At 39.3% G+C, this 112,330-nt stretch overlaps 5 protein-coding genes across 9 annotated transcripts; 2 read left to right on the top strand and 3 right to left on the bottom strand.

Moving 5' to 3' along the window:
• Nucleotides 1-9,232: 9,232 nt before the first annotated feature.
• On the bottom strand, nt 9,233-27,077 carry rad54b (RAD54 homolog B). The gene is made up of 16 exons (XM_057835456.1): nt 26,969-27,077; nt 26,201-26,363; nt 25,652-25,838; nt 17,348-17,542; nt 15,223-15,522; nt 14,955-15,117; nt 14,638-14,863; nt 14,440-14,526; nt 14,243-14,363; nt 14,031-14,170; nt 12,530-12,820; nt 12,274-12,437; nt 11,934-12,195; nt 11,799-11,865; nt 10,136-10,333; nt 9,233-10,069 (listed from the first exon to the last, which is right to left on the bottom strand). The coding sequence occupies exons 2-16, from the start codon at nt 26,345-26,347 to the stop codon at nt 9,852-9,854; spliced, it is 2,766 nt and encodes a 921-aa protein (XP_057691439.1). The 5' UTR covers nt 26,348-26,363; nt 26,969-27,077; the 3' UTR covers nt 9,233-9,851.
• Nucleotides 17,556-24,388, bottom strand: LOC130915441 (fibrinogen silencer-binding protein). The gene is made up of 2 exons (XM_057835457.1): nt 23,389-24,388; nt 17,556-22,079 (listed from the first exon to the last, which is right to left on the bottom strand). Exons 1-2 carry the CDS (start codon nt 23,793-23,795, stop codon nt 21,509-21,511), a joined length of 978 nt encoding a protein of 325 aa, XP_057691440.1. The 5' UTR covers nt 23,796-24,388; the 3' UTR covers nt 17,556-21,508.
• Nucleotides 27,078-29,829: 2,752 nt separating the features above from the next.
• rnf41l (ring finger protein 41, like) lies at nt 29,830-36,441 on the top strand. 2 transcript variants are annotated; one of them, XM_057834736.1, is made up of 6 exons: nt 29,830-30,239; nt 31,636-31,842; nt 32,755-32,918; nt 33,881-34,037; nt 34,775-34,857; nt 35,911-36,441. In XM_057834736.1, exons 2-6 carry the CDS (start codon nt 31,637-31,639, stop codon nt 36,120-36,122), a joined length of 822 nt encoding a protein of 273 aa, XP_057690719.1. In that variant the 5' UTR covers nt 29,830-30,239; nt 31,636; the 3' UTR covers nt 36,123-36,441. The 2 variants fall into 2 exon arrangements, with proteins under 2 accessions (XP_057690719.1, XP_057690718.1); XM_057834735.1 differs by lacking the exon at nt 29,830-30,239 and having other exon boundaries at nt 31,392-31,842.
• A 315-nt stretch (nt 36,442-36,756) lies between these two features.
• Nucleotides 36,757-65,876, bottom strand: virma (vir like m6A methyltransferase associated). 2 transcript variants are annotated; one of them, XM_057835466.1, is made up of 27 exons: nt 65,757-65,876; nt 65,275-65,387; nt 61,813-61,899; nt 60,579-60,627; nt 57,880-58,042; nt 57,669-57,797; nt 54,954-55,181; nt 52,731-53,455; nt 52,143-52,280; nt 51,769-51,995; nt 49,930-50,457; nt 49,684-49,838; nt 49,518-49,600; nt 47,146-47,239; nt 46,490-46,878; nt 46,263-46,418; nt 45,378-45,613; nt 45,043-45,292; nt 44,615-44,832; nt 43,336-43,468; nt 40,564-40,707; nt 40,325-40,479; nt 40,104-40,200; nt 39,675-39,841; nt 39,255-39,604; nt 37,481-37,627; nt 36,757-37,395 (listed from the first exon to the last, which is right to left on the bottom strand). In XM_057835466.1, the coding sequence occupies exons 1-27, from the start codon at nt 65,817-65,819 to the stop codon at nt 37,187-37,189; spliced, it is 5,433 nt and encodes a 1,810-aa protein (XP_057691449.1). In that variant the 5' UTR covers nt 65,820-65,876; the 3' UTR covers nt 36,757-37,186. The 2 variants fall into 2 exon arrangements, with proteins under 2 accessions (XP_057691449.1, XP_057691450.1); XM_057835467.1 differs by having other exon boundaries at nt 36,760-37,395; nt 54,978-55,181.
• A 6,360-nt stretch (nt 65,877-72,236) lies between these two features.
• On the top strand, nt 72,237-101,243 carry esrp1 (epithelial splicing regulatory protein 1). Of its 3 annotated transcripts, none has more exons than XM_057835459.1 (15): nt 72,237-72,633; nt 75,213-75,371; nt 75,460-75,576; nt 76,029-76,137; nt 76,442-76,585; nt 77,166-77,220; nt 77,302-77,409; nt 77,491-77,623; nt 77,731-77,773; nt 81,962-82,281; nt 84,391-84,615; nt 88,648-88,900; nt 90,006-90,186; nt 93,555-93,687; nt 99,684-101,243. In XM_057835459.1, exons 1-15 carry the CDS (start codon nt 72,502-72,504, stop codon nt 99,816-99,818), a joined length of 2,247 nt encoding a protein of 748 aa, XP_057691442.1. In that variant the 5' UTR covers nt 72,237-72,501; the 3' UTR covers nt 99,819-101,243. The 3 variants fall into 3 exon arrangements, with proteins under 3 accessions (XP_057691442.1, XP_057691443.1, XP_057691441.1); XM_057835460.1 differs by having other exon boundaries at nt 72,238-72,633; nt 77,299-77,409; nt 88,648-88,888; XM_057835458.1 differs by having other exon boundaries at nt 72,239-72,633; nt 77,299-77,409.
• The last annotated feature ends 11,087 nt before the right edge of the window (nt 101,244-112,330 follow it).

Here is a 112,330-nt window from a genome sequence, read left to right as displayed (position 1 = left end):
CTTAACTTATAAATAGTGGCGAACGGTGGTCGGAAGAGGACCATGGAACTGTATTGTTGAGCCAGTTCAGGGACGCGCACCCCAAGCTCATATTTTTCTATAACTTGCATCTTCATTTCAAAGGTAAGCATTACTTTTTTCCTTGTTTCTCCAACTGTATCAACTTTTTTTGAAAACTGTGTTGATTTCTCACACAAGAAAATCCACCGTGCGTTCGTTTGCAGTGCTGTCATGTCGTCGTATTTCGAGCAACTCGTCGGATGTAGAAACAAATGGCGGCTCAAATTTTACGTCGGATGTCGAAAAGATCGTGTGTCGAAGTGATCGTATGTAGAGGTACCACTGTATTTCAAAAGTACTGTATAATTATGAACTAAGAATGTTTCCGCTGAAGGCTGTTTTTCGAAAAAGCCTTGCAACTCTTATGTTTCCATTGCGCTCTTGCGATTTATTTTAATATCGACGTCTAAAAACGTCATAAAAAGGATTAAAAAGGTTTTGCGACATTTGAGTGTTATTTTCAAAATTCAGGCGTTTCCATTAGCAGTTTTTCAATGTGAAATTTTGATGTTGCGAATTACTAGGAGTAATGGAAACAAAGCTTGTGATGTCGCACAACCATCACAGTACTTTGAAATTGCGTTGCTACTAGGGTATGTATAACAATCATGTATTGTCAAGTACAAGTGGAGTAAAGAAAAAATGTAATTATAGGCTATCAGATAAATGCAGATAAACATCCGGGCGGAACAAACAAGTCGCGAAGCTTACCGAAACAGAAACATGATATCACGCTACACTGTGTAATCTTCCAAGTCTATTGGAACACTAACCTTTGACAGCTTCCACAAATTGTAGGACAATATTTACAGTGGCAGAGCAGAGTGAATCGTTTACAACATTTAGTAAGTCTTCCCACTTACAGTAAATTCATCTGTTTATGTGCTTCGCTGTTGCTGTTTTGATAGCAACAGAGATTAAATGTGCTGAACAGTTCAATTTCACAACCATCTATGCTAGCAGCAGTTCTATTTATAGATGTATACAGTTTATCACAAAAGTGAGTACACCCCTCGCATTTCTGCAGATATTTAAGTATATCTTAAAAAAAAAAAAACACACACACACACAATAGTACATACAAGTACCTTTAAAGATGACAACATCTCAAGTTTTATTTTTTAGGTGTTTCAATTTGAAATATCCTCAAAGGCTATAAGGCAGAAAAACAATAGTAATAATAATAATAATTCATTGTTTTATCTAAGATAGCTTTTAGATACCGGTTGATAGAACATCTAACATTTATCTCTCAAGACTGTGACTATGTTCTCAAAGACCTCTTCCAACCTTTTAAATGAGCTTAACGTACATATATATATATTTTTTCTTTAGTACAAAGAAAGAGATAAACAGGACAAACACTGACAATGTGTAGTGCATTAAGGGAAAAACAAAGGACAATCTGCATAATAATACAAGGAGCCCCAACACTTTACAAAAAAGGAGAAAAGTCCAGTTCTCCATTTAAACCGGGATATTAGGTTGCTTTTAATGTATATATCCAAAAAGATTATCTCTGTAAGAGCCTTTTTAATGTCTCCACCTCTTATGGAGTTTTCAATGTGGTCAATGCCTAAAATCTCTATAGAATCACAACTGCCATGGTTAGCTACAGCAGACAGATCTTTTTCAGTTTCATACATATTTAAATATTAGTAATACCAATTTAAAACTTAGACTATTCTTTGACTGAAATTTCTTGACTTAAAGATCTTTAAAGATGGTAATGGGGATTTGCACACCTCAATATTTAGAAAACTAACAGACCGCAGTACAATTCTTAAAGCGGATAGTTTCCTACCTTGGCTGATAGATAATATACCTTTTGGTCTGTGTCAGCGACTTAAACGTATTTGTGACTCAGAAGATGATTTTGAAAGAAATGCTCATGAGATGAGTCAAAGATTTAAGAAAAGAGGATATAAACACAAGACTATTAACACAACATATAATAAAGCAAAAAGTGTCAGACAGAGGCAACAAGAGAGTCCTAATCATGTGTATTTTGTGACACAATTTAGCAACAAAGCAAATGAAATTTTAAAAAATTTTTGAAAAAAACTGGGACATATTGAAATATGACAGTTTACTCAGAGAAGCATTTCCAGATTTTCCAACTATTAGTTTCAGGAGAGCTCCAACACTTAACGATAAGCTTGTAAAGAGCCATCTCCCCCCCCTGTACAGTACAACAGAAAACCTGGTTGAGTATTAGATCAGGTAACCACAAGTGTGTTAACTGCAATCATTGCAGTAACATGACAAAAACAAAATTTTTCACAGATGTTACATCAGGGCGTAAATTAAGTCATTCATTAATTGCAATACCTCTTTTGTAGTTTACAGACTCGAGTGTCCATTTGGTCATTTTTATGTTGGAAGAACTAAATGCAAACTGAAGGCAAGATTGGCTGAACACAAACAAGCTATAAAAACTTTTAATCCATTGTACCCTATGGCTCAACATTATAAAGACGCTAACCATGGCAGTTGTGATTCTTTAAAGATTTTTGGCATTGACCACATTGAAAACTCCATAAGAGGTGAGGACAGATTAAAAAGACTCTTACAGAGAGAATCTTTTTGGATACATGCATTAAAAGCGACCCAATATCCCGGTTTAAATGGAAAACCACACTTTTCTCCTTTTTTGTAAAGTGTTGGGGCTCCTTATACCAGGGGTCCCCATCCACCGGGCCGCGGACCGGTACCGGTCCGTGGCGCATTTGCTACCGGGCCGCACAGAAATATTATTAATGACCGCATTCTGGCCGAATTAACTTTGGCCTGTGCCCCTGCTTAACACATCAATATCCCTGTCTACTTTAGATATAATACTACAGTATAGCTTAGAACTTCGTCATAGAAATCCATTGATTGGACTGCAAGCAGTACATCTTGTTTTGTATATATAATATATCTATGTGCGCTTGTCCTCCATAATAACGTATGACTAAGCCCCGGGCGCAGCACATTTGTTCCCCCACACTAGTGAAAATGACTGGAAAACAGACGTCTTTGGAGAGATTTTTTACGGCGAAAAAGGGCACCTGGCGAGCCAGAAGATGAGCCTATAACCTCGAAGACCCACAAACTGCGAAGGAGTGGATTCGTGACGCATTTGTGAATAAACAGAGTGATTCGAGCATGTCTGTGCAACAGGAGGATCAGCTTGTAGAGATCGCAAATGACGGCGACCTTAAACGTACATTTGAGACAATTAAAGTCATTCCGGAATATCCTGACAGCGCTACGAGAACACTGAAAACCTTGCTACAATTTCCAACATCGCATCTGTGTGAACGACACGGCGTTAACGGTGAGCTAACAGTGTGCAGCTAACATGGCAGGATGGGTCTGAGGAGAACTTTTGTCCAAACACGATCAAACGTAAGTTAATATTCCTTTCTTTAAAGGAAGTTTGTAGCGTTTACTTTGGAATCGCTGCATTCGCGGCCATTTTTAATGTTACGCGCATGCGCAGAACCGCATAGTTGCAGTTTTTGATGGGTTGCAAAATTTGTCAAAACATCGGTCCGTGAAAAAAAGACCCAAATCACACCAGTCCGTGGTGCAAAAAAGGTTGGGGACCCCTGCCTTATACTATTATGCATATTGTACTTTGTTTTTCCCTTAATGCACTATAAATTTTCAGTGTTAGTCCTGGTTATCTCTTTCTTGCTACTAAATAATATATGTACGTTAAGGTCATTTAAAAGGTTGGAAGAGGTCTTTGAGAACATAGTTACAGTCTTGAGGGATAAATGTTAGATCTTCTTTCTTGAAAAGCTAGTTTAGATAAAACAATGAATTATTATTATTATTATTGTTGTTTTTCTGCCTTATCGCCTTTGAGGATATTTCAAGCTGAAACGACTAAAAAATAAAACTGAAGAGATGTTGTCATCTTTAAAGGTACTTGGTAGTATGTACTATTGTGTTTTGTTTTTTTTTCTTTTCTACTACTTGTGATGGTCTGCTATTAGGATGTTTTTTTTCTCTGCTGCTCCTAATTGACTTGCCCTCTGACCCCAATCAGGTGAAGAGATTCCACCTGGCTATGCTGAACTTGCCATTGTCCACTAGTTTTCAGAGGTGGTTTGAAACAGAGTCACTAATTGTCTTGATGAAGGCCTACATGGGCAAAACATGTCGGCATTTTTTAATCTGCAAAAAGCCATGATTGAATAAAGGCTTTTTCTTTTTGTACTTCTTGATTGCCTCGGTTTTTTGAATCGTCGCTTTTTTGATCCTCACACCGAAGAGCACCAGAAGCATACTTTGTACACCCAGCAGCACTCCGTGCACCTCGTGTTATACTGAGTCAGAACCGCTTTGAGCCAATTATTATATGATGGGGGAAACTATTACATATATGATGGGGGATGTGCATGTTTCCACTTGAATAAAATAAACCGTCTCACTAGTGAGGTCGTGAAGGCGATTACATGACGTATTGGTGCAGATAAAGCAGGTGATAGAGAAGGGAGACCAAAAAGTGCTATGCATGGGTCATTCCCCAAGTTTGTGCCAGACACGGTTTCCAGAGTATCAAGGACCAAAACATATGCGTATGATCAGCAGGTGATTGTTTACATCTATTGCAGCGGTCACTGATAGTTGGGTAAATGTTTGCAAGTCAAGCATTGGTGTAATGTTCTCTAAAAACTACTTTGCTTTAAAATAGACCATGTCTGGCACAAATGGAGGAAGAATGGACTATCTTACAAATCTGCTTCCAACGATTGTCCAATATTGCAGTCCCGATCTCATCCTCCCACTTCTGTTTTAAAGAGTGGGTATATAGAGGGCTCTGACAACCTGAGGAATTATAGATCAATGAAATGGTTTGTCTATGGGCATGGTCTAGGTTAAGCACAGACTCAAAGAGGTTGGTTGCTGAATGGGAAAATTTGGATAAGTAGATTGAACGAGAAGTGCTTAATTTGTAATTTCATTATTTATTTAGAAATAATATATATATCTTGCTCAAGGATACTTAGACAAGATCATCAGGGTGGAGAATCGAATACACAACCTCTGGGTTGGGGTTAAACTACTCTACCACTGAACCACACCACTCCCTATCATTATTAGCTATTATTTTCTATTTGTGTGATTCCATAAACATGCTTTAGGCATTTCAATGAAGTTCAGCATTTGCATTATTCAATTTTTTTACGTTTAAAATTTTAACTTTTACTGCAAATGAATTTCAGCTCCAAAAATCGGTTATTGCCCCCTCTAACTACTAACAATCAGTATCGGTCCTGAAAAAACCATATCGGCTAATCTCTAATGTACAGTAGTGAAAAAAAAAAAAAAAAAAAAAAAAAAACCCTACTGTATTTTGAAGGTTGCAGCATTGTTTGAACATGCAGTGTATCACATAAGTAAGTATGGTACACCCCTCGCATTTCTGCAGATATTTAAGTATATCTTTTCATGGGACAACACAGACAAAATGACACTTTGACACAATTAAAAGTACTCTGTGTGCAGCTTATATAATAGCGTTAATTTATTTTCCCCTCAAAAATAACTCAAAATATAGTCATTAATATCTAAACCCCTGGCAACAAAAGTCAGTACACCCCTTAGAAACTATGTACATCCCTAAATCTCCAAATTGAGTACTGCTTGTCATTTTCCCTCCAAAATGTCATGTGACTTGTTTCAGGAGTGCTGTCAGCATTGCTGCAGACATGGAAGAGGTGGGGGGTCAGCCTTTTAGTGCTCAGACCATACGCTGCACTCTACATCAAGTTGGTGTGCATGGCTGTCACTCCAGGAGGAAGCCTCTTCTGAGGACGGCACACAAAAAAGCCTGTCCGTCTATCAGACCATAGAGCAGGGGTGGGCAATTAATTCCACAAAGGGCCGCAGTGGGTGCGGGTTTTTGTTCATACCCATCATGAGGACAGCCTTTCACCAATCTGGTTTCTTACAAGTGCAATCAGTTAATTGCAGTCAGGTGCTCCTTGTTTCCACTGAAACCTCATTGGAACCAACTGTGTGTGCTGAATCAGTTGGAACAAAGACCAGGACCCACTGCGGCCCTCGAGGACCGGTTTGCCCACCCCTGCCATAGGACATTGTTCCAGTAATCCATCTGTTTTGTTGACATGTCTTCAGCAAACTGTTTGCGGGCTTTCTTGTGTTCCATCTTAAGAAGAGGTTTTCTCCTGGGGTGACAGCTATGCACACCAATTTGTTGTAGAGTGCGACATATGGTCTGGCACTAACAGGCTGACCTCCCACCTCTTCAATCTTTGCAGCAATGCTGACAGCACTCCTGTAACGAGTCATGTGACGTTTTGGAGGGAAAATGACAAGCAGTACTCAATTTGGACATTTAGGGATGTACGTAGTTTCTAAGGGGTGTACTCACTTTGTTGCCAGGGGTTTGGATATTAATGGCTATATTTTGAGTTATTTTGAGGGGGAAAATAAAATAACTCTATTATATAAGCAGCACACAGACTACTTTTCATTGTGTCAAAGTGTATTTTTTTTTGTCAGTGTTGTCCCATGAAAAGATATACTTAAATATCTGCAGAAATGCGAGGGGTGTACTCACTTTTGTGATACACTGTATTTGTAAACATTTGAAACAATGAGTTTGTGGTGTATTTGTGGTTTAAACTAAATGTGGTGATTTTCATTTAAACTTTCACTTAATTGCAGCCTTGTTTGGTCCCTATTCCCCATGTATAGGGACTGTCAACTGTATAGGGGGTAGTAGTCAATTGCTTAGTGACGGCTTTTGTGTCAAATATTATTGAGTTTGACATAAAGATATCACAAGCAGTTTGAATACATGCATATTTATTACTTTCAGCACCTCTTTTAATCAGACTAAAAGTGGCTGAATAGTCATCACTAGAGATTGAAGGGTAATAATTCAGTCAGCTAATGGAGCCTCTATAATGAGCAAAGTCAAAGATCCCAGAAACCTAGTTATTACACAAGAAAATGGCCTAATAGAGCGGCATGGTGATGGTCAAATGCATAATAATTAGCCCTTTTATATAACAACAGTTGAATACAAACCATACACATCACACGCACAACACACACGTAACTCCCACGCATCTGCTTAGTGCTGAGCAGTACCAACAAACAAGGGTGATGAGTGTCCCACATCACTGAACGGCTGTGATTCACTTGACCGTCATATGCAAGGTCACAGCATGACAAAGTTTTACCATGGGAACACTTGTTCTGTGAAAACTGTCATCACTGAACACTTAAAACGTAGTACGCATGGTTTAAACTGGATTACTCCAAATTGATGCTTTGTATAAACTGAGCACACAGCACCTAAATTTGCCTCATCATGAAGATAAACTGCTGTCAGTATTACCGTAGATGGTCACAAAAGGAACTCTGCATGATCAGCACGTGTGAGTCCTGCAGTAATAGAGGCTAAATCATAAATTTTCTAAAATCACTTTTTATTGCAACCAATTCTTTAGACTTAACCTTTAATAGAGCACTCATTTAACTCACCGGCTGCCATTGACAGCGCTAGACGTCCAACCTATTTTGTTTGCGAGGACCTCGCAGTCAAACTGGATTTGATATTTTGCACAGTTAATGACATTGAAAGATCAGCATTCATAACCAGTCTTCCCAGTTTAAATAAATTGGAAGTCTATTTTTTGTCAATGTCAGGCAGTGCGGTAGACTATGTAATTAAAACAATAATAAAAATCAACCTGAGTGTTATTGGGGGCTATAAACTGAGTGTACTTCTGTTCTTATTCGTTTTGATTAATTTGTTTTGATTAACATTTTATTATCGTACAATTTTATTCATGGGAAAAAATATTCAAACACAATAGTTATTAGTAATAAAAATAATATGGTTATAATGTAGACCTATCATCCACATATGTGGACATGCCTTTTTGGGTCATGTAGGCCACTCTGGTATATGAAATGTTAAAATTGTGGCCTACTTGACCCAAAATGTGAATACAGCATACAGTATGTGGATTAGGGCTGGGCGATATGGCCTTCAACATGTATCACAATAAATTGAGCAGATTTATCTCGATAACGATAAATGACGATAAATTCGCCCAAGCGGACTGTTATATAATTTGAAAATCTGAATCAATGCATGAAATACAGATTAACTATTTCTTGTTGATTTATTTACCAGCATTCAATTTGATATACTGTATTTAACAATTGTACATGCAGTCTAAAAATTAAGTTTATAAAAAATGTATTGTAAGCGATAAGAATTCAAGTATGAACATTTATAACGGCGTGTATGACTTGAACAATGTACGTTGTCAAAATCAATATGCCTGTGCAAACATGTAATTGTAACACAAATGACTTGCAGCTTGAACAGTACACTTCAAAAAGACAACTTATTGTTAATGGCTGCTGTGACATAATTATTAAATACAAGTGTTTACTTTATGGTTTAAGGGTTTTTTTCCCCCCAGTGCATTTTTTAATAAATGCACGCACAATAAAAATAGCTGGGGCCATTTCTCAGTCATTATAAGTTTCGCCGTTGGATTGTACTTTATGCTGAATGCTTTACCATCACAAAAGCTATCAGAGGAATCACACAGACAGATACAAAATAACGCCACATAGTAATTGCTAGATGCAGTCCGTGCCCAATCCACTCATTAAGTTCAGCCGTTTCGACAAGGTTAGAGCCGCTATCCGACTCCATAACGTTCATTTGTAGCGTTAGCCGCTAGCTAGCGTTAGCCTGGTTACCAGTAGAAAGCACTGAAAGCACCATCTCCGGAAATCGTGAGAACAAAGGAGGACAGCGGGTGAAAGCCCGTCTGGATGCCACCAAGAGTCTACTAAATGTCGGTTGAAAGTTTGGTGAACCTCCCTTAAGCCACACTCCATCACGTTTTGCTTGTAGCGTTAGCTGCTAGCGTTAGCTTACCGGGCTTTTGTTTGATTGGCTTCCTGATGATCACGTGACTCCCTACGTAAGCACATTCACTGCTTTCTTAAAGGGGAATGAACATAGACGAACAACACAGAATCAAAGCGGGATGAAAAGACTATATTTTCTTGTTTTATTAATTTACCGAATTTACCGACATGGTCAAAATTACGTCGGTCATCGTTAAGAATTTCGGTGACGGTAAATTTTCGGTTTACCGCCCTGCTCTAATGTGGATGCCTTATGGGATTGTTTTTTTTTTTTTGTTTTTTTTTTCTTAAATCATCAAAAATAATCAATTGCTCTATAAAGCCTTAATGCCCATTAACTTCCCAGACACAAGATTCGGGACACTTGTACAATTTAAAATCCTCTTTCAATTAATTTTTTAGGCACATCTCATCTATTCTAATGAGGTCATATGTTGCTTTTCCAAAGATAATATTGCTCTGTTGTACTTAGACATTAAAGTGGGGTATGGCTGTAAGTATTTTATTTATTTATTATTAACATTTTAACTTAACATTGTGACTCTTTTCAGTCCATACAACAGCATCAAAACAGTTAGGGATGACTAATGCAGTTCTATACCACTGCAAAACTAGAATCCCCGTAATATTATTAAATCAACAATTTTTTTGACAGCTTTAATCAAAACAGTATTATTTTTAACTCATTCCCAGCCACTGACAGTGATAGAGACCTAATCCATTTACACCTGGATAAAATAAAGTGGATGTCCATCGCCATCAATGAAAATTAATTAGTTAAATATAAACGTTTAAAAAGGGCTATTATGAAGTACATTTTATTTTCACTAATCTCATGAAGTATCGCGTAACAACAATAGTGGCTAATGATCCAGGTGAGAAATGGTGGTTTGAAAGGCAAAGGTGATGTTGTCTCGGGCGTGATCCAGATAAGGATCAGAAAAGGTGTGAGTGTCACCAGAGAAATGTCTCCACTGCATCAGCTCGGACATGCTGAGGTGCTTCTGGGTCGACGCGCCGAAGTCACGACCGAGCTGGCACGGCCGATTTTCACAAGCCTGCCCTTCTTCCTCTTTGACAGCTGAGCAGAATGTTTAAAAAGTTTGAGTATGTGAATATGAATTTATGCGACGATTAAAAATCTTACCGTTGACTGAGCCGTCCATTTCGCAGCTGCAATTCAACAGGTCGTGAGTTAGAGAAGGAGTGTCTGTCAGGCTGAATAGATCGCGCAGTTCATTGGTGGAGAAGCTGGCGTGTTCGGAGCCTTTGCCGAGGTCCACCACGGTCCCAGAAAGACCCTGTTTGGACACCTGCCGCTGGAATATTCTCTCCTCAATTGTGCCTAAGCGGGTAACATTAGCCTTCAAATGAATCATCCCTTTTTAGAGAACTTGTCTTCTTTAAAATGGCAAGCAAGATAAAGTACCCACGCAACCATGGGGAGAATATGTATACTACACACAACATAGAGTTGAGCACAGACGCTTTAACAACTTGGTCAGGAAATCTCAATTTGACTTAATTACTCCAAAAATGTTGTTCATTAAAAACTTCTCTATATCTGTGCCAGCTATGCATAGTGAAAGAACATTTCAAATTCAATGGCATTTCACTGGAAGGTGAATTAACTTGCTTATCCACTTGCTGCTATGCATAAAAAAAGAATAATGCATTTTTAGTTTAAATAGAACATACATTTTAAAAATTTAAATAGATCTTGGTGAACGACTCAATGAAATATAGATATAAGCAAATGTTGTTAAGCCTTAACAAATGCAATCAATCAGATTCATGTCCAAAACAATAAAATACGAACAGAAAATAGCCCTCGCCAAATTCGAAATGACAGTTATTGAACATAATATGCCACTGCAGGTTTATCTTCCCACAGCAGTATTGCTAAGTGGTTAAAAAAAACATAAACATAAAACATAAAAACATTGTCCAGCATTTCAAGAATGTATAAAAATAACTATGAATCATCATTTTTAAGGAGGTATATACAATAAAATAAATAACATTAAATAAATTCAACATTGCATTTACCGGTAATTTATAAAAAAGAACATAAATAAGGTAAATGAATGCTAATTTTCTTTAGTGTTTTAACGGCATATTCTATTGTATAAAAGCATTAAGCTAGCGAGCACGTTCAGAAAATGAAATATATTTTGCATTTTAATCATCAGTATGTGTAATTTTCCTTGTTGTGTGTGTTTAACGATGCAATTACCTCAACTGGAACGTCCGGTCTTGAGTTCATTTTTAAAATTTTTTAACACAAACTTGCCTCTGTTTATGGCGGCATAATCGGTGTACCAGGAACTGTGCAAACATGTGTTTTTTTTTTTTTTAAACACATTTTTCTTTTTACAATTAATCATAACTAATGCGTTTAAGTCCCACCTTTAGTTTAAACACAAAAAATGGCATCGCTTACTAGCGCAGCCATTTTGTGATGTCTATTATACCCACGCACATGTACAATTAGCATAGGTGCATGTGATGATGAGAATTTATGATGTCACTGGATTCTCGCATTTGACTGACTACAATAGCTCCAGCATTAATAAAAGGTCTTTCCCCATGTCGGGCAGCCACTTCTTGAAAATAGTGGCTTTAATTTATATTTATCCTCCACTACTACACATTAGAAAAATGAAATTCTTTGTTTTCTTTCAAGTTATTACGTAAGATTCTTTCCGCGGGGATGCACTTGATAAAGCTGTTGTCTGTCACTATGACAAAAATTAAGGACAAAAACCATATAAGGTGCGCAAAAATTATACGTTGATGAAAATTCTTACCAGCAGTGAGGAGACGGTAGGTGTGCACTGTCTTCTTCTGTCCATCTCGCCAAACTCGAGCCATAGCCTACACAAAGCAAGAAAGTGATTGCCCCAATGCAGCAAACACACTTTGAGTTGTTTTTGTAGGTATACCTGGATATCAGTGGCAGGGTTCCAGTCTAGGTCATAAAGCACCAGATGGGAACCCCCCACTAGATTTAACCCTACGCCTCCAGCTTTGGAGCTAAGCAGAAAGAGGAAATTTGGAGAATATGGGTTGTTGAAGCTATCGACCAGCCGCTGCCGCTGGTTGGTGGGCGTTTGTCCGTCAAGCCGACAGAACGTGTAGCTCATGTGCTTGCAAAGCTTCTGAAGCATGTCCAGTGTCTTCGTGTAATTGGACACGACAACCACCCTGAAAGAGAAACCAACACTGACACAAATGCAACAATATGGATGGCAACTACAAAGACGTACGGTATTAAGAACAGACCTATCTGATGGGCTGAGATGTCTGATGGTCTTCAATAGGTCCAACAGAACTAAAAGTTTGCCTGAGTCGGCAGGGTTAAAGTCATCTGAGGTGTGGGTTTCTGAAAAAAACTGTGCCAGTCCTTCATATAATGAGTTCTCCTCTGATTCACTCTTCATTTTGTCCTGAGAGCACATTGCCAAGCAGACATTATTACCTTAATAGCACTTGACTCATTCAATGAGTCAAATTCTAAATCTATATCAAACAAGCTCACCGTGACAGTGGCGTGAAGTAGAGCAGGGTGATTACACAGCTTTTTCAGGGCAGTAATACAGGCCAGGTGTGTGTGTGTTTGCATGGAGCCCTGGAGGCAGGCTCTGAAGATTCGGTGGCTGAGGAGAAGCTTGTAGATCTCCTGCTGTAAGGGGGAAGGCCTACAGAACACGGTCCAGTCTAGCCGTGGCGGTAGGTAGCGGTTAATGATCTCCTGTGTCCTCCTAAGGATGAACATGCCGGTCAGTCGGGAGAGCTCAGCTGCTCGTTCCTCTCCCAAAATTCTATCCTCCTATTGACAGAAATACAAATGGGAGAAAGGTTTGCTCTTGTTCGATGACTTACAGGTTTAACCAGGTTATCGGGGCGAATGAATTTGAATATTGTGGAAATCTTATGAGTAATCTAATCCCGTAGTTAAATTCAAACAGTAAAACTCATTTGGATTCACTACTAATAGACTGCAATATATGAGGACTTTGTTTTATAATTTGATGACTATAGCTTACTACTAATAAAGACTCAAAATTAACCTATCACCCTCAATAAAGTATTTGTGAAGTTCACCTTTTGGATTGAATATTTTTTCAACAGACAAAAAGATATATTTTTCCTCCACTATGGTATAGTGTAAATCATCATCTTAAGTAGACCAATGAATTATCTCTACCTTAAGAGAGAGATCCTTTTTACACTATTTTTATTATTTGATCAGAATAAAATATTCATTACAATACAGTAATATTCTGTAATAATATTCAGCCTCTCTTAATAGCTAAAAAAGTATTGTTGACTAATGCTTGTTCAAATAACAGAATTTTTTTCTGAGTAGGGTTGTGATGATAGCCCCCTCCCCCAAGTCACTACTACAGTTGTCAGATAATGACTTTTTAACCGATAACCGATATTGTCCGACTCCAAAAATCCCAATACTGATATCAAACTGATACCGATGCACTCAAAAAATATATATAATATATATAATATCTTTTTTCTATTATTATTATTATTATTACTTTTCTTAGTGACTATTTCTTTCTGGCAATGCAGTAGTTATACGTAATGAGTTTGCATAATTCATTATTTTTCAATCATTTATTGTTCATTTAATTTTTGCACCATAAATGCAAATGGTCTGCTCACATAACAAAACCCAGGCATCTTAGTTTGGAAACATTTAATGGTCAATAAGCATAACTGCTGTGCTAAACTGTGGCCAACCCTTGTACAAAGGCAGAAGGGGTCTACATTCACTTTTAAGGCATCATGCATATTGGCACAAAACCAATAATGAAAAACCGATGTCGATATTATCCAATATCATTTTGATATGCTTTTATCAGACAACTCTGGCCACTACATTAGAACTCAAACCTCTGTGGTTGCCGGGTGGCTTGCTAAACACTTGCTAAACTTCTTCACTTTAAATTGTGTAAGAAGAGTACCTAATAAAACGTCAAGAGAGATTAAGCACTGTACAAAATGATTTCAGTGAATGTTACCTGTGAGCAGGAGGGCTGCCTGGAACGAAGAATGGGCTCTTCAAACACCTTCCTATAAGCAGTGGTGGAGCCAAGTATGCCTGGATTAACAAATTCTATGATGGCATAGAACTCCTGTAGGTCATTCTGCACTGGGGTGCCTTTAAGACACAGTACATGAAAAAAATATTCAAATTTCCTCAGCAGACAAGAAAAATGCAGCTAAAGCAAACCTGTTAGAATAATTCTGCGAGTACAGCTCAGGCTGTTGAGAGCTGAAGACGTTTTGATGCTACTGTTTTTTAATCTGTGACCCTCGTCGCAGATGATAAGACCAAACTCAACTTTCTGCACCTGAAAACAAAAATGTGGCTTTCAAATGTCTTTCAATATGATTCCACATAAACGTGTAGACAAAAGGCAAGAAAACCTGCTCGAGACAGCGTAGAAGCATTTCGTAGCTGATCACTAGAACACTGTGGAGAGGAGACAGCACAAATGTCTCGATCCTGTGGTCCTTTAAATGAAAACAACAAATAATACAAACTCTAAGACTGTAAAAAGTGACTCAAACTACATTAATCAGCAATGTTGGTGGTCTGCTTGCTGACAAGGTCTTTTTCCTTACTTGATCCACGGTGAAAACACTGATCCTTTCACGTCCGAGCCACTTATTGAACTCGGCACCCCAGTTCTGCACCAAGCTGCCAGGAGTGACCACAAGAACACGCTTGGTGACTGCTTTTCCCCCGTACGGTCCCTGCTTCAGCAACGTCCAGCACAGCGCCACACTCTGGAGGGTTTTCCCCAGGCCCATCTCATCGGCCAGGATGGCCCCATAGCGTCCTGGAGCTCTGATATTACAAACAGACACGGATTACTTTATTGGACTGTGAATAAAATGGAAGTCTCACAAATTTAGATGAATTGGAACAGGATTAGAACCTCATGCCCATGACACATTCATAGAGAAAAAGCAGGCCGTCTCTCTGATGGGGACGCAAGTGACTTGTCAGGTACGGGTCAACCACAACATCAACAACAGGAAGCCCTGTCTTGTTATAAGACCATTGGTGGTTGGAAGAGGGCCGAGGCATTACTAGAGCATCTGTTAATAATAGAACAAAGGATATTTTGTATTTGGATAATAATAATTAAAAAGAACTTATTGAATGCGTTTGAAGAGTATAGATGAGAACTTCATTCTACAAACCAGCAGCTTGTGGATTATGAAGAGGTCTGCTGGTATGCTCTTCCCTTGGTTGTGATTCAAGATGCTGTGCTTTCTGCGACAGCTTAGGGGAGCAGAAAGGTTTAGATACGAGGCGATGAAAGGGACGGGAAGCCGTTTTGGGGACCGGGTCGACTTCATCTAAACGGGCTTCTTGGAAGCAACGTCCTGTGGCGAAATCTTCAGAAGATATGATTCCCAACACCTCCACCTCTTTCGCTCCAATCATCAGTGTCTCTCCCTCAGCAAGAGAGGCCAGCACTGACATCTTGTAGCCACTACCTACAGGGACAGGCCTGCAATATTATCAAACTTTCTGTGCAAAACATTGAGTGCAATGTGGCAAAAAAAAAAAAAAAAAAAAAAAAAAAAAAAAAAAAGTACAAACACTACAAATGTTTTTGTTTGACAAGCATTGCCCAATATAGAGCAATGTGTATTGCATTATGGCTTTGTCATTTTAGACCATACAGCAATACACTTAAAGCCGCAATACCCAGTCTTACAAATAATACTAGTTTAAAAAAAAACAAAAACAATCATTGTCTTCTAACTAATTTGCTGCCAATGACTACAGTGGGCCTCTAATTAATTTAAACAAAAAGTACTGGCTGTGAATGCTCCAGCTTCATTGCCATTGATGGCAATAGATTTCGGATCCATTTTGACTGGGATGGCTAACAGTGATCTTTTGTCGTCACTGGCAGTCACTGAGAAAAGCATTTGACACCGTAACTCATGAAAATTTTCTGTCTAAATTATCTGATTTTAATTTTTTATTGGATGCAATTCAGTGCATAAAATCTTATTTAGAATTCAGGAGACAGTGTGTTTCCATTAACAGTGTCAAATCAACATTTCTAGCGGCCCTGTTGGCCGGCCTCAGTTGTCAATACTTGGGCCACTGTTATTTTCTCTGTATATTAATGACTTGCCAAAATCATGTGCAAACATTGAATTTCAAATGTATGCTGATGATGCGGTCATCTTCACTAGTGCAAAAAATACTCAAGACGCACCTTCTGCTCTCACATTAGCGATGGTTCCCATAAATGATTGGCTCAACAAATCTTGCCTTCTGCTAAACACAACTAAAACTGTATGATGTTTACAAAGAAACTTTTTGACATCAAACATTCAGGTGTATTTTCTGGAGGACAGGAACTACAAATAGTCTCTGAATTCAAGTACCTTGGAGTGACACTTGATTCCACACAGTCTTTTAAAAGCCATATTAAAAGAATATGTAATACTGTGAAATTGAACCTGAACAATTTTTAACAAATAAGATCTTTCATAACACTTGAATGAATAGAATGTTTCTAGACTCAATGATTTTTATCACACATTGAATATTGCATTACATGTTGGCAACTGGCAGGTGTAAATACATGCAGTAACATAGAATCACTCTCTAAGAAATCGTTACAAGTCTTTGCCAGAAAACCAATGTCATTCCATGTTTGTAACATTTTTAAAAAGTACTATTTATTTAGCCTTTAGTATTTTAACATTTTTAAAGCGCCTTGTCTAAATGTACAAAGTGTTACATGGACTCGCCTCACCTCCCATGTCGGATCCCCCCCCCCCCTTTTTTTTTTTTTTTTTTTTTAAATGGCTCACTGCGGTCTCAGGATCAGGGCCTCCTTTAGAGGGGACTGTGAGGCCCCAATCAGAAAAACCTCCTTCGGTAACAACTGTCTCTCTGTAAAGTCCAGTAAAATCTGGAACACTTTACCACTCACCATCAGGAAGTGGTAAAGTGCTCCAGATTACAATACGAACCTTCAAAACTCAGCTCAAGCAGTGGTTGAAAGTAAACCAGTCCTGCAATCACTGACTTTCTTGGTAACCTATTGTACTGTGCTGTTTTATTGTAATCTTTTGTCCTTTTTGTGTCTTTGTGTTACCTGTCTAGGGACTGCGGATGTAAATTAGCATTTTTGCTACAATCTGGCATATTTACATATTTTGGAATCGTCTAATAGATGTTCATCATTGTGCACTGTCCCTATTAAATAATGAGTTAAATGAGTGCCAAATAAAGGGTTAAGCAGGCACTCTATCTGTGAAGCTTTACATGATACATGTTTAAAAAAAATCTCACCCTCGCCAATGTTTTTGCCCTCCATATCTTTCAGGGTAGCCGTTCGACCCTTCGTCACCAGGACAGCGTCACCTTCCCAGCGCTTGTGTTTCTTCTTGCTGGCCTTACACCAGACTACGCTGAAGTACCGCACTGCGTTTTGACTGCCATCTGTATTTGAGGCTGAATTTATCTCAGCGCATGTTTGAGCAAGGCCTACGGAAACAGATTAAAAAATTGCAGATTATCCTAGATACAACAACAGACACCATCAGCAACACCACACATTACCATGAAAGCCACTCATACACTTAAGTGTACTTCACTTTAATCATTTGTAAGAAAATAAAGACTTGTTTGATAAAAAGACAAAAAACATGGACAAAACAACACCCAAAAGTTATTTCCCAAAACTGCAATAAACATTCACGTTTCAAAAAACAATTAAGGTCATAAGTAACATCCCCTCCTCCAACTGGACATACAGTGGTATGGAAAAGTATCTGAACCTTTTGGAATTTCTCACATTTCTGCATTAAATCACCATCAAATGTGATCTAATCTTTGTCAAAATCACACAGATGAAAAAAACATTGTCTGCTTTCACTAAAACCACCCAAACATTTATAGATTTTCATATTTCAATGAGGATAGTATGCCAACAATGACAGAAGGGGGGAAAATAAGTAAGTGAACCCTCACATTTACATATTTTGTGGCCCCCACTTTGGCAGCAATACCTTCAACCAGAAACTTCCTGCACCTGCAGATCAGTCTGGCACATCGATCAGGACTAATTTTGGCCCCTTTTCGCTACATAACTGCCGTAGTTCAGTCAGATTCCTGAGATGTCTGGAATGAATCGCTGTCCTTAGGTCATGCCACAGCATCTCAATGGGGTTCAAGTCTGGACTTTGACTTGGCCACTCCAGAATGTGTGTATTTTGTTCTTATGAAACAATTCCGAAGTTGATTTACTTCTGTGTTTTGGATCATTGTCTTGTTGCAGCATGATCCATCTTCTTTTTAGCTTCAACTGTCTGACAGGCGGCCTCAGGTTTTCCGGAAAAACATCTTGATAAACATTTGAAGTGTCCAGGCCCGGAGGCAGCAAAACAGCCCCAAATCGTGACGCTCCCTCCACCAAGCTTCACAGTTGGGATGAGGTGTTGATGTTGGTGAGCTGTTCCATTTTTCCTGCACACATGACGTTGTGTGTTACTCCCGAACAATTCTACTTTGGTTTAATCAGTCCACAAAATATTTTTGCAAAACTTCTGCGGAGAGTCTAAGTGCCTTTTGCAAACATTAAACAAGCAACAATGTTTTTTTTAGACAGCAGTAGCTTCCTCCGTGGAGTCCTCCCATGAACACCATTCTTGGCCATAGTTTTACATATAGATGATGTGTGCACAGATATTGGACTGTGCCAGTGATTTCTGTAAGTCTTTAGCAGACACTCTACGGTTCTTTTTTACCTCTCTGAGTATTCTGCTCTGAACTCTTGGCGTCATCTTTGGTGGACAGCCACTCCTTGGGAGAGAAGCAACAGTGCCAAACTCTCTCCATTTGTAGACAACTTCTTTGACTGTCGATTGATGAACATCCAGGTTTTTAGAGATGGTTTTGTATCCTTTCCCAGCTTTATACAAATCAACAATCCTTGATCACAGGTCTTCAGAGAGCTCTTTTAGCCAAGCCAATATGCACATCAGACAATGCTTCTCATCAAGACTATTCTTACTAGGTGTGTTTTATAGTGGGCAGGGAAGCTTTAAATCACTCATCAGTGATTGTGCACACACCTGACTTAAATAGTTTGGTAAAAATTGGTTTAAATGGTTTTTTAAGTCTCCTTAGGCAGAGGGGTTGCTTACTTATTTTTCCCCTTCCGTCATTGTTTGCATGCCATCCTCATTAAAATATGAAAACCTATAAATGTTTGGGTGGTTTTAGTTAAACCAGACATTGTTTTTACATCTGATTTTGACAAAGATCAGACCACATTTGACGGTGATTTTATGCAGAAATGTGGGAAATTCCAAAAGGTTCAGATACATTTTTCATACCACTGTATATTATTATTCAAAGTCAAGGACAATATACTGTACAAATAGTGGAGCCTCCAAAGTTGCACAACTGAAAGTCAGCCTGTTTAAATGGTGGCGTCTTGTGAGACTTCAGGTCAGTTAACATCTCAGTAATTATCATTTGCATTTTCTTTCATGTATTTTTTTATGATGACAACGCAGTAGTACCAATATAGGCAAGTGTCAAAACTAGGGCTGTCAAAATTATTGCGTTAACGCGCGGTAATTATTTTTTTTAAAATTAATCACGTTAAAATATTTGACGCAATTAACGCACATATCCCGCTCAGAAAGTATTCTGCCTTTTGGTAAGTTTTACAGCAAGGCTTTTTAAGCTGTCCAACAGCGAACTCTTGTGGTCACTTTGCGACATGGTTTATTGTTTTCTTACCAGTTCATTATGGCTGCACGACGTCTCGGGCTGATAATGTTGTGCTTATATGATCCTTGGACAAGATTTGTCCGTAAGTATGGTTGTTGTAAAAAATGTACATATTATGTTAGTAAGCGAAATGTTATATTTTTTGTATGAGACGCTTTTTGTTTATGTTTAGTGAACCTGTATAGCGTGCTAAGCTAACGTTGTTGCTAATGCAATGCTTGTGTACTTTTATTTTGTAGTTTTACGACGGTCTAAAGAGGACAATGGTTTGAGGCCATTTTATTAATAAATCAGATGAAAAAGGAAGAAGAATTATTAAGGCGTCGTTCACTAGCTGTCTAGCTTTGGAAAAAGTAGACGCTTCAGAGTGAGGACAGCATAGACAGATTTAAATGACAGTAGAGTGAAATGCCCACTACAGTCCTTTTGTACCGTATGTTGAATGTATATATCCATCTTGTGTCTTATCTTTCCATTCCAACAATTTATTTTACAGAATATATATATAATTTACAGAAAAATATGGCATATTTTATAGACGGTTTGAATTGAGATTAATTGCGATTAATTACGATTAATTAATTTTTAAGCTGTAATTAACTCGATTAAAAATTTTAATCGTTTGACAGCCCTAGTCAAAACCCAAAACCAGAAATATCAATAATTACACTGACTTTAAGCCATTGCATGTACAGTATCTTTTGGTCAAAAATGTAGTAGTGAGTTGTTTTATTTTAAAATAACTTTACTGTGCTTTGTACTTAAACATTGCCTGTACTATTAAAATGGTCTCATTATGTTCACATTCTGAGCCTGGAATGGGAAACGTTGAATATAATTTAACTTGGAAGAAAAAAAATATCAAACTGCCTCATTGGACATTTTTGTGTTGAAATTTGGAGAATACAAGCTTCAATGTAGGATTGTGTTTTAAGGCTTGCTTTGAGTAATTTCGAACTGTAACTAACATAGTGTAACTTGACAAGCTGCTTGCATAAAAATGTATTTTCTTTGAAGAAAAAGAAAAAAAAAAAACAGTGGAACACTAACACTGACTTATTCAAAATCTTCGAATTATCTGATTTTTCCTAATACCGTTTTAGGATAGATTCAAGCAGAAATGGCATCCAACAGATGCAGCTTTTTTGTATTATTTTTCATTATATACAGTATAGTCTGTTCCCTTGTGAAATATCGACATTTAAAAAACATTTTCATTAATCACAGTGTTGGTTTAACAAAAACAGCAACATGAACTGACTGTTGGAGGCACATTTACCAAAATTGTGATGTCACACATTTTCAATAAACCCTCATCCACCAAATGAAATGGGTGTTTGAATTACCGCACAATTTCATGGTGACATATGCCCTTGCGTGGTGTGACATCGTAGGAGTGCGACACAGTGTCACCCATCAATCACATTACCAAAGCAGAGTAAGTTTGAAGACTTCCAGTAATATATGTTCTCTGTGCATCTTTTTTGCTCTTTCAATTGAAAATGTAACAAATCTGTGTTGCGCAAAAGTGACGCCTCTTTTGTAACTCATCCATAGACTGTAGATTGTCCAGCTCAACACTTTAGGTACTGTACCGTCCATTGCGATAAGCTGACCTAAAGTGGTATTTGACAAAGGCAATACGAAAATACTCTGAAGTGGTGAAATTGGGTCTATTATCTGCCTTTGCATGTAACATGTTCCTTCTTGCTAAGGAGGGACTGGCAGTCCGTGTCGAAGTCGGGCCATCTTCAGCCTTTCCACTTTGATCTTCGCCCTCAAAAGTTCCTCCTCTAGCTGTTGCTTCCTCTTGAGCCCCTCTCTCTTTTCCTCAAGGTAGATGGCCAATTTTCTGTGATTGGCTTGCACCAGCTCGTGCTCTTCTTTCGCCAGGTGCAGAGGGCGGAAGCGTTCTGGCTCGTGGTGAGAGTAGATGTTATTGGAGTAGATGCTGTTGGGGTAGAAGTCATGGCGTAAAGACAGTGGCGAGGTGGAGATGGGGCTGTTGACAGATGAAGGGGCCAGAGATGAAGATGCGTCATAATCATGGATTCTGTTGGCATTCTGTTCCCCCATCAGCTCCGAGCCCGCCTCCAGCACTGGCTCTGCAAGTGTGGAGGGGAGTGGGAGATCTGGAGGCGGTTTTATATCATCATCCGTGTCCAGATGGACCGCCTCATGGGAAACCGCGGGGACGGCTGCTGAGAACTCCTGAGGGCCAGCTAGAGAGGAGCTGCAACCAGGAGGCTCGGTGGGAGACGTGAGCTTACTGTACATTATTCTGAAGAATGGATGGACACAAAGATTAATATGAGTGAGAAAGCAATCTACACGTTGTTTAGTGAAGCATGAATATTCATCAGTAAGCATGTGCCGATGACCACAATTCCAGTAGACAAATTCTGGATGAAGTGATAAGTACAATTCCAGTACAGTTCCTCTGTTCTAGTCCATAGCTCAATCCATTATGTTCTGAAAAACTAACCAATTTATTTTGTTTTCTCTTCACATCAGACCCTAAAATGCCACCAGGTGGTGCCAAAGCAGTTTTTACTACATGTTTGCTTTAGGCACATGCACAATTATACCTGTGAAGCTGCTTCAGGTAATACTACGTGTCAGTCACAGATCAGCCACAAACAAAGAATAATTGTAATGTATTTTGTTGTATGTTATTTGTAAAACATTAAATTGACAATCGAAATTTCCATAAATGTATCACAAACAAAAAATTGTTGACTATTGTGTCCAACGCAAAAGTAGCTGTTTGAAAATCTCTTACTTTGATTAAACACAAAGATAATTCTTTTTGGCAATAAAGGGCTAGAGAAATGACAGAATTAATGATAATTAAGTAAATGTTGACTAATTAATCAGTCTTTACAACATCGAATAGGTTTATGAGAGAATTACTAGTACATAACTCTTATTTTGGGGGGCATAGCACGGCCAGTGGGCCACATACAGCTCAAGGAATAGCAATATGAGTGCAATTTAAATTCTATAATATTTGCTGCATTAAATTATCCCCCCCACGCCATGCCTTAAAATCAAATTGGAAAAAGAAATATTGTTATTAAATCAGTTTTTATCACACCATTAAATAATTAGTTCATTGGTTTATTTCAAACAATTCTACCAATGTAGTTTTTCCCAAATGTTTAATTATACAATTGTTTTTGATGTAATGGATAATGGATATGGCCCATTCAGCTTTTTCATAACAATATGTGATCCTTACATAGAACGATTTGCCTTCTTTTGTAAAATGTTTCATCCATTAACAAAAACAATTTCTTAAAAATAAGAGTGTTTTTGGCTTCGGCTACATGTAAACATTAAGCAACACTCCAATGAATAAAGGCTGCAATTAAGTTTTCTATAGCCCTTGAAACAGCAATTCTAAAATCAATTTATAGATAGTGAAAAAAAAAAATATGAATTTTTTTTTTTTTTCTTTCTGCATGTAATGTACAATCTGTGAATTACATCAGTTCCTCCCTCAAGGCCAGAACAAATGACAACTAACAAAATATGTGTGTTTGCCAGTTGTACTAATATGCTACTGGTTTTGGTACATCACAGCATACCTGCGCAGAGCCAGATCCTTTTCAGGGATGGACACATGTTGGAACAGGTGAGGGATCATCTCCATGATTCTTCTGGTTGGCTCAGAGACGTTTGACCTGTACTCCGGCTGGGCGTGCCGTCGTTGCATCACTTCCTGTTTGGCCGACTCCTTCAGCCTCTTGTAAAGGGTTCTTAGGCCTTGCGCTGTGCGGTGTGGCCTATCGCCCCCTAGAGCGTTGTATTGTTCCGCTACAGTGTCCCAGCATTTGTTCTTGTCCATGATGACTGCATGTTTGTTAGTGTGCTCCTCCAGGATACGGATATGAGGCCGGACAAGTTTCAACAAGTCCAGCTTCTCGGAGAGGGTAAAATTGGAGGAGCGAGCCTTCCCAACCATGCTGGAGAGGAACACCGAACCGGATGCCATCTTTAAAAGCCCAGTCAGGCCTTCAACTGTCACTGCCCCAACCAGTCTTTTCTCGTCCTGCTGCAAAATTCTCTTAGTCCACCGAGATATGAAGTTAACAGTAATTCAATTGCCAAATTTCCTTTTTTCCTTCTCTTCCCATTCCAAATCAAACCCGGACTTTGGTCTGTCATGAGCATACAATCCGACCACTCCTTGGTTTGCCCCTCTGCTTCCTTGCACAACAAAATCAGGCTGCTGCCGTGCACAATAAGGATCAGGCTTAACTAGGCCAGCCTCGCTTAGGCCCCCGCCTACCTCTCAGGGTTTTGGATGAATTCCTCCCAGCTTAGACTGACGTAGCTAAGCCGCTTAAACCCAGCCCGACCTACTTACAGCTCGGCCTCTCTAAACCTCAAACCCAGCACAGCGAGGCCACTTTGCCTCGAAACACAACATAAAATTGTGACACACACAGGTGGAAAGAGGAATTCAGTTGATATTAGTTTATCTGGGGTTGGGCCAGAGACTGCTTTTCTGGAGGAAATGTGAGGCGCGGGTTTAACTAACTACCCGCTAGGGGGAGTTTTGTTAAGAGAGCGCACTGCGCATGCGTGAGAGATAAGCTTGCGGTGATGCTACATGCTAATAAAATCTCCACCACCATGTACATATTTTTATGGTCAAAACCTGCCCATGAGCGTCTTCGTGTCTGGTTATTTGCTCATCCAGAAAAGAGCACAAGACTGAATCCGCTGCGAAAACCCGACGGCTTTAAAGTATTGTTCCAGTTCCACATACGAGTGATCCGCGTGGTTTGTATCGACTATTCATGTGCGAGTGTTTAAAATGCGCCGTCATTGTATTTATAGTGGTTTTTAATTTTAAGTAAACCGTTATGTTTGCAGTTTACAAATGCTGGTCTTGGATGAAAAGTTAAGGCGCGTGCTTGCACAACTCTAAGTAGCCACGAGAGGGAGACTCTATTCCTCAAAACAATACAGTGATCGCTGCCTAACTGCAGCTTGCCATTATAATGGGAATGCTTTACAAAGTAAAGCCCCCCCCACATTTATTAATAGTCTTTTTTTCCAGTCCATTGCACAGCACAGCACCTTTAATGTAACTGATTTTAAACAAGAAAGCCACATTTATTTCTAATAGAAAAAACGAAGTTTTCAAATTCCAAAATGTATTTTGTCCAATTTTTTATCACACATACAAAAATAGGAAATCAAGGTACACAGAAGTTACATTGTTTTTTTTTCTTTTTCCCAAAAGCACAGTTCCACCACGAAATACGACAAAAACATGTCCATTTACTTCCAATGGCCCTATTCATTTCCAGTGGGGAAAAATATGACCCAGCATCAACAGGAATTGACCTGAAAAGCCCCCAAATCTACAATATGTGACCCACAAATGCCATAAATATCAAGAAAATTCTCTAAAATGTACAAGAAGTGACTTCAGATTGCACCCAAAATCCCAAATGTGCAGAAAGTGACCTGTAAGTACCCTAAAATTAACATGGAAGTGATCCAAAATTCACTCACTTCCCACACTTGACAATGACAGACATCCAATTCATTTAAATTGCCGGGCTGGCTGTTATGCTCATCTTTCACTGCAAATGACAATGCTAGATGTCTAATCCAAATCTAGCACCGTCAATGGCAGCCAATGAGATAAAAAAGGAAGTGAGCTGAAAAGGCCCCAAAATTAATAGGAAGGGACCCCTGGGAGAGCGCAAAGCATCCCCACACAATTTTTCCAGAAATTGCATTGTCTGGTTTTGACAGAACTGCCCACTTGCTAAACCTTTTTGAAAATATTTCACACATATCAAGCTTTAAGAAGGTCGGAGCGCTCCTTACCTGCTTCTTTGCTGTCTTGTTGTGGTGCCAGTTCTTGCAAGGTAGCACTTGAATGTTCTGTCACGCCAAGATTCTCCTTGCTTTCTGTTGCATTGAGCACTCGAGCCAGAGCCTTGGACAAGGCTGGTTCTGCTTGCACAGCATATCCGCTTTTGTTGAGAAGTGGAGCTGCTAGAATTTTTTGGACCTGACAGCCAACCAAGACAATATGAACAACTTTGATATATCTATACATTATATAATGACTACTATAGATCAGGGGTTCTCAAATATTTTGAGTCGAAGGAACACTTCAGTATTTATTTATTTTTGAAAAGTTAATCACAAATACCTTTACTGCATTTATTCAATATAAATGGGCTATAGATGGTGCGGTTTCTTGTAACAACATGCAAAAAGAGAGGTATTTTACAAAAGAACAGTGAGTGATGAACACTTACTAATTTAAACATATTTTCCAAAAGCAACTTGGAACTAGTTTAACGAAAAATGGATAAGAGCATCAGACTCATTTTCACTTTCCGCATGATGAGAAATTAGACCATTTACCTTATTTAAAGCATTGTCCATGCCAGAAAGTTGGCAGTAAGGCTTGGATTCTGTGCCAATACATGAAGAAGTAGCTCCGGGAGGGGTGAAACGCGGCTTTTTCGCAGCATTACCCTGAAGTTGACTAGGAGCTGCTGAGCGCCTCATCTTTTTCACCTGCTATCTGTCAAAAAACAACATAAAACAAACATGAACTATTTTTCACCACTGATTTCAGTTTCACTTAATTGGTCTCGAAATGTCGAAATGAATACTTATTCATTACAACTAATATTAAACATAATTTATGATATGGTAAAAGGCAAAACAATGAAATGCGCTTTCACTACATGACAATGTACAATTAACCTTTGCATCCTATTAATGCCATTAACACAACACAATACTCAATTTGTATTAAACTACACAGGACACACATTATTAAGTGCATTTAGTCAAATTTCGATGTCAATACTATGGTTTTTTTGTTTGTTTGTTTATTTGGTGGTGGCCGTGAGACTCATTTGTAATGTCTCTGTAACAGTCACTGAAGTTGACTCAATAGTTCAGGCTGAAAAATATGTAACCCTTCATTAGTTAGTGGGAGTATGGATGGGCCATTCGTAAACTTCAGTTTATTTGTCAATATTTCCAAACGGGAGACGTAGTTACTAACATTGCCTCGACTCATCTTCTGAACTGTCAAAAACATTAAGCCAAGCCTCAAAAAACCGAAGGACATGATAACTTCAGCACAATATTCTAAATATGAGTGTCGAAGAAACCTACCGAAACCTACTTGCTACAAGTTCGGAGAAGCGATTATTCATAAAATGCTGCATTGAATTTTTTTCTTGTAATTTCCCGACTGGATCTGTTCCATTTCCGTGTTATTTTCCCGCTGAATGATTTGTGACATGTGATTGGTTGTAATACAGACAGTCGATACGTCATTAGGCGGGTACGCTTCATTTGTTGCATATTGTGGAACGGAAATGGTGCTACTTAATTTCAGGACGATCACTGTCATATTTTTCCCAAAATCACATTTAACGGTGACATAAAGCCTGTAATGTAAAAATGTGTTTGCTCATATTTTGCATGTTTACGTTCGGTTGAAATTTGAAGAGACCAACGAACTGCAGAAAGTAGAATTAAAAACCACATGACTTTGACATGGTACACAGGTACAACACTTATTCTCGCAGTTGGCGTGATGTAACGATGACGTCATCTCGCATAGCAACGTGTCGCCATTTTGAAAGGGGGGCACGCACAGGTAAACATCCGTTGACAAACTTTGTCTGAAATTCATATATTTCACCTGTGTTTTGCGTCTTTTTTCCCATAAAAACGTCTTAAACATGACTTATTATTATCACGAGTCACTGCCGACAGACGCGAGGAGGTGATACAACTTAAAATTAGCGTTTATTGGCCTGCAAATCTGCCCATACAAAGTCGCAGCTGATAGCTGGATAAACACTCCAAAGGAATTGCCTGCAGAGGAGTTCGTAAACATCTACAACTACCTCTTACAGTCACCCAGTAAGTTGACCTTTATCAACGTACTGTGTGGAACTAAAAAAACTGGTAGTATATACGGAGTGATTATTTCTGCCGTAACCGGTAATTCGCTTGCCTGGTACACCAGACTCACCGCTGTTCCAGCTATTGAGTCTGGCCACCATTCAGCGGATACAATTTCCAGGGCGGCGCAAGCCACAGCAAACAGACAGCGGAGTGGACCAATCAGCGACGGGCAGACGTGACGTTAGTAAAACGACAAGGGCAGGACGAGGGACTTTCACGCGGAAGTAAACATACGAGGAGAGCGGAGTTTATTCAACATGGCTAGCGCGAGACAGACTGTTGTCAATGATTCGTGTCGATGTGTTTTTGGTAATTTAAAACAGATTTTACAGTGCATTGGAACATATTCTCGGCTCTCCTGTTCACCATCTGTGTTGTTGTGGAGACGACTTTCGACGCGCAAGAGTGACATTGCTCGTTAAGAACACGTCACGCAAATAAACAAATCTGATTTGTCGATTGATTTTGTACCTGCTCGAGAGGCCGTTAATGGGCTGGGTCCCAGACTTTTCTCTCAGTGTTTGAAAAATACAGGGAGAACAGTCTGGCCGTGCCAGGCAAGTAATTCGCCTCCAAGCGTTATTTAGCCGTGAACACGTCACGGCAAAATAACCAATTCCCACCAGGCCAATAATATACTGATTGACCGATCAGAGCAGTTCACGGCAAAAGAAAAATAACGCTTTGCGAGTTGTCAATTCCGGTAATAATAACCACTGCCTAGTCTATTGAATCCTAGCAGCTAATTGGGGCAAAAAAAAAAAATCAATTAAAGTTTACTCACCATTAATAAAATGTCGGCTGAAAACGTAAATGTCTTCTTTTACTGTTCCTCGATTGATTGCTTTCAGCCAATTGCTTGTCCTTTTCTTCTCACGAGGAAGAATGAAGAACTTCAAATGCGGCTCCGAACTCTTCCTCGTGTTACAACCCGCAACACGGCAACTTTGAGTCATTCCGACGGAAAAAAGACCGCAAATAAGACAAAAGTTCAACGCGTTTGTACTACAATGCACAACAGAGCAACTTCTTGTGACTCGTGTTTTGCCCCAATTTCAATATGGCGACGCTTTGTTGTGGCTGGTGACATCATTAATGCCCGGATGTCTGACTGCGAGAATATTAACTAGAAACAGCAATTTCTGGAGAAATTACTATGGGGCTTTGCTGTGGTAGATACAGATCTATCAGGTCACTTCCCGTTGATAACAGGCCACTTCCTGTTGATATTTTTGACGTAAAAGGTCGTCCGTGGCATCAACTTACATATTTGTCAATGGCATCCGAGTACATTGGCATCTATAGAATCGACATTGATGACGTGCGTGGACGTCATTGGCATGTATGTGCACGGACGTCTAAGTCACGGACATGCACGGACGTCCACGTAGCAATTTGCCGCACCCGGCGACCGCCCAACCCAACCGTGTCAGGAACCACACTTGATTCCAGGCATGCTAGTATAAAAGAATGTTGCTCGTGAAATTCCCACTGCATTCGGGTGACGCAGGTCACCATCATTTAGGGCGGGGGTCAGCAACCCACTAGAGCCACATGCAGCTCTTTAGCGCTCCTAGTTGCTCCCTGGAGCTTTTTCAAAAATGTTTGAAAATGGAAACAGATGGGGGAGGGATTTTTTAAATATGGTTTCTGTAGGAGGACAAATATTATTCTAATTCATTAATATTGTAATGAATTTAAACTTATGGCGGCATCGTACAACAGAGTAGTCACGTGGTGCGTCATTCTCTATAGGATGCACTGCAGGGAAAATAAACATTTAATATTGAAGGCTCATTACTAACTTAATTATTTTGATTGTAGACTAATACAGCTTATATAGATAAATACAGCATGTGTTGCCTGCATTATAAGGCTTATATAAGGCTTTTATTTTTTGCGGCTCCAAACATTTTTGTTTTTTGTTCTAATATGGCTCTTTCAACATTTTGGGTTGCCGACCCCTGATTTAGTCTCTATTGTAAACTACCGCTGCTCTCTATTGTCACCCTGTGGTCATTTTAGGTCCCGACAAGGATCCATATGCGTATGTGTGATGTGGTGCAGTTGGTAATCCAATCAGTGAAAGGGAGAGTTTAAACCAAATTAATCCTACACCCACAGTCAAAAAGAACCCTACAGAAAGCTCATCTGCTAACGATTTAAATGGCGTACATCAGCTCAGCAAGCGGGTGTCAACTGTCTGTTGTCCTTTGTTCTTTGCCTCTTATGTGCTCTAACTGTCCATCTGACAGCTGCCTTCCTGTGTTCTCAAAGACTCAAACCCTTTGTTGTCATGGATACCTCCCCAATGAGATAGACTCCCAGAGGCCGGGGCGGGATTTAGGAGACACTTGGCTGTATAGAGCAAGAAGCAAAGACTGGGAAAGAGTACAGTATATCTTTAATCTACTAAAGCCGATCAAGGTGGTCATCGAGTCAGCAGAGAAAACAACTTGAAAATTAGGTGAGCAATGGATATAAACCTTGTATAGTTAGACCTGTCCCTAGACTTTATGGATATGGACAAACCCCTAACTTGACATCTGCTTGACTACCAAAAAAAGTTTTATACTTACTGTATTGATTGGATTTTGATGTTTGTGCCACCTCTTTCATTTTCTCTAATGTTACCAAAAAAGCCACACTTTTAATGGGGATAAGAGGTTTGATTTTGCGTTTGAATTGGGCGTAGGTTTGCATACGGACGCTAGGGACTAAACACGACCAACTTTTCAGGATGCTCAAACTGTTATATGACTTCAGTTATATAGGTAATTTAGATTGTCTTACCATATGTTTTAAATGTTGTAATTGGCCGCACCATTATTAAGTGAATTATTTTCATTATGTTCAGACTTACATGTACCTCTTTTCACTTGCTGAATGTGCTGGTCCATTTTTTGGCCTCCTAAACGCACATTTGATTGGCTGATGACTTGACCCCCCCCCCCCCCCCACACACACACACACACACACACACATTAGATATTGAAGATATTGGGGGATATAAGAAGGTTTTTTTTATCCAGTATCTGCCACTCTAAGAAATGTAAAAAGATATCGATGTTAAGGAAGTGGGGAACACACCACTAATTTTGCTACTGAAAGTCTGACGTGCATCAGAGTTAGCATGACATTAAACTGTTTGAACTTGCTAACCTGCAAAACTCGAGTAGGAAGCTGCTTAGAGAGAAGTGTCCTCCTATATGTGTTTTCTACTGATAACGTTAAATTAACTGTGAGAAATGTAGTGAACCGAGGTCTACCCCCTTCTCCCCAGTTTTACTTTTTGTTTTATTTATGTGCTCTTAAAGCAGTCCAAAGAAGCTGAGTTTGTTGAGTTTAGCTGTGCTTGTGGACAAAAGCAGTAGTGTTTTACCCGAAGGACAGCTCCATTTTTATTTATTTTTGTTATTCCCTGACAAAGACGTTTTATCAGTTATATTTTATTTCTTTATTTAGACAATGTTGAGTGGTCTTAAGGCAAATGTTTATTTTTTATAAGTCCTGGATAGTTAAGAGATGATTAAAAAGCTTGAATTTATTGAGTATGTTAATATAAGTCATGTTCAAATAATGCAATTTAAATTTGCTCTTAAATCCTGACATTTTTTCTGGAAGTTTTCAAAATGTATCTTTTCTTTTTGAAAACAAAGGTTTGAATTGAACAGTGTAAGCTGAATCAATACACATAAAAGTTAGTATAGGTCAAAACAGATTTATTTTGCATTGATCATTATGAATGTCCTGTCCTCAGCAAAAAGTGTACATGCAGGTTATGCCATATCGTCCCTACCAATGTTGAGACCAAACCTATGCCCTTGGTTTGAATGTTGTAATTCATTGAATGTTATTGGCAGAATGGGGTACGATTTGGAAAGGTTTGTATGCTACGTGAACGAGGGTCTCCTGTGTGGCATATGTCACAACGTGTTGCTGCGGCCCCTCCAGGCCCCCTGTGAGCACGCTTTCTGCAGTGCCTGCATTAGTAACTGGCTACTTGATCACAACACGTGTCCTGAGGACAGGCAGCCGTTGGACGTGGACAGCCTTAAGCCTCTTTACAGGTGATTTGTTTTCAAATTTTTCATTCACTTCACAAAGCATGGTATTGAAGTGGCGGTGAGGGCTCCAATGCGTGGTCTTACAACCAAAGAGGCTAAAATGTATTCACACATGAAGGCCAAAACATGCGCTCGGGACAGCTTTATGAGAGACTAAGAGTTTAAAACCTGGGTAAGGGACAAATAGCTAAATCACTCAAAATAAGACAATATTTTATATAATAAAAATAGTAATATATCAAGCATCATTTTTTTTTTTTTTTTTTAATAAGTTTGTCTTTTTCCCTGGTAAATGTAGTATGAATAATGTTCTTATTTCTGTCATGGACACAATTATTTTGAAAGCTGGAGAATCACCCTTTTATTATATTCAAGATTGTGGATATTTGAATTGAATGAAAATGATTTATATATTTGTTTGCCATTCTTTGTGTGCATCAAGTTTATAATTGGGGTTTTTCCATTATGGTTTAGCTTTATTTAGATTTCCTTTCTCAAATTCAATTAAGTTTAATTTGTTTTTGAGTAAATTTGTCAGTTTCTTTATATTGCTTTTCATTTTTCTTAAAATTATTCGTTTATTTTTGATCGCTTTTAGTTAGTATTACTTTTAGTTTTTCATACATTAATTGTCAGGAGATGACATTAAAAAAAGATGTATTTAGTTGTGTTGAATTTTGTCATTTTGACATGTAAACATCGCTTCTGGGGATGAAATACAAAAACAAAGTAATTAGTATTTTAATTTCAATATGTTTTAGTTAACTTTGTGAACATACAATACTGTTTGTTAATTATTTTTCAAAAATTTAATCATACTTTTATTTATAACTTATGGAAAAAGATTGTTCAATTGTCGATGTCATTTCAGTCATTTTCCTTCATGATAATCGCGGTGTGCATGTGTGTTAACAGGTACATGCGTAATGACCTCAACCGTCTGGAGATTCGCTGCGTGAATGCAAATCGGGGCTGTGAAGTGGTGTGCAAGTTGGAGAACCTGCACACACATGAAGAAGACTGTGACTTTGTTTTTGTGTCAAGCTCAAACGTAGGAATGAAGACGTTTTCTAACTATAGTAAGTCACTCACTATTAAAAACTAATTGGCGTACATTCAAGTTGATAAGATAGACATCCAGTACAAGTTACTGATCGCTGTCAGACCTCCCAGTCGAAATGGACTGGACGTCTATCTGCCGTTGATGTCACTATAGCAGGATGATTAACTGCCATACCTTCCACTTCAAATAATTTTGTCATCTATCACTTATTAATGACAGCCAGTTAGTCAATGTATTCCTGGAATGACAATTGGTTATCCATGCATTGTGTAGAGGAAATCTGATAAGTGCAACACATGGCTATTTCGTTGCTATGGTAACCATATGAACTGCTACTGCATCCATGGGGTCTTGTTCAGTGGGCCACAGGGGTCAACTTCCACTCATTTTTTAATGAGCTTTTGTGTAAAAACAATGCATTGTTCTCCGAACATACCGGTGACACGTTGTTTTGAGATTTGGTGACTGCATTTGTCACCATCAGTGGTGAAGTACCCACTTTTTTTTTTTTTTTTGATTACTCAAGTACAGATTACTAAAGTACAATTATCTAAGAAAAAACATACTCAAGTAAAAGCACAAAGTACTTGTTTTAAAATTTACAAGTAAAATGTTCTCCCGATAAAAAAAAATTGACTGCTCAGTTTAATTTAAAACTGTGCACAATGGTAAAAACAAGCAATAAAATTGACTGCACTGTAAACAAAAGCCTCACAAGCTCAAAAACTCCACAGCTTAGTTTAATGGCGGATTGCAAGCAACTATCAGGTCCATACAGAGACCTACATGACAAGAGTGTGGTGGTTTTTATTGGTTAATATCTTGTTCACCTGCCAATCTTGCTCGTACTCATGTTGCTGTGTCTAGTGCTCAGTTACGGTATAGTTGCACGGGGCTTATCGATTGTGCCGGAGGCATGAAAACAAAACTATCAATTCACAATGAGGAAAAAAAAGCAAATATCGTATTGTGCTGCAGGGTGTCCCACACATGTCGAGAAGCGCAGTATGGAGGCTCACCTGTCAGAATGTAAATTCTGTACTCGAAAGTGTCCCAGCGGCTGCATTCTTCGCCCCTCCGAGCAGTCACGACAAAACTGTGTGGCTGAGCTACACACAGAAATCAAAATGCTGCGGTATGTAACTATGTGGTGACAGATGACCATTTTTATTTTAATATTTTTACTGTGAAAGGACTATGATGCTGAGCAAGAATGAAGCGGTGAGACAAGAGGTAGAGACTGCTGTACATATAGAGGCTGAACAATATAATGAAAACATCTCACATTTTGGCATCATAATCATGGAACATAATTGTTAAACAATAGCATGAGGAACATTCTAATGAAGTTGAGCATCTCGTATGGCCGGCACAATCCCCAGACGTCAACATTATTGAGCATTAATAGTCAGTTGTAGAGATTCAATTAAGATGTCAATTTCCACCGCCATCGTCTAAAAGAGTTAGAGCAGTTGTCTCCAAACTATTCCACATAGGGCTGCAGTGGGTGCAGGATTTCACTCCAACAAAACAAGAACACACCTTTTCACCAATCTGGTGTTTGATAAGGGTAATCAGATGATTGCAGTCACGTGCTGCTTGTTTTAGTACAAACCACATTGGTTAAAAGGTCTGCGCTTGATCGGTATCAACAAAAACCAGGACCCACAGCGGCCCTCAAGGATTGGTTTGGATACCCTTGAGTTAGAGTGTAATCTTACTGAAAAATGGCTTAAATTCCTAAGGAAACAGTTCACAAGTTGTATGAATCAATATCTCGATCAACTGCTGAAAAAGGTGGACCTGCACCAGATTAAATTCATTTCTGTTGTTTTTTTAAGGTGTTTCCATTATTTTTTCCAACCCCTGTAGAACACTTGTACTGCTACTGAGAGTGATGCGCCACTTGCTGCAGCAGATAGTCACACCTGAGGAACCAAGTCAAGTCGGTGAAGGTAATGTCCACAAATAACTAAACCTTGAATTTTAAATACTTAATTTAATTTTATTATTATTGGATTTAGATTCCGATTAGGGAATAATGGATTTTGAATTACTGTTTGTACTATAAACTGCACCCACCAAATTTCACAAGGAAGTCAGTCATTCATATACTATAGGGACCAGGGATATTCATACATATCCAGTCTACTGTTGTCAAGATACTAAAATACAATACCCGGTACCATGTTTGATACTGCATTAATAAAAAACCTTAATATTAATTTTTAAATAAACTTTTCAAGTGCCACTGACAATGATGTCCAATCATGTGGCTATTAAAAACTAAACTCTTTAAATGAGTTTATCTCTAGAAGTCCAATTCATTTGACCTGGGAGGGTAGCAGCGAATAAGGGGATCGGGAGATTTTTTTCATTCTTGGCCAGCCCTCCCACTTCATATGGATTGGGCATGGCTTGAGTTAACAAGGGAAATATAAACACATGCCCTATTAACATTATTATCAGGAGTAGTGCAAAATCAAATTTAACCTACAGCCTGTGGTTGTGCAAAAATAAATGAGTATTGATACATTTGCAATCAAATATCATATTCAGATACATTTCTGTATCGATACCTTTGACAACCTTATTAAAGAAACACAGCTCAACAGCCTGTAAAATACACATATAAGCCGCACTCGACTATAAACCGCCGGGTAAAAAGAGGTAGAAACAAAGGAGCGGCTCATAGTCCGGAAATTATAATGAGTCAAACTGTTATACTGTAATAAGAATAATAATAATTACAGATATGCAGTATTTAAAGATCCTTCCCAAAATATTTGAATTAAAAAAAAAAGAATGTCATCCAAACATTTACATAAACTTTCCCATGATATTCACATTTTTTGGAACGTGTCTGATATAAATTACAAAATAATATTTGCACGTCTATTGAGATTGTGTTTCATTAAATGGTGGCATGTGCTTTGGGAAATGAGTTTTTTTCCCCTCACATCAGGACAAAATGCAGCTGTTATTTTTATTGCGTTTCCCCTGTATAGGACGAGTTGTCCGGACGTGTGCCGTGCATGCACTGAGAGCAGTACAGCAGGAGTTGGAGGAGCTAGAGACGGAGGTTGGCCAAGACAAGCTTCAGATGGATCCTCTTCCAACACTAAGATTAGGACCCACATGCGAGTTGCTTAGAAAACAGCGTAGGGAGGCATCAATTTTTTCCAGTAATCCCTTTACTAAAGTCAGGCTTAATAAATAAATCAGTATTTCCAGTTGTCCATCTAAGTTGAGTAAAGGCGCGACAGAGTGGAACCACACTGGACTGCAGCGAGAAAGGTCATAAGATTTCATCTGGAGACTGGCGTGAAGAAGAGGATAGATTCTCTTTCCAACAGTACAATTGTACCAATTGTACCAGTGAGCAGTAAATGAAAAGAATGTGATGTTTTAAATGTATTTTGTGACATTTTTTAATGTTTTTTCTTTTATAGTTTGATTCTTCCTGTGTTTCCTTAAGTTATTTTTCTGTTGGTTTGTGTGCTATGGACACCTTGTGTGATTCCTGAATAAAGATCATACTGTACTGGACTGTCTCAGAAAATTAGAATATACAATATTCTAATTTTTTGAGACAGTCCTGTGTACATATACAGGACTGTCTCAGGAAATTAGAATACACAATATTCTAATTTCCTGACTGTCTCAGGAAATTAGAATATTGTGTATTCTAATTTCCTGAGACAGTCCTGTATATATACACAGGATTGTCTCAAAAAATTAGAATATTGTATATTCTAATTTTCTGAGACAGTCCAGTATATATTTCCTTTCAAGACTAACTGTAGAGAAAACATACTTTTTTGGCCTAATTAGTGGCATCAATTCACTTATTGCTTGCACTTTTATACATCAAGCTTTATAGGAAGAAACTTCCAAAATGAATGTCATATTTTAATATAGATAACACCGAAAGTCACTTCTTAAGTATGTACTGGTAATTACAAAACTAAGAAGTACATTATACAGATACCATATGTTGTAAATTTCTTCATAACGATTAGTAATTCCAAAGTTATTCATTTGTAGTCTTCTGTTTATGTCATGTGTTCTCTCAGGCTCTTTGGCATAGCGCTCGACAAGCATAAATGAATAAATAGAAACACAAACCCACTTATGAAGAACTTTATCCTCTAGTTAAAAAGGCATAATAACAAAACAACACAAAAGCAACAAGATACCCACAGACACATTTCCATGGAGATAAAACAACTCAATTGGTCCATTTGGAGCCGTGGTAGGCTATCAGTCAACCGCCAGGTGAATTTACCTGGTGAAGGAGCGGACGTGTCGTCCCCTCCCGCCTCCGCTCCCTCCCCCGCCGCTAAACTTGCTCACTTGGGAGCCTCTCCCTCCACCACCGCCGCCTCCACCGCCCACGTTTCCGCCTCCTCCCCCTCCTCCGCTGAGCCACGACAGCCCGGTGCCACCACGGCCTCGTGGCACACGATCACGCGGAGCCAGGCGATATGCATCTGGGAAGTTAGAATGAGAGGAAGTTTACAAATTTAACCAGCATGCACAGTGTCCAGTTGTCTATGCATATATGTCCATCCTTACTGGCAGGAAGTTGTCGTGAGGGCAGCGGTCCTCGTGTGAAGTTGCTCTGGCCTCCCCGAGGTTCACTGTAGGTTCCTCTGTGAGTGACTGCTGGGACTTGTGCGCTCCATGATGAACCTCGACCTCCTTCCCTGCGAGGGTAGTTACCTGGGGAAAAAAGATGCTTTTATCTCCCTCTGTTGGACAACTCGGGATATTGAAAATTATAAAAACTACATGGTTGCAGAATTCCGATTCAACATCAAACTGTAAATGTTTTCAAACACAAACCCAACCATTGTCACAGCTTAATCCCTCTTTTTCTCTAAAACAAAACAATGTGTTAGATGAACCAATATTTAATATTTGTAACTAACGGTGAAACTTGCAGTGTTAAGTGTTAATTCAAAATATTGTAGCCGTTGCCACACATCCTGATTAATGCATGATAGTCGTTCATATAAATGCCTCGTCTCTCGTCCTGCACAGGACTGAGCAGACCACTTATATTTCCCCCCCGTTGCTGCACCAGAAACCAATTCGCTTAAGTGCTCGCTGCATTGAATGCAGATACATGTAGCCTAGGCAATGTCAAAGTGCTGTTTCACCTCATCAGCTGATATTCTGTCAACTCAACTTGTAGGCGCCAAAGTTATCATTCATTTGTCAGTCAAATTGGACTGGAGGTCTATCGCCGTGATTGGCCGCCAGTGAGTAGATTATTTTTAAATGTTGGCGTCAATGGGTTAAGAATAGCACTTTCTAAATTTGCATTTATTTACACTTAAAGCTCTATTTTAATGTTTTGTGGCACTGCACTGTTTGCAAGAGGGATGCAATGACAAAATAAAAATCTAAACCTTATTTCCTATTCTTTTACACATAGGTCGCTATAACATTACAGTCAGTCATAAGCTGTGTTGTAATGAACAACGCACATTAGAATCACTCTACTACAATTGTTAACATGTTGAAAATTGCATTGCTGTGGGGAGAATGCTAGAGTTGTCTGTTGCGATTTTTCTTTCTTCACTAAATGCCACAAAGCGCTCTCATTTCTGCCACAGTTGAATAATCATATTATGTTGTTGCGACTTTCAGCTTGCTATCATGTAATTGACATCGTTATGTGGTATGCCCGTCCTAAAACAAACCACTAAATGCCTGCCGGTACCAAAACCATTTTCTGTCTCTGTGTCAGGACAAGATGATACTTTTCAGTTTACCCGTGACCCCAATGAGGGTAAGCAGTATAAAAATATGGATGGATGGTAGCATTAATAGACCATAATACAAAAGCAATAGACTTGTGACTAATGTTTAGTCAAATTACGTTAACTCATTAACTGCCACTGACAGTGATATACAGTATATAAAATCAATTATACTTGAGATTGCTGGCTTTGAATGATCCCGTTTCAGTGCCATTGTCACTGTGAATGGTGACTAATCACTTAATTTATGAAATAATAATAAGGCTGTTAAAACACCTGGAAGTGGACGGGTGGGCTGTTTTGTGTTTGTTTTGTTTGTTTTCTGTTTACTTTTAGGATTATTTTGTGATTTTTCATTTGTCTATGTACATTAAAAAAAATTGAATAAAATATATTTGAAAGAAAAAAACAGCTGGAAGGTTATTTGTTCTGTTTCCTCAGTTTCAGTGTTGTAAGTGGTAATATGCAAAAATCACTGTGTGATCAATGTAAGAACAGTTCATTTTTAAACCAACTCTGGTTTGTCTATCACCACCAATGGCAGCCAATAAATTTAAACGAAACAATGTGCATGGGCTTACCAGAGAGTAATACACTTTTAGGCTGTGGTGGAGTGAAAAAGCGAGTCTGATTATGGAAGGTGGCTCTTCCTCTGTTGCCTGTGAAAAGTCCTCTTGTGGGGAGCTTGGGGGAACTCTTCAGAGGTCGTTTAGGAGGCAAAAGTCCAATGGGTGTGGTAATGTCTTTGAACTCAGCTGCCACAAAGTCATCCACATGCATACTGGGAGGACGGGAAGTGTTCTGTTTGCGCTGACGGAAGATGTCATGGGGTCTGCAGAAATTCTGTCCTAAGCCCCCTCGACCTCCCCTACCACGCGGAGCTGCCATAATGTGTGCTCTCTTCGCAGGTTCCACGTAGTCGGATTTACCACTGTAAACATATTATGGTCAATGTTAAGTCTGTGAAAACTGTTCAACGCAGCAGAGAATACATGTGCTACCTGGATGTAATGAAGGTCTCGTGCTTGTGTCTCCCTAGTCTGAAGCCTTTTTGAGCCTTGGCGTGACCAGGCGAGGAGGGCTCCGACAGGAAGGAGCGCTCCAGTTCTGACTTCAGGTCCAGTTCTGGACAACATTCCTGGGCCAAACCCACCAAATCTACCTTCACCTATAACGAGGAGACACAATATTTCTGTTCATTTTCACACACATTAACATTAATGACTCCCATCTTGTGGAATAGCATTTACGGTAATTACTCGGCCTGTCAGTAAAGGTCGTTGGCATAGATGATGAACAAAAGTAACTTTTGGCAGTAAATAATTTACAATTAAGTATAATAAAATTTCATAATTTCCCGCGGCAGAAATGATGATCTCTCATGGAAAGTGAATTGGGAATCATTGTGGGAGAGAATGTGGAGAACTCACCATGTCCAGTTCAGTCTCTATATCATCAGTTTGGAAAGGAGAAAACCAAAGAGCCTTGATTTGCTCATCAAGAGCTTCGGAAAGAATAAAAACGGTCCTGTGAATAATAAAAAAAGGGACAGTAAATTTGTTTGGTCAGGTTTAATTTGAATAAAAATTTACCGTGCGAGACGCAAGCATTCCTGCATTGTAACATTTGTGAGTATTGTCAGCAGCTGTACCTGTGGTTAAACTGAATTGCAAGAGTCTCAGGAGCTGGAAGAGTGGGTTCAACGTCAACTGCAGGAGGCTCATCTGCAGCAGTGTCCACCGTTTGTCGCAAGACAGTTACGCTCTCTAACAGGGTCTCCAGTGTATCATCCTCCTTACAGAGTTTCTAAAAGGAAAACAACAAATAAACACACTTCGATACAAATTAACATCAACACCTGTTCTTTTTTAATGTTATTATGACAGGTACCTTGATTTGTTTCTCAAATGTTGAAAGAGGATGAGAGTCAGACTTTTCCCATTGCAAGAGAGTCTTTATCTCAGATGCACTGAGCAACCGTTGAGGAGAAACAAAGGATGACTCCTCGACAGAAACCTGACCCTCCTCATGACACTGGAATAATAAACATACTCAAAATGATTTCTAACCAAGTAATTTATGTCTGGACAAAAAGTAGAAAATACATATAAAGAGGTACATCGACATACGATGCTTTCGACATCCAAAGTAAAATTTTAATCGCCATTTGTCTGTCTCAAAATATGACGACATGCCCGAAACACGCCGATTTATGACAGCGTCGCAATTTCATTGTTTTCCCGCAAGACGGACGCACGGCAGATTTTCTTGTGAAAGAAATCAACACGGGTCCCAAGAAGGTTAATGCAGGTGGTGAAAAAAGGTGACATTTACCAATGAAGTTAAGAAGGAAATGATAGAAAAAAAATATGAGCGTGGTGTTCGTGTCAGTGAACTGGCTCGACATTACGGCTGAAATATGTCCACGATCTCGAGGACCACTCTCATTATTATTATTATTTGATTGTAACATTGGCAAGGAAGTCGCCAGCTTGGTAAGGTTTTTAATCATTTATTTCAGAACTTGTGCAACACATCACGGCTATTGTCCGCCGTAGCCGACGGCAACAACAACAGAACATGAAAAGACGAAGTAAAAACTTCCCACTCTTCCCACCTCTGTCACTCTCTCGTCAGTCACAGTGCGTTCAAAAACAGCACACAAAACACAACCACCACGTTAGAACCCAATTCGTTAAATTATCATTAGAGGTGGGAGTCTTGGGGCAACTTACAATTCGATGACAATTCGATTATAAATTGATTACTGATGACACCCCCCCCATTAGCTACTTTTAATGTTTCGTACATTAGTTACAAAAATTGTACAAAAATCCTCTCAGGCTTAAATAAACTATTATTTCAGTATCAAGTTAACAGTTCAAAACAGGAAATAAAATACTCAAGTCCCCATTCTTTATCAGCAGTTTTAAAATGCATTCAATTAATTTAATGTTGTGAATCAAACGTTAAAGTTAAAATTGCTCCCATTATTCCATAATTTCCCTTCTGTCTACTTCCAACATGTGAAAGTGTTTCATTATTTAAACATAGATTCAAGTCAAGATTTTGCCGATTTAGGAGTGTTTTAGATAAAAAGGTAATTAGGTTCCGTCGGAAGGTTATCTACAATAGGCTTCCTGAGAAGTTTACCACTATAAGATGGCGGCTGTTTACTAACGCCGGCGAGTCTGTCGTTTCGCATCTAGTTTGATAAACATGTGCTAACGCCGTAGTCTGTCATTTCACATCTAGTTTTATATACATGTGCACACGCCGCCAAGTCTGTCCATTAGCATCTAATTGTAACATGTGATATCTACCGTAGCATTATGTGGGCGTAGTTTGTAGCGGCTGTCGGCCGCAGTCAGGTATTATTGGTTTTTTATCTAGTGGCATGAGTTGAGCATGATGTTTACTCTCGGTCCTTTCCTCATTGCATCCCGAAGACTGCGCTGACTGTGTTTTAGTTCCGCTTTACTTGGCATATTTCAATCACTGGAATTTGGATGTTTGTGAATCGCTCTTGAATCTTCCACGGCTGAATCGCGAATAATCTAAGAATCGGAAACTTCGCGCACCTCTAATTATTATCATTATTGCAATATGTATTTATAACTTATTTGCTTTGCTATATGTAATAGCCATTTGTAATTGTACAAGCAGTCTTTATTAAGGCTTCAGTGTAGGTTTTTGGGCTGTGGAACGAATTAATCGAATTCTAATGTATTCTTATGGGAAAATCCCGCTCACCAAATGACCATTTCGACTTACAAACCAGGTCCTGGAACAAATTAAATTCGTATGTAGAGGTACCACTGTACTACTCGAAAAGGTTTAGTAATACTGGGGCAAGTATTCACAGTATTTGAAAAGTTACGGACTAAAGACAAATATTGAGGGCAACTATAGGCAAAAAAAACTTTTGGGGTCTGTAGCTATATCCAAGGGATGTACTGGATACAAATTGATCCTTGGATTCATTATTTTTTGTCTCAGGCCTGTTTTATTAGATTAATTAATTGCATAATTAAAATTGTTACTCTGCCATTATTCGTATTACCGGTATATGTTATTTATACGGATCATAATGAAATTTGCTAAGGTATAATCTAGTGATGTATACGCATCCATTCTCAATTTACGGTTACCAATACATTAAGCATAATGTAAGACACACATTTCCCGAATAATATTGATTATTTGAAATATTCAAATTTAATTTTAATTGTTTGGTCATTAAGTGGGTGAAACAAGAGAAAAATGGCATTTTAGGGGGTCTATCAGACCAATTCGGTATTTTAACAAACATTTTCAAGCATTCTTATGTTTTTGTTTTTTTGATTTTGTCTCAAAACTAGTAGATTAACTCATAAACTATGTTTTAATATTTAGTATGTCGATTAAATAAAATCTGAAGGGTAGAACGTAAAATTTTCTACAATTCTTAGATGTCCCATTAAATTGCTACCTTCTTTTCCTTGGAACATTTTGGCCTACTGCACTAACTTATTTTAATGTTAACCATGATGGAGGTACTCAGAGAGTCAAGAATTCCTTATGGTGGTACTTGCTATAAAAAGTAGGAGAACCACTAATATAGTGCAGATAAGGTTCATCTTAAAGTTTCACCCAAAAGTCAAATATCCCAACAAAACTCACCACTGGTTCTGCGTTCATAATCTGTCGAAGAAAATCCAACAAAGGGGACAGGAGGTCTGCAGAATCCTTGTTGAAGGGAAATGACAATCTCTTCAGAAGTGAGAATAAACTTGCACTGTGTTTCTTCAGAGCTCTGAAACATTGTACCACATTGAAATAATGTTAAATCGTAGCGAACGGGCTTGTAAAAAAAATTATTACCGTATTTTCCGGACTATAAGTCGTAGTTTTTTTTCATAGTTTGGCTGGGGGTGCGACTTATACTCAGGAGCGATTTATGTGTGAAATTATTAACACATTATTATATCATTTCAAGTGTTATTTTGGTGTTTTGGAGTGACACTGATGGTTTGGTAAACTTGTTAGCATGTTCTTTATGCTATAGTTATCTGAATAACTTAATAGCTATGGCCACGTTCGTGTTTTGCCTTTGGCAATGTGTGTTGAATTGTATTATTGACTTTTTTATATTGAAATGCATGCTTTTAGTTTGTGGCGCTTTCACGCCTGCATGGGGGCGCACTCGCACTTGTTTACGCAAAGAAGAGCGCTCTTACGCCACAAGAGGATGGACAGCTACGCAGCTCTCAGTGAGTGGGCGAGCTAGCAAGAGAGAAACAAGGCTGCAAACCTACGTTCATTGTTTATGCTTGTAAAATATATGTACAGAGGCAAAGCCTGTGTGTATCACCTTTTCTGTTGTTGTTGTGTGTTTTCCACCCGCGATCAGACAATTAGAGCCAGTTGTGTGGTTGTTTGAACTATGTGCTAATGCTAGCGAACGCATGCTAACCGTTTGTATTTTGCTGTAATAGCACCTAATTATCATTTATTTACATTGATGTGAACCTGTTTGGTATCGAGGACGAAATTGATTCAGCAAATTATATGGATGTCCAGCATCGTCATTTGGGAGTTTAGCTCGCTGTATAGCCAGGACCGAGCCGTAGCGTCCTGGTGAGGACAGTGTATTCACATTTCGTTTTTCATGAGTCATGTAACAGCATACTGTATACTTCTTCAGCATGTTGTTCTCTATTGTATTTTTATATTAAATTGCCTTTTAAGATGACATATCTGTTCTATATGTTGGATTTTATCAAGTAAATTTCCCCCAAAAATATGACTTATACTCGACGTATATATGTTTTTTTCCTCTTCGTTGTGCATTTTATGGCTGGTGCGACTTATACTCAGGTGCGACCTGTAGTCCGAAAAATACGGTATACAGTAAATTCGAATGGGTAACTTTAGGGAAAAAAAAGAGATTTGTATTTACACTTTGAGGTGGTAAAGTCCATAGTCGTGCTCTGTGAGGAATGTTAGAGTCCTAATACAGGTGAGAAGGAGAGGGGCACTGCTGTCCCTATACCCCAAAACCTCCATCAAAGAGTTGCAAATGGATGACATCATTTCTCGGCTGGGAAGCGCGTTGGCCAGCTGTTCTACCTCTGACATGCAGCTTTCACCCCCTTGAGATAATACCAGTGAAATGTCCTGAAAAATATTCAAAGAGGTATTATGTCTTTTTAGACGAATTTGTTTTTCTGGTGAATATCATATACCGCTTAAAATAAAGCATTAGTTTCAGTCCTAGAAGGAATACCTTTGTTTTTGACAAACACTTGTGCATACTACGTTATTATACCTCAACTTATTCACTGCAATTGACAGATTTGGTTCATGTAGAACTTGAAATTAACTTACCTGGTCACACAGTGACTGTATTATTGTTCCCATGAGTTCGCTGCATTGCTGTTGCTGTAACAAGGAGTTGGCTGTCGGTACCAGGAGTGGCAACAGCAAGGGGAAGAGTTCTGCCAACTGTTCTTCTCCAGACACCGACCCAGACAGCAGGTGCAGCATAGCACATTTACAAGCTCTTTGTGATACCAGCGCATCAGTCAAAGAAAGCAGTCGCAAGACTTGGGCCCAGCATGTTCCTTTGCCTTCCACCCTGCAAGAGGAACATTTTGTCTTTTTTGTGTCAATTTAAAGAATAATAAAAATAGCCATAGTACACATTGGTGTCCATCACTTACGGTTGTAGTTCCTCCATGAGCAACTCTAGTAAGGTCTTCATGATGAGTGTTGCAGTGGGTGAAGACAGGTCAGCCAGTTGAAGACAAACTCTCCTGAGAATGGCCAAGAGTGGAGGGCAGCTGGTGGCGCAAACACACCGCAAAGCCTCGGAAAACACTTTCCACTGTGCTCGTATATGCATGCTCCACAATTTCCTTGTGTTTAAGGCCACTGCGACGTCTTGTACTGCCAACACCTGTGGAACCAACGACATGAATATGTAACAGGGTTTCTTCAGCTCAAGGCTAATTAAATTCAAGACTTTTTAATGCTGCCTGAAATTAAATTGATCACTAACTCGACACCAAACCAAAAATGAAAATAAAAGAAAAACATCACGGGATGTCAAGTAGTGTGGTCCAGTCATTGCTGAAAGTCAACAACTGCATGACATGTCGAAGTAGTCACGTCAACAACACATTGAATCAGGAAGTGACATCACTTAATTGCATCTTTTATTCTTACCCCAAATTTTTAAAAAAATCCTGCAAAAGACCTGCAAAGTCTACATTCTTGTTGAATTTCATCATTTTGACAGTGCCATTGTTTACACTTGCGTGAAATCTCTCTATTGAGATCGGTGCCATATTCCTCCCAGAAATCATAAATGGGATGAGTTTAAAAGTATGCATATTTAACCCGTAAAAAATATTTGATTAAATACCTAATTGTACTTATGTGTCCACATTATTGAGACTTGAAAATTTAAGACATGTAATGCACATTAAGGCCTTATTTTTTAAAATAAAGAATTCAAGGCCCATCAAAACTTTTCAAGGATCCGGAGGAACCCTGTGTAAAAATTAAAAAGACAAATCAGAGTTGATGATGTCAAGTTGAAATACCTGAGTGCTTTGCATTGGAAGGGGCAGCGGCAGGAGCTCAGACAATAGCGTAAGACCAGAAAAGAGCCCTTCAGGGGCCTTGAGTAATGATACTAAAACCTCTTTTAGCATCAGTGACCACGTGTTACTGGCCAGAGTTTCCTCTGTATGTGTCACCTGTAAGAGACATAAAGTTGACTCACATATTCCGTATTAAAGAGGGAACACTTTTCCCGGTCAAACCTTACCTCTTCGTTGACACCGTGTGTAAAAGTGAGCAATACATCAACAATAAGAGCCTGTACTCTGGATTCTTCCCCATCAAGTCGTCCCGATGCAGGGATGGAACAAACTATCATGTGGAGCATGACCAAAATGTTGGCCACGCGAGTGTCCCTGAACTGGAAAGTGCCTCCGCGGAGCAGCTCCGTTAGCATGGTGCGCAACAACCGCAGCGTGCTAATGCTCACATGGAAGATCATACAGCGCTGAGGCGTTGGGCCCATGTTTCCATGCAAGCGCCACGGCTGCAAAAGAACACTGCATAACTTCTGCAAGACGCGTACGCATGTATCCAAGCCCTCGCCGGAGAACAGCTGAACACAGGCAAGACTCCACTTCAGGTCCCTTTGCTGACCTAGGGAGACAATGGTGAGTGAGAACTGCGTTCTTTTTTTATTTGGCAAGAATTTTTTTTTTTTCTAGAGTCTAGGACAGAGTTGTTCTTAAACAATTTATAGCAAGTACCACCATTAGGGTCAACATTCACTTATTGGCTGCATTTGACATCATCAAATCCATTTTGACTGGTAGAGGCTAGCAGCGAATGATCAGCACGGGGGCTACTATCTATGGTACGTCAGAGATGGAAAAACTAGTATTGGACTTTCTGTTAAGTATTTACCTCCAACAGGAGGCAGGGGGCAGGCAATGTAGCAGATCACTCTGAGAGCAGTGACCAACCCAGTTCCCTCAGGAGTCAACACGTTTTCCACATTCTGAACACACGAAATAGAACAGAGTAAATTGGAATATGGCATCACTTTAACACAGGCTCGACTTTAACATGTAACTGTGTAGGCAATTGTTTGAGCAGTCCTGACATGTCAGCAGCATCCTGCATACCAGTGGGGTGTACAGTATAGCAATGACACTTGTGTTTGTTGTTATTACTCCTGTAGATGTAAATTTAATTACACAAGCTATATGGCTTGGACAATGCTTGTTGCATGTTTAGTCTTTTTTACAGTCTAAGCCATATGTGTCAAACTGACCAGGGCAGGATCTGACCCACCACACCATTTTGTGTGGCCCATGAAAGCAAATCATGTGCATCAACTTCACGTTTCTTGCAATGTTGCGAGCATTTTTTTGGTACCAATTTGCCTTTACAAATAGACTAGTTTTTGAACAGAACTTTGTTACTGGCTTCAAAACCAGGTAACAGAGAGATGATTTTTTTTTTAAATTAAAAACAGGTTTCATGTCTCCAGACTGCTTCTAAATGGGAGCATTTTGCCATTAAAATTTGAAACAATGGAATACAATCTTTCATCCACTCACACCTGTGTGAAGACTATTTTTGCTGATTTTTTCTTTTTCTTTTTGAAACCGTTATAATGTTTGCAAGGTGTTTTATTGCTGAAAAACATCTGCTCCTCACTTAAAACCGGTTTTTGGCAAAATACATGCTACAATACAAGCTGCTAGTGAAAATGAGTGGCAATATGAATATTTACTTGTGACAATAACATACTGTATAAAGTTAGGGACTACAGTGCTTCCAGTATAAAAAATAGTTCATCTGGAACTCTGGCTATCATTTGTTGGGCATATGCACATATCGTATTCGAAAAATGTTGGGTCACCATCCAAATTGTGAAAACATATTTGGCACATCAAGGGCCAAGACAGTTGAACAGTTAGAGGCCTGTATTAGACAATACTTTTAAATTAAAATTAGTCATTTTCGCAGTTTAAATTTTCAATCTGACATCCATATTCGATTTTGAATAAAAGTATTGAAATTCAACACCTCCACGTCATTGCATTGAGTTTTTAGTCAAAATTTGCATAGCGTCCCGTCTCCAAACATTTGGAATCCAATTTGTAATAATACGAGGCCATGAGGCATTTATATGGCTTAGCAGATAAAATAGACCTTCGAAGGAAACCATAGTTACAATGTAGCCCAAAACAGAGAAGAGTTTGACTCCCCTGATATAAGTCGTAAATGTTTTGATATGGCGGAAAACACAGACAAGACTGAAAAATCAGTTTCTGCTCTTGCACTCCTCTTCAAAAGAAACTGCTGTACTTTAAGCCAAAACAACTGTTGTGTTTGATAGAACAATATGTTTATATGCTGCCATAGCAGATTCATGGCTCATTAAGCCCCCAAACTATTTTTAATTTGTCCGTTTTACCCTGAAAACCCCCGTTTACAGACGTCGCGCAACCGCTTTTGTTTTAACCCAGCCATAAAACGAAGGTAATTAATTAGATTTATTATTCAAAATGTCTGTCGTTTTTAGCTTAGAATCATTGAGGTCTCATACTTCGTTTAAAAAAAAATGACTTTGAAAAATTATTCATTCACATATTTTAAACTTTTAAACAAATTATGTCAATGAAAAAACTGGCATCTGTAAAAAAGTCACGGCTATCTACCTCACAACTTTCGCTTCATTGTATTTTTTTTGTTAGTGTCGCATTTTCTCCGATATGTTAGATGATAAATAATCGATCCAAACAAAGAAAAATTGAAAAAAAAAAAAACTTTTAAAAGGGTTAATATATGAGAAAGAATATCTCGACCACTCCTTGATGTCTGCGATTTCTGCATTGCAACCCGTTATATTACCATGTTTCACCCATAAAATCCCCCAAAATCCAGCTGTGGCCATTCACAGCTGTGTCTTGACACTCAGTGATACATGCTACATGGAGTTTTTGGATCAAAACAAGGTAAGTACGCGATAATATCTTGTTAAAGTCATGGCGTCTGTAATCCTGCTCTCGCGTGCTCTCACCTCCAGATAGGGTTTTGCTGTTTAAAAACTTTTTTTAAAAATGCCCTCCTGTTCAAAATTTTGCTTCCCCCAGAAAATTGAGATTTTAAGCTTTCCAATTATGTTTCACACATGCATATCGGACAATTTTGAAAGTTGGCCAAATTGGGGGTCTCAGAGTGTTTTCCTGAGTGTGTCACCTGAGTGTTTTCCGCCATATTTTACAGCTTTGACTTGAGATTTAAAGAGGAGTTTTATACTGTACCTGTTTGACATAGTCGAGAAGTGGCGAGATGCTTCCGATTTCAAAGCGCAATTTTTCCAAAGGCTCCAGCCATTTGCTCAGCTCTAAAAAAAACAAAAAAAAAAACATCAGTGTCGTTAATGTCAAGAAAGCACTACAACACAAATTCCAAATTTGCCATTTTTACCCTGTAACTTCGCATTGGTGTCGTCGACTTTGGCAATAGAGAGCAGTGGCGCAGCATATTGTTCCATCATCCGAAGTTCATTTGAGCTTTGCACCACCAGCAAGACCAACATACATGCATAGTTATACGTCACAGCTTTGCGAGTCTTGGCTTCACTAAATGAAAGACACACAGATATTCATACACTGACATGAGTAAAAATGTGAATTGAGTGATATAAAACTAGGGTGAAGAAAGGGCTCTGACCTTTGTCCTTCCTTGCTGTAGTGCTGAAGCAGCGTGACCAGACAGGACAGGTTATTGTCCAAACTTAAAACGTGTGCTACAGCACTGCGACCCGTCGCGGTGAAGGTCATCAGATAAAGTGAATGGAGCATAGCTAAGACCTCTGGGTTGTCACCTTCATCCAAACACACTCGTCCTTCTCCCCCTGAAGTCACATGGTTCAAGAGTTCTGAAACCCCCTGGAGAGCATGCAGGGCCTGCATGATCCACACGCCGAAGCCCTCTTCACCAAACCCGGGGCCATTGAGTACTCCCTCTCCTCCAGTGAAGGCAGTCTCTTCGCTGTCATTTTCCGCCACGGATGCGAGAAGGCGCAACAGCAAGTTGGTGGGAGTGGGTTGGGCGAGAAGGAAGAGCAAACCCGACTGAGTAAGTGACAGAAAACGAAGGAGCTCTCTCACGGCTTGCGTGACGCCCAAGTGTCCGGCCGCCGCTGCTGCAGAAAGCACCACTGATGTGCTCTCCAGAAAATGGCATGCATGCAGGTACCTAAAGAAGGTAAAAGTTTGGTTTTAAAACAGTTGGGTCATTCCAACATGGAATGCTTTTTGCGTCCCACTGTTGAAATTTTAAATTGCAAAATATGCCAATTCTGTGTAGTTACTAGACATGTGCTGATTTACCGGTTGCAAGGTATACTGCGATATGAAAACGTCAAGGTTTCTAAACCGCAAAAATTTTCAGGTATCAGCTATTTTTTATGTCTCAAAAAGAATAGAGCTGTAAGGCTCAACCCTCCCCCACTGGTTGTTGCTCACTGTCAGTGAGTCAGCTGTGCTACACGATGGCTGGAGGAGGTGAAACTCCTGAAGTTTTTTCCCCATTGAAGAAAAAGATATCGCTGGTATGGGAATACCTCGGCTACAGAAAAGTTACAAACGGCCGCTGCTTAGAGGAGAAGGGCCAACCGACTTGTAAAATATGTTTGCGGAGGGTGGCTGCCGAGGAAGCAATACCTCCAATACGATTTCATATTTATACAACATTAAAGGATAGTAAACACTGTTATGAATATTTCCCACCAGCTACGAGAGTTAACTCCAGCGTCTTTAGTGTGTCTAGCTGTGGTAAAATGTGGTATTTTTTTCTCTCTGGCAGCTGTCTGTGTTGAGAAAGAGAGCGTGAGTACAATGTAAACATGATACTACGGTAGTTATACACACGTGTTTTTTATGGAAAATAATCCAACTATTTTTGTTCTGATGATAATAATGTTGAGCTGTGGCTGTGGGCTCAGGCTAACCCAAAGGACAGCATTTATTTTAATAACCCCAATCTTTTTAGCATGGTAGAAGAAAGCGGCCACATGTTTAATCACATGATATGCTGGACTTGACATCAAAGTTTTGCAAAGGAATGGATAAACCAAATTTATGTAACTTTTATTTTTCATATGTTTGAAAAATACTCATCCTTGATTAAATGAATCTCTCCACCTCATGCAATCTCGTTATGCATCTAATCAAAATAAAACAATTATGTGGGGGGTTTTTTTGTCTTTACTGACTTGCAAAAGTAGACTTGTCCTTATGGTTAGCACTAACCTTATCATTAGTACGGATTTGCAACCCTTTTACTGTTATTCTGCCGAATATTGCACAACCAAATAAATTATGCATAAAAGCAATTACCAATAATCTGTAAACTTAACTAGTCAAACCTTTGATAGTTTATAACCTATTATTGATGAATATGTAGCAGAAAATCAGAGAAATCTATTTTTCAAAGAATTGGAAGCCCACATGCCCTTCAATTTTGGAATGACCTATATTTTTGAACCAGGTGATTGTGACTGTATACCTATAGAGTGTTGGGTATGGATCATCTCTTTCCTGTGGTCCTGTTATTCTCACAGAAGTTGGAAAAGCTTTCCCCGGGGGCTGCACCATGCAGTGAGGGGCGGTCTCTAGCAGCTGATACAACTCCTCCAGAGAACCTACCAACCGATCAAGCTCTGCTTCGCTCACAGCGGAGGAGCTTAAGGCTGGCTCCTCCTCCATGGGGGTTTCAGCATCTTCAATCTCATCCTGAAAATGGTTGTAGAAACTGTTTGTATTAAAGTTTAAGTCAGGTAAGGTTTTCGTGACACGACTCTGTATCAATAAGAAAATTTTAGGAAGCTCATTTGGAAAAAAAAAACCTTGCTTCTGATCAGGAATAGTGCGTGTGTGTACCTGCTGAGGTTCACTCCACGCTGCTGCTGTACGCCGTAGATCAAGCAGTATCTCAAACATGTGGCTTTTCTGAAGAATAGCGTTGCCAGCAGTAATGACTCTCACTGTTTCATCTCGGAGGAACAGTTGCACTAAACGCTGTTAAGGATAGGAATTCAAAATTTAAGGGGGAAAAAAAAAACACTTATTTCCAAAAATGGGTAAGTAATGTTAAGGGCTGCATGATTTATTTGCAGATCCTTGCTGACACAACCTAATATCACCAACCATGAAGTGAGTACACTAAAGAACATTCAATTTCTCTAAAATATGAATTTGGTCGTAACAGTTTCACGTTGTTTTGTTCACTTCATGATGAACTTAGGCTTTCTCCCCATTCATCAACTGCAGAACGAAAGGGCTTTTCCTGTACTACTCAGTTAACTTGGATAGTATTAGAAAAGAGGAAGCAAATCACAGAGGGCAAAAAAGTCAACTTGCTCTAAATGTTTTTAAAATGCGTAAAAAAAGAATAGCGCAAATATAGATATTAGGAATAGGACCAAAAGGCCCTATTCCTAGTTTGACTTAGAAAGAGTTTATGCTCACCTGATAGCCAGTCTTCTCTGACTCTCCAGCACTGAGGAAAGCCTCTACACCAACAGGAGAACTAATCAAAGCATCAAGTGCCCTGAGAAGACTAAGTTTCAATGTAGAGGAGACATGGTCCCTATGGAGGAGTTCCAACAGCACGTCCAAAGCCCCATCATGGAGCAGGGCCTTCAGGCCCTGAGGACACTCTGCTAGGTACGACGCCAACTTGGCGCCTGCTTTTAGTTGTCTGAGATTCACGGCAATTGGTTGTGTGAGGGCAATCTCCATACTTAATGCTTGGAGAGTCCACTGGGCTAAAACACTGACATGCTCTTCCACTTCGCTCCGTTTAACAAGGCATGTTAAGCCTTTGGCAAGTAGTCCTGATGCTTCTTCCAGAGCGGTGACCCAGCGGACATCTCTTTCTTCTCCAATGCTTCCTAGCAGCTCTTTCAGCTGTGCAACACAATCGGTATCTTCTCCACTTCCTACTTCCTCTGAGGTACTGGGGTCTTTGGGCTCCTCTGCAACGGGTTTCTCCAGCTGGGTATCAAAGAGTGTTTTGTACGGGGGTGTAAAGTAGACCAGCGGTCGGAGTTCTCGTTCATATGGGTCAAACTGGACTGGTGGAACAGATGCAAGGTCCTCTGGTGTGTAGTCCATGTCAAAGGAAGGTAGTTTAAAGTTGCCATTATCCAGATCATCCTCGTCACTAGAAATCTGTTCATAGCCATCATCACCTAGACAATAAACAGAGACAATAGAGGGGTTTGTTTTACATTCTAAATTATGGTACGTCATCTGAGATACAAAGAGGGAGTGAGAGTGAGGAAGCCAGCTACTTATGTATCCTTGCTTTCTGATTTAAGAATCCAAATAGGCTATATTTTTGTAATAATTTACTTATTCCTCAATCCCTAATCACTCTATAGCGGTGCCTTGAGATAGAGGACTTACGAGTTGACTTGCATCTTAACAACGGAATAGAACAACAAGTTATATAACATGAGACAATAATCATAATAATAAATACTGTCATCGTCGATCCCAAAGAAGTCATCCTTCTACCGTCCAAGTCTGTCTCCTTTGCGTGATCAGGGTGAATCTAGCAAGTAATCTAATTGGAGGGCAAATAGCCAATCGGTGTACTTCGGCCAGCTCTCTGATTGGTTGGCTTTGTTGCACATTTGTAACGCGTGTGCCAAACTGAGGGCACAGAGAAAACAAACCGGTGAGCGCAGAGGTCGAGTGATTAAGTGAGAGCGGGAGAAGGGATTGAGTGGGTAAAACTAACATGCAAACACAATTATGGAACACAGAGTAGTTTTTTTCTGCTCAGTATTATTTTCTGTGCTCAAAAATCTTTAATTGCTCGCTCAATATATTTTTCAGTGCTCAAAATCTTCAAAATCATTGCTCGCTCAGAAGTGCACCATAGAAATATATACTGGACTGTCTCAGAAAATTAGAATACACAATATTCTAATTTTTTGAGACAGTCCTGTGTATATATACAGGACTGTCTCAGGAAATTAGAATACACAATATTCTAATTTCCTGAGGCAGTCAGGAATATTGTGTATTCTAATTTCCTGAGACAGGAATACACAATATTCTAATTTCCTGAGGCAGTCAGGAATATTGTGTATTCTAATTTCCTGAGACAGTCCTGTATATATACACAGGACTGTCTCAAAAAATTAGAATATTGTGTATTCTAATTTTCTGAGACAGTCCAGTATATATTTTTTTTAGCTTTGGCACAATGCGTCATGTTGCTTTTGTAATGTGACCATCGATTGTTCACTACTTTTCCAGCTACATTTTGTGATAAAATTAGGGCACGATACAGGGAACAACATAAACTGCCACAACACATTAAAAAAGCAATACAAAATGGCAAGCATAGATGGCAAGATGAAGTGAATAAAGGGTGATTTCCAAATACAGCCAAAGACAGATCTGATGATTGCATCACTTCCAAACATGCAGGCCGAGTTGGGCATACAAGACACGAAGACAGCCCATCTTCAATTATAAGTCTATGATTGTCAATAATAAGCCTGGGTAGCTAAGGACATTGAAGGAGGCAGCATGCCACAGCAAATCTGGCTGTTTTTTACTTAATCCCAAATGGACTCAGTTGTGAACGATTGATGGTGTACCTCAAATGGGTTTCAAATTCTGCGTCCATTTGAGATTGGAGACTGCACTTCTCCCACCAAACAACTCCCCTACCTTCCTCCATCTCCTCGTCCTCACCCTCATCTTCCTCTTCTTCCTCATCTTCTGGAGCGCTCCCCTCTGTTCGAACGTCATCTTCCTCCTCTTGCTCCTCCTCTTCGTCCTCACCCTCCTCTTGCTCAGCATCAGAATATGCTTCATCGGCAGCCAGTGACCTTTCAGGTGACACGGCCTCCAGGTAGTCCTCACGGCCTTCGCGTGGTTCATCTTTGACCATGCTCACTGTTGATGTAACGGCAAAGACATTCAGCAAAACTATATAACATGTCATTACTAGAAAAAAAAAAATGCAGCTAAATTTTAGAACTACTAAAGTATATTACACAGGTATTTATCAGTGCGCTCCATGGGCGCCTCACTATTTTGTAGCTATCACAATATGCCTTGATAAGATAAAACCATAAAGATACAGATCTCAACATCACCTTTTCTCCGCAAACAAGAGAAGAGATGAGAATGTGACATTGATTTTGTCATATTGATGGGCGTGAGAAGACACGGTAGGATTTAGCTTCTCTTAAGTAAGCACAGAAGTCATGCTTAATTTTTACATACCTGTGTTAACAACCCACTCACCCATGTCATGCATTTGACTATTTACAATAATGGTGGCAGTCGAAAAAGTGGTTGTTCCTGCGAACGCACCAATAGGATTGTCGCGTTGCTACTGCGAACACACTGATAGGAGCGTCGCGTTGCTACTGCGAATGCACTAATAGGAGCATCGCGTTGCTACTGCGAATGCACTAAAAGGAGCGTCACGTGCGTTTGCATTGCAGTGTAGCGTGTGTGTGTGTGTGTGCGCGCTCGCGCGTGGAAAAAAGACAAAATGGACATAGCCCCAAATATTGGTGAATCTGCATGTCTGTATATGAGCTGAGGCCAACAGCAGCTACTGCATGATTGGGTTTATGTTACTTTTCTCAAAGCATTCAATATGCTTCTGAAAAGCCTATCGGCAATTATTGTTCTCCTTTCCCACTTACGAGGGAATTTCCATAACTATACTGTAAAAACTCATAAAAAACAACCACTGAAAAATACAAATATACAAAGGATGTAGAAAGATTAAAAAAAGAGCAAAGTAATGGACAAATTACAGTGGGGAGAACAAGTATGTGATACACTGCCGATTTTGCTGCTTTTCCCACTTGCAAAGCATGTAGAGGTCTGTAATTTGTATCATAAGTTCTCTTCAACTGTGAGGGATGGAATCTAATACAAAAAAAACCCAGAAAATCACGTTGTATGATTTTTAAAGAATAAATTTGCATTTAATTGCATGAAATAAGTATTTGATACATGACAAAAATTGAACTTAATATTTGGTACAGAAACCTTTGTTTGCTATTACAGATACCAAACGTTTCCTGTAGTGCTTGACAAGGTTTGCACACACTGCAGCAGGGATTTTGGCCCACTCCTCCATGCAGATCTTCTCCAGAGCCTTCAGGTTTCGGGGCTGCTGCCGGGCAACACGGACTTTCAGCTCCCTCCATAGAGTTGCTATCGGGTTCAGATCTGGTGACTGGCTAGGCCACTCAAGGACCTTAAGAAGCTTCTTACGGAGCCACTCTTTAGTTGCCTTGGCTGTGTGCTCTGGGTCGTTGTCATGCTGGAAGACCCAGCCACGACCCATCTTCAGGGCTCTCACTGAAGGAAGGAGGTTGTCAGCCAAGATCTGGCGATACATAGCCCCATCCATCCTCCCCTCAATACGGTGCAGTCGTCCTGTACCCTTGGCAGAGAAGCAGCCCCAAAAAATGATGTTTCCTCCTCCATGTTTCACGGTTGGGACGGTGTTCTTGGGGTTGTACTCATCCTTCTTTTTCCTCCAAACACGACGAGCCAAGTTTAGACCAAAAAGTTCAATTTTGGTCTCATCCGACCACATGACCTTCTCCCATTGCTCTTCTGGATCATACAGATGGTCAGTGGCAAACTTCATACGTGTCTGGACATGTACTGGCTTCAGCAGCGGGACCTTGCGTGCGCTGTAGGATTTTAATCCATGACGGCGTAATGTGTTTCCGATGGTTTTCTTCGAGACTGTGGTTCCAGCTCTCTTCAGGTCATTGACCAGGTCCTGCCGTGTAGTACTGGGCTGATCCCTCACCTTCCTCATGATCAGTGATGCCCCACAAGGTGAGATCTTGCATGGAGCCCCAGAACGAGGTAGACTGACCGTCAACTTGAAATTTTTCCATTTTCTAATAATCGCTCCAACAGTTGTTACCTTCTCACCAAGCTGCTTGCTTATTTTCCTGTAGCCCATCCCAGCCTTGTGCAGGTCTATTATTTTATCCCTGATGTCCTTACACAGCTCTTTGGTCTTGGCCATTGTGGAGAGGTTGGAGTTTGTTTGTTTGAGCATGTGAACAGTGTCTTTTATACAGGTAACAAGTTCAAACAGGTGCAGTTACCTCCGGTAATGAGTGGAGAACAGGAGGGGTTCTTAAAAAATAACTAAGAGCCGAAATATTTACGAGTTGGTAATGTATCAAATACTTATTTCATGCAGCTAAATACAAATTTATTATTTAAAAATTATACAATGTGATTTTCTGGATTTTTGCATTAGATTCCGTCCCTCACAGTTGAAGAGAACTTATGATACAAATTACAGACCTCTACATGGCTTGCAAGTGGGAAAACCAGAAAAAACGGCAGTGTATGAAATACTTGTTCTCCCCACTGTATGTTACTCACAGCTCACTCCTGGCACTTGGACTTGCTCCTCGTCGTCATCGTCAGGGGGCGGGGGCCCAGGTGGAGTGCGAGGTCCTCGGGGTGCTGGTCTCGGTGGGCTCCCATTGTATTGGTCATCTTTTTCCCACTCTGCAAAGAAAAAACATTGATCGTAGTAAAGGAAAATCTACTGAAATGATGATTACTGAATGCTCTTTTGAAAGATGATCACCTTGTTTAACAAGTCTCTTGGGCCCACACGGTTGTTGAAGGGGTGGGGGAGGTGGCGGTGGAGGTGAGCTTTGTTCGTGTCCGTGTGAACGCTCCGCTGTGCCGTAAATAGCCAAGGTCAGAGTGGTGTACCAGCCACGCAGCACCAGGCCATCTGTGTTAATCTTAACAGAAGTACAGCATGTTTAATAGCTTTCATTTTACATGTTTTCAAGGAACAATTCACTCTATGGAACCCCAAAAGGGTCTAAATTAAATCAATAAAATGAACATTTTGAAATAAATACCCATTGATAAATAACAGACATAATAATAATTCGTAAAATAAGGTAATAATATGAAAAAGATTTTACAAGATATAAGGCATTTTTCACAAAGTATTTTTTTATTTCATAATTCCTTTTCCCACAATAGCCTTTTTATTTCATAATGTCGTTTTCCAGCACAATGAAGCATTTGCTGTCAATCAAATACATAAGGCAGAGTCAGTTAATTGGCTAGATGGATTATGGAATCTGGCTAGCTGCGCTAGCAGTTGGTAGCGTCGCTGAACTGTAAATTTCCAGAAAGCATCTAATCAAAAAACACACTGCTGCTGAAATCCTCGCTAAGACTGAGGTAGAAGCCTTTCATTACTATCCAACTGGTTAGCAACTTCTCTGAGGTCTGAAAGTGACACTACCAAATGGTAAGGCAGCTAACCAAACTCCACCATCCATTGAGCCAATCACTTAACTGACTCCACCTTATGCATTTGGTTGACAGCACACACTTCATTGTGCTTGAAAACGACGTTATGAAATAAAAAGGCCTTTGTGTAAAAAGCCATTTTGAAAAAAAGGACAGTGAAAAACGCTTATCTTGTAAAATCTCATTGTGCTGAAAAATGACATTATGAAATAAAAAGGCTACTGTGGTATAGACCCTACCCACGTGACGTCACAACTCCGCTCTCCTGAATGGTACCGCCCACTTGTCCGTCAAAACATAGTGTTAACCTGTTACGGCTACGTACATTTCTCCTATTTACGGCGTGTTTTTCTGCTCCTTAACATTAATAATCAAAATGGTGAAGGCGTGTGTGGCTGTTGGTTGCACTAACAGAGAAGATGGAAGGAGAAACTTGAAGTTTTACCGTATTCCGAGGGATCCAAAGAGAGCGAAATGGACGGCTGCAATTCGACGTGAAAACTGGGCACCAAAAAATCACCACAGACTATGTAGTAGTCATTTTATATCCGGTAAGATGCATTTAAGATATACTTAGAGGGTTTTGGGCTGACAAATAACCACAATTAAGATCATTGCGAGGCTAATCGCCGACAACATACGACGTAGTACGACATAGTTTCAAATTCAAGTTGTTTGTGACTTCCCTTTCTTCCACCATCGTTATTTTTTGAATAATATTTAGCTGGTACCAAGTGAAAGAAACTGGCCTCGTCTACGGGGCTGACAAATAACCACAATTAAGATCATTGCGAGGCTAATCGCCGACAACATACGACGTAGTACGACATAGTTTCAAATTCAAGATGTTTGTGACTTCCCTTTCTTCCACCATCGTTATTTTTTGAATAATATTTAGCTGGTACCAAGTGAAAGAAACTGGCCTCGTCTACGGGGCTGACAAATAACCACAATTAAGATCATTGCTAGGCTAATCGCCGACAACATACACGTATGTATGTAGTGAGAGTGCTATCGCTAAACCATATAAACATTAAAAGCCTTAACTCCATTGACAAACGACATGAAATACATTAGACTTGACAGTGGATGTTAGCAATAACAAAAGATTTTGAATTGAAAATTTCGTAACTCACCTTTCCAAGCACAAGATAGATTCCTGCCGAATTTTCGTGGACGAGGACCTGTTTCACCCAACCAGCAACGAAGTATTTATAAGCCTCCAAGCTCTTGAAGTTTTTCATATTTTCGTGAGAATAGGCTGATTTAGTGTGGACAAGATAATTGTAAATATCTGCGTAGCAGATGTCAGGCAGACAGGGCGAAGACAGTGTGTCGAAAAACATCGATTTGGGCATCAAATATGGATCTGGCGACTGTATAGAACGAAGCTTTTCCTCATAACGCCTTTTATGCAACAGATCCAGTGAGTTTGCGGCATCAGAAAGCACCGGGTCTTCCATGAAATGCATTTTAAATTCCGCCATCAATTGAAAACAATGCTAATACAGAGTCAAAATGACGGACAAGTGGGCGGAACCATACAGCGAGCACGTGGTTTTGTGACGTAGGTGGGTAGGGTCTATAGGGATAATGAAATAAAACAATACGTTGTTAAAAACGCTTTTTATCTTGTCAATTCTTTTTCATAGTAATATTACCTTATTTTAAAATTTAAGGGCCATACTCCAAATTTTTTTCAGTTATTTATAGAAGGGTATTTATTTCAAAATGTTACTATTTAATTTTGACCCTTTTGGGGTTCCCTATCACTCGGGCCTAGATAGTTTTTCCATCAAAGTAGACAGATCTTTAAATGTGCAAAATACTAATCAATTTTGACCTAAAAACTTCAGATATTTACTAGAGAGCTGAAGAAAAAAAATATATTTCACTTATACAACCAAACCAGATAAACAACAGGCTGAGGTAACACATGAAATAGAATTTGTTACATCAGAAAAACCTGCTCTTTTATACGGGGTGTGATCACATTCTATTTCAGCTCACCTTTCCACTGGGTCTGAAGACAATCGACTTATTCTCGTCATATTCCAGACTAAAGAGAAAAAAAAACAAGAGAGGATGTATTAATAACCAGTCTGCACCATAAACTAGAATGTAGAGCTACACAGTGTCTGTCTGTCTGCACAAAACTACTCAGTTCGCTGAGATGTTAAGTTAATTAGGGATGTCCCCGATCTGATAACGTGAAATACGGCATTATCGGTTGAATTTTTTTATTATCTGGATTATCTGTGTGACGTTATAATTGCCATTATCGTCCGATAATCATCGGCGACCGATATTATCATGTATCTTTAATTTATTGTTATAATAAACATATTTGTATATATGTACTATGTTGATCTTTCCATTCCAACAATAATTTACAGAAAAATATGGCATATTTTAGATATGGTTTGAATTGCGATTAATTACGATTAATTAATTTTAAAGCTGTGATTAACTCGATTAAAATTTTTTATCGTATGACAGCCCTAATTATAACGTGTTATTGTGTATATACCTATAGTAGTATACTATAATATTAATGCTAGATAATTTTAATATTTAGTTTTTTTAACAATTGTTTTGAATCATGTTGCAAAGGTGAAGTTAGTGTTCTGAATCTGTTTACATTCCATTCTTTTGCACTATTTAATGTTATCAGCATTTGACCCAGTTGTTTAATTGTGATTTATCATTGTTATTTATCTGTTATTTGTCTGTTGTTATTTATTTGTATTTTTTATAAAGAATTCAAGCATTCAAAAATGTTTTTGTAAATTGATAAGCATCGCCAAAATTTTAATTGCTACAGTAGTAAGAAAAAAAAAAGGAAAAAAATTCAGGAGAAAAATAGTCATTTGCAACAGCCTAGTTATGACAATAAAAATAGAACTTGTTCAGTTCTCTTTCTGAGACCACTGATGAGTGCTACGTCATCTTCAACTGCAACAAGGGTGGGGTTGAGTTTCAGGTGTTACCAGTTAGCCAAAACAAGAACAAAGAAACCTGAATATGGGTGGGTGCTCAATTGAGTACACTACACACACCCCACTGGCCTCTAAAAACTAGGTTTGGATGCTATTGTGACTGGTTCTACAGGTCAGACAGACATGTGCATCTTAAAAAACTTTGGAGACCTACACAAGAAATACAGAGATGGAAAGAGGACAGCCTCATAAGGATAGAGAAACAAGGTGGAGGGTGAGCAGAGAATGTAGAATGTCGTCCTCACCTGCCAAGTCTGTTAAAAGTGGGGCTGTTAGGTTTGGGGACATTATTGAAGAACAGCTCCAGCTGGAAGGCATGTGGGGATGTCTCTCTAGAAAACCAAAAACACACACGATGAAACTGATGAATAACTTGTGTGATGTAGAAACACCGGGCCGCTATCACAACAGATGTAAGGAGGATAAAACAGCACAGACATTAGGGCTGAACGATATTGGAAAAAACTGACATTGCGACTTTTTGGGGGTGTGCGATATATTGCGATAATATATTGTGATATTAAAACTAGAAGAATTTGGATAGATACTTTGGTTGACTCACCATGACCACATTGTATTCATATAATGGCAAGGCAAGGCAAATTTATTTGTATAGTACAATTCAACACAAGGCAATTCAAAGTGCTTTACATTATATGAAGATCCACGAGCAGAGATAAAACTATTCGTAAAAAATCACAGATACCCGTATAATAATAATGCCTGTTTATTCCAGGCTAAGGGGGTTAATTTGTGAATGATGACGATTGCTGTTATAAAAGGCAGAGGTGCGTAGGAACACGTTACATTTACTCCGTTACATTTACTTGAGTAACTTTTAGAGAAAAATTTACTTTTTATTTTTACTTGAGTAGCTTCGTGAAACGCTACTCTTACTCCGCTATTTTGGGCTACACTAGAGTTGTGACATTTTTCCTCTTTATTGTACATATTGACTTTATTTTTGTCAGAGATGCCAACAGTAGCTCCACCAGTTTCACCAATGAGATGTCGCAACAATAATCACATCACTCCATTACACCAATCAGACTCAAGCTTGCCTTTCCTCTATCACACCACCCTGTTCAATCATGTCGTCTTTAAAGCACCATAAAAATATAAAGTATTTACTGTATGTGCTGAAAAAATATATATATATATATAAAAAAATGAAATAAATAAAAATCAAACATTGTAAGCAGTTAACTCACAATGTTACTCGTTACTAAAGTCTTCTTTTCACCAAATAATTTTTTTACTTGTACTTGAGTACAAATGTTTTTGGATGAGTAATTTTACTTATACTGTTAATACTATTTTGCAATACTATTTTGAAGTAACGCTACTCTGACTTGAGTACAATTTTTGGCTACTCTACCCAGCTCTGATAAAAGGGGCCCCCTAGGAGGCCATGACTCTGCACACTTGATGCTTTTATGAAGCAATAAAAATAAATTTAAAAAAAAAAAAAAAAAAAAGTGCATATCCTGCGATAGGACTATTGCGTATGCGCACATTGTGATAGCGATGTTCACGCGATATATTGTGCAATCCTAATAGACATTAACTTCTTAGTCACCCAAAACATTCACACTGATAAAAAAAGTTGCACTCCAGTATAAAGACACATATTTAAGATTATATACAGGTCCCCCAGTTGACAACAGAGTTCATAGAACAGTCCATTCTCCCTGCTCAAATGCCATTTTTTGTCATATAGAAAACAATGAAACCAACACAAGTGATTTCAAACAGTCTTCCATTAACTCATTTGCTGTCATTCACTGTAATAGACGCCCAATCCATTTTGACTGGGAGGGCTGAGAGCGATTATATACAATTTTTTGCTGCCAGCCCCAAACACAGTCAAAAGGGATTAGACGTCTCTCACCATCAATGAGTTTTCAATAAAATTATATTTTCTTCTTCCTTTACTTCGTACTACATCACAAATGAGTGAATCAGTTATGTGACCTTTAACCTGTATAAATAAATAGTTGGGGGAGGATGGATGAAAAGAAGCAACAACAATAAGAATCTTCAGACTCAGAGATTTTTGATTGTAAGACAAGTAAATGAAGTATGAATGAGTGTACTAGTCCTTCTCAAAAAATAGCATATTGTGATGAAGTTCATTATTTTCTGTAATATACTGGTAAACATTAGACTTTCATATATATTAGATTCATTACACACAACTGAAGTAGTTCAAGCCTTTTAATGTTGAAGATTTTGGCAAAAAAGTCAAGAAAAACCCAAAAATCCCCATCTCAAAAATTAGCACATCATGAAAAGGTACTCTAAAGAAGCTACTAACATAATTATCTGAATCAACGAATTAACTCAAAACCCCTGCGAAAGATTCCTGAGGCTTTTAAAAACTCCCAGCCTGGTTCATTACTCAAAACCGCAATCATGGGCAAGACTGCCGACCTGACTGCTGTCCAGAAGGCCATCATTGACACCCTCAAGCAAGAGGCTAAGACACAGAAATAAATTTCTGAGCGAATAGGCTGTTCCCAGAGTGCTGTATCAAGGCACCTCATTGGGAAGTCTTTGGGGAGGAAAAAGTGTGGCAGGACACACTGCACAACCAGAAAAGTAGACCACATCCTGAGAAAGATTTGTCAAGAAGGGCCAATTCCAGACCTTGGGGGACCTGCAGAAACAGTGGACCGAGTCTGGAGTAGAAACATCCAGAGCCATCGTGCACAGGGGTGTGCTGGAAATGGGCTACAGGTGCCGCATTCCCCAGGTCAAGCCACTTTTGAACCTGAAACCGCGACAGAAGCCCCTGACCTGGGCTACAGAGAAGCAGCACTGGACTGTTTCTCAGTAGTGCAAAGTACTTTTTTCAGATGAAAGCAAATTTTGTGCCAGAGTTTGGAGGAAGACTGGGGACAAGGAAATGCCAAAATGCCTGAAGTCCAGTGTCAAGTACCCACAGTCAGTGATGGTCTGGGTGCCATGTCAGCTGCTGGTGTTAGTCTACTGTGTTTTATTAAGAGCAGGATCAATGCAGCTAGCTATCAGGAGATTTTGGAGCACTTCATGCTTCCATCTGCTGAGAAGCTTTATGGAGATGAAGATTTCATTTTTCAGCACGACCTGGCACCTGCTCACAGTGCCAAAACCACTGGTAAATGGTTCACTGACCATGGCATGACTGTGCTCAATTGGCCTGCCAACTCTCCTGACCAGAACCCCATAGAGATCCTGTGGAATATTGTGAAGAGGAAGTTGAGAGACACCAGACCCAACACTGTGGATGAGCTTAAGGCCACTATCGAAGCATCCATAACACCTCAGCAGTGCCACAGGCCGATTGCCTCCATGCCATGCCGCATTGAAGCAGTCATTTCTGCAAAAGGATTCCTGACCAAGTATTGAGTGTATAGCTGATATAATAAATTGAAGGTTGACTTTTTTTGTATTAAAAAACACTTTTGTGTATTTGCAGGATGAAATATGATATTTTTTTGAGATAGGGATTTTTGGTTTTTCTTGGTTTTTCTTGACTTTTCAAAATCATCAATATTAAAACAATAAAAGGCTTGAACTACTTCAGTTTTGTGTAATGAATCTAAAATATATGAAAGTCTAATGTTTATCAGTACATTGCAGAAAATAATGAACTTTATTACAATTTGCTAATTTTTTGAGAAGGACTAGTATGTATGTGATAGTGTGTAACACATCGGGCTTACCCGCATGCTCTGCTGTCAGGTAAGTTGCTATGTGCTTTGATTCCAGGAGGAATAACACGGACCTCTGTGATAATCACAACGCAGGGAAAGCGCACCACATCCACATTGGTAAACTGTACGTGACCGGACATAAACAAATGACATAGAATGTTTACATACAACCTAGAATAACACACAGCACAGGCAAGCGCGTAGTGCTGTGATCGGAAATTTAAAAAAGGCACAGTTCTACAGGGAGCATTCTTTTACTATTAAAAATACAATCCGAAGGGACATTACATACCATATGCAGTAAACAAGAATGATTACGTGAATCGATTTCTTACACTGTAGCTCATAATTCCCGTGCAAATGATGCTAACATTAGCATCGTAGCCCTTTAACTTGCACCTGGCTATTTAAAAACATCACCGGTATAGACACGATACATGTATTAAATGCAGAGAGGTTTTGGGCTGGATTAAAATAAACTGTATTGTCACCTCTGCGCTTTGGTGTTTGAATGTGTCCAAAAAAAGAAGCTCAGGTGTCGGATCCCCCGCCATTGCTTTCAGCGACCACTGGCTGCGGGGGTCAACTTCCGACTTCGGTGACTACTTCCGGGGCACAAGCGTATTGACGTGATAAACAGTGGGAAATTATTCGTTATTATTTCATATTAAGATATATGGGTAAAAGGGTTTTTATTTTGCCATTCAACGAACTATGTTTTAAAATCTGGTTTAGTGAGCATTGACCTTTGTTGTATTAATATAGCCATTTTCCCATCAATTTGGATAGTTTATATATTCTTTCTGCAATCATTTATCTCAGTAAATATTTGGTAAACTGTTAAATTTATTGTAAGTAACGAATGAAAAGAGTAATAGCAATTTTGTATGTACATGTAAGTTTTAGAATAGTTTTTATTAGGTTTAGTGAGTCAAAATAAATTGAATGGAAAAAAAAAATGAGCCGGAATTATTCTTTATTATTACAATCAAGACAATTAATTTACAATAAAATATATTAGAAATATAGAAATAAATTTCATAAATAATACACCAAACCAACGGCCATGTCCGGCAAAAAAAATGGACTATGCAACACTAACATGCTAGACTGTGCGTCCCGGGCTGTTGGGGGACGGGTATCGATAAGCATTTGCTTTTTTCCCATCTTCCTTTGTCTGTCATCATCTTTTTCGGGCAAATTATTCCATATTCTGCGTCAATGTTTCTCCTTCTTGGCCAAACTATCCCACACTCTGTAACTGTCAATGATACTGATGATGATGACAATGACAATAAATTCATTCATTCATTCATTCATTCATTCAATAGTCTGAAATTAAATTAAATAATAAGGTAAAAAATAGCATGTCTTATTTTAGTATCAAAATATTTTATATATGAAACACAAACACTTTTACATTTAGTTGTTTTTACTAGATAATGCAAATAAATAACAAAAACATATCATAATGACAAAATGAAAATGATATTTTTAAAGTTAAGTTCACCAATATTTTTTCACGTGATTAATTGCTAATTTAATCGCATTACAGTTACATTAAATACAATGATAAAATAAAAACGAGGATCAATAACTATTTCAATGCAAAATTTTGAATAAATAATACAAAAAATACTAAAAAATTTATACATGCAATAATAAACATGAGTAAAACACTGTAAACAACTATTTAAGTATAATTAAACTAAGATTTTAATTACATTACCTCGGTGTATTATTATACTAGTAACTATTGTAAAATACAGGGTGACCCAAAAAAAAGTTTACACTGCCATAATACAACTTAAATGCCATGTTTATTCAGCTTAGAATTAGAATTTAATCACAAATTACATATTATTGTAAAGAACATGTACAGTACACTCTATTTTTCAATGTGTCCTCCCTTAAGTGTCACAACAGCCTCCAGGCGCCTGCGGAACGCTTGACAGGTCTTCTTCATGTAGGATGCTGTCATCTTTTCCCAAGATCTAACAATGGACCTCTCCAAGGCTGCCACAGAAGTTTGTGGCATCTTACAGGCACTGTCCTCCACAGTTGCCCATATGCCATAATCCAGGGGATTGAGATGTGGACTCTGGGTGGCCACATATCACCTTGTCAATCAACTTTTTGGTCCGCACAGATCGGGCACTTCCAGACCCAGGTTTTCGTGAGGCTGTTCCAGTATCTTTCAGCTTCTTTTTAACTTTGTAGACTGCACATCTGGATATTCTCAGATTTGCTGCAATCTCAGTAGGTGTCAGACCGGCACGCAGCAATTCAGGTACAGCTAAAGTTTTCTTCATTTTCAGCAGAAGCACAGGAATTGTAGAGATGAGAGATTACCAGCTGCATTGAGTGACCTTAATGAATCACTTAAGCATGACAACCTATTTAGATATGTTTCAATGGCTTTTAAACAAGCAGTCAACTGAGTGTAAACTTTTTTTGGGGTCACCCTGTATATAATATATATTTTTTAAATAAGTATTTTACATACTGTTTATCAAAATTTTAAATTTATTTAATCTATGAAAGATTAACTTAAACTTTAAACTTTAAATAAGTCGTCCAACTCCAAAGTTTTTTATTTAATCGGAATGTTCGATTCCCGTAAATGTTTTCAAATGCAATGTTTGTGACTGAGTCGGAAAAAAACATGACGTTCAAATAATACAATAAAACAGGAATCAGTCATTTAAAAAACATATAGTATAAGTATAAGCCTACGTTTGGTTATTAACTCTTTATAGGATACTCATTGGCTGCCATTGATGGCACGAATGATCATTCAATCGCTTCCTTCTCCTCCTAGTTAAAATGGATTGGACGTCTATTGCAGTCAAGGGCAGACAAACAGTTAAACTGTGTGAGGTCACAAGCTACTTATAAAACAAAGAAAAACATTGTTAGAGAAAAAACACGAGCCACACTTATTTGAATGTATGTCTTTCTTTTTATCAATAAATCACAATTTGTTTTAATTAGATTTTTAAGGTCTTTTTTTTTTTAATTAATCTTATTTTATTTACAATTATTCATTTATATTTTACATCACTCATGGCCAACCAATTTAGGATGTACCCTGCCTCTTGCATGTTGTTAGCTGTGGCATCCCTGCAAGCCTCGTGAAATAAAGCAGTTCATAATATGAATGAATGAATGAATTAATTACTCAAGGCTTCCACCTCCCGCCCCCAAAATGGATCATTCATTTATTTAAAATTCTTTATATACGTATTTTTATTGCCCATCACAAAATATGTGTGGGCAACACTAACACTAAAATTGGATGTCAAATAGGGACCACCAAAATCATCACATATTTGCTCCAGAATGTGATTAAAAACAATAATTCATATTTTAATAATATTAATTTATGAAAAATAAATATTAAAAAAAATAATGATTAATAATTTTAAAAAATAACACAATTGTACTGGCGTCCACATACAGTGCTGGCCAAGAGTATTGGCACCCCTGCAATTCTGTCAGATAATGCTCATTTTCTCCCAGAAAATGATTGCAATTACAAATGCTTTAGTAGTAATATCTTCATTTATTGAGCTGGCAATGAAAAAACACAAAAGAGATTGGGGGAAAAAATGAAATCATTATCATTTTACACAAAACTCCAAAAATGGGCTGGACAAAAGCATTGGCAACCTTTAAAAAAATCATGTGATGCTTCTCTAATTCGAGTAATTAACAGCACCTGTTACTTACCGGTGGCACATAACAGGTGGTGGGCCTGGTGGCAATAACGAAATCACACTTGCAGCCAGTTAAAATTGATTAAAGTTGACTCAACCTCTGTCCTGTGTCCTTGTGTGTACCACATTTAGCATGGAGAAAAGAAAGAAAACCAAAGAACTGTCTGAGGACTTGAGAAGCAAAACTGTGAGGGAGCATGGGCAATCTCAAGGCTACAAGTCCATCTCTAAAGACCTGAATGTTCCTGTGTCTACCGCGTGTAGTGTCATCAATAAGTGTAAAGCCCATGGCACTGTGGCTAAACTCCCTAGATGTGGACGGAAAAGAAAAATTGACGAGAGATTTCAACGAAGGATTGTGCGCCTGGTGGATGAAGAACCTCGACTAACATCCAAACAAGTTCAAGCTGTCCTGCAGTCCGAGGGTACAACAGTGTCAACCCGTACTAGCCATCAGCATCTGAATGAAAAGGGACTATATGGTAGGATACCCAGGAACAGGGGTGAAAGTGGTTAGAATTTCTTGCCGGAACTCCCCGACATGAAGGTCGCCACGAAGCCAGAAATTGTATTTATTCTTTTTTTTTTTTTTTTTTTTTCAGTTATTTCTATAACACATATAAAAACTGATTTTCATTCAAAATTGTATTTTTTCAATGATTTGCAAAATAAAAGTTAACAAAAACAGCCATAACACCATATAACATGCATATAACATAACACATAACATCAGCTACAGTATAACACCACCACCTCCATCTCATAATTTTTATTTTCCCTCATTTCCTCACATACTAAATGCCAAATCTGAATTTTAACTACTTAAGAACATAGGATGTACCAGTATATTAAAATTGAAGATAATGTAAACATTTACTTTTGTTGTGTTTTTAATAATAAAGATACAAGTAACATACATTCAGAAAAATAAGTACAAATGACTTATATTTCACAGAGTGAAATGGACTATATTTGGAAGATCGCACAAACATTGAATTTTTTAAATCATAAGGAAATGAATAAGTAGCCTCACATAATTGAACAAATATAAGTCCAAAGTGCACATTGACAGCTAAGATGTTCTGAACAGAGCATCAGAGCAAATAAAACTAAATATGATAAATAAACCTCTTCAACTCTTTCCTTGCTCTTAAAGATTTGATCCATTGCATTTGCACATTGACGTGACTCGTCATCGTCAGACTCCCGATAACTGCAGCAGCTGGGGAAACCTGCATGCCGTCCGTGGAATAAAAAAAATGATAGATATCGATGGAAACGGATTACGCTACAAAAGCACTTTATTATGCTTGTTGTTAACACTTGTGTATGTAAATCTGATGTTGGTAGATTGTTTTCTTCTTGGAGACGAAATGCATGCGTGGCAGTTTTTTTTTTGTTTTTTTTTTTGACATAGCGTTTTGACAGTTGCCGTCATATTTTCAGAATCACTTGCTTGAAAGATACATCTCCTGGATGCACTGGGACACATCATAAGTGATGTATCCAGGATTCATTGGGTGTTTCGGGTCTCGCAACATCAGACACCCTCGTCCTAGCGACCCAGCCGGGATGGATCAAGTCCTGGCTTGTGTCCCAGTAGCAACCCACGGATCTGCCCTCTTCAACCACAACCACCTTGTGGCTTTCTCTGCAGCTTCACTTGCAGACTGAATGGCCCTCTTCTTGCCCACCCCTGTGATTCCCAGGCGGCCAAGGACTTTACAGAGGGAGCGTCCTGCGAAGCCTCGACAAAGCACAGTATACCGGAACTGCGTTTTGGGCCTGAATCTTATACCGGAACTGCGTTCCGGCCCTGAATCTTATAGACCCTACCCACCGACGTCACAAAACCACGTGCTCGCTGTATGGTTCCGCCCCCTTGTCCGTCATTTTGTCTCTGTATTAGCATTGGTTTCAATTGATCGAGGAATTTAAAATGCATTTCATGGAAGACCCGGTGCTTTCGGATGCCGTAAACTCACTGGATGTGTTGCATAAAAGGCGTTATGTGGAAAAGCTTCGTTCTATACAGTCGCCAGATCCATATTTGATGCCCAAATCGATGTTTTTCGACCCACTGTCTTCGCCCTGTCTGCCTGACATCTGCTACGCTGATATTTACAACTATCTTGTCCACACAAAATCAGTCTATTCTCACGAAAATTTGAAAAACTTCAAGAGCTTGGAGGCTTATAAATACTTCGTTGCTGGTTGGGTGAAACAGGTCCTCGTCCACGAAAATTCGGCAGGAATCTATCTTGTGCTTGGAAAGGTGAGTTACGAAATTTTCAATTCAAAATCTTTTATTCTCGCTAACATCCACTGTCAAGTCTAATTTATTTCATGTCATTTGTCAATGCAGTTAGGGCTTTTTATGTTTATATGGTTTAGCGATAGCACTCTCACAACATACATACGTGTATGTTGTCGACGATTAGCCTAGCAATGATCTTAATTGCGGTTATTTGTCAGCCCAAAACCCTCTAAGTATATCTTAAATGCATCTTACTGGATATAAAATGACTACTACATAGTCTGTGGTGATTTTTTGGTGCCCAGTTTTCACGTCGAACTGCAGCCGTCCATTTCGCTCTCCTCTTTGCATCCCTCGGAATACGGTAAAACTTCAAGTCTCTCCTTCCATCTTCTCTGTTAGTGCAACCAACAGCCACACACGCCTTCACCATTTTGATTATTAATGTTAAGGAGCAGAAAAACACGCCGTAAATAGGAGGAATGTACGTAGCCGTAACAGGTTAACACTATGTTTTGACGGACAATTGGGCGGTACCATTCAGGAGAGCGGAGTTGTGACGTCACGTGGGTAGGGTCTATACCAGAACTGCGTTCCTGACCGTTCCCGCCCACTTTCACACCTGCCCAGGAAGACCCACTTCTGACCCAGAGACATGAAAAAAGCCAGGCTGGCCAGGCTGGAGTTTTTTCATTCTCTCTTCATTCTCTTGTGTTTTTTCATTGCAAGCAAAATAAATGAAGATATTACTACCAAAAATTTGTAATTGCTATCATTTTCTGGGAAAAATTGAGCATTATCTGACAGAATTGTAGGGGTGCCAATACTTTTGGCCAGCACTGTATGTGGACATCACATTTTCGGTCATGATGCAGGCCTTACTTGTATAAAAAAAAATTTTAATTACCAAAAATTAGTCACTGCCCTAGAAAGGGTTAAAGTATGTCTTGTGCTCACTTCTGCCACGTCCTAACCTGTGCACTCACTCACACACGCACCACCTGGAGGAGGGAAGCGGCAGGTAGGTTGATCACGTGACTCGCCACAGGTAGCAGCTCCTCTACAAAAACGACGTTCGGCCATTGCTCCGCGATGGTGGCTTTGGGAGGCTTCACGTAAAAACACCTCATTGGAACCGCGCCGAATAAGTCCCAAGGATCCACGGAGCTCACCTTTTGCGCCCAGGTGTAAAAAAGTGTTCGTTCCTCTTTGGCTTGGATTTGAGTTCCTTGAAGTGTTTCGAATTTGGACTGTGCCTGAATGACGGCGCAGGTAGACTACCTGGTGGTGCTGTGCGCCGCCACATCTGGCGCCAGCGGGGAGCTGCTGGGCTCCGACGAGAAGGAGCTAGCGAGGCTCGTCTGGCAGCAGGTGGATATCAACAGCAAAAAGGTAATGCACATTATACTTTCAGGGAATGTGTAACTTTTCTCTTATGTTCTATTTTTTAAAAAAAATTATTTCATTTTTTTTAATTAAAAAAGGCGCTTAACACGGGCTTATGTTGTTTGTTTTCTGTTTTCTGTACAAATATATTTATGTGAACGTCTGCCTAATAGTACTGTAAAAGAGCCGATAAAATCACGTAAAGCTTTGCATTTTTACATTTAAAGTCTGACATTGCGAATTCTCACACAGTGCTTTGCATGCTTAGATTTGTAGACATACCTTGTCTACTTTACATCAAGTCTGACATATTTTCTACAAGTGGCTGCACTAATGACGTTAAAAAAATAATTAGGGAGATTATAGCAATAACATGTATTTATTTGTGACGTTATACATTTTAATATGTTAAAACAATTGTTTCATCTTTTGATATGGAGACTTAAGCATGAAATGACATTTTATTTTATCTATACCCCTTCTATATGACTTCATAACTACTAAACCTGCCAAAGTTTAATTGATGCAACTAGACTCGTCTTGTTGGTTGGAAGGGAACAGACAAGAAAAGCCAAGTTGCCCCGTGTCAACATTCGCGGATAACCATGAAAATCTCCAAAGCTATAACTACCAGTGGCGCCAGCCACAGCCCCCCCTATAAATTTGTTAGCCACCCCACTGGCCACCTCGCTGGCCAGTATATCGTTAGATTGTTGTAGCATTTGTATCTGCCAGCACCTGCTTTTCCCCAGTAATTATTTTCTTTTGTTAAATGTACACCTTATGCTTAATATATACATAACACAATAAAACTGAATTGCAGAGTGCAACTCAAAATGTTGACTGGACAGTTATGGACTATGCACATTAAATCATTAGCATCAAATATTACACAATACACCAAAGTATATCAGTAGCTGTGTCCTTAAGTCTTTCTGATAGTTTTCCCCTGACCTTTTTATTGCAATAATATAATGAAAACCTGAAATTATGGCTTTTAGATTTGGTGTGCCACCCCAAGATTTTAAGTGGCCCCTTCTGGCCACCCCTATGAAAAATTTCTGGAGGCGTCACTGATAACTACTTATCATATGTTTGCATTTTTCATCTCGATAATGTACTGTCGGGTAGGACATAGTTACTTGATTCACCATTTATAGGGCAAGTGACTATTTTTGCTCATTAAAAAAAAAAGCTTAAGCCAATGAACACATGACATTCACATGTGAGCTAGGGGTGCACGATATCCTTTTTTTTTAACCGATACCGATATCGATAACTTCCTGCTCCTCAAATGCGATATCGATATGAGAACCGATAATACATATATAATTTTATAACCCTAACCAGAATTTTCACGATGACATTAACATTATTATAATAAACAAAACAAAGACAAAAACAGTTTTGACTTAAAGTGTCCATATTTATTTTTTCAAATAAATATAACTTGAGTCTGTCACAATCAATCAGTCAATATCATTGACGATGTGTTCCCCTGAACAATGAGCACTGAACTAAAACAAATATAAACCAAACAGTATTGTGCTTTGTCAGCAGATAGAACATTTGGTGCAACAAGAGAGGAACTTTTGTGGTCTTGGCCCATGAAACAACTTTCTTAACCCGGCAATTATAGGACAGCAAGCCTATCAATAACCAAAAGACCTCTCAAGAACTACAATCAGTCAATATAATTGAAGATGTGTTCCACTGAACAATGAGCACTGAATTAAAACAAACATAAACCAAACAGGTATTGTGCTTTGTCAGTAGATAAAACAATTGGTGCAACAGGAGAGGAGACTTTTGTGGTCTTGGCCCATGAAACAACTTTCTTAACCTGCCAATTATAGGACAGCAAGCCTATCAATAACCAAAAGGCCCCTCAAGAACTAAAATGCAAACATTTGCTAATTGCCACAGTAAGATTTATCACTCAGTGAGGGAAAAATATGGCCTCTAGAACGATAACAAAACTTTGCGGACTGGCAAAACAGTAGTGGAAACAAACGCACACATCCCAATCGACCGACACCGTGCCAAAAATATTATATATTATTAGGCGTATTAATAATGTTATCGGATTTATTGGGATGACGTCATAATTCCTGTTATCGGACCGATAATTATCGTGCACCTCTCATGTGGGCATCATATTTTTGGTCATATAGGTCACAATATTAACATTTGCTATACAAAGGTGGCCTGCATAACCCAAATGTGATGTACACATGTGTGGACGCAAGTAATAATTATTATTCATTATGTTAAATGATTAATATTCCAACACAACAACACTAAAAACATTTTTTTCCGTTGTCTCCCGTTGATAATGATAGACATCCAATTCCTTTAGACTGGAAGGACTGGCTGTGAATGCTCATTTTTCAATGCCATTGATAGCACCAAACGTCCAATTCATTTTGACTGGGAGGACTGGCAGCGATCATGTGCTGCCATCTTCTCCCAGTCAAAATGAGTCAGGGGCAGCCAATGAGTGCCCAATTTAAGGTTAAACTGCATTATTATAGTACTATCACTTCTGACATGCTTTTTGTTGACATGGTTTTGTTGTTGTGAAGTTGGGCAAGGTAAACGAGCTTGTGATCAAGCCTGAAGAGTGCGACCTGACGGATGATAAAAAAGAGGACGACGTAGTGGAGGAGCTCGTGGAAGAAGAAAATGCATCCGGAGCAGATTGTGTCTTTACAGCAAAAAGCCTGGAGGCTGCATTAAATATGGTAATATTTACTACTGCGACATTTCATGGGGAAAGTCAACTGGTGTTGTTTTACATACCAGACTTTTGTTTTACGAAATACTTCACAGTTCCATCTCCAGCTGACGAACGAAGTGAACAGCGCAGGTGCGGGCACGTCTGTGTGTTTATGTACCGACGGGCAGCTCCCCATCCGTCAAGTGATTCACCCTGAGGCTGCCAGCAAGGTGAGCGGGCTGGGTAGGTGAACGCCCCACAGTCAGGGCGGATGTTCACTCGCTCACTTCTTGCTGGAGCAACCTTTTTGCGGCACATGCACGCTGCTGCAGAGCATTGTTATGTCAGCGCTGCGTTACTGGTTGAAGTTGCTCGGTGGAGATGTCCTTAAGCGGAATTGATTACTCTAACACACCCTTGCACATACCACATTTTAGTGTCACTGCCAACATTTTCCCACATCTTAAAAGACCAGACGCCAGAAAAAACTGGGTTTGTCCTCTCGCTTAGTTTGCTTGCTGCTGAAACTTTACATAAATTGTAGTTTTTGCAAATAGTCTTCTTTGTTGCACTGCCATATTACCCGCTCTACTTCCACTATAATAGTGGGAATCGTATACTAGTTTAAAAAGAAAACGAAATAAAAAGAAACACCTGCTTACATCATATCTTCTTCCTTCAGAACATCCTGGTCCCTGACTGTTTCTACTCCTTCTTTGACCTGCGTAAAGAGTTCAGAACGCACTTCGACTCTGACCTCAGTACTTTAGATCTACACACCATGGTGGAGTGTATCCTTTCTGTGTGACATGCTCTAAAAAACGTCTTCAACTTTTGTCATTTAGAAGATTACACACGCACATTTAAGCCACAGGGTGTTGGCATCATGAACTGAAGTTTTGAAATGTAAATGACCAGTACATTGCTGAGAGCACCCAGTTAAGGTGTGTGTTTAACTAACAGGGCAAGCCGAACACACACCCACTTGAACAGGAAACAATTACCTACCTGTCTCTTCTTTTTAACCCTTTATTTACTTTCTTCCTTTCTCACATCAATCTCATTATTGGGTTCCTTGACTGACGCCCTGTTTAGCTTTAAGCATACCTGTAGAACAGCCTGCTATGTGCGACTCCATGGGTTTACCGGATCCATCAGCCATGCTGCCCCCAGAAGTAGCAGTGCAGCAGGTCCAGATGATGGCCAAAATAGTACTCAGTCTGCTTTCTGAGCCATTATGTAAGTACCACAAACCACTGTACTTATTTCAACAAAAGGTGAAGATAGTTTCAGTAAAATGAAAACTCACTTAGGTATAATTTTCATTGACACTGTCAGACAGGTACCAAACGAAAAATAACTATTAATGATTTATACACTAGTATTGTTACCGGTATGGCTCTAAAATGACATCATCGGTATCGGCAAGTACTAAGAAATAACCTGCAGATGCTATTTTTCCCCGATATGCCATAGGACATGATGTACACAGTAAAATGATGACTTCTCCACAGTAATAGGATGAAATTTTATGAGCGTTGTGAGGCTTTTTTGAAAAGAAAAAAAAAAAAAAAAAAACGCTTTCAGTGGTTTTATTTTAAGAACAACTGTAATGGAAACTCAGCAATTCATAGAGCACTTTCTGATAGACTAAACTAGACTATTTTCAGAATCTGCACATCTAAAAATTACCATCACAATAATAAATGTTGTTAATTTTATACCTCTCTGGCAGTGTCATTACCTTTTGTAAAGGAAGTTTCCCCCCCCCTTATACAATTTAATCACATTGATTAATGAAGACATTTCTGAACTGCAGGTCACACATTCTCAAACCCGGAAAGAGTTAATGAGAAATTTGAGTCGGGTACTTGGTAAGTAATGTTTACCCCAATTTTTTTTTTTTCCCCCCGCTGGAGTACAATTCCTTCACCTTGAATATTTGTTTGCAGCAGCAAAATGGAGAAAGTGTGTGACAGCACAGTGATCAGAGCCAGAGGATTGCCGTGGCAGTCCTCAGATCAGGACATCGCCAAGTTTTTCAGTGGACTAAATATTGCCAAGTAAGTGCGTATGCATGAATATGTCAAAACCCTAAAGCACATGTAAAAACGTCTGTCTGTATATTTCTTTGTGTTGCACAGAGGAGGGGCTGCCCTATGCCTTAATGCTCAGGGGAGGAGGAATGGTGAGGCCCTTGTTCGTTTTGTCAGTGAAGAACATCGAGACTTGGCTCTGCAAAGACATAAACATCATATGGGCAACAGATACATCGAGGTAACCTGTCGGAAGCCACTTGACCTACATACCTAAAGAAAAACCAACCACTCTGCCTACCACTCACTCATGCAATCATTTTATAATGGACTGCCTTCTCATTGCAGGTTTACAAGGCAACTGGGGAAGATTTTCTGAAAATAGCAGGAGGTGAGCTTTATAAATTCTTATGCAAAATTATGTAAGTGAATCCAGAACACATCTAGATATCCACAATGATGAGTTGTCTGTCGCCACAGTGTAAATTTCAAATGGGTACTTTTTTAACCTGCCCTGTTTAGCTGCATGGTCCTGTAGAATGGTAGATAAGAATGCCTTTCAATGCAGGACCAGTTTTGCAGTGCCATAGGGGAGTTTAAAAGAATCCCTTTGTTGTTGTTTCTGTTGTGATTGTGTTTTTGAGAAGCCAGACAGAAAAAAAATGTTTAAAAAGACAGACAAACAGAAAAGGGGAATAGAAATACATACTGTATAGGCATATGCCAATTAGCGGTTTCAAGCTATACCGTGGTATGAAAACGTCAAGGTTTCAAAACTGCTCATACCATCCCTAAGGTTTTAGCTATCTTTTACGTCCCAAAAATGCATGGAGAAATCCCTCACTTGCAGTTGTAAGGCTCAACCCTCCCCCACCGTTTTTTGCTCAGTGTCAGTGAGTCAGCTGTGCTACACAATGGCTGGAGGAGGTGAAACTCCTGAACTTTTTAGCTGGTATGAGAATACTTCGGCTATAAAAAAAGTATAGAAACGGCCGCAGCTTAGAGGAGGAGGGCCAACCGACATGTAAACCATGTTTGCGGAGGGTGGCTGCCGAGAAGGAAATACCTCCACTATGATTGGCATTTATCCAAAATTAAAGGTTAGTAAACACGTCATGTTTCCAACCAGCTAAGAGAGTTAACTGCCGTCTCTTTGGTGTTTCTAGTGGTGGTAAAACACGTGTTTTTTTTTCTCTCTGGCAACTGTGTGTGTTGAGGAAGAGAGTGTGTGTATAATGTAAATGTGATACGAGTCATACACACATGCTTTTCATGGAAAATATTTTTTTTTTGTTCTGATGGTAATAATGTTGAGCTGTGGCTGTGGGTTTAGGCCCACCTTAAGGACTGCATTAATTTATTTATTTTTTTTTTTTAAATTAATTTTAACATATTGCTTATGCTCCAATTTGCTCATGTTTGATCAAAATAAAAATCCTGTTCAATGGAAAAAAAGTTTATTTAAATTTTTTTTTCTTTTTTTTTTTTTTACCCAGATACACCCAGATAACACATTTTAGAGCTTTAATTGCAATATCATGATACCACAATATTTTGGCTTAAGGTTATCATACTGTCAGAATATCATACCGGCACATGCCTCATACTGTATTAGTACATCATAAGCTTTGGTAGGGATTTTAAAATATTCACAGTATCGTGATATCACCTCAATATTGTCGTGGTCTTGTCTTGATGTCATCCACATGCCTACTGGGGAGGGGCAGCAGCAATAATAGTCTTTTGCAAATACAAATGTAAACATCAGATGGATTTAGCTTGAAGAAGTTAATATGTAACTTTTTGTGAAGACTCACAGAAACAACTAAAGCCTATCAAGAAGGAGCTAACCAGCAAGATGTAGAGGTGTTTCGTTTTTCATTACTGTGCTTCTCCACTTCAGTTGTACTATCAACCTTTATGCGACCATATCAAACTGTGAGATTCCGGTATATTTACATCCATATTGGATTTATATGCTTGCTACTGGACTATAAGTAGCGTTATAAAATAGCATATTAAGAAAGTCGTATAGTATACAACTGAGGTTACCTTCAGTGTCAGTGTGGACAATTAGAGTCAAATAAAAGATTTGTATTATTAAAGAGACAGTCAGCTTTTTTTTTTTTTTCCCCAACAAAATTTAAAGGGTTTCCATGTTATAATAACATGCCTGTTTCAATGCTTTTGTCAAAACACCCAAAGATCAATTACACAGTACTTTTTGTGTAATTGATCTGCTATCAATACTGCACATACCCAGACATTTTCATAGGCCTATGCTAAAGTCAAAATAGATACACCCACACACCAGAGAATATCAACAGTATAGATTTAAGAAAAACATACAGAAAGTAGTCCAGTAGTATGCCAGAGTTAATGGCACTATAAATACACAATACTGTTACCAATATCAGTGTTATCAGACTGTCAATAAATGGCCAGCTTTTGTTGATTAATGATGACAGCAGGCTTATTATTATGTCAATAAAATCAAATTCCTGTTGACAGGCTTTCCTATTAATTCATCATTTTTGCTGCTCCATTTAATGAGCCAAAACCACTTGGGCAGTAAACAGGATTTTGTTTGTTTACCGTGATCATATAATCATATGATCAATAATAGTTTAAAATGGAGATGTCCCGATCCGATATTTGGATCGGATCGGACGCCGATATGGGCAAAAAAATGTGCATCGGTATCGGATCGGAACACGGAAAAATTAATCCGACTTCCGATCCAGTTTTTTTTTTTTTTTTTTTTTAATCCGGTCCGGGTTTTCCAGCGCACCGATTTACATAATCCATTCCAGTTTTTTGCTTCGGTTTCCCTAAAATCTGGTCCGCATTTTACGGCACACCTTCAAAACACTACATTTACATTACCGTCTCCCAATTTACCGAGAGACTTTATCGGTAAAAATGTCAGCTGTGTGGGATAATTTCACCTTAAAGGACGACAAAGACGAAGAGGCAGAGTGCAACATATGCCACAATAAAGTCAAGCGTAGTGGTAAAGCTTTAAGAAGTTTTAATACAACCAACCTAATCAAGCATTTAGCGAAATACCACCACAAACAATATGAGGAGTATGTTAAGAAAACCAAAGACAAAAAGAAAGGTCCTACGCAACTAACACTGGCAGAAACTTTTGCTATGCGTGACAAACTGGCACTCGACAGTCCCAAAGCCCAGGGAATAACACGAGTCATTGCCGAAGAATTCATTCTGGATGATGAGCCATTATCTCACGTGAGTAAAGACTCACCATCCAACACTTAGAACTACGGTACAACAAGCCCAGCCATCATTACATCCTTGAGCGATTCGGCCGTGGAAGATTCGAGAACGATTCACAAACATCCAAATTCCGATTATTGAAATATGTCAAGTAAAGCGGAACTAATACACAGCGCGGTCTTCGGGACGCAATGAGAAACTGACCGCATTGCATCCCGAAAGTAAACATAATGCTTGTCATAGAGCCGGGTAATGCTAATACTCAACTCACGGCTTTAGCTCAACTTATGCCGCTGGATAAAAAACACAAGAATACCTGACTGCTGCTGACAGCCGTTACAAACTACGTCAACGTCGTTTTACTGGAGATAATAGATATCATATGTATATAGAACTAGATGCTACACGACAGACTGGACTGCGTTAGCAACATTGAAGTATTGAAAACCAGATGCGTTAGTAAACAGCCACCATCTTAAAGCAGAAGACTTCCCTTGTAGGCTGTTGTGAACCTTCCAAGCGAACCTAATTAACTTTTTATCTAAAATACTCCTAAATCGGCAAAATCTTGACTTGAATCCATCTTCAAAACAGTTTTAAAACTTTCACATGTCGAATGTAGACAGAAGGGAAATTATGGAATAACGGGAGCAATTTTAACAACTTTAACAGTTGATTCGCAAAATTAAATGAATTGAATGTAGTTTAAAGCTGCTGATACAGAATGGGGACTTGAGTATTTTATTTACTATCTTAAAATGTTAACTGGATACTGCAATAGTCGTTTATTTAAATCTGAGAGGCTTTTTATACAGTTATTGTAACTAATGCACGAAACATTAAAAGCATCTGATAGCTTGGGGGTTTTGTGGGATTTTCCACTGAGGTTGTCTGTGTGTTTTGCTTTTTTAAAACAGTTTACAATATTATTTGCACGTTTTACTGACTGACTATGCCATTTCTGTTTGTTATTTATAATGTTTTGTGTTTGTCACTGAATAAACAGGTCAGTTTCTTGTTACCAACCGTTGTGTGTTATTCAAACTCACCTAATTCAGCTGGCTAGTTGTTATCAAGAGTACTAAAACCTTTTTCAACATGAGTCTGACAACTAAGTAAGGAGGCTAAATAACTTTAAACTTTAACACATGCTCAGATAGGTCGGTATCGATATCGGCCAGTATCGGATCGGAAGTGCAAAACAATATCGGTATCGGATCGGAAGAGCAAAAACCTGGATCGGGACATCCCTAGTTTAAAATATTAAGATTTTATCTGCTGTTGTTTTATTTTTATTTTATTTTATTTTTTTTTAAGCCTGTCCCTGTTTCTGTGGCAGGTACATCCAATGAAGTAGCCACATTCCTATCCCGTGAGGACCAGATCATTGTTAGAATGCGGGGTCTTCCTTTCACGGCCACGCACGAGCAAGTCCTTGCCTTTTTCTCACCGGAGGACGGACTCAAAGATACGTGTCCGGTCAGCGGGGGAAAGGATGGCATCTTGTTTGTCCGCTACCCTGACGGTCGACCCACCGGCGACGCCTTTGTTTTATTCGCCTGCGATGAACATGCCCAGTGTGCACTCAGGAAACACAAGGAGATCCTCGGGAGGAGGTATATCGAGTTATTCAAGAGCACGGCAGCAGAAGTCCAGCAGGTACTTTAAATGTCACTTAGTTGTCTTTCAGTTTTGCTCAAAGGGCAGACTGACCTGTTTGTGTGGGGGTGTGACATTTTACCCCCTCCTCAATTATTCACTAAAACTACGAAAATAGGACTTAAGGGTGGGACATACACAGCAAAGTCAGGTGTGTTTACATTTCCAAACTACTGTAATACCTCTTCCTTTGTCCTCAGTTCATTTTTTCTTCTCATCATTGCCCACCAAATGAAGACAAGCGCACTTAGTTGCATACTCACTGCATTTACCCATATCCACAAAGACAGTTTTTCCTACAAGATTACACTTTTATTGGTCCCCCTTGGAAGTGCAAGGAAAGTTCCTGTTTGCAGTGAGCGAACACCTTGCTAAGACAAGACTACCCAACTCACCCCATTAAAAAAAAAGACAAAAAAAAAAATTGTGATAAAATAGTCTTACATTGTATGTTAGAGGTGTTGTTTGGATTGGCTTTTTTTGTTATTGACATGGAAAAATGACTCAAACATTTTACACCAAATCAGCAGGGCACGTATCATGATTAACCTCATCAGATTTAGATCCTTATGTGGTTACCATTTTTGGTTGTTGTTTTTATGGTGGTTTTGTATCATTTATAGTTCTAGAACACTGGAACTAGACAAAATTAACATGTTTTGACAATTGTGCCAGGGAGATTTTTTTTTTTTTTAATCGCTAACTGTCTGAGAAAAGAAATATTATTGTTGAGCTTTTTTGGAGGGGATGGGGGGCTTTCTTGTATTTTACTTTCACACTTTATGTACAAAGTTGTTATTTGCAATTTTTTTACTTACAGAATTTTAGTCGTTAAAACATATGAACTCAGTTGTATTTTATGTCCCCTTCAGCCGCAGTTGTACGGACAGACACAAAAAGTGTTTACAGTCCAGATATCTGTAAATTAGAAAAGATGACCCGTGGATGCGTCTGGTAGGGTTGCCTATTCCCTGCAAAATGCATGTAGCATAGCTGCTCTGTAGATTTTGCCAAGCAAACCATCATATTTTTACTGATTTTGATTAATCTGGGGCCATATATTTCTGTACCAATCGCACATTCAAAACATGACGTCATATTTTCAGTCAAAGGGGACCGGTTGTTTTCCGTGGTGATAGTGATACCTGCTGGTTGATATCAAATATCTAACATCTAATGTCTAATTTCTATCATATATTTAATGATTTTGAGGCCATGTGTTGGACAAAAAGATACGAAAAGAATTATAAACTTGTGCTTCCTTTGGCCAATGTGCATCAAACTGTTAGGGTTGACAACAGTGTGATACATTGTCTCCGAATAAAGCTGAACAGACAGAGAGATTCCGGTAAACTATAGTATGATAACGCATTAGTACAGAGATCCATTTAGCCATGTGCAGTAGTGCCAAGGTGCTGAGTAATGACACCTGTGCAAGTGATGCGGAGAATCTTCCAACAATATAAGGTGACAAGTAGTGCAGTAACTGTGATATACAGACAAATAATGCAGTTATTAAGAAATACAAAGTTGTGTTGTTGTGATACAACAACAATTGTTTGACAAGAGATGTAGAATCTTCATGCAGTCGAAAATGAATATTAGTAAGATAATCATTATTCTGCAATGACAACAAATGTGAAAAATAATGCAGCAAGTCCTTGAACATTTAAGGTCCTCAAACTATTCCACATCACGCCGCAGTCGGTGGTGGATTTATTTCCAACAAAACAGGACGACACCTTTGCACCAATATGGTCTCTTAAAAGTGTAATCAGTTGATTGTAGTTAGGTGTTGCTTGTTTTAGCGGACACCTCATTGGTTAAATGGTCTGTGCTCGATCGGTAGGAACAAAAACCAGGATCCACAGAGGCCCTTGAGGACAGGTTTGGGCACCTCTGATTTAATGAATTCCAGTAATATGTGCCCTGTGCAATATACTGTGAATGTGGAATACCGATAAAAAACATATGTATGTGAATAACACCGAATGAGGCGACAACAGCGAGTATGGTCGCTCTCTCAAAACAGGGATGTTCAAAATGACAATAGAATGGCAAGGTGCCACTATGGAATTCTCAGTCAAATGTTGTTCTTCTGTGTTTTAGGTGTTAAACCGGTACTCGTCTGCCCCCCTGATCTCTGTGGCCCCCGCCCCTTTGCTATCAGTTTTGCCCACAGTGTCTCTCCTTCCCCCTCCCATCATCGTGAGAGACTGCTTAAGACTGCGAGGCTTGCCCTACTCTGCGAGCATTGAGGACATCCTCACCTTCCTGGGTGACTTCACCCACGACGTCCGACCGCATGGCGTGCATATGGTCCTCAATCAGCAGGTGCGTTGCCCCGCCCCTTAAAGGGGGAGACATTACTTTTATCATGTGCATCTCAGTGGAAATAATCTTGTTTAATTGATTGGGGGAAAAAAACAAAACAAAAAAAAAACACCAGAATTATATTTTTTTCTGTTGTGTAATAGTAGAGAAAAATGTAAATAAACAGTATTTTCACGACATAGCTAGTCGAAGCGGGGGCAGATATTTTATCAATGCCGGTACTATTTTAGCCAATTGAATGCAAGTGTGACGGATTGCCCGCCCTTCCCCGTGACATCCCCTTCACCTGTGTTCGAGTCAATCAGTGTGCGGTATGTGTGTGGATATAATTGACATCGCGTAATGGCTGTGCTTGTAGGCAGTAGGACTGCAACTAACGATTATTTTTATAACTAATTAATCGAACAATTAGTTAAACTATTAATCTGATAAATTGTAAGGTAATTGAAAAAAGTGACATTTAACTTGAAGTTATTTGAGGCAATTTCCAAGTAACAATGAAAACAAAATGGATGACTATTTCCTTCAAAAATATTTTATTACAGCTTCCTGACTTAACTGTAGTCTACAACTGTACTGTTTTAAGTACATAAAACTTTTTTAAAAAAGTTTTTATTAAAGGTTTTGTGTATAAAATGTAAGAATTTCTCAATACACAAATCAGACAAAATTCCTGTTCATTCAAATAAAAAAAGTGCTGCTGATTGACCATTTTTTAGTGGGCAAAGTGCTTATAAATTTTGTCAATGACTCTTTTATTTTCTTTAAACAAACTAAGCAACAAAATCGAATAAGAAGGCGGCAGACTGTAATGAATGAGTTTTCTTTATCAAACAGTTGTTCACAAATACATTCCAAATCCAATTTTCCAAATCCAATTTCAAAGCACACTCTCTTGTATGACAATTCACAGTTTGAATGAGAGTTGGTGTGCTCTTAAGCTGTTACATGAATGGGTTTATGTGTGTGGTTTCTTTATAAAACGAAATGAGACAACTTTACTTTCTAAAACTTGGACCCAAACGGGACTGCTCATGGCTACCGGCGTAAATCGATAATCAAATTCGTTGGCAACAAATTTATTAATCTATTTTAATCGATGAGTTGATGCAGCCTTAGTTGGCAGTATTATTTTTTAGGGTTAAAAAAATATTTTCTCCATTATTAGAGGTCCAGGAAATTCAACATTTGCATACTTAAATACTTACAGCAAGTGTCTTTCAAATAAAGTTATTTTATAGTAGGTGTTGTTTGTCCCTTTAAAAGACAGAAACACTTCAATGCAGTATTTTTATACATTTTACACTTGCAATTTTTTGGTCTTGAAGTACTGTATGTTTACGGAAAATTTAAAAAGGTGTATTTTAATTCATTGACTTCATATTTAACCCAATAATTAAGATTTCACCCATAGAAAGAACGAATAATGATGTACACTTGATGTATTGATCCGGAAGGTAAAGCTAGGGATGTAAATCACCAATTTCATGCGAATATGATATTAATTTTTGGAAAACAATCCGATATCTGCCGATATTACCAAGTGTGCCACAATCTGATCCAGATCGATGTATCGGTGTACCCCTAACATTTATGCATGTGGTAAAATATATATACAAACATATTTTTCACATTCTCTTTCAATGTTGCGGTCTAAAACGTAACGCGCAATATAATTTAGGTCTACTGTCCTGTAAAAGTCCTTCTACTCAGCAAGCCAGTATATAAACCACACCAATTTTCGTCATTTTCGGGCTGTAAGCCCGTACTTTTCCCCCTCATTTTGAATCCGCGGCTTATAGTCCAGTGCCGTTTATTTGTTGATTTATTTGAGTTAATAGGTATCACTTTATCTGACAGCGGCGTCATAAGACTGTCATAAGACTAATAATTATGATATGACACTCTCATGGGCATTAATGAATGCTTATGACAGATGTCCTTAAGTGTCATCCAGCAAATTTTGTCACTAAATCCTTATACAGTGGGGCAAATAAGTATTTAGTCAACCACTAATTGTGCAAGTTCTCCCAATTGAAAATATTAGAGAGGCATGTAATTGTCAACATGCGTAAACCTCAACCATGAGAGACAGAATGTGGGGAAAAAAACAGAAAATCACATTGTTTGATTTTTAAAGAATTTATTTGCACATCATGGTGGAAAATAAGTATTTGGTCCATACCAAAAGTTCATCTCAATACTTTGTAATGTACCCTTTGTTGGCAATAACGGAGGCCAAACGTTTTCTGTAACTCTTCACAAGCTTTTCACACGCTGTTGCTGGTATTTTGTTCCATTCCTCCATGCAAATCTCCTCTAGAGCAGTGATGTTTTGGGGCTGTCGTTGGGCAACACGGACTTTCAACTCCCTCCACAGATTTTTTATGGGGTTGAGATCTGGAGACTGGCTAGGCCACTCCAGGACCTTGAAATGCTTCTTACGAAGGCACTCCTTTGTTGCCCTGGCTGTGTGTTTGGGATCATTGTCATGCTGAAAGACCCAATCACGTCTCATCTTCAATGCCCTTGCTTGATGGAAGGAGATTCTCACTCAAAATCTCTCGATACATGGCCCCATCCATTCTTTCCTTTACACAGATCAGTCGTCCTGGTCCCTTTGCAGAAAAACAGCCCCAAAGCATGATGTTTCCACCCCCATGCTTCACAGTGGGTATGGTGTTCTTCGGATGCAATTCAGTATTTTTTCTCTTCCAAACACGAACCTGTGTTTCTACCAAAAACTTCTATTTTGGTTTCATCTGACCATAACACATTCTCCCAGTCCTCTTCCGGATCATCCAAATGCTCTCTAGCGAACCGCAGACGGGACTGGACGTGTACTTTCTTCAGCAAGGGGACACGTCTGGCAGTGCAGGATTTGAGTCCCTGGTGGTGCATTGTGTTACTGATAGTAGCCTTTGTTACTGTGGTCTCAGCTCTCTGTAGGTCATTCACTTGGTCCCTCCGTATGGTTCTGGGATTTTTGCTCACCGTTCTTGTTATCATTTTGACGCCATGGGGTGAGATCTTGCATGGAGCCCCAGATCGAGGGAGATTATCAGTAGTCTTGTATGTCTTCCATTTTCTAATAATTGTTCCCACAGATGATTTCTTTACACCAAGCGTTTTACCTATTGCAGATTCAGTCTTCCAAGGCTGGTGCAGGTCTACAATTTTGTCTCTGGTGTCCTTCGACAGCTCTTTGGTCTTGGCCATAGTGGAGTTTGGAGTGTGACTGACTGAGGTTATGGACAGGTGCCATTAATACAGGTAACAAGTGGAGCCTCGTTAGACCTCGTTAGAAGTTAGACCTCTTTGACAGCCAGAAATCTTGCTTGTTTGTAGGTGACCAAATACTTATTTTCCACTCTAATTTGGAAATAAATTCTTTAAAAATCAAACAAAGTGATTTTCTGTTTTTTCCCCCCCACATTCTGTCTCTCATGGTTGAGGTTTACCCATGTTGACAATTACAGGCCTCTCCAATCTTTTCAAGTAGGAGAACTTGCACAATTGGTGGTTGATTAAATACTTATTTGCCCCACTGTATGTCCGGCCGGATGGCACTGAATGACAGCTGTAATTATCATTCATTAATGCTCATGACAGTGTCATGCCATAATTGCGGTCTTATGACAGTCTTATGACGCTGCTGTCAAATAAAGTGTTCCCAGTTAATATCTTTTGTTCTAAATATCCCATAATACAGTGAGGACATCTGTGGCGTTATAGTCACGTGCTGCTTATCGATGAACAAATGCTGTTTTCGTGTCAAATTTGGTGGGTGGCGGCTTATAGTCAGGTGAGCCTTATAGTCCGAAAATTACTTACGAAAATTATCTGAAAAATAAATTACGGTAGTTATCTCTCAAAAGAAAAAATATTGCTTGTGCCACATTATTTTGGTGTGTTCGGCATGACTGGTTTTATTCGCGTTGACAGCGCAGAGCTGAATACCAATTGGAAAACTTCAACGAATGGACAGTTAACATGATCTGGAGATTTATTAACGCCTGCGTGGATTTTCAGGGTCGTCCATCAGGCGACTGCTTTATCCAGATGACATCAGCAGAGCGAGCACTTTCGGCCTCCCAGCAACTCCACAAGCATGTGATGTCCTGTCAGCACGGGCCCAACAGCCGCTACGTGGAGGTGTTCCCCTGCAGCGCCGAGGAGATGGGCCTAGTGCTAATGGGAGGCTCGCTCTCACACATGCACACACACACACACAGCCGGAACAGGAGTGGGACAGGGCTCAGCCCGCCGCCATGTAAGTCCAGACGTAAGTGCTGCTGGGAGCTGGGGGTGCTTCGGGCCTGCAGGGGTAGGTGGGTTCCTGCCGTGGGGGCAGGGTTGCTTGGTTTTCTCCAATCTAGTGTGGACAGGATGTACTGGTTTTACCAGGAGATTCCCACCTTTGTGTGTGCGTGAGTGTGTATACGTATGTTAAAGAGCTGTGTGCGTGTGTGCGGTGCCTCTTAATAAATTAGTATGGTTAATTCACTAGTTTGCATGCATTGATGTTACTCTTTCAGTTTGGACGCAACACATTTCTAATCTGAATTCACCTTGCAGCTCATATTAAGCATGTTTGTTCCCCTTACTTTCACATTTGACACTTATCAATGGTTGATACTGGAACTATAAAAGCAGAAGGGGTTAAAATATGGCTAAGGGCTTGTCAAAAGTCTCCAGTTTTACCAGTTAGTCTTGGTTGTGGAGTAAAGTGGCACACCTATTTTGCTTTTGGTCGGTAATTCAGGAAAGGTGGGTGGGGCTTAACATCAGAAATGAACTTTTTGTCACTCCCACTTTTCCAAACACTGATTATTGATGTGTTAATGATCACACCAGTGAACAGGACACAAGGCAAACTGTAGACAGAATCGAGGTCATGTTAGGACGGGTCTTACCTTTTATGACTGGCAATAAATGCCAAATTGTGAGTTCCTGTTCCAAATAACATGATTCTGTATATTGCCTACAGCCAAATACCAATTTGGGGAGGGGAATGGATTTAAGATTAATATGAAACATACTAGACTGCATAAACGCTACAATAGTGTCTCATTTTGATTGTGTAGTTGCAAATAGTTAAGATTTTAGCATTTAGACTGCCTGATTTGGGGAAGTAGAGACAAAGTTCATTCCAAGGAGGCTGACAATTGTAAACCATGGTCACCTACTTCACCTTACCGATTAATTAAGAAGCCAATTATAGTTTAAAAAAAAAAAAAAGCTGTACCTGTCTACAGAAAACAAGTGAAGGTGGTCATTGTTTGCAAGTGTGCATGAGCGCCTCTCCTAAACACTGAACACAATCGCGATCAAGTGTTGGCACGCGTGAAGTGGGTTGACTTCCTTTGTTTGCTTTGTCTTTGCAACAGGTTTATCTCCACCGTCCTACGCCTTCACGCCCACCCCACCCGTTCTGCCTGCTGAGGCTGCCGCCGCCCTCTACCCTCCGCTCGGTCAGGTTTTGCTAGCTCCTCGCCCTTTGCACCCTGGGCATGCATATTACCCGTCCTCTGCGCAGCTCTATATGAACTACACAGCCTACTATCCGAGGTAAGCAGCCACCATGATGGTCATGATGGCTAAGTTACTGAACTTGGCTGGCAAAGTGTGAAAAAGAAAATTTCATGCTTGCCTATCTCATTCTGATGTGGACCTACAAGTTTAGTGTATGCATGTTAAGTAAATGAAAAAAAGCATCTGTGTAAATGAGATTGTATTTATCTATTTTTAAAAGTGTTTAAAAAATTTATTGAAAAAACTGCATTTTATATTTGCAAAACTAACTACAGCTAAATAGTGAATATGTCCTTCATTTTAGTCTTTGTCAAATGATTCTATACAAAAGACAAGAGACTAAGGTTGATCAATTCATAAGCCTCATGATAATCGACTGTAAAAACAAGCTAGAGAAACCCTTGGTGACGTCACTTGTAATGTTAGCCGGCCTTCATTTGCTCCCCAATTTACACTCTTCAGGGTGCCACCATTACAGCCGCCATGTTTTTCCCAAATAAGGGACTTTCTGAGTTGCGTTTGTCACTGTCAGACAACTAAATCATGTTCCACTGTTTTTAACAAGTGAAAAGCAACAGCTCATTTGCCACTTCTAATAAAGAAATAAATTATGGACTTTCTTTAAAAAGAAAAAAAAAAAAAAAATCACAAGTAAACAGCAGGACTTCCTTGGCAATAGGGGGTGTAGCCCAGAAAGTCATACATTCTGACTTTTTTTTTTTTTAAGAGGTTACAATTTCAAGTGGTCTCCAGCTGAAAATATGTACATGGATCCCTAATATTGTACAGATTGATCAGATCTACAGATCTGGTTAAGGGGTGTTAAAAAATAGATTCTGAGAAATATCGCGATATTACGTCACGCAATTCTCGTATCGATTCAAAATCCGTTTGTATCAATCCTTACATGTGTTTTTTGTGGAAATACAGTGTATCACAAAAGTGAGTACACCCCTCGCCTGCAGATATTTAAGTATATCTTTTCATGGGACAGCACTGACAAAATGACACTTTGACACAATGAAAAGTAGTCTGTGTCAAACTTATATAATGGAGTTAATTTGTTTTCCCCTCAAAATAACTCAAAATATAGCCATTAATATCCGAACCCCTGACAACAAAAGTGAGTACACCCCTTAGTAAATACGTACATCCCTAAATGTCCAAATTGAGTACTGCTTGTCATTTTCCTTCCAAAATGTCGTGTGACTTGTTACAGGAGTGCTGTCAGCATTGCTGCAGAGATTGAAGAGGTGAGGGGTCAGCCTGTTAGTGCTCTGACCATACGCCGCTCTCTACATCAAATTGGTGTACATGGCTGTCACCTCAGGAGAAAGCCTCTTCTGAAGACGGTACACAAGAAAGCCGGCCCGTCTCATCAGACCAAATGACATGGTTCCAGTAATCCATGTGCTTTGTTGACATGTCTTCAGCAAACTGTTTGTGGGCTTTCTTGTGTACCTACCGTCTTCAGAAATGGCTTCCTCCTGGGGTGACAGCCATGCACACCAATTTAGTGTAGAGTGTGGCATATGGTTTGAGCACTAATAGGCTGACCCCCCCACCTCTTCAATCTCTGTAGCAATGCTGACAGCACTCTTGTAACAAGTCACATGGCATTTTGGAGGGAAAATGACAAGCAGTACTCAATTTGGACATTTAGGGATGTAGTTTCTAAGAGGTGTACTCACTTTTGTTGCCAGGGGTTTAGATACTAATGGCTACGTATATTTTGAGTTATTTTGAGGGGAAAATAAATTAACTTATTATATAAGATGCACACAGACTACTTTTCATTGTGTCAAAGTGTCATTTTGTCAGTGTTGTCCCATGAAAAGATGTACTTAAATATCTGCAGAAATGCGAGGGGTGTACTCACTTTTGTGATACACTCTAATTTAGTGGCAGGACTTCTACTCCCGTCCAGTAGTTGGCAGTGTGTAGCAGCCTTGCCTTGCAGTCTGCTGAAGTAACAACGACATTAGACTAATCCAAGGAGAGATTTGTGTACGTTGCCCCCTAGTTGTTGCTCAGATTAGCCCTTTGATAAGTCTTGTCTAGTCTTTGGGCTCATTTTGGTTTTGACTGCAAAATCGGAGGCATGGGGTATTTAGAATCCTGCATTTAAGGTTTGGACTAAAGCAGGTTTGCACTAAAAAAGAGAAAATGTTACAATGAAAGCCAGATTTTGTTCAAACATAAAAACATTTTTATTTGAGTGCTAGATGGTTTAAGAAGTAAATTGATATTCCTAAAGTGACATACAGATATCGGGATTAATCAAATCGAATAGTGACCTGTGAATCGTGATACGAACTGTATCGCCAGATATAAGGCAATACACATCCCTTATCTAGTGTAATAGTATTTGTGTCTTTCAAGTCATTGACTGGGCTTCCCTTGCACCCACCAGATGTTACTGAATGATACGCCAAATCCTTTTTTCTGTCGTATTTTCCCCATTCAAAAGAATGAATTAACATATTTAGTCATGCAAAAATAGTGCTTATCCTTGTTTTTTTCACTTGTTATTGAGACAAGGGAATTTCTCTAGACAAGCGATTCGCCTCTCACAATGCTGACCAGAACAAGCAAATATGGCTGCACGCTTGAACATTAACCAGTGGCATAATTTTGTCGAATACAAGACTACACACAAATAATATAACATCAGATATATATTAAATGGTAAAATATAGCTCTAGGAACCTTTGTTTTTTTTTTTCTCAGCTAACCACCAGAGTTACGCTTTAAAAATTATGGTACAAAAGAAAAAACAATCAGCCTGGTACAACTGTCATGAAGCAATGGTGTCCCCCATACAGTCCAGATTCAAAGTTGGTACCAGGCTTTAAACAGGTTTATTTTGGTGTTTGGCCATAAGGATGATAGCTGTTTTGAAAACTGCCTCCAGTGATTATCTCCGGCACGGCAGCGTTAATTCATTTTCTCGCTTGCTCATGATGTGACGAAAAGATAGAAAATACTTTGACTTTTGCACCAAAGAAATAACTACTTGAAAGAAGCTAATACTAAAACTCTTTTAATTTGAAGCCTTTTGAAGAGCTAACGTAATGCTACAATGGCTTTATCGAACGTCAACCCTCCCACTTCAAATGAACGTCTATCGTTGTCAGTGGTATCGGATGATTTAAAGATGAGCTGGTGTAAGTCGTGTGGGCCAAAACGTGGCATGTCGGCTGCCTTTTTTGGTGTGACCTTCTCGGTCAAAGATAGACAATCTTAAGTCAACTTCATGCTATTAAAACCTACTTACCATGAACCTCCTACCGTTTCTAGAAGTTCACCCTTTATTCAGAGTTGGGAATTAGTTCACTAATAAACACACTGTGACATGGTTAAATGATCAGTTTTTTTGTTTTGTTTGTTTTTTCCCCCCTCAGCCCACCTGGCTCTCCCACTACTATGGGTTTCTTCCCCTCACCCTCTACTCACTCCTCCCCCGGGGGCTTGATGCGCATGCCTGGTCTCACCTACAACAGCAAAGACATCATTAACGCGGTACAGGGCTATCAGGTAAATGCAGTGTCTTGCGTGCACGGCTGCGCGTGTCCACAGTGTTCACAGACACCTTGATAGAATCCAGAGGCTGGATTACAATTCTGCTCGTGCGGAGGGTGTATGTTGTCAGACACGCCGCGCTTGCCCGGAGGCTCTCAAACAAGTTTATCCTGTCTACTCTCCCTTGCGCCGTGACTCTCACTCTCCGCAGCTTGCTCCGACTTGTATTAATGGAGCCCAGACACCCAGAAACGTGCTTAAAAACCTAATAGCTAGTTTATTTGTTGAGGGGTCTGTTGGGTTCTTTTTGTATGTTCCCTTAGACCCCCCTCTGCTCTGTGGTGATCATGCGTCCCCTCAGTCAGCACGCCTCAGGTGATGCTCTCGCTCGCTCTTGACCGTGGCCGGGATGTTGTAGCTTAAAGAATGGGTGTGCTTTGGGGATAAATTGTAGACTCATGTCAAGTAGAATTTATGGCTTAGCATCAGAGAAGCATCTGAAAAATGAGGCCAAATTTAGATGTACATTGAATAAGAATACATGGAGTAGGTAGTCTAAAACGGCATTTAAGTACAGGCAAATGGAGTACATATGAACTGATTAGTTAACATGCAGTCATAAGCCTAATAACATAATTGCCTTGACATTTTTTAAGGTTTTCAGAAAACACAACAAATTCAACAAACAAGAGCAGTCCGGTTGCAGTAACCTTTGCGATTTGTACAAACCTGTAGGACTGGAAAGGGGAAATTTGTTCAGCATGCCAAGTATTATTATTATTATTTTTTTGGGTTATTATGCCAATAAGTGAGAACAGTTAATAGCAACACTACTGTGGGTAGCTCACGACATTAAAAAAAAAAAAAAAAAGTACAGTGGTACCTCTACATACGATCGCTTCGACACACGACCTTTTCGACATCCGACGTAAAATTTGACTCGCCATTTGTTTCTACATCCGACGACATGCTCGAAATACGACGACAATGGCAGCACCGCAGACGAATGCACGGCGGATTTTCTTGTGTGACAAATCAACACAGGTTTCAGAAAAGGTTGGTACAGGTGGTGAAACAAGGAAAAAGTTGACGCTTACCTTCTAAATGAAGATGCAAATGACAGAAAAATATGAGCGTAGGGTGGGCATCCGTGAAATGGCTCAACAATACATCTCCACGGTCCTCCTCCGACCATCGTTCGCCAGTCTTTATAAGTTAAGCTGACAATTCTTATTGTGGTAACATCTCCAGAGAAATCGCCAGCTTCGCCACGTTTTCATCATTTCTTTCACAACTTATTCAACACAAAACGCCTGCTGTCTGCCGCAATTGACGATGTTCTCAAGAACGCATTGAAAGCGAAAGTAAACTTTCACCCGCTCCCCTCCCTCTTTGTCACGTCAGCGCCGCGGTGCCTTCAGGTACAGAAAAAAACGTCCGCCTTATTAGAACTCGTTTCGTTACACTATTACAGGAATTATTTATTACATTATTAATCCGATTTTTATTTATTATTTATTTGTTTTGCTATATGTAATTGCCATTTGTAATAGTACCAGCAGTATTTTTTAAGGATTTAGTGCAGGTTTTTGGGCTGTGGAACGAATTAATGGAATTATAATGTATTCCTATGGGAAAATCCTGCTCGACATACGACCATTTCGACTTACAAACAAGCTCCTGGAACGGATTAACTTCGTATGTAGAGGTACCACTGTACTGTACATATTAGAGGCGTGCGAAATTTCCGATTCTTAGATTATTCGCGATTCGGCCGTGGAAGATTCAAGAACGATTCACAAACAAATTCCGATTATTGAATTATACCAGGTAAAACGGAAATAAAACACAGTCAGAGCGGTCTTCAGGACGCAACGAGGAAAGGACCGAGAGTAAATATCATGTTCAACTCATGCCGCTAGATAAAAAAAAAAACAAAAAACAATAATACCTGACTGCGGCAGTCAGCTGCTACAAACAGCGCCCAGTTGCTAGTTGCTACAAACATACGGCAACATACGGCTACGGTAGATATCACATATACTGTATCTAGAACTAGATGTGAAATGACAGACAACGGCCGCGTTAGATCATATACCAAGAACTAGATGCGAAATGACTAGTAAACAGGCGCCATCTTAAAGCAGTAGACTTCTTTAGAAGGCTCTGTTGTAGCGAACCTAATTACTTTTTGTCAAAAAAATAAATAAATAAATAATCGGCACAATCTTGACTTGAATCTATCTTTAAATGATGAAACAGTTTTAAAACTTTCACGTCGAAAGTAGACAGAAGGGAAATTATGGAATAACGGGAGCAATTTGAACAACTTTAACGGTTGATTCACAACATTAAATTGATTGAATGTAGTTCAAAGCTGCCGATACAGAATGGGGACTTGAGTATTTTATTTACTGTTTTCAACGGTTAACTTGATGTTTAGCCTGAGAGGATTTTTGAACAATTTTGGAACTAGTGTACAAAAAATTAAAAGCTGGGGGGGGGGGGGGGGGTTGTGGTGCATCAATAATCGAATCGGAGCCTCTGAATCGTAATGGAATCGTTACGTGCACAAAGATTCCCACTTCTAGTGCATATGACGGAAAACACTCAGGTGACTTGACGTTTCGCTCTGAAACCCCTAATTTGGCCAACTTTCAAAATTCTCCGATATGTATCATTGGAAAGCTTAAAATCTCAATTTTCTGGGGGAAGAAAATTTTTGAACAGGAGGGAATTAAAAAAGATATATATATATATATATATATTTAACCCAGTGAAACCTATCTGGATGCGAGAGCATGAAAGAGCAGAATTAAAGTCGCCATGACTTTAACGAGATATTATCGCGTACTTACCTTGTTTTGATCCAAAACTCCATGTAGCATGTATCCCTCAGTGTCAAGACACAGCTGTGAATGGCCACAGCTGGATTTTTGGGGGATTTTATGGGTGAAACATGGTCATATAACAAGGTTCGCGATGCAGAAATTGCAGACATCAAGGAGTGGTTGAGATTTTCTTTTTCATATATTTACCCTTTCAAACGTTTATTTTCAATTTTTTCTTGTTTGGATCAATTATTTATCATCGAACATATCGGCGAAAATGCGACAGTAACAAAAAAAATACAATTCGGTGATTGTTATTAGGTAAATATCTGTGACTTTTTTTACAGACGCCATTTTTTTCATTGTGACGTAATTTGTTTAAAATATGCGTGTGAATTTTGACGAATTATAAGCCATCAATTAATGATTCTAAGCTAAAAAAGACATTTTCAATAATAAATATAATTAATTACCTTCGTTTTTTGGCTGGGTTGAAACAAAAGCGGTTGCGCGACGTCTGTAAACGGGGGTTTTCAGGGTAAAACGGACCGATTAAAAATAGTTCGGGGGCTTAATGTGCCATGAATCTGCTTTGGCAGCATATAGACATATTGTTCTATAAAACACAACATTTGTTTTGGCTCAAAATACAGCAGTTTCATTTAAGGAGGAGTGCAAGAGCAGACACTGCTTTTTCAGTCTTGTCTGTATTTTCCGCCATAGGTAGTTAATTATGTTGTGTGAGTTGTGTGAAACTTTTGGGGTTTTGCAGCCCCCATCCCTTGTTAAGGTAGATCGCGGGAGGTTGTCTCCTTGAAAATTAGCTCTTGGAGCAAAAAAGTATGAGAACCCCTGGGTTAGCCTATCATTGAAAACTTTATTTGTTTCCGTAGTTCAACTCAACAACTGTAACTCATAGTCAGTCAATTCAGGCTGTACCCTGCCTACTGCCCATAGTTGGCTGGGATGGGCTCGAGTCCCTCACGACAAAAGGAAGCTGAAACTCTGTGTTTCTCCGTGACAACCCATAAACCTGATTGAGATAGAGAAGATCTGTGTGGAGCAGTGGTGCAGAATCCCTGCTGCAGTCTGGGCAAACCTGGTGAAAGGTTACAGAAAGTGTTTGACTTCTGTAATTGTAATCAAAGGCTACTGTACCTAATATTAACATTGATTTTATCAGGTGTTCAAATACTTATTTGCAGCATAATGTAATAATAATATTAAAATCGTACACTGTGATTTCTGGATTTTTTTTTTTTTTTTCAAGATTGTCTCTCACAGTGGACAAGCACTTATCATGAAAATTTCAAACCTGCCCATCATTTCTGAGTGGGAGAACATGTAAAATTGCAGGGTTTTTAAATGCTTATTTTCCTCACTGTATCTACAAAACATTAACGTCTGGAGGAGGTTTAAAGAGAAGCTTGAAATATGTATTGGTGAGAGTGGGCTGGGTGGGCGGATGGGGGTGGGCGTGGGGTTGGTGGTGCGTCCTCTTTTCCCATCCCTGAAGGCCGGTTGATGTGAGCGCGGGTGACCCGGGAGACCACCCTGGATCCCAGGGGGGAGGACGACGGCTCCTTTGCTGGACTGTGGAAGGAGGGATGGGCTGCACTGCCCGCCCGGCTCACCCTCCCTCCCCAGGCTGGCTGGCTGGGGGCCGTGGCCCTGAGTTGGCGCCCGCATGGCGTTTCCACTCGTTGGGCTCTCGTGCGGCTGGTTGTGATTGAGTGTGCTTGGGTGGGGGGATCCCAGTGCCGGGATAGGTGGTGGTGCGGCGAAGGGTCGGTTGCCAACGGGCTTACACTCACAAGGGATTGACACGATTACTGGGTTCTAGATCACAGTGCTGATTTGTGTACACTCTACCCCTCCCAATCACTTAGCTTATAGTCTCCCCCACCCTCCCTCCCCTTCTTTCCCTGGTCAACAGGAAATAGATCTAGCTGACGATAGCACCAACATTTTAATAGTTAGTGTAGGCGTTCATTGTATTTCTTGTTGTTGCTTTTCTTTTCTTTTCTTTTCTTTTCTTGTGTTTCTTTTTTTCTGTTCCCCCATAAACCCTTCCTGTTCGCTGCTTTGTCATAATAAATGAAGTATGTTGAATGATCTCAATGGGAGTATGTCATACTCTCAATGTGAAACATTTAAACTGTTCAGACCAACCGGACACTTAGACCTCCATTCTCCGTGTCAAACAGCTGAACGGGACAGGTTTAAAAAAAAAAAAAAAAAAAAAAAAAATCTATATAGGTATTGGTAACATAAAGTACCGTAATTTTCGGACTATAGACCACTACTTTTTTCCCCTCACTTTGAATCCTGCGGCTTATAGTCCAGTGCAGCTTATTTGTTGATTCAATAGGGTTAATAGGTAACAATTTCTTTTACAGCGGCATCATAAGCCTGTCATATTAATGACATGATACTATGATGGGCATTAATAACATTATGAATTATGTCACTAACTCCATTTATGTCCAAATTGGATCTTTACATCCATTCAAAAGTGACATAATTTGCGGGATGACACACAATGACTTCATCTTAAGCGTTCATTAATGCTCATGGCAGTGTCATGTCATCATTTTATGATGGTCTTATGACAGGCTTATAGTGCCACAGTCAAAAAGTGTTACCAAACACCATGACTAGCTATTAATGAAACAACTACAATAGTAACTGAAGAAATAATTAGCACAGAACATGAATTTTGATTGTTCTTTACATCTGTAGCGCTGCCATGCATGTTGGATGACAAAAGTGTCGACAACAGGTGGCAGCAGAGGTTGACTGTCTCCCCCAAAGGAGTGGTGATGGCCAATTGAAGCTTCTTGAAGCAATGAAGCTTTGCTGCCAATTGGTTTAAAGCTTCATGGTGGTTCATTTGGTCTTATGCTAGTCTTATGATGCCGCTGTCTAATATAGTGTTCCCGGTTAATATCTTTTGGTGTAAATATCCCATAACACAGTGAGGACAGCTGCGGCTTATATTCCAGTGCGGCTTATCTATGAGCAAATGCCGTTTTCGTGGCATATTTGGTGGGTGGCGGTTTATAGTCAGGTGCGCCTTAAAGTCCGAAAATTATGGCAATTCAAAGCCCTACGATAATCCATGATGCAAGAAATATAAAGCAATGACATCACAAATTTAGACCATTTTCTTGTGTACAGACTGCAATGGAGCCGGTCTCCGTCCTGAGCAGCAGCCTGATCGGCCAAGCGGGTGCAGGCGAGCCGCCCATGGTGTCCCTCCCTGGCATGATGACCAAGCCGTCCGGACACTATCTGGACCTGAGCCTCCTCTGAGCAGCCAGTGCACACATGTATTGTTAGCTTTTTCAAAGTAGTCTTATTTATATCTTCAAAAAAAGCCACAATTCTATTTTATACCATGTATGGCCTTAGCCAAAAAACCAGATTGTCTTTTATTATTGCACAATGTGTATCTCTTAAAAAGCTTTGTAGTTTTTTTTAATATGTGTTACATTATTTGAAATCATCACTGTTATATATACACAGTATATTTGATAGCCAAGTAGTAAGAATGATTTTGTAGCGAGTGCTCAATGTTTCAAGCTTTGCCTTCAAGAGAGGATGTGCGTGCGTGTGTGTGTGTACCGTAAATCTATTGTATGAGAGCACTGCATATTTTGTGTTTTGACAAAGCAGCATTAAGGCCATACTGAAAAAAAAAATACAAATAAAAATTTAAGAATAAAACAATATGAGAAAAGAAAACTGCTGAGGGGAATATTATTACATGGAAGGTTTGTGTGAAATCGGCAACAAGTTGAATCTGATCGTAATTTGAGCACAATGCTTAATTCTCTACTCAAATTAGAATGTGACAATCTGATGCCCAACATACATTCCTTGAGTGGTATCATGACATATTTCTCTGAATAAGATGACTTCATTTGATTATGATCATTTTTGTTCCTTTTCAGTGTGGCCCTTACACTCTTTGTTGTTCATGTTTTTATTGCTAATGTGTTTGTGTAATATAAATGACGTGTTTGTATCTACTACCAGTACGCTGATTGTATTGGAAGCTTTAGTGCATGAAGAAGTTAGCAGTGAAACCTTCCGATGTTTACAAAGGAGCCGACTCCGATGCACTGCTAACCACCGACCGCATATACTGTACGTAAGGGCATGTTTGAATGCCGATTTATGTTACATTCACTTACATTTGAGATGCTGAGAATGACAGTGGATCAAATCCCTCTGATTTACCATGACTTCTTTTCAAAGCTTAATGCAGTAGTGGTCTAAGTCCGAACATCTGTCAAATGGTTCAATATTTTGTCAAAAATGATAAACCAAATCATGATTTAGAGCAGTATTTGTTTGAAAGATGACTTTTCTCCGATCATTTCTGCACTTATCTTAGAAATGATGCAAATGGAGTTCGCTCACTCGAATTCTCAGTGACTCAAGTTTTCAAATTACCCAACATGGTTTGTTGCCAATGCTGTTGTGCCTTTTGTTGGGGATTAAAGCAGAGCTTCAGTTTTCTGTAACCTTAGTGCACGGTTACATTCTCCAAGAGGATTTCTGTTTCCAAAGCGAAGCTCTTAAAAAAAAAAAAAATCCATTTGAATATTCTTCAACAAAAGCCACTGATTAAGCATAAGGTGCAGTTCAATTACATTCTGAAGTCTTGTTCTTCTTGTATGTGGTTAGGACTGAAAGGTCCTGCTGAACAATAAACTTTTTACGACATTTGCATCACTCCAGCTAGCATTATTCTTGTTGTGTGGAAGAGGGTGTGGGGGCAACACAGCGGCCTCAAGGCGAGAGTGGGAACTCCCTCACATGAGCCACAGTGATGTTACACATATTGTAGTGGCGAAAAGAATGGTGAGAGGAGGAAAAGTGGAAGAAAGCAGACAAAAAGATGTCCTAGTCCCCCAGGGAAGTTTGCCATTGTTGTAATTTAATATTGACCCTCACTCCACCCTGTTGGCTTGAGCCTTTTAAATGCTCACACTGCCTAACAACACTATATTGATAAGCTTAAGTGTCCATAGCCAACTTGTGTGTCCCCCAACGCTCCCTTGTTATATTTCAAATGTTATGTCATTTTTTTAACCATTGAAATTCTGCGTTTGAAAAAAATTGTTTAATTGTATTGAGAGTGCTATATTAAGTGTATGTTATGTTGAATGGCCAAAAAGCCTGTGTTGTTTTCACCCTTTATATCCCAAATGGAAATAGTCAATTTTGTATAAACGTTGTAGGGAAATCAAACATAATAATCAGTTTTCTGTTTGTTTTCTTAATGTTTAAATAGTCTACATATTTTTATGATCATTATAAAAGCATTTACACAACGAAATAACGCTGGAAAAGTTTAATATAAAAAAAAGAAACGTGATTTTGCAGACAGAGGAGAAGATTCAAAAGGATCACATTTGTGTTGCCTTTGTGTGCATAAATAAAAGTGTCTTTCGTAAAGAATCGCAAGCGCCACAGCGGTAGGAGAAGAAGAAAAAGCGGGCGGCGCCACTGCGTTCATGTGCGTGCATAAGCAAATGCACAATACAGAGAGCTTGCTCTGGGTTTTATCCCTTTTTTTTTTTTTTTTTAAATAATTTATTAGTCCGGCGCGGCGGCCGGACCCGACCCGAACGTGAATGCTTAACATTTTGGTTCCGACCTGACCCGTTCGGGTTCGGGCACAAGATCTAAGAGATAGGACATAACATAACAATGGCTGAAGCGGAGAAAGAGGGAGCAAGAAAGATTATTGATGCACTTAAGACATTGAAAGCAGACATCTGGAGACATTTTGGCTTCCACGAGGTTGGTGGGAAACTTGACCAGAGTTATGCAGTGTGTAAAAAATGAAACATGAGAATAATAATACAAATGGGAAAACCAAATCCGTTGCATCACCGGAATTGCGCAGGGAAGATTTTTGAACGTACTTATATATTTTAAAATGCACTGAATCGATTCGGCTTGGTGCCCGCATCGAATCGAATCGTCCATGCCCCGCATTGGGATGCATCGCCACATCGATTATTTTTGACACCACTACTGATTTGTACCATTATACCAACTAACTTCTCATAATTCACATATATATATATATATATATATATATATATATATATATATTAAGGGTGTAACGGTACATGTATTTGTATTGAACCGTTTCGGTACGTGGTGCTCAGTTCGGAACGGAGGCATACCGAACGAGATTCTGACGTAATGTAACCCTTACTTTTCAACGCTGTGAGTCGATCGGGTTACAGTTTCTTTGTGTAGATTATATTTACTCCGTCTTCTCTACTATAATGAGGACCAACACGGTAGGACATTAATAACCCGGAAACGTCAACGGCGCGACAACGTGGCCGCCGCGAGAACGCAGTGAAACACGGCCGTTAAAGTCAATCAGCCAATGCACACCAGTCGCAGTGCAGCTGCGTGTTAGACGCGTCCCAGAATCGGCTCAACACGACGCACATGAAAAGAAAGGCAGAGTTTATTATTTGACGCGAGACGCGACCCTCCTGCGTCAATACTACTACCGGTAGCTAGGATTGGGCAGACCAGAAGTCACTCGTGTAAAAATACGGTGGATCCGGTCAATTTTCAAACTAATATGCAATCGTAACCCACTTTTTGAGTCCATCAGATCTCTTGAGTGGTAGATCGGGGCACAGCTGACTTGTCTTTATTGATTTACTGCTGTCTTCTCTGCTATAATAATAACCAACACGGCCCCTTGTTCAATACAAACCCCCACCCTACCACAACAAAACAAGTAGGAACTAAAGTTATACAACATAAAATATACAAAATAAATGAATACTATATCAGATTTGTAAAATATAAACACATAATAAAATAAATAATAGCCCATTTAAATAAAATAAATTGAAATGAGCTAAAACACCTGTAATTAAATAATAAGAATAGTACACAGATCCCGCTTACAAAATTAAATTCATTAATTTCTGTGTGGCACTTTAACTTGAGAAAATCCACCAATAAAGCTTTTGAAAACCGTTCATAAGACCAAAAAAAAAAAAAGATTCAGTGAGGCATTTCATTTGTAAAATACATGTTAAAATCTTTGTAATTGGGATTGCTTTTCTCTTTAGCACAGGACTTTTTTTTTTCTTTCTTTCAGAAAGAGAGCTGACCAATACGCGGGGTCTGAAAGGCAAATTGTTGTTGAACTATCTTTAAATACCCGCTACTTTTTGAGCAGAATTCTAGCTTTGTATAGGCTAATGTTCCTATTGTTGAAAGCACAAAGGTGTGTAATAAACAACTAGCACATTTATATTTTGCATTTTGTTTTCTTACTGTATCGAAAATGAACCGAACCGTGACCTCAAAACTGAGGTACGTACCGAACCGAGATTTTTGTGTACCGTTACACCCCTACGGCCTACTAGTTAAACTAATTTTACACAAACACATTTTACATTGTATGAAAACGAGAACATCAAGAGGGGTTTCAATATCCAATCATAGACTTCATAATGATGTGGACGTGACACATTCACCAGACACTGCGCCTTCAAGTACAGTGCCGTCCACACTCCGCTTCAGTCAGTCGCAGCTGTTCTCAAACACATGCAGAGATCCAACGCCGAATACAGGTTGAAAAAGTACAAAAGGTGCACCGCATACAAACAGGAAGGATTGTCTCAGGAGTGATTTGTTCGAAGATTCAAAGTAATTATTATATTTTTCATGCCATGCCATTTTGAAATGTTGTGAAAAAAAATCAGTGGGAGGAATTAACCGCTACGGCATTGGCGTCATAATTCGCAATTTACATAAAATAAATGCTAACTGCTCGGTTATTTGGTGTTTTAACATATAATCGAGACTGTTTTACGTCCATATCTGTAAAGAATTCAGGGATTTAGGCACTTAGTCACAAGAATTTTCAACGTAAAAAGCTCTTTGTAGTGATAAGGCAGCACCACAGTGGCTTAAAAATTAGCACTACATTTGACATACTTATGTAAAATAAATGCTAACTGCCCGATTCTTTGCTCTTTTAACAAAGAATCGGGACTGTTTTATGTCCATATCTATAAATAATTCAGGGATTTACGCATTTATTCCACTCGGTCAGATTTGACGCAGATAGGCCTCCTATTAATCGGCCCCGCGCCCCGGTTCCCGTGTCTCGTCAATATATTATGAAGTCTATGATCAAATTATTTTGAACTCATAATAACGTTTATTTTTTTAGGAACTACAAGCCTTTCTATCCGTCGATCCCTTTAAGGGTCTCCGTACACAGCAATTTTTATTTTCACAACTTGATTAGTGAATGATTCCTCTTCCACCCTCCACGTTCAAATAAATTAGCCACATACAGTGGGGCAAATAAGTATTTAGTCAGCCACCAATTGTGCAAGTTCTCCTACTTAAAAAGATTAGAGAAGCCTGTAATTGTCAACATGGGTAAACCTCAACTATGAAAGAATGTGGAAAAAAAACAGAAAATCACATTGTTTGATTTTTTAAAGAATTTATTTCCAAATTAAAGAGGAAAATAAGTATTTGGTCACCTACAAACAAGCAAGATTTCTGGCTGTCAAAGAGGTCTAACGTCTTCTAACGAGGTCTAACAAGGCTCCACTCGTTACCTGTATTAATGGCACCTGTTTTAACTCATTATCAGTATAAAAGACACCTGTTCATAACCTCAGTTAGTCAAACTCCAAACTCCACTATGGCCAAGATCAAAGAGCTGTCGAAGGACACCAGAGACAAAATTGTAGACCTGCACCAGCCTGGGAAGACTGAATCTGCAATAGGTAAAACGCTTGGTGTAAAGAAATCAACTGTGGGAGCAATTATTAGAAAATGGAAGACATACAAGACCACTGATTATCTCCTTCGATCTGGAGCTACATGCAAGATCTCACCCCGTGGCGTCAAAATGATAACAAAAACGGTGAGCAAAAATCCCAGAACCACACGGGGGGACCTAGTGAATGACCTACAGAGAGCTGGGACCACAGTAACAAAGGCTACTATCAGTAAAACAATGCGCCGCCAGGGACTCAAATCCTGCATTGCCAGACGTGTCCCCCTGCTGAAGCCAGTATACGTCCAGGCCCTTCTGCAGTTCGCTAGAGAGCATTTGGATGATCCAGAAGAGGACTGGGAGAATGTGTTATGGTCAGATGAAACCAAAATAGAACTTTTGGGTACAAAACACAGGTTCTCATGTTTGGAGGAGAAACAATACTGAATGTCCTCCGAAGAACACCATACCCACTGTGACGCATGGGGGTGGAAACATCATGCTTTGGGGCTGTTTTTCTGCAAAGGGACCAGGATGACTGATCTGTGTAAAGGAAAGAATTAATGGGGCTATGTATCGAGAGATTTTGTATGAAAATCTCCTTCCATCACCAAGGGCATTGAAGATGAGACATGGCTGGGTCTTTCAGCATGACAATGATCCCAAACACACAGCCAGGGCAACAAAGGAGTGGCTTCGTAAGAAGCATTTCAAGGTCCTGGAGTGCCCTAGCCAGTCTCCAGATCTCAACCCCATAGAAAATCTGTGGAGGGAGTTGAAAGTCCGTGTTGCCCAACGACAATCCCAAAACATCACTGCTCTAGAGGAGATCTGCATGGAGGAATGGGCCAAAATACCAGCAACAGTGTGTGAAAAGCTTGTGAAGAGTTACAGAAAACGTTTGGCCTCCGTTATTGCCAACAAGGGGGTACATAACAAAGTATTGAGATGAACTTTTGGTATTGACCAAATACTTATTTTCCACCATGATTTGCAAATAAATTCTTTAAAAATCAAACAATGTGATTTTTTTGTTTTTTTTCCCACATTCTGTCTCTCATGGTTAAGGTTTACCCATGTTGACAATTACAGGCCTCTCTAATATTTTCAAGTGGGAGAACTTGTATAATTAGTGGTTGACTAAATACTTATTTGCCCCACTGTATCTGTCACCGGCAATTAATAAGTTCCAAGTTTCAAATGAATTTGTTTTTCAGCATTTGTCATTATCATAATGACATTATAATTATAAGTGGTAAGAAAGGCACTTTCTATATCTCTTCTCCGATTGGCTGGGAGAAATCACATGCTTCCATGCGTCATCGGAGGTGGCCCGCCTTTTAGAGTCCATCTGGAATTCTTGTGGTTAATCGTGTAAACGAATCCAGAAGCAAACGCTGTAATTACCTTAAAAGGGTGCATTTGATGAGGCAAATGACTTGTAAGGAACCTCCTACATCAACCCCATGCAAAACAGCCGTCCTTTTGTTCATGCATAAACTTTCTAACACTCATAACCCAGCAATTACAGTGTGACTCACTACTCGCTCCGCAGGTGTTGAGGGGCAGCTAAATAAGTTATATTCTTTATTTTAATGACAACATTCCCTCACAGGGAGGGGAAGTGACGCGTACACCTTCACGAAAGTACGCAGGGCGAGGCTAATCTACATTCTCGTGTCAGTGCACAGACAAAAAAAAAAAAAGTTGATAGGTTAATAGGGCCTCAGTTTAGTTCAAAGTGAGGTAAAGTGAGGTTAGACACGTTAAAAAGCAGTCAAGTGGGAGCAAATTATATTTTGAAATTTTTTTTTTGAATTTCATTTTTAGTTGATAAGAAAATGGCGGCGTAGTTAGGTGCCAAAGCAGGTGCCATCTTAATGACTTAAACGCAAGCATAATTACACATTAGGATTCTTTTAGAGCAACACAAACAAGAGTTTAACGTGGGAAAAGCCTAAAGAGCATGCCCAAATGACAGTGCCATTACACAGACCTACATTTACAAGGTTCATTTTACTAATGGTTTAAAGTGCATGTGACACAAAAAAGCATGTTTATTTCATAATACAAGCGGTATTTTATGCTCCTGAATGATATGGACCGCTTGGATGTGTGTGGAAGCGATCGCTATATTTATTTAGTTTTTTTAATCCCACGCCATGAAAATGAGTGACGGCTTCGGTCTTGCATTGTGGAGGAGGGCGCTGTGACGTGTACGGTAGAAGACGTCCTCTTCACTATACAGAGTACTGTTGTGTATGAGGACGAAGGATTCAGCTAATTTTGCGGATTAATACGTTTATTTTTCGCATCACGCCAGCCAAACGGCTGCAGAAAAATCATTCTGTATGAGGGAGAGACGTATGTGCCTTTTTGGACTTTCAAAAGGTTCCCATTCACCGTGGCTATTGGCCAAAACAAGCCCGACTACTGTGGGAGCATTGGACTTACAAGGAAGTGAGTCAACATCTTGTTTAGTATTATGTCAAATATTAATACAGCTATTACAAAGTAAACACTGCAAACTTTCTTTAAATAAAGGACTACTTACGTTTGATCATTGATAGGCATGTAAAAAGCTCTCCTCATGCACATTAGCAGCACGTTAGCTGCACAACAACTGCAGCCGCCCTCCTCCGGGGAACGAGCTGTAAATTGCTCTCCGCCGGACGGTTTGCCGATCCGCGAAGACAATCGACAACCCAGTCGTCATGTCAAATAATCCAGGCTAGTTATGTGTGATTTTCTGCTTGGAAGACTTCAGTTGGTTCGGGTTAGCATGTCGGCTAGCTGTCACGCCTTTTGGTTTGTTTACATTCTCCGAAGCCGGGGAAGGGAAATGACATGTCTGATTTAGGTGTCATAAAATATCATTCGGGAGGTGCGACATTAAAGGTGAAGTCGACAGTTTTGACCATTATGGAGTAATTTTGCCATGTCGTCCTGAATAAATGCATTTTTATTATTTCATATTCCATTTAGCACAAGACTGTTATTTGTCATGACCATACCATTTATTTAGCAAATGGGGAAAATACTTGGACAAAAAGAATATCCTGTAAAAATATTGGACTAGAGAGACTGAAACAATGACATTTTGTGGCTCTCTTCATCGAGTTTTCCTCGTTCTGAATAATTCCCCCTCAATGGGCTGACTAGTAAAACCAATGAGCCCAGTCTACCGCTGACGTCATCCACCTGTTGGGGACACTAGAGCCCTATAATGGTAGGCGTGGCTAACCGGCAGATTAAGACTAATTTCTCGTCATCTGCGCTTTGCTAAATTGTTGTATATAGTTGAATCGTCTCAAAATATGATTCTAATTCACATAATAATGCCATTTAAGACCTTTTTTCTCCTGTTGTATGCTTTTTAAGGCAGAGATGTGCAAAGTCCGGCCCATGGGCCAAATGCGGCCCATGGTCAAATTTCATCCGGCCCCCAGCCTGTCATAAAATCAATAACATCTGGCCCGCACACAGACTTAATAAATTGGTCAGCAGTACTGCAACCAGCATATGAAGTAGCTTACACACAAAATGCTGCTCCTCATTTACCCACTAAAAGGCAGCAGCACTTTAACCCTTTATTGCCAAATGTATCGCATTTGATACACCTAAAATTTCATGATTTTCAGACTAATTTAGAATTTTGACATTTCTTTTTGGAAAAAAAAAAGATGGATGCAAGTAGACGCATCTGCAGGTTCCATGAGAAAAAAAAAACATGATTTAGCATGGGTTATTGATACAAGAGCGCTTATTACACATATTCATTTTGACTTTTCACAAATTTGAAAAAAGGTTTCATTGGGACCTTATTTTTCAAATTTTGGGATTCTCTGATAATTGCTTCATGTTGCAGGTATTTAAGGGCTAAGCAACATTACTCCGTGTGACCCTCTACTTCCAGTTTTCTAAAATGGCGACAATCAACAAAAGAAGTTGACTGTGACGGCCGACGCTTCAAGGACAGTTGGAAATTGGACTATTTCTTCACTAAAATACGCAACAACTGTGTCTTGCCTCATTTGCAAAGAGACAGTCGCTGTTTTTAAAAGATTTCAATGTGAGGCGATATTACCAAACAAGACACGCTAACATGTATGGCAAGATTACAGGGAAGATACGCAGCGAGAAATTGAAGCAACTTGAAGCTAGTTTAATTTCACAGCAGTAGTATTTCGCAAGAGCCCGAGAGTCGAAAGAGAACGCCGCAAAGGCTAGTTGTGAGATTGTTGAAATTATTCATTAAAAAAATAATAAAGCAAATGTGACACACTGAATGGCTTGCTAAATTTTGCTTAAATATATTGTTCTACGTAAAGGACGTCAGCCAAGGTCGGCCCCCCACATTTTTACCACGCCAAAACTGGCCCCAATTGCAAAAAGTTTGGACACCCCTGGTTTAAGGGCTTTCCTCTGGGGTTCGCATGGCGTCCCAGCAACATTTTAAAACAAGCATTTTAGTTCATTAAAAAAACGCTGAATTGTACATTGCCCGTCATCCAGAACCAAGGACCATAACTTAAATTAATGAGGAGGAGCAAGCGCCATATTAAAACATAATAGGATTAAGTCATAGACTGAAGACAAAAAGAAACATCCAGTGCAGCATACACGTCGATAAATAGAAAACATTTGTCTCCGCCTAGTGGACGTTTACAGACAACAGCGACTTGAGTTAACCTTTAAAGGCCTGCAACAACAAGCAATTATCAGAAAATCCCAAAATTTGAAAAATATGGTTGAAATGGAACCTTTTTTCCCTCAAATTTGTACAAGTTTTATTAAAATGAATAAGTGTAATGAGTGCTTTAAAGAGCATACGACAGGAGAAAAAAAGTCTTAAATAGCATTATTATGTGAATTAGAATCATCTTTTGAGACAATTCGACTATATACAACAATTTAGCAAAGCGCAGATGATGAGAAATTAGTCTTTTAATCTGCCGGTCAGCCACGCCTACCATTATAGGGCTCTAGCGTCCCCAACAGCTGGATGACGTCAGCGGGTGCCTGGGCTCATCGGTTTTACTATTCAGCCCATTGAGGCGGAATTATTCAGAACGAGGAAAACGCAACGAAGAGAGCCGCAAAATGTCATTGTTTCAGTCTCTCTACTCCAATATTTGTACAGGATATTCTTTTTATCCAAGTAATTTTTCCTCAATAGCTAAATAAATGGCTTGAGAAGGACCAGTCAGCCCGTCGAGGGGGAACTATTCACAACGAGGAAAATGCAACGAAGAGGGCTGCAAAATGTCATTGTTTCTGTCTCTTTACTTCAATATTTTTACAGGATATTCTTTTTATCTAAGTATTTTTCCCAATTGCTAAATAAATGGCATGGTCATGACAAATAACAGTCTTGTGCTAAATGGAATATGAACAGGGGTGCACATATTTTTTTTGCCCAGGTTCTCAGAGGAGGACCTGGAGATGTGACTTGGTCCTGATTGAGCTTGAGAGCCGACCCGCCTGATGCGATAAAATTATGACAAGCTTTAGTTAGAGCCAAATACCTTTAATTAATTATATTAACAATTAATGCCTGATTAACATCAACTGGCACAGCAAAATTGCCATTACTTTGAAGTGAAATGTAAAGAAATAAACATAAAAGCAGTACTAATTCAAAATAAATGGCATTATGCGGCTCCCACATTAATCCATGCCTTTGTAAAAGTGGGATGTCCTCCTCCTCATAAGAGCTCATTGAACGTGCATGTTTAGCTTTGTGAAATGCGAGCAAAAACACGTTTGTCAGTGCATGGCGCTGCTCTTCATTAACTTTATTCCGCCACTTGTCCATAGGGCGAGTGGGGTGCTGCCTGACATCGATAGTTTGCTTGATTGCCACATGCTGTTTTTTTCATGCATTTCAAAGTTTGGATGGCTGAAATTCTTTGACCCTACATAAAATGCGCTGCTCTTATCAGCGACATTGGGATTCTCACGGCAAATTTTGTACCACATATCCGTGCGAGCATCATTTGCTTCTAGCCATGGTACCTCCTGCAGCCACTTTTCAGCAAAAGTCCTTTTGTCGGTAGCTCCGGTGACGTCTCTGTCGTCTGTCTGTTTGACGGGGGTGGGGGAACACGGAAATAATTACTCAGTGGGGCCTGCCTCCGACATTTTGAGAAGTGATTATCTCGTGTCCGCCGCAAATACAGTGGTCAGCCATCGGTACGCAAAAGCGTATGGAAGCCGTTGAGGGCCAGCGCGTTTGTATACGTCCAGTACGCATGTGCGCACCACTTATGTGCACCCCTGAATATGAAATAATAAAAATGCACTTATTCAGGACGACATGGCAAAATTACTCCGTAACGGTCAAAACTGTCGACTTCACCCTTACTGTCGCACCTCCCGAACGATATTTTATGACACCTAAACCGGACATATGTCATTTCCCTTCCCTGGTTTCGGAGAATGTAAACAAACCAAGAGGCGTGACAGCTAGCCGACATGCTAACCCGAACCGAGTGATGTTTCAAAGTCTTCAAAGCGGAAAATCACACATAACTAGCCCGAATTATTTGACATGACGACGGGGTTGTCGATTGTCTTCATGGATCGGCAAACCGCCCGGCGGAGAGCAATTTACAGTTCGTTACCCGGAGGAAGGCTGCTGCAGTTGTTGTGCAGCTAATGTGCTTGAGGAGAGCTTTTTATATGCCTATCAATGATCAAACGTAAGTAGTCCTTTATTTAAACTAAGTTTGTAGTGTTTACTTTGTAATCGCTGTATTCGTATTTGACATAATACAAAACAAGATGTTTACTCACTTCCTCGTAAGTCCAACAGTAGTAGGGCTTGTTTTGGCCAATATCCACGGTGAACAGTGATGTGCGGTGAGGTTCATGGTTGGTGAGGCACTGACTCCTTTAGTGTCAGATTTCCAAATATATAAACCAAAAAGGGTAGCTTATTCAATTAGCTACTGGTTATTTCATATCTCATCAGCATTCTTCACAAAACACGCACACACGGTACATATTATCGATACGTAAA

The sequence above is a fragment of the Corythoichthys intestinalis genome, chromosome 4 (assembly GCF_030265065.1).
Source record: "Corythoichthys intestinalis isolate RoL2023-P3 chromosome 4, ASM3026506v1, whole genome shotgun sequence".
Taxonomy (NCBI): domain Eukaryota; kingdom Metazoa; phylum Chordata; class Actinopteri; order Syngnathiformes; family Syngnathidae; genus Corythoichthys; species Corythoichthys intestinalis.
This window is presented reverse-complemented; position numbering and strand designations above follow the sequence as displayed.

Coding starts and splice junctions, on each gene's coding strand:
- LOC130915441 (XM_057835457.1), bottom strand. CDS start 23,795: ATGGCATCCGGTTCGGTGTTCCTCTCCAGCATGGTTGGGAAGGCTCGC. Junction 22,080..23,388: donor AAGGATCTGGCTCTGCGCAG/GTATGCTGTGAT, acceptor TCCATTCTTCAG/AATAATGTACAGTAAGCTCA.
- rad54b (XM_057835456.1), bottom strand. CDS start 26,347: ATGAGGCGCTCAGCAGCTCCTAGTCAACTTCAGGGTAATGCTGCGAAA. Junction 14,527..14,637: donor GTGTTTTCACCGTGGATCAA/GTAAGGAAAAAG, acceptor TTTCATTTAAAG/GACCACAGGATCGAGACATT. Junction 12,821..14,030: donor GGCAGCCCTCCTGCTCACAG/GTAACATTCACT, acceptor TTCTGTCAATAG/GAGGATAGAATTTTGGGAGA.
- rnf41l (XM_057834735.1), top strand. CDS start 31,514: ATGAATGTCCTGTCCTCAGCAAAAAGTGTACATGCAGGTTATGCCATA. Junction 34,038..34,774: donor ACAGAAATCAAAATGCTGCG/GTATGTAACTAT, acceptor CAACCCCTGTAG/AACACTTGTACTGCTACTGA. Junction 34,858..35,910: donor ACCAAGTCAAGTCGGTGAAG/GTAATGTCCACA, acceptor TCCCCTGTATAG/GACGAGTTGTCCGGACGTGT.
- virma (XM_057835466.1), bottom strand. CDS start 65,819: ATGGCGGGGGATCCGACACCTGAGCTTCTTTTTTTGGACACATTCAAA. Junction 61,900..65,274: donor CCTGACAGCAGAGCATGCGG/GTAAGCCCGATG, acceptor TTGGTTTTCTAG/AGAGACATCCCCACATGCCT. Junction 39,842..40,103: donor TAGAGACTGAACTGGACATG/GTGAGTTCTCCA, acceptor TCCTCGTTATAG/GTGAAGGTAGATTTGGTGGG.
- esrp1 (XM_057835458.1), top strand. CDS start 72,502: ATGACGGCGCAGGTAGACTACCTGGTGGTGCTGTGCGCCGCCACATCT. Junction 76,138..76,441: donor TCTACACACCATGGTGGAGT/GTATCCTTTCTG, acceptor CGCCCTGTTTAG/CTTTAAGCATACCTGTAGAA. Junction 77,221..77,298: donor AAATTTGAGTCGGGTACTTG/GTAAGTAATGTT, acceptor ATTTGTTTGCAG/CAGCAAAATGGAGAAAGTGT.